Source organism: Schistocerca nitens, chromosome 10 (genome assembly GCF_023898315.1).
Source record: "Schistocerca nitens isolate TAMUIC-IGC-003100 chromosome 10, iqSchNite1.1, whole genome shotgun sequence".
Classification (NCBI taxonomy): domain Eukaryota; kingdom Metazoa; phylum Arthropoda; class Insecta; order Orthoptera; family Acrididae; genus Schistocerca; species Schistocerca nitens.
Window position 1 is genome coordinate 12,540,494 of NC_064623.1, and position 144,179 is coordinate 12,684,672.

At 41.0% G+C, this 144,179-nt stretch overlaps 2 protein-coding genes across 6 annotated transcripts in view; one reads left to right on the forward strand and one right to left on the reverse strand.

Moving 5' to 3' along the window:
• Window positions 1–9,661: 9,661 nt before the first annotated feature.
• Window positions 9,662–106,771, reverse strand: LOC126210529 (mitochondrial 2-oxodicarboxylate carrier-like). Of its 4 annotated transcripts, none has more exons than XM_049939780.1 (8): window positions 106,689–106,771; window positions 77,056–77,173; window positions 63,360–63,583; window positions 60,894–60,956; window positions 54,931–55,083; window positions 31,344–31,463; window positions 27,482–27,663; window positions 9,662–10,291 (listed from the first exon to the last, which is right to left on the reverse strand). In XM_049939780.1, the coding sequence occupies exons 2-8, from the start codon at window positions 77,099–77,101 to the stop codon at window positions 10,171–10,173; spliced, it is 909 nt and encodes a 302-aa protein (XP_049795737.1). In that variant the 5' UTR covers window positions 77,102–77,173; window positions 106,689–106,771; the 3' UTR covers window positions 9,662–10,170. The 4 variants fall into 4 exon arrangements, with proteins under 4 accessions (XP_049795737.1, XP_049795738.1, XP_049795736.1 ...); XM_049939781.1 differs by having other exon boundaries at window positions 106,671–106,771; XM_049939779.1 differs by lacking the exon at window positions 106,689–106,771 and adding an exon at window positions 106,474–106,664.
• A 19,090-nt stretch (window positions 106,772–125,861) lies between these two features.
• Window positions 125,862–144,179, forward strand: part of LOC126210332 (uncharacterized) — a 136,183-nt gene continuing 117,865 nt past the window's right edge. For both annotated transcript variants that reach the window (XM_049939534.1, XM_049939535.1), the window contains exon 1: window positions 125,862–125,997. The gene's annotated coding sequence lies outside the window, so the exon portion shown is untranslated. The remainder of the gene's footprint in view (window positions 125,998–144,179) is intronic.

Genomic DNA, 144,179 nt, shown 5'->3' on the forward strand with positions numbered 1-144,179 from the left:
CGAGGGCATGCAGCTTTACTGTATGATTAAATGATGATGGCATCCTCTTGGGTAAAATATTCCGGAGGTAAAATAGTCCCCCATTCGGATCTCCGGGCGGGGACTACTCAAGAGGATGTCGTTATCAGGAGAAAGAAAACTGGCGTGGAATGTCAGGTCCCTTAATCGGGCAGGTAGGTTAGAAAATTTGAAAAGGGAAATGGATAGGGTAAAGTTAGACATAGTGGGAATTAGTGAAGTTCGGTGGCAGGAGGAACAAGACTTCTGGTCAGGTGACTACAGGGTTATAAACACAAAGTCAAATAGGGGTAATGCAGGAGTAGGTTTAATAATGAATAGGAAAACAGGAACGCGGGTAAGCTACTACAAACAGCTTAGTGAACGCATTATTGTGGCCAAGATAGATACGAAGCCCACACCTACTACAGTAGTACAAGTTTATATGCCAACTAGCTCTGCAGATGACGAAGAAATTGAAGAAATGTATGATGAAATAAAAGAAATTATTCAGATAGTGAAGGGAGACGAAAATTTAATAGTCATGGGTGACTGGAATTCAACAGCAGGAAAAGGGAGAGAAGGAAACGTAGTAGGAGAATATGGATTAGGGCTAAGAAATGAAAGAGGAAGCAGCCTGGGAGAATTTTGCACAGATCGTAACTTAATCATAGCTAACACTTGGTTCAAGAATAATGAAAGAAGGTTGTATACATGGAAGAACCCTGGAGATACTAAAAGGTATCAGATAGATTATATAATGGTAAGACAGAGATTTAGGAACCAGGTTTTAAATTGTAAGACATTTCCAGGGGCAGATGTGGACTCTGACCACAATCTATTGGTTATGACCTGTAGATTAAAACTGAAGAAACTGCAAAAAGGTGGGAATTTAAGGAGATGGGACCTGGATAAACTGAAAGAACCAGAGGTTGTACAGAGTTTCAGGGAGAGCATAAGGGAACAATTGACAGGAATGGGGGAAAGAAATAACAGTAGAAGAAGAATGGGTAGCTTTGAGGGATGAAGTAGTGAAGGCAGCAGAGGATCAAGTAGGTAAAAAGACGAGGGCTAGTAGAAATTCTTGGGTAACAGAAGAAATATTGAATTTAATTGATGAAAGGAGAAAATATAAAAATGCAGTAAATGAAGCAGGCAAAAAGGAATACAAACGTCTCAAAAATGAGATTGACAGGAAGTGCAAAATGGCTAAGCAGGGATGGCTAGAGGACAAATGTAAGGCTGTAGAGGCTTATCTTACTAGGGGTAAGATAGATACTGCCTACAGGAAAATTAAAGAGACCTTTGGAGATAAGAGAACCACTTGTATGAACATCAAGAGCTCAGATGGAAACCCAGTTCTAAGCAAAGAAGGGAAAGCAGAAAGGTGGAAGGAGTATATAGAGGGTCTATACAAGGGCGATGTACTTGACGACAATATTATGGAAATGGAAGAGGATGTAGATGAAGATGAAATGGGAGATACGATACTGCGTGAAGAGTTTGACAGAGCACTGAAAGACCTGAGTCGAAGCAAGGCCCCCGGAGTAGACAACATTCCATTGGAACTACTGGCGGCCTTGGGAGAGCCAGTCCTGACAAAACTCTACCATCTGGTGAGCAAGATGTATGAAACAGGCGAAATACCCTCAGACCTCAAGAAGAATATAATAATTCCAATCCCAAAGAAAGCAGGTGTTGACAGATGTGAGAATTACCGAACAATCAGTTTAATAAGCCACAGCTGCAAAATACTAACACGAATTCTTTACAGACGAATGGAAAAACTATTACAAGCCGACCTCGGGGAAGATCAGTTTGGATTCCATAGAAATACTGGAACACGTGAGGCAATACTGACCTTACGATTTATCTTAGAAGAAAGATTAAGGAAAGGCAAACCTACGTTTCTAGCATTTGTAGACTTAGAGAAAGCTTTTGACAATGTTGACTGGAATACTCTCTTTCAAATTCTAAAGGTGGCAGGGGTAAAATACAGGGAGCGAAAGGCTATTTACAATTTGTACAGAAACCAGATGGCAGTTATAAGAGTCGAGGGACATGAAAGGGAAGCAGTGGTTGGGAAGGGAGTGAGACAGGGTTGTAGCCTCTCCCCGATGTTATTCAATCTGTATACTGAGCAAGCAGTAAAGGAAACAAAAGAAAAATTCAGAGTAGGTATTAAAATCCATGGAGAAGAAATAAAAACTTTGAGGTTCACCGATGACATTGTAATTCTGTCAGAGACAGCAAAGGACTTGGAAGAGCAGTTGAACGGAATGGATGGTGTCTTGAAGGGAGGATATAAGATGAACATCAACAAAAGCAAAACGAGGATAATGGAATGTAGTCGAATTAAGTCGGGTGATGTTGAGGATATTAGATTAGGAAATGAGACACTTAAAGTAGTAAAGGAGTTTTGCTATTTGGGGAGCAAAATAACTGATGATGGTCAAAGTAGAGAGGATATAAAATGTAGACTGGCAATGGCAAGGAAAGCGTTTCTGCAGAAGAGAAATTTGTTAACATCGAGTATAGATTTAAGTGTCAGGAAGTCATTTCTGAAAGTATTTGTATGGAGTGTAGCCATGTATGGAAGTGAAACATGGATGGTAAATAGTTTGGACAGGAAGAGAATAGAAGCTTTCGAAATGTGGTGCTACAGAAGAATGCTGAAGATTAGATGGGTAGATCACATAACTAATGAGGAGGTATTGAATAGAATTGGGGAGAAGAGGAGCTTGTGGCACAACTTGACCAGAAGAAGGGATCGGTTGGTAGGACATGTTCTGAGGCATCAAGGGATCACTAATTTAGTATTGGAGGGCAGCGTGGAGGGTAAAAATCGTAGGGGGAGACCAAGAGATGAATACACTAAGCAGATTCAGAAGGATGTAGGTTGCAGTAGGTACTGGGAGATGAAGAAGCTTGCACAGGATAGAGTAGCATGGAGAGCTGCATCAAACCAGTCTCAGGACTGAAGACCACAACAACAACAACAACAACAACAACAACAACTGTGTTTATTTTTCCATAACACAATAGGAATTTAGGCTATGTTTTAAATGCTTGTACAACAATTACAGACACATCTTCGGGCAAAAAATACAATTTTGACACCATTGCACAGTCAATATAGATAGATTGTTTCGTCTTTTGATTTTTAACCAATAGATCAGCATTTTTAAATATATAGTAGATAAGTATGATTAAATTCACATTCAAAAAAATTCCGAGTGGAAAAGGAATGATATAAAAAAAAACTGTGAAGAAATATAAATAAAAAACATTTAAACCAATTAATTAAATAAAAATAATGATGTAAGTCATTTAGACAAAGATTTTAAAAAAAATTTAAAATACCTAATGAGATTCGAACTCACAATATTCAGCTCGATAAGGCCTTACCCTTTCCATTACATCAAGCAATCCTGTCTACAAAATTTTTCTCTTAACACTACTGAGTGTCATGTAAAATTCCAAAACTTTTTTTCCATCGATTATTCGAAAACGAGGGTCCACTAGGTTGTATGGCTACAGCATGTGATACCTGAGATCAAAACCTATACCACCTCTCCTTGTTAGCCCTGGAAGGAAGGAGCACTGCTACCTCTACATTACATGTAAAGTTATTCCATGTGGGTGGTTACAGCAATGTGTATATCATAAAAGAGAGTTCAAGGTGGCTACTCAAACTTGGAAGAGAGAGAGAGAGAGAGAGAGAGAGAGAGAGAGAGAGAGAGAGAGAGAGAGAGAGAGAGAGAGAGAAGAGGGGGGGGGGGGGGGAGCTGATAATTCCTGGTTTCAGGAGGAAGGGTGGCAAGAAGCTCCTGATAAATTACTGGTGAGTGGGAGGGGGAGGGGGGAAGTATACAACAATACTGACTTTTCTTTCCTCTCACTTGAGCTATATACCAAGCATGAACTGTATTTTAACCACAGTTGTAAACATTGATAATTTATAAGGAATAATATCCATACAGTTACCACACTTTGAAACATTAAGTATTTTAAAATTTGTGGTTTATAAAACTGAGTAAGACTGAATCTCAACGCTAGGTTAAAACACAGCATTCCCAGAGATTTTACGAAATTCCCTGATTTTTCCAGATAAAATGCAATTCCTTGAGAATTCTGGGTTTTCCAGGAGAATCGCCACCCTGGAATTACATATGTGGTCATCCTTCAAACACAAATATAGTGCCAATAATAAGCCAGCATACTCTGGTAACATTTTATCTAATATGGGATGAGCAAGGACAAGAAGATGACCCTGTAGTCTTTCCAGAACTGAAAATTGAGAAACACTGATAACTTTGTTTATCATGATAGCATATTTGAATTATTGTGTCATTCACACTTGCTCCTCCAGCATGTCACTCAGGCTATTTCTTCTTCATCCACAAATCTCATACTCACTTCTCCGTAATTATGTTTCCTCCATTGCTAATAGAAATGTCCTGACAGGATTTGTTGGGAACCTGTTAACATTAAGTCTTGCATAGTTAAAATGTGAAACCTGTCAATATGGGTACTGGATGGAAGCCTTTGTTCAACCCACGTGAAAACAATGTTTAAAACTCTAGAAATAGACAACATTCTTATCTGAAAATTACAATAAGCAAGTGATTCAATTGGAGGTGAGGACAGCAATGTAACTGTAGTTTGTTTTCATTATGTCCTGTGTTTCTCTTTGTAACATGGTAATTTTACACTGCCGAATGTGTGAACCAGTCAGAAAAGTGGTTGGCCTATTCTGTTACCAAATTCAACAGTGTGCAAGAGTACAGAATGTGTAACTGTATCCAGTACAGAACCGCACAGCTGGTACCACATGTGCACTGCAATGGTGAACCAATAACACTGCCCCCTTCCACACTTAGGTATCAGTGACTTTGTTGTTTCTACCTTGGTGTGTAGGATGTCCTATTTATCTTCATCACCACAAATAACTTTTGCCCAGAAGCAAAATTAAAAAAAAAAAAAAAGTATCATGCAATTAATATTCTATATGAGTAGACATTAACCAGCATTACTGCCTTTCTGGTAACTACCGTATTTACTCGAATCTAAGCCGCACTTTTTTTCCGGTTTTTGTAATCCAAAAAACCACCTGCGGCTTAGAATCGAGTGCAAAGTAAGCGGACGTTCTGAAAAATGTTAGTAGGTGTCGCCACAACTAACTTCTGCCGTCAAATATATGTAGCGCAACACAGGTATGCTTTGCAGGCACAAAGATAAATACTGGCGCCAAAACCTCTGCGTCAGTAAATAAATTAAAAGAACAGGTAGAACAATGTAAACATTATGTCAGGTATTCTTTCGTGTTTGCTGCTATCTCATTTAAATCCTGTCTGCCTAATAAACTACGAAACTAGACCGAGAAGACGCGGAAGAATATACATATCATGTCATGTTTATATTCGTATTATTCTTATGCTGTATAGTGATACAGACAGAAATGAAGCACGGCAACTGCCTAAATTTTTAAATCTAAGATGACTCTAATTTCTGTGCAGACTGTAATGTACTAAAGAGGCGTCTGCAAAGATTTTCTAATGGAGAAAAATTTTCGCTAAACTCTCGTTCAGAACATCTTCTATTATACGCAGCTATTATTTGGTTCTTGTTGGTCATTATCAAAAAAAGCGGCAGTGTAAGTAACAACAAAAAGCAGTCTCTTGCCATTGTTTCGCTAATGAGATAATTTCCCTCTTTTTTTTTATTGTAAGCGGCGGTAGTGCGCACTAAGCAAGCCACGCCACGAGCGACGACAGGCCGTAAACACTCGTTATCAGAATGCGACAAACAATGCATGAAACAGTACAATAATGGATTTTCAGCTTAGAGTGACATAAACAACTATAACAAAGAGAACGGCACTTATCAGATCAAAGCAAAATAAGCAACCGATTCAAACCAGACGAAGCATGTGAAAAAGGAAGGGTACCCGTATAAATACGGACGGAGCGCCTGACACACAGCAATGGCTACTTGGTAAAGCTTAACTGTTGAGCTTACGACTCGAACCAAACTATTGTAGCTGTATCTTCATCCATTCGACCTCAATTGTGTTTCACGTTACAATGGACCAACTTTGTTTCGATTTGGAGGGGCGGTCTAAAACTTTTCTCTCACCTTGAATTTCGAGTCTCAAATTTCAGGAGTGGCTTAGATTCGGGTAAATTTTTTTTCCTTGATTTCGAGTCTTATTTTTTAGGTGCGGCTTAGATTCGAGTGCGGCTTACATTCGAGTAAATACGGTATGTTTGTTATGAAGATAATAGCAGCAATAAGTCTTTTCTAAGTAGCAGCCTATATTTCTGACTTGGGAATTCACTTGCTATCACAGTACATTTTTCACACAAACATCACATTACTACAAATGTAGTGGAGTAACTTTGGCGGATTCATCTGTGTGAGTTTAACGATGACTGCTTTGCCTCATGTCAAAACTTCCTCTTTCCTGAAGCATCACAAGGCGAGAAATCCTCTGCCTGAGTAGTGTTATGCCCACCTTCAACAACAGAAGAAAAGTAATGAAGATGCAGTTTTGAATCAAGGACTGCTAGTACTGTGCACAAGACATTACTTGAAAGCTGTAGTGCTGTCCTAAATACATATAGTGTCAATAAGAAATAATTATAGCACTTACTACATAAAAATTTCTCAGCTCATTAGTCACATCAAACTTGGATAAAATTCCAAGCTTTCAATGGTATCCTCTATCACCTTCATCAGTGACTAAAGCTGGCTGTCATGAAATAGCAAGATTCCCTCTTTTACACCCACAGAAGAACATCTGATTGGCCGGATTACACGACGATGGCACATGCAGAGGTGGCGCCCCTCTACATCTGTAGATTTTGCTCGCACTCTATACCTAGCTTGCAGTAATACCCATCGCATCAGGTGGTTTTTTCTTTATCAAGTGCAAGCTTCCATGCATTGCTAAGGACATAACCGGTGTCTCTATTGAAGTTGTTTTCACAAAGTCTAGTTTCAACTGCTTCTCCAATCATAGGGTCCCAATAGTTTGATTTGTGAGCAATTATTCTCATATGTTCAAACAATATCTTGTAACTAAAAACAAAGATGATGTGACTTACCGAACGAAAGTGCTGGCAGGTCGATAGACACACAAACAAACACAAACATACACACGTTGTTTGTGTTTGTTTGTGTGTCTATCGACCTGCCAGCACTTTCGTTCGGTAAGTCACATCATCTTTGTTTTTAGATATATTTTTCCCACGTGGAATGTTTCCCTCTATTATATTCAAACAATATCTTGTACGTATTTAACAAGCTGGGACTCGTGATCAGAGAAGTAGTTGAAATTAGACTTTGTGAAAACAACTTCAAAAGAGACACCAGCTATGCATTTAGCAATGTACGGAAATGTGCACTTGACAAGGAAAAAAACTTCTCGCAATTCATCACCTGAAGAGATGGATGCTGCTGCTAGATAGAGAGCACAAACAAAATTGACGGACATAGAGGGCACCACCTCTGTACGCACCATCGTGACATAATACAGCCAAACAGGTGCCATTCTGTGGGTATAAAAGAGGGAACCTTGTCAGTTCGTGACAGTCAGTTTTAGGAGGATATTACGGAAAGCTTAGAATTTTATCCGAATTTGACACAACAAGTGAACTGAGAAATTTTTATGCATGGACTCTGTCATGAAAAACTTCATAGTCATTATTCTACTTACTGTTCTGCTAACTTACATTCTCCATAGATGAGTAGTGTTTCTACTTTCTCTTCATTAGTGAACACTGTACACTCACTTCTTAACTAAAGATGGTTGACTGGATGATCAGGGTGCATCTTTTTTTTTTTTTTTTTTTTTTTTTCCAATTTGCTTACTGTCAGCTCCAGCAAGTGGACGAGTTAAGTTACCCCGCGTACCTGCGGTGTATGCCAGTACTTGAGAGTCAAAGTTAATTTTCCATTACGTTCAAATAACACCACGTTTAAGTGAATTTTACACTGTGATATGTTTCAGAGCATGTCTTGAGGAGAGGAAGTGAATTATCAAATAGAAAATATATGCAGCTATTTAAAAAAGACTTAATGTTGTCCATATCTTCATAATTAACAAAGTTACAAGAAACTCCAGGTATGCAGGAAAAGACAGACTGCTATTTACCGTCTAGACGACATGTGAAGTTGCAGACAAGCACAATTAAAAGACACTTACACAAAGCTTTTGACTGCAGCCTTCATCAGCAAAAGAGAAACACACGCCATTCACACACATTAGCAAGCACACCACCAACTCTGGCAGAGTGAGACCCTCAGCATACAGAACAGGGAGTTCTCACCACTGCAGATACGCCTTCCCCATCCCGCCAAGGGCTTCACAGACAGACACTATGCCCCAGACCCAGTCCTCGAACAGATCTCCCGGGCCATTTCCCCTCACACCCCCAATCCTCCCACCATCCCCAAGAATCAGATCCAAAGGAGTGCCCCCTTCATCACCCAGTAACACAACACACTGGAACAACTGAACCACATCCTTCACCCTGAAATGAGAAACATTCTACCAAAGATCCTTCCCACCCCTCCTAAAGTGGTGTTCAATGGCCCACCCAACCTCCAAGCATCCTAGTTCATCACTAAGTCACTCCCAATTCCAACTCCTTACCACAAACAAGGATCATGTCCCTGTGGAAGATCCAGGTGCCAGACCTGCCCAAATCCCCCCCTCCAAACCCTTTCTACACCATTCCTGTCACAGATTTACCCTACCGCATCAGAGGCCCTGCCACCTGTGAAAGCAGCCAGGTCATTTACCACCTCTGCTGCAATCATTGCACAGCTTTTTATACGGTATGACTACCAACCAGCTGTCCACCAGGATGAATGGCCATCACCAAACTGTGGCTGAGAGCAAATTAGACCACCTGGTGGAACAACATGCTGCTGAAAATAACATGCTCGATTTCAATGGCTGCTTCACTACCTGAGCCATCTGGAACCTCCCATCCACCACCAGTTATTCTGAACTGTGCAGATCAGAGTTATTACGATACATTTTCTGCTCCCGTGATTACCCTGGCCTCAACCTAGGGTGACACACTGTCCCCACATCCTCCACCCAACAGTTTCCACCCCTCTGTCCTATTATCTCCTCCCCATTCTCATCTGAATGGTGTATGTTTCTCTTTTGCTGATGAAGGCTGTGGCCAAAACTTTTGTGTAAGAGTCTTTTAACTGTGCCTGTCTGCAACTTCGTGTCATTTTTATGGTAAGTAGCAGTCTATCTTTTCCTACATTGTTAGTTACAAGAAAGCTGACTGCTGGTCGATGGCCCCCTCGTAGCTAAACAACATTTGCTTGATACATTTTTTATTTTGCTTCTGGACAAAAAGTTATCCAGGGTGGTCAAGAGAAATGGAACAGCTTGTAGCTGACCAAACACCTTTTGACATCAAATTATTGGTACAGCACTAGCCTATCAAAATTTCCGTCACCAACTTCTGTATTTCTATAAACACTTCAGTCATTTACCTCCTCCTCCTTTTCTGATCTGGGAAGAATGTTAAGTTTTCTGTCACTGAGCATGTTGACTGCTCGTGGACATGACTGTCAGTCACTTAAACCAACAACAACAAAAAATCAGTCTGTCCAATAAGTGTGACACCGAGACTGACAGTGCACAAAGAAAAACAATTTATATAAAACATGAATCCATAAGTTATTTTCATATCAAATTTCACATACAAAAATAGCATATCTGAACATTTGAAATACATTTCTACACTCAAAACTACCAAATGGCCAAGACGGTTACAACTCCGTTACCTTGGAAGACTTTGCACACAAACATGAGTTAGCACCAATGATATTCTTCACACATTGTAGGAAATGTTAAAATCTTTTCAGTGTTTAAAAAAAATCCACAAAGCAATCGCCAATATTTTCATTCAGCTCCCAAAGCGTTAACAGTGATCAAGGCACAGATAAATTTCACAATCTGTTACCACATCACTTGCTCAGCTTAATGGCTCCTGCCATATGGAATGTTCTATAAAACTAGTGTTTAAAATCCCAGGAAAAAGACCCGTATGCTCCCATGCAATTCTGTTGATGCACACACTCCATTGCTGACAGGACTAGAGAAACTAGACAAAAACTGTGATTATATCACCAACAGAACTACTCTGAGAATCCATTGGTAAGGTACCGATACGTGTAGTCATAAGCAGCCACCATTAGGGCACTTCCAACACCTCTTCGCAGAAGTCTCGGAAGCAGACCTTTGAAAAGAGCTCGCAATCTGTAAGGGGAAAAATTCTTAGTTACATACAAGAAGATAATTTACAAAATTTTGTATTTCTTATTTTTATGAGTTTCTTCAATAAATAAAGTCTTTTTTTTTTCTTTTTCTTTTCCCAAGCTGTTAATATATATGGGGAACGTCCCTTTAGGTGCTTCAAATTCTATGTTTTTTCTGCTTGTGTGTGAAGTTTCAAACAATTCCAACAGATGACAGAGCTGTAGTGAAACACCAAAATGGTATCAACACATGATTTACAAGGAATGTGCTGTAATTAAATTCTTGGTTGTAGAAAAAGAAACTGTGTTGAACATACATAAACAATTGTGTGCAGTGTTTGATAATGATGCAATTAACAAGAGTACTGCTGGACAGAAACTGAGCTTCACGGCTGGCCACGTTCAAGACATCCTGTAACAACAGCTGTTCCCCACAAGGCAAATCACGCAGATGCCATTATTTGTGTAGACCATCACATCACAATTGACAGTTGGCTCTACAGGTACCAATGAGCACTGGAAGTGAGTCTACTATGATTGACACTCTTGGATATTCAAAGGCATCCTCAAGATAGCTTCACTGAACACTCATAACAATCTACAATTTTCAAAGAAAAGCCATTTCATGTGAACTGTTGGGGAAATCTGAGGCTGATGGATGGGCCCTTCTGTCACAGATCATTGCAGATGATACAGACTGGATGGAATGGGAACAAAAGGACAGTCACTGGAGTGGCATCACCCAAAATCGCAAAGAAAAAGAAAGAAAGAAATTAAGGTTGCTCCCTCCGCTGGCAAAGTCGTGATGACAGTCTTCTGGATGTGAAGGAGTCATTCTCATCAATGTGTCGCCAAAAGGATCAAACATTACTTCAGAGGCATATGTAATGACTGAATACTGGGCTGGTACCCATGTAATACCTCAGATAAACAATGTGTAAACATTGAACATGAGACTCAGGATGATGCACACAGATGGGTGCACAGACTCCATCCCAGACGTGACCCTGTAGATATATGGGACAAGGCGAAGAAGAAGAAGAAATGTGAATACTGAACAAACTCTAGAATTGTTTTCAATGTGTTAGGTCTGACAAGAATACAAAAAAAATCTTCCTCCACACAACAATGCACATCCACACACAAAATTCAGGTCCTGGGAAGACATCGCCAAACTGGGTTGGATACCATTTGTCATCCAACCTACAGCTGAGACCTGGTGTCCTTGGACTTCCATCTGTTTGGACCACTGAAGTATTATCTATGTAAGACACATTTTGAAGATGATGAGATCATAAGTTGTGCAGTGAAAATGTGGCTAACAGCACAGGAGAAAAGCTATTACCAACAGGATATTCATGCTCTTAAAAACACAGGCATAAGGCCAGAGAATGTGATGGAGACCATGTACAAAAATAGTACATGTAAAAGAAATGTTGACTGATATTTTCTCCAAATTGTAACTATTGACACTTTAGCAACTGAGCCCGAGCATAGGTCGGGCCACAGAACTGCTTCAAATGACCGCACTCGAGTATAGGTCGGGCGGCAGTTGCACACCACTCACAGCCTATTAGCCGTCCGGGAACAGGCCGGCTACTGTGGTAGTGCTTTGTGGAACACCTGCCTATACGTCCCTCGACTGCTGCTCCCCTCTGCGTTCTGGTTTTAGAACTACGTCAAAAGAAATGGCAAGACATGCATAGCAACTTCAGTGGCATGCTGCGCCATTGTGCATTGGTGTAGCTGTGAGTTTCAAATGTTCTCATTACTTTTTGCCATTTCTTGATAATTTTTCTCTAAAATATATCATGTTTTCTGAGTGAGATAGAAATTTTAGACGCCTTAGAAGAAGTATTGGATGATTCTGGCTCTCAGTGGGAATTGTCTGAATGTGGAGAGAATGAAGAGGATCCAGATACAGGTAAGGAGCTGTCTAGTGCAGCTTTTCTTCAGTGTTATTATTACAACTTATATTGCTCGAGTTGCTTCAGTTAGCAGAAAATTTATTTCTGTTCGTCTCGTCTATCTTGCAGAGGAATCTGATGAGCCTGCATCTGTGCAGTCAGTGTTAACTGAACAACGTACATCCTCTGCAACACAGACGTTCGCTGCAACAGAGCTGTCTGTACCTCCAACAAAGAGGCAACGAATTTTGCGGGAAAAACCCACTGGTGCCGAATTAGGCTGTAAATTTGCTGACAATCAGCGTACTGTGCCACAATTTGTAGAGAAAAGTGGAGTAATGGCAGCTGTTCATGAGGGTTCCACTCCTCTCAATGTGTTTTCGATCTTTTTCCCCGATTCCATAATGAAACACACAAAATCCGAAACAAACAGATATGCAAAGTCTGTTTACGACAAACTCAAAGCAGCTTCCAGGGTAAAGCCTCACAGTTTTTGTAATTTGTGGGTGGGAGTAAAGCTGCACGAAATGTATTTGTTTTTTGGCATATTTATACACATGTGTCTTGTGAAAAAAAACAAAACTGGCAAATTACTGGTCTACCAACAATTTTATTTTAACCCCTTGCCCTGGTTCTGTTATGGCCAGAAATAAATTCAATGCAATATTATCAAACCTGCATTTGAATGAAAATGCAAAACACGTTCCAAAAGTCAACCTCAGCATGACCCCATGCATAAAATCAGGCCAATCCTGGATCATTTCTTATTAGAATCACAAAAATCATTTTACCCATCAGAAAACCTCACTACTGACGAAGGCATGTGTGGTTTTTGTGGAAGAGTGGTATTTCGGGTTTACATGAAAAATAAACCTGACAAGTATGGAATCAAGATGTTTATTGTGTGTGATTCCAAAACTGGTTAAGTTCTTAGACTGGATGTATATGCTTGGAAAGGAACACAAGACAACTCTATAGTAACATTATTGGAGAGGTTGCTAGCACATTACCTGGGAAAAGGCCACACTGTTTACATGGACACATTTTGTAGTTCACCAGCAGTGTTCGATTTTCTGTGACAACATAAAATGAAAGCAATAGGTTGATGCATGACTAAATGGAAGGAACTACCAAATGAAATTGTTTTCAAAAAACTGAAAAGGTATGAGTCTGTGTCAATGAGGAGGAATCATCTGCTTTGTCTGAAGTGGAAAGACACATGACACATCTGTTCATACAAAGGAAGGTATCAAAGTAAAATCAAAACCAGATGCCATTCTTGACTATAATATTTACAAAACGGGGGTTGATAGGAGTGATCACATGATTTCTTGCAATACATTTAGGAGGAAACAGATGATGTGGTGGAAGGAATTGTTCTTCAAATGCTTATAATGGCTGCAACAAATGCATTTGTCTTATACCAGGAAACCAGCACTCCTGCTCAAAGAAAGAGCTGCTATTTTTCCACTTTTCTACAACAAATTAGTGAAGGACTGATTCACAAAGGTATAAATTTGGCACTCGGCAATGTTCCTAGTGAAAATCACAGCAACAGACTTCTAGGACACCACTTTGCAGAAATATTCCAGCCACTGAGATGAAGGAGTGTCCGACTAGAGTGTGAGTTTGTTCTGAGAAAACAGAAAAAACTATCTAGTGGTAAAGCAGGTAGGAAGGAAACCAGCTGGTGGTATCCAGACTGCAATGTACCACTCGGCGTGCCAGAGTGCTTCAAATTCTTCCACACTGAAGCTAATTGCCTGTGAATTTACACAAAACTAAAAAAAAAAAAAAAAAAAAAAAAACTTTTTTTTTGTGAAACTGAAACCATACATTTTATGTTTGTTGTTATTAATTTTGTCATCAACCAATATAATTAAAATACACATTGAAAATAAACCATAAAGACTGTTATTTCATAATATGTTTTCTGTTTCAAGATACCTTAAATAGAAACGTGCCAGTGACACTTAAAAAAAAAAAAAAAAAAAAAAAAAAAAAACGCTAAAAATGGCTGGTCCACTGGACCAAGAATTTGTCTAAGCTGCCGGTCCCCAAGGTGTTAAGAACAAATATGTTCTGAGAAAAAAATTGTGAGTCCTTATTTACTGACTGACTCTCAAATATAACAAAATTCTGTCTGTTGGATCAAAAATTCTACTCACATCAAGATTTTCCCTAACTGTGCACCAGTTAGTGCTCAATGAAAGTGCCCGATAGTGTTCCATACACAGCCCACCACACACTGGGCCCTTCGCCATCAATGCTAAACTGAGACACTGCTGCCAGCATCTGGATTGGACAATGGTCCTCTTTTCATATTTCCACTTGTAAGGAACTAGTCAATGACATTTTTCTTTAATGTACTTTTCGATACACCCAAATAAATGTACTACTCGATACATGGACATCGTTCAAAAATCATAATAATCTTAATAATGGTTTAATAAGATATAGAGTATTATTTTACTTATGTACAAATATAAAAACATGTAACAAGAAATTTTTTCAAAAAGAGAATCTAACCAGTGAAGTTATGTCGAACATTTTTTGTTTTAACTCTGAAAAACATATGAAATTATTATTACTATTATTATTATTATTATTATTATTATTGTTATTTTTCATGCTTTCCCGGCAATCTGTTGACATCTTGGATATTCGGGAATCCAGCCGGATGTTCGCATCATTCTCGCATGATATTTCAACAGCGTGCCCCGCTGTCTTCTTCAGGTGCTACCTGAGACTGGGCCTTGGGTCGATCGAGTCCAGTATTTATGCCTGGAACGAGCTGGGCATTCCCTAATCGGTCCACGCCGAGTCGAGTGTTCCGTCTGTGGTCTGTGCCTGCCAGACTCGGCTTCAATGGACCCCTCCAGTCGCAAACGTTCCGACTGCCGTCTGCACCTGTTTTGGCCATCCTCAACGGTTGTGGTTGTCACCTGAGGTGTGTCAGACCCGATCTGAGATGTTGGGTACTCTGTCTCATGACTGTTACTATGATTTCCACTTTTGTTTCGTGCTGGGCGCTCCATAATCGGTCCGCGCCCGCCAGACGCGGCTACATTGGCCCTCTCTGGTCGCCGGTGTTCCTACCGCTGTCTGCGCCTGGCCTGGCCGTCTTCTGAAGTCGAGTTCATGATCTGGGGTGTGTCAAATCTGGTCTCTAATGTCCGACACCTCATCTCACGGCTGTTCTCTCGGCTTCCACTTCTATTTCTTGTAGAATCCCAGAGTGTCCTGCGTTGAGTTTTAACAAGCTAAAGCGCTGGATTCCAGGCAGTGCTGATTTGGTATCCCGAGTCACGGTTGATTAGGTTGTCTGTGACCTTAATCTCAATGGCTTCTTTAATGACACTGTCCCAAAATCTTGATGTCTCTGTCACAATCTTGGTGTCATTGTAATCCATTGAATGACCAAGCTACAGACAATGCTCTGCTACGGCTGATTTAGTTGCCTGTCTGAGTCTGGTATGTCTCTGGTGTTCTTTACACCTGATGTCCACAGTTCTGGTGGTATGGCCAATGTATGACATCCCACACTGGCATGGTATGTTGTACATACCTGGCTTGCGTAGCCCCAGGTCATCTTTTACATTCCCCAGCATAGCTCCAATTTTGGTGGGTGGGCAGAATATGCTCTTGATGTCATATTTCTGGAGAATCCTGCTGATTTTGGCAGAGATAGGTCTGGCATATGGCAGGTATGCCATCTTCTTTACCTCTTCTGGTTCTTCTTCTGGATCCTTTGGCTGATTGGCAGGTTGAAGTGGAGACCGAGAGAACAGCCGTGAGACAAGGTGTCGGACATTAGAGACGAGATTTGACACACTCGAGATCATGAACTCGACTTCAGAAGATGGCCAGGCCGGGCGTGGATGGCGGTCAGAACACCAGTGACCAGAGAGGGCCAATGTAACCGCGACTGGGGGGTGCGGACTGCAGACGGAACACACGACACGGCGCAGACCGATTATGGAGCGCCCAGCACAAAACAGAAGTGGAAATCATAGTAACAGTCATGAGACAGAATACCCAACATCTCAGATCAGGTCTGACACACCTCAGATGACGACCACAACCGTTGAGGACGGCCAAAACGGGTGCGGACGGCAGTCGGAACATCCGCAAATGGAGGGGTCCACTGAAGCCGAGTCTGGTGGGTGCGGACCACAGACGGAACACTCGACTTGGCAAGGACCGATTAGGGAATGCCCAGCTCGTTCCAGGGATAAATACTGGACTCGATCGACCCAAGGACCAGTCTCAGCTAGCACCTGAAGAAGATAGCGGAGCACGCTGTTGAAATATCGTGTGAGAATGACGCGAACATCCGGCTGGATTCCTGAATATCCAAGATGTCATTATTATTGTTGTTGATGTTGTTATCGTTGTTGTTGTTATTTCCATAATTTTTGTATTACAATTTGAAAAGCAGTTCTAATGTAAATTTTATGAAATATTAATTGCATATAACTTTTACATTTGGATGCACAGATTGATATCTAGATATAAATAGATCTGCCCTGTGAGTTAAGCATCACTGGTCACTTTTGTTAGTCTTACGTTTTTAGTGTGAGTCAACATAGTTCTGTAATGTGGTGTGGTTCAGTTCTAGAAATGCTGTGCTGTTCTGTTATGTGCAATGTTGAAGTGCTTTACTACTTAATCCAGTAAGTTGTTGTGAAAACAAGAAATTATGTAAATAATAAAAATCAACAAGGCTCTGTTATATTTTATTTCTAACATTTATGCTTGAATAACCAGAAATCTGGATTCCACCAGGTAAAGCAGGAATATATCCTAAATTTGAGGAAACTTAAACAAACAGAAAACAACAGAAAGGCAATATATTACATAGCTTTTTTTATTTCAAATACTGCTTTCTAACCATGTACACTAATTTGCCACATCTTTCTGTTTTATCATATGCAGCTCTGAATAAAACTCGCCATTAAAGATTGCTGCACAAATACAAATATTAATTTTTGATATATCATCAATAGAAAGATGAGAATACACACTGTAATTACTTATGTCTCTGTATGTGTCTATAGATGGGAGTTCTTTGTTTATTGTGGTTTTGCTAGTAATTCTGCACTCACTGGCACTCCAAAATAGAAACCATTAAAGAGAGTACGAATGCTATTGTGAAAAACTAGAACTCATATTTATGTAACATGAAAAATACAAAATTACAAAACGTTTTCCTTCTCATCCCTTCCGGTAAGTATCCCCTGATCCAGGATTCTGGGTAACTTTGCCAGCCTCTACAACTTTTCCTAAACCTCTCCAGTCCTTTTCCTTCATCCCTCTTCTTTCCCCTTCAACCCTACTGCCAGAAGGAGCCACTGGCTCCAAGACCTTGCATATGTAATACCTTTTTTATACTTGTATTCTATTGTCACCGCTTGCTTAGCAGATTTTTTTATCTATACAGTTACACTATATTTCCAAAAGCACAAGTAAGCAAGTGAAGCACGACACATAGAAATCTATGGATCTCGTTTGTGATACAGGTAGCTGCATGTGTCAGGGTCATCAGCTGTTGCAAATGTTTCAACATATGTCCCTTCTGGACTATACTGTTTGTAAACCACCGATGACAGTATCAGCAAAAGACACAGTAAGATGATATTTGAGGACTCAGGTTTTCACATTGTGATCAATTAATGGTATACTTCAGGTTGTTCAGTCTAGTTGTCGATTCCATTTTTCTACACAAGACTTTGATGGCCGACCCATTTGTCTCCTTCAGGTGGTGCAAGTTGTGCTGTTGTGTGTACTTGCCGCCTGAACTCCAGTCACACTGTGACCTACAGTCAGTACCAAGCTGCTACTTATAGCTGAATTTGACTCCAAATGCCTCTTTTCCCTTTTTGCTCATTTGTTTTCATAGGCCACACTGACATTCTGTGAAATGCACTTTCACTCCATTTCCCAACTCTGGTGAATATGACACCCAGCAATATCTTAATTACTCGAGTACCAGACCCTGAGCCCCTTTTTTAAACTGAAACCTCTAACCTGGCTCATCAGGTCTTCCACAATCTTTATTTCATTATTGGATAAGTAAAAAATCTACTCACCAAGTGGTGGCAGGAGAACAAACATACAAAAGGTATAACAGTGTGCAAGCTTTCAGAGTCAGTGGCTCCTCCTCCTGGCAGAAGGGTTGAAGTTGAAGGAAGAGTGGTGAAGGTAAAGGACTGAAAGATTCCTCCTCATCCCATCTGGTAAGTCTCCCCTGACACAGGCTTCAGGGCAACTTTTTCAAACTCTACTATTTTCCCAAACCTCACCACTCCTTTTCCTTTGCCCCATTTCTCTCCCTTCAACCCTACTGCCAGAATGAGGAGCCACTGGCTCTGAAACTTGCATACATTTTATGTGTGCGTTCTCCAACTGCTTGGTGAGTAGATTTTTTACAACCCAATTATGTTTTCAAAAACTGATTATTTCTATTGATATATTAACATCTTTATTTTAATAGACTGCTTAATTATACTGCCCCAGAAACACGGCATTTACACCACAGTACTCACTTCATCATATTACAATTTCATGACTGTATTTGAGGCCTTGCACAGCGACAGCCGATTTGCTCGACTGAGTTAGGCGAGTGTGTCGTTATGTGTGTGATCTTTGCATATCATCCCAATTGTTCTAACAGTCTGCACCAGATAAGTCATTTCACATTGACAAGGAATGTGGTAACCACCCGAATTTTGATAACTAGAGTGTTGTAATGTTGCAAAGAAGACTTTTTATCTCTGTTGAAGAGAGCGAAATAAATAGGCACCACGTTCCCATATGAGTCTACTGATGTATCTGCAGACTGGGCCAATGTAAGGTAAATAAGTCATTCTTGGTTTTGTCTTTCTTCCTCAATTATAGTCTCTTCCTCAGTAGTTGATTTTCGCAGCATCAGCCATTTAATTGGTCAAATGGAATAGTTCTTCTTTCAGAGCTGTTGATATTCTTCAGTGAGGCTCTTCTTGTCTGAAAGTATACAAGCTCTATGGTCCAGAATCTTCGGCATGGAATATCTTTCTTACAGATTGTGATAGCTCGAGGGATGGAGACAGAGGTCAGTGTTCTGGGTTTTTGCATACACTGAGACCTAGAGATCCTAATTAATGTGAAGAAAATGTTGCTGGCCCTCCTTTTTCAAGTTCATACCTTGAACCATCATCAGGCATCACAAACAAATTTGGTGCTACAGACTTTCAGAGAAAGAGAGCCTCGCTGAGCAATTACAACACCTACGAATAGTGTTCCACAACAATGGGTACTCTGATCGAAATACTGAGTGGATGTTCAATCAAAATTAATAATGCTCGAAAAAGTGCTAGAAAGCATGACAAACAGAGAGAAGCCAAGAATCACTACCTACCTTCTGTTGGTACAATATCTGGAAAGACTGCTGGACTCCTACAGAAACATGGCATCCAGTGTATTTCACTGACATTAACAAATTCAAAAGGTGTTCCTTGTATTGTTAAAGATGATCTTGGTCCCCGAAAGCCAGGTGCACTGCGTGCGAATGTGGCACGCCGTAAGTGAAGCACACTATCAGAACAGTCAAGGAGAATGTAATAAATATCAGCAACACTATCTGACAAAACAACCAAGCAAATCAGCTGTCACTAAGTACTGCCTCAAATATAATCATGAAATAAATACAACGAGACCAATGTTGTGGTGCAAATGTCACGTTTCTGGGATGGCACGGTTAAGAAGTCGGTTGAAATAAAAATGTTGGAAAACCAAATAACCGAGACGGTGGTTTCAATTTAAATGGGGCTTTGGATGCGGCAATTGATTTAGTAAGATCTCGCTAGCCATCATACCCACCAGAGCCGGAAAAAGCTGAGAGAAGGCGTTTCGCAGGACTTCAGTGTGGGCTCCTGGAGAGGAACACATGGAATAACAGTGGGTAAAGTTTAAAAGAATAGCTGACCGTACTTAATAGATATGGATCTAGGAGAACAGCTCGTGAAGGAAATGACCACCACGGTATAAAGTCACCGTAAATCAACTTCTAAAGAAACAGAGCCAACTGCATAATAGGTGTAAAACAAACCACTTGGCTATAGACAGAGAGATGATGAATAAAATGTATCTGCCTGTATGAATTCTCCTTATTCGCCCCCCCCCCCCCTCCTCCATGGATGGATTCTGTGAACCCCACCTGTCTATGTCTGGAGTTAATCCCATATGAAAGCATGATAACATTATCCCAATGTTTCCACAACATGTATCTGGAGTGGGACATGGGTATGTGCCAAATGTTCACCTACTGCAATGTCAGAAATGGCCTAAAAACCACAGCCAGGCTGGTCAATTCACCAGCCCTCATTGTTAATTCACATGGCAGATTTTATCCGGATCAGGCACACCTTCCTGTGTCCTGGAAGCAGTGCTTTAATGCACTTGGCTATCAAGGCAAGTAACTTAATTTCTGAAAAGCATTTGACTCAGTACCACACTCATGCTTGTTACCAAAAATATGATCATATGGAACATCAACTGAAATTTGTGACTGGGCCGAGGATTTCTTGGTACGAACGATGCAACATCTTATTTCAGCTGGAGAGTCATTAATAACTGTACAAGGTTGTTATAATTAAAGTGCAGCAACTCTTAAGAGTTTCAGTGTGGATTGTAATTATCATATGGCAGTGACACGTTGTAGATATTCTAATGCATTAATACACAACCAAATTTTTTAGTGTGGGGGGGGGGGGGGGGTTGGGATAGTTCAAATCTGGCACGGTGAATGCAAGAAAGATGTATATAAATGTTTCCATGTGTACGGTGAATGCAAGAAATATGTATAGAAATGTTTCCATGTGTAATAGGTTAAGAACAGAACATGGGCAGAGAACGTTAAACAAGTGAGAAAGGCATAATGTTGATTTTATTAACTGCTGTCTCACAACTTGTTCTGTATGAGCACCAGAGACATCGACAAGATGCTGATCCATAAAATGACATGATCAACAGTTGCTTGCAGCAGTTCTGGTGGAATCTAAGCAACATATTCCTGTATAATGAACTTCAGGTCAGGTAGAAAATGAATGGGTCCCTGGTCAACACGTTCTTTAGTTATCCCCAGATCCAAAATTTACCGGGCATCAGATCAGGTGATCTTGCAGGCCATGCGTCTGGAAAACCTCTGGAGATAACACGTTCGTAGAAGGTTGCATTAAGCAGATCTTTCACTGGAAAAGCAACATGAGGTGTTGCCCCATCTTGCACAAAAACTGTGGCTTCAACACAGTTGCACTTTTCCACAGTAGGAATCACATGCTGTACAAGGAGGTCTCGATAATGTGGAGATTTCACTGTACACTTGACAAGCCCTCTTGGTGTATTCTCTTCAAAGAAGAACAGACCGAGAATAAAAACGTTTGTTAATCTACATCGTACAAAAATATATATCAAGTGCAATGGCTCTTCGTGTACAACATGGGTTTAAAAGTATCAAAATTTGGCACTTCTGTGTATTCACTGCACACTTAAGTGTAAAATGTGCTTTTTCACTCCATAGAATATTACCTGGCCACATATCGTCAACTTGGATCCGTGCCAGACACTGAAGAGCAAATTCAGAACATCAGAACATTGCTGTAGATCATGAGTTTTCAGTCACTGCACCATCTAGTTCTTGTTTTGGTACCAGTATAGCCTAGATCTTGTGTTGGTAACAGTGTAAAACAGACTGCAAAACTTTCTACCTGTTGGGACTATGGTGTGGACAATTCTCATGACACTGCACAAGCACTAACACTACCCGGCGAACATGCTGCATGGTCAGTTACCTTGTCAATAACTTCCACAAGGATAGGAGCCTCCCTCTTTCAGGTGTCACACAAAGCTCACCCATGTTTTAAAATTTCATTATCATCATCTTTAATCCATTTAATGACATCTGACCTGTCCTCAAGCCCTTCAGTCGGTGATAATCTCTCACGTGACGTGACGAGTGGTGGCGCCCTCTATGCGCTCTATATAAACAGGACCTCCACGGCCTAGCAGCCAGTCGTAGACTCACCTCAGATGATGCTGCCCGCAGTTGGCAACGAAACGCCAGGGAGAAGTATTTCTACTATTGGACCACGGCCTCTTAGCCCGGAAGTTTTAATTACTGAAGACGCCGGCCGTGAAAGCCTACACGCTATGATTCTGCACTTTAATTATGAATATCTGATAGAAGTAAGTTCAGGTGTGCCTTAGGGAAGTATGTTGTGACCCTAGCTGTTCATGTGGTATGTTAATGACCTTGCAGACAATATTAATAGTAACCTTTGATATTTTTCAGATGATGAAGTTATCTATAATGAAGTACTGGCTGAAAAAACAGTTCTACAAATATTTAAATCGGATCTTGATATTATTTCACAGTGGTGCAAGGACTAGTGACCTGCTTTACATGTTCAGAAATGTACACTTTGAACTTCAAAAAACAGAAAGGTGTAGTACCCTATGACCATAATGTCAAATGAGTCATAGTTGGAATTGGTCAACACATGCAAATACCTGGCTATAACACTTTATATGGATATGAAATTGAATGGTCACTTAGTTCAGTTGTAGGCACAGCAACGGGCAGAATTCAGCTCATTGGTAGATTATCAGGAAAATGCAAATACTCTACAAAGGTATTGATTACCAAACAGTTGTGCAACCTATCCCAGAATACTGCTCAAGTGTGTGGAACTCATAACAAATGGCATTGACAGCAGATATTGAATACATACAGAGAAGGACAGCATGGATGATCAAAGGTTTTTCTATAGTATCTGGCTTTTTCCAGATATTCTACATTGTCACTTGAAGCTCTGCACACTACACTTGTAGCTATTCAAAGCACTCAAGGGAAGAAGATCTGTAAGCTTGACAATGTGCCCGAGTACTGAAACAGAAACGCTGCACGAGCCACCACGAACATAGCATAGGCCAGCATTATGCATGGATCTGCTCTACACAAGTGGCCCTTGCCACGCTAAGTGCATCAGCTGCCTTTCTGGACTACACACACTTCTGATGAGGGCAAACTGTCTGTACATCTGAGACAATATAAAACTATTGAACTAGTTTAGATTCTTATCATTACAGTCAAAAGATATTGGACCTGAATACTGTGGTGCAATTAGTTTTGCAGTAAACCCATTAGCTCAGGAGATAAGATTCTGTAAATCTGGAAATCAAAAATTAATACCTAGCCAGTTTCTTTGTAGCCAATTTTTGCAAATTTTGAGAATGTATTAAGTTTCTCCTAAAATGTTATATTTTAATAGCTATTTGTTAAATAATTTAAATTCTGGACACCACTAATTCTTATACTGAGCTATATTTCCGAAATATGTGTCGCAAACATTATAGCCCGAAATTTTCCAAGCACAATGGTGGTTTTACATTTCCAATAGCTCGTATCTTAAGATAAATACCCTAAATTTGAACTGAAATTCAGGGAACACTGCACGTGAAGCTACACTGTCAACAAAGTAATGTCTTGTTTTCTAGAGAAATACCATTATACAAATTATTTTGTACTTGGAATTATTAGTCTGAAAATTGCGTTTGATTGACTTTATATTATTCAATTTTTTGTTTTATTATTCAAATTATCAATTATATGTAATTAAACTAAACAAAGAAGTTGTTAATTCCTGCCAGGGGGCTTATCTATAAATAGTGGGAATCGAAAGCTAACAGGGCAATCAGAGAGTGTTTCTGGTTGAATACAGTCTACACTATACATATTGCTGAACACTGTAGTAATATGTGGCAGGTATGAATACTGTAATAGAATATGAGCATTCCATATTACAAAGAAAATAGCAGGCAAACTTTTATTGGGTTAGGAGGATTGTCAGGACATCACAATGGTAGGTGCTGTGAGTGAATAAACTGACCGTAAGTTGTAATTAATTAATTCCAGTGGATTTTTTCCATACCTGATGTACCACAAATTATGTAATTTTGGAATCTCAGTTCACAGTGTTACCTGACCCCGAGTGAAACAATACAGAAACGAATGAAAATTTTCCAGAAAAAAATCTGTTACAAGTGTCACTGCATACTACACACAGTGTAATGAGAGCATACAGAGTAGGGGAAGATTTAATCTGCTAAACAAAATAAGGGAAGAGGAGTTGAGCTAAGTGAGAGATGAGAATGACAGAAGGGCATTAACAATGGAAAGGCGAGGATGGAATAAAAATAATATCACGAAAAGGATAGATTACTAATTGCCATATAGAGGAGATGTTTAGTCGCAGACAGGCACAACGGAAAGACTGCTATACATTTTAGCTTCCAGCCAAAAGGCTGTCTTCTGAAGTAGAAAACAATACACATTCACACAAGCACAACTCTGACATGCATGACCACTGTCTCTGGCTGCTGTGGCCAGACTGAGTTGTAAATGTGCCTGGTGGGAGTGTGGTGGGGGTTCAGAGGCAGCATGGGGCAAGTAGGGAGGGAGGGGGGATAGCAGAGTGGAGTGGGGGAAGGTGAAGTGCTGCTTGTTGAAGCTTGCAGGGGCACGGTGGGGGCGGGATATAGCTGCTAGGTCCAGCTGGAGGTTGGGGGCAATGGAAAAGGGAGAAGTAGAGAAAGGGAAAAGGACTCGTGGATGCGGTGGTAAAACGGAAGGCTGTGTCGTGTTGGGGTGGGAGAAAGGAAGGGGAAAAGCTGGTGTCGGTAGGAAGGATCCAGATGGTGCCTACCATAAGAAAGAGTGCTGTAACTATGTCAAAAATAAATCACAACATTTAAGGCAAAGTACAGAAGTCACTGAAGTGTGGGATACCATTAGAAATACAATGTTGGAAGGAACACGGACAGAAAACAGAGAAGTGAAAAAAACAAGGAATAAGAAAGCGTGGATGACTGGAATATATTGGATAAAATGGATGAGTTGGAAACTGAAAACTGACAGTTTGGGAGAAGGGAAGAGAGAGTAGAGAAAACTGAACTATGAACAAAGAAGGTCAACTGGCCAGGCTAAAGAGGAATAGGTGGGGACACCAATGAGAAGAATTAGAAGAATTGGAAAACAAAGGCAAGCTGGAAGAAATGCACAGAACAGTGAAATCTTTAATGGATAGAGAAGTATGGAAAACAAGCAAACAAGAGCTGTTAAATAAATATGTGAACAAGACAGTATGTACAGAAGAGAAGTAAGTTTGGATGGATTATGTGGAAAAATCATACAGTGCACAGGCAGATAACAGAAACTGGTTCTGGAAGGTGAAGAGAGAAAGATGGGAACTGGAGAAAACAAGTCAAGAGCTCCGGGAAAAGAAAACATTGGGCTGTGACAGAATACCATCTGAGGCAATGAAATGCATGGACCTAAACTCAGTAGCCAGATTCACTGATGCAGTAAGCAGAATTTGTGTACATGAATCTGGCCCCAAGATCTACTTAAGATTACGATGGCTGTAATGAAAGTCCTTTTGAGGAGGATCGAAAGAAAACTGAAGAAAATACTGTGGAAGACCAGTACAGGTTAAGAAAGGGTAAAAGAAAAGGAGATGCTATAGGCTCCCTGACAGTGATTGGAGAAAGAATGATAGAAATGAACACAGAGGTGTGTAATTGTTTTATTGACTGGAAGAAGGCGTTCAGTAGAGTCAACCGGTGATACAGCTGAGAATTTTAAAGACGATGGTACAGACAGGAAAGATTAGAAAATTAATAAAGCAGATGTAAGCAAAACAGAAAGTGACAGAAGAGGGAAAGACATAGAAGAGGTGAGCACTGGAAGGGACCCAACGCAAGGATGTTGCTACTCAACATGTCGGAGCACCAATGTTACTCACAATCAGACAAAGTGAAACATGTTCCTTGTGGAGTAACATTGGTACTCTGACACACTGTGGAACAAAACACCCTGCTATTCTGTGTAGTAAAACACCTTGCTACTCTGCTGAGCCCTGTAGTAGGTCCATGTGAGCACCACATTAAGAATCTGGCAGATTTCTTACATCAATTAGATGAAATGTGTTTGACTGACTGATATTATAGTAAGTTTTGATGTGGTTTCTCTCTTCATTTGTGTTCGTCTATCTGATTTGTTATGGCTGATTGAGGTTAGGTTTAGTGCTGAATTAATGAACCTATTTTGACGCATATTGACTTCCACTTACTGTTTATTCAATGACCAGTTCTACAAATATACAGACGTAGTTGTGATTCGAAACTTGTTATCACCTATTATCAACAATTTGTTTATAGAGGATTACAAACAACCTATGGAATGCAGTAAACAAATGAGGATACAGCATGCAGTAACCGTCTCTTAGTGTTACTGCTGTTAACCAAACTCACAGTCTGATTAAATGAAGCACACACATTAGCTGTAATGGAACCAGTATGTGTTTTGGTAAGTTTGTGAAATGCTTTTACATTACAGTATAAAGAAATTAGGTAGATGGCTACTCACCATATGGATCACACATTGAGGCAGCAGCTCAGACTTGAATGGCGGTCACGTGTGCACGAGATGTGCTTGCTTATGTGAATGAATGTGCCTAAATTTCCTTTTCTGATGAAAGCTAATGTGTAACTGTCTTTTCATTGTGCCTGTCTGCAACTCAACATGTCATCTTTATGGTGAGTAGTAATCTACCTTTTACTTATACTGTCAATATCCCAATCTGGAGTTTCCACTGTTTAATTTTGCATTACAGTTTTAGTTTTGCACTTACTAGCATAATGGAAGCCTATTATTCCACACAGAAAAAGGCACACATGATCTTCTGTTGTGATCTGGCAAATAGAAGGTAGTAGGTTACATCAGAACCTCTGCCCTTTCACAGTAACGTAAAAATATGTTCTCATTTGTTTACAGCATTCCGTAGATCGCTCGTAATAGCGAAGAGATTGCAGTAGAAGATATGTTTTCCACAGTAGCGAAGGTGAGCAAGTACTCATAGATCTTACAGTAGGCATTTCAGAGCCCACGTTTACTGGACTTTTCTCCTGTTTTGATCCATACTACCTCCTCTCAAAACACGGAATACTTTTTTAAACATTTTGTATATGCATCCCTACACTTATACAACATTCAAAAAACACATTACCTCAGGCATTAATCTATTTGGAGTTTCTTTGTGAAGGAGATCATACATGTTGGATGCATGAAACACTGCACATGGGGAACCTTCCTCAAACTTATGTCCAGCTTTAGGGAAAATATAGCCTCAAAACTGTTCAACAATTCATACTTACTCTGAATAAATAATATAGTTTGTAAGACAAACCTCTCTTCTCTGTAAATGGTTGCCACAGTAGAAAGGGGGGACCGGTATTTTCTGACACCGGGTTCTGGCTGAGGGCCCTGTATTCGAGTCTTTGCAACATCAAATGGATTACTGGCTATAGATGCCAGCGTACCAGCTGCAAAGCCAATGCCCATTATGTGGAACAGGTACAGCGTTTCATCCTGCAGCAGAGAGTAACTTACATTAAATACATACATCAAGTATGTTTTCATTATAATGTGTTTTTCACATGTCACACACCTGAGTCCATAAATAGTAATTATAATGTAGTTATTGTGTGTCAGGGATGTTCTACGAGTGTTTAAACTGTAAAAGGAAACAAGATTTAAAATAAAATGTTTATTTTATGTTCAGTTTCAGTGTTTTCCATGTGATGCTCTTATATACACACAAGTCTGCCAAAACTCCACCATCCTTCTCATTGGGTATGAGGAGCGCTTTCTGAAATGTCCTCGGTTTTGTGCAAACTACAGTATTTTGTTGTCATAGTAGCTGTTTCGGCTGTAACTATACTTATTCTGCAGCTCCCTCTTTCAGATGAATTTACTCTAAAAAGGTTTGGTGAACTCTGTTGCTTAAAACCATCATGTAGAACCTTCAGTAGAGATAAATTGTATTGAATTGTCACGTTCTGGTGCTCTGTGCTCTGCACTGACACAGCTCTCACCTTGTAAAAGAAGGTCATGTAACAACAGAGGGAGGTCCAGGTAACAATTTGGACCACAAGCCTGATTAGACAACAAAGGATGACATCAAGCACAATGCTGAGAATGCACTCTTTGAGTGATATGATAAACACTGGATGAGGTATTCTTTGGAATTTTTTAATGCAGAGCTTGGAAAATCACTCAGGGAAGAGGTACGTTTACACACGGGTGTGGCCAATGCAGCGCCCAACACTCAGTTGCATTGTATATGTGTCAATTTATGAGGGGTGTTAAAAAAGAAAAGGTACAAAACAAAACTGTGGATATAATTGAAGCCTTTATTCAAAAGTAATCTCCAGAGGCCCGAACACAACTATCACACACTGTTTCAACAGCTGAAGGATTCCCTGTTCCCAGAATTTCTGCGGCTGTGATGGGAGCCAGTTCTCCACTGTGTCCTTCAATTCAAGTCAAAGTACTTGTCCAAGTCAAAGTACTTCCCTTCAAGATGTTCTTTTAGTGGACCAAACATATGGAAGCACGTGAAAGGCACAGGATGACACATCTGCATCTTTATCTACAGGGTGACAATTATTGAACTATATGAAATAAAATCATCATAACTTCTGAATGGTTTGCATTAGGATGTTCAAACTGCACGGTTGGCTGCGGGGCACGATGGGAATTGGTATGCACTATATGGATTAGTTTAGCGACGAAGTACATTTTAATTTGGATGGGTTTGTCAATAATCAAAATTGGTGCACTTGGGGGACTGAGAATCCACATTTTGCAATCGAGAAGTCTCTTCACCCTCAGTGGGTGACGGTGTGGTGTACAGTGTCCGGTCACGGAATAATTAGTGTGATATTTTTTGATGGCACAGTGACTACCGAACGGTATGTGAAGGTTTTGGAAGATGATTTCATCCCCATTATCCAAAGTGACCTCAATTTTGACAAGACGTGGTACACGCAAGACGGAGCCCGAACCCACTGAAGCAGGAGAGTGGGTGGGTGATGTCCTGGAGGAGCACTTTCGGGACAGCATTCTGGCTCTGGGGTACCCAGAGGCCACTGGCACGGGCCTCGATTGACCACCACATTCTCCGGATCTGAACACTTGCTATTTCCTTTTGTGGGGCTATATTGAAACCGAGGTGTACAGCAATAGCCCCAAAACCATTGCTGAACTGAAAACAGCCATTCAGGAGGTCATCGACAGCACTGATGTTCCGACACTTCGGCAGGTAGTGCACAATTTTGTTATTCGTCTGCACCACATCGTCACCAATGATGGCAGGTGTATCGAATGTGTCATAACCAAAATCCGAATATCTGCAGTGACGTTTACGTGTTAATAACATGTGTGCATGCCAAAATTTGTAACTAATTTACGTTCTGTTTTCATATTGTTCAATGATTGTCACCCTGTACATCTATACTCTGCAAACCACATCTGGGCTGTAGGATGGATGCTCAAGTGCTCCCACTCAACTTTGGCCATTACACTTTGTGTGACCTCTGAGATGTGTGGACACGTGTTATCGTGGAACAGGATTACTCCCTCTGCTAGCAGCCTAGGCCTTTTGGTCTCAACGGATTCGCATAGGCTACGGAGTGTCTCACAGTACAAGCCACTGTTAACAGCTCTTCCCGTGCTCGAAGAATTCAATGAGTACCGGACCTCTGACGTCACAGAAGACTGTGGGCATCACCTGCCTGGTCAGGGCACAGCTTTGAATTTTGTAGTGGGAAGTGACTGCATACTGTCCCGATTTCTCTATGGCTCGAAGTGATAGCACTAGCTCTTGTTACTGGCAACTATCTACTCCAGGAAAGTGGGGTCCTCACGATAGTGGAACAGGTGTTCCAGTGCTCCATATGGAGCTCCTCTTGCGGTCTGTTACGCTTCTTCGGAACCTACTGTGCACACACCTTCTGGTAACCCAACCTGACATGCACAATCGTCCACACTGTTCCCCATCATCACAATCACCATTCGCATCGAGACAGGCCGATCACTTCTCATCGAGTTGTTCACCTTGTCGACGAGTTTGGCCGTGATTACCGTGTGTTGCCTGGCCTGTCACTCGAACACTCCTGACCTTCACGAAAATGGCCAATGAAGATTATCACTGACTTGTCAGACACACAGTCTCCTGCACATATGACATCCTGCGATGAATATCGGCTGGTTTAACCCCTTTTGCAGTGATAAATCTGATATTGCCTCACTGCTCCCCAATCGCTGAATTTTGCAATGTGAGCACCACAATGTCCTCACACACACTGCCACATCAGATGGACCAGATGGACAGAATACAACTGCCTGCTTCTCACCAAAGTCACAAGCCTGTGTGTGTGCACAACCACGGCGGGCACTGCATTTGTCCCCCTAGATGTCTCACTACATTTTCCCAAAGAGGCATATGCAAATTTCAACTGATTTGGTTGTTGCAATGTTTCATACCTTTTTATTTGAGCACTATGTCATCCCCCCAGCACCACCCTTCTTCCAGGGTTTACCATATCTCTCAAAGAGTGGCACGCTCCACACACATTAGTGCACAGCATTCTCAGCAATGTGCCTGATGTCTAATTGAGGTTACAGTCCAAAATGTTACCTGCACCTCCTACTATTATTACATGTGCTTCTTTTCCAAGATGAGAACTGTATGAGTGTAGATCACAGAACACCAGACTGCAAGGATTCAGTACATTTGATCTCTACTAAAGCTAAAAAGAGCTGCTAGTTCTAAATAGTGGTTTTACCAAGTTACCACACCTATACATAGTTATATTTCTCAAGTCTTACCCCCTGGCAGGATAAGACTGACAGTTGCTTGGCACAAACATTATGGCAATTTGGATGTGGTTGTTGTCGGCTTAGGATTCCCGATGATAGTCTTGTCCCAAATTCCAGGAGAATAAAAATAATCTATATAAAGTGTAAAGGTGTTCTTAAAAATGGATCATTTATCAAGAATATGAAAGCTGCATAGTGCTGAGCACCTAAAATGTTACCTACAATTTTATGTAGACTGTATAAATATTTTTCACCACATTCACACCATATAGGTGCTCGGATTTTCACTTTATTAACTATATTAACTTGTAATGAATAGTTTGGAAATTTATACAAATATTTTCATACACATAGGATTTCTGAGAATGTGGAAACACAGAACTTACAGAAAATGGTCGAAGACGACTCTTGAGTGACTTAAAGACACCGAAATACACCATATTGAAAATCCCATGACTAATTATAGTAGCAGACATTCCCCTGTTGAGGCCTTCCACACCATAGCCCTGCAAAGTATGTGAGAGTGCTTAATGAATATTTATAACACAAAAATGATCAAATATTGATGCAATTATTATATTGGATACATAAAAATCTACTCACCATACTCACCAAACAGTGGAAGAACACACACATAAAAGACTGTTGTGATTGGCAAGTTTTTGGAGCCAGTGGCTCCTTCTTCAGGCAGAAGGGTTGAAGGGGAAGGAAGAAGGGTGAAGGAAAAGGACTGGAGAGGTCCAGGAAAAAGGCTAGATTTTGGGAAAGTCACCCAGAACTGCGGGTCAGGGGAGACTTACCATACGGGATGAGAAGGAAAGACTGATTGTTGGGGACTGTATCAGATGAGATTTGAAAACCTGAGAGCTTAAAGGTGAAAGACAGGGTAATATGCAAGACACAGATTACTACTAAAACATTGTGCACAAGTTTATAAGAGTGAGAAGCTAAGTGCATTGTACGTAACATAGGTGGGAGGGGGCGGTGAAAAATAGACAGGAAAGACAATGAAAGATGTTTGTGGTTATGTCATACTATGGCGCATTTTCCGACAGATGTGCGCAGGCCTTAAGGAAAACAAAAAATAAAAATTGGGTTTCAGACAAAAGGTACAATTGGTTGTAAGCTATGGCACAAAGTTGGCAACTACAGCAATAAATATATGGGATCTGGTGTTTATAAGATTAGCTGCCAGTACTGTGATAGATTTTACATCGGTCAGACAGGAAGAAATTTCCACTCGTTTTGGAGGACATACATACAGTCAAAATAAGAGCGCTTTCGGTACACATTTGGACAGAGCAAGACATTCAGTAGGATATATAGACAGTAATATGAAAGTGTTGCATAGGGCGTCAAAGGGACAGTTAAGAACCTGCTCGAAGAAATAGAGACTTATGTGCACAGAAAACAAGAACCGGAATTACTGCTGAATGAACAGAATGAGTTTAACCTGAATACTCACTTTGATAAATTCAGAAACCTACTAGTTTGAATAGCGTGGAGCACCCCAGCAGATTGGCGTGTGCCGGCTGCCGGCAACGAGGAGACAGGGCCTTCCTCCGTTAGCTCGGCCACAGGAAAACAAGGAAGTCATGCAGAGAAGCCATGACATATTCGCCATCGATGCCGCACTCTAATATAATATTCATTATAGATTTTCTATTTTTTAATTAAGGGGCACTATTTTATTAATTGTATTATGATTAGGTTCACTGTTAACTGATCTCTTAGGATTGAAGATGATGTGATTTTTTATTTTTATACTTTTTATACTGGCATTCATAAAATGTTGTATGTTACCTACCCAGGCTAAGGGCTGTATTGTATAGTATTTGTGCTTTTTATGGATTTCAAGTATGAGTCCAATTTCACATACAGAATATCAGCAAATGTTTTTAATGTCAGATGCTCATTTAGCCAAAGGAAAATTTTTTAACTAAAGACAGTGCATACTGCATTTTAATCTTTATATTGGCGACACTGTTTTACTATGTACTCTAGCTAAAGTTCCCCCTGCTGGCATTAGGTTCTTGTATTAAATACCTGACGCAATCTGAGTACTATCAGCATGTACCATGTACTCACATGCTTAACTTGACGATGATTTTTATCAGAATATTTTCACGGTATGTATGACTGCTACACATGGCTATACATATTTTATATTTTTATATTTCATGCATCACTAATACTTGTATAGATTTAGTCTTAACTAATTGAACCTGGTCACTTACACAACATTTATATCTGCAACAGACCTTAAGATGGCCGTAAGCCAAAACCGGTAATAATGTGTAAAGAAGTCTGTGTGAACAAGACAGACTTGTGAAAACAAAAGTGCCAAAAATAAAATGATTGCCGACTCATTTACAGACTTCATGTCTTTAATTGATAAAGGTGTGGGAAATTAAAACAGAGTGAAGCAAAGAGTAGTTGCAATCAAGAAAACCAGAGACAGAAGAAATTAACCTAAATTAAAGCCACATGGGTGGCGAGAACCAAGGACATGTTGTAGTGCTAGTTCCAACCTGCGGAGTTCTGAGAAACTGGTGTCTGAGGGAAGAATCCAGATGGCACGCACGGTGAAACAGGTGCCAATGTCACGAACATCATGTCATAGAGCATGCTTTGCAACAGGATATTGTGAGTTCCCAGTATATATCCCGTGCCTATGCCCATTCATTCTAATTGATAATTTGTTGGTAGTTGTGCTGATGCAGAAGGCTTAACAGTTTACGTAGTAGCTACTATATGACATGTCGTTTTGCAGGTAGCTCTCCCATTCATGGCATATGTTTTGCCAGTTACAGGGCTATTATAAGTGGTGACAGGAGGGTGCATAGGGCAAGTCTTGCAGTGGGGTGGTCACAGGGGTAGGAGCCACAGGGTAGGGAGATGGGTGCAGAAGGAGCATAGGGTCTAACAAGCATATTGCAGAGATTGGGAGGGTGACGGAAAACTATTCTAGGTTCAGACAGAATGGGTCTCATTTCAGGCCATGATTTTAGGAAACCATGGCCCTGTTGAAGTAGCTGATTAACACATTCCAGACCAGGATAATACTGTGTCACCAACAGTGTGCTCCAAAGCTGTTTTGCAGAGGGATCAGAAGTACCAGGATTGGATGCGACAGCTTAGGAAATTTGCTTTTTTAACTAGGTTAGTGGGGTAATTGCGTGCAGTAAAGGCTGAGGTGAGAATGGTGGTATATTGCTGTAAAGAGTCTGCATCCGAGCAAATACGTTTGCCTCGGATGCCAAGGCTGTATGGGAGGGAACGGTTAACATGGAAAGGATGGCAACTGTCAAAATGTAAGTACTGTTGTTTATTGGTAGGTTTAATGTGGAAGGAAGTTGGTAGTTGGCCTTGTGAGGATGAGATTAACATAAAGGAAAGTGGCATGGAATTCAGAATACGACCATGTGAAACTTAATTGGGAGAAGGTATTCAGGGATTCCAGGAATTCTAGCAGGTCAGCCTCACTATGAGTCCATATCGTAAAGATGTCATCAATGTATCTAAATCAAACCAGGGGCCGAAGACACGGATCCCAGGAAATCCCCTTTCAAGCGAACCATGAAAAGGTTGGCATAGGAAGGAGCCATCCTGGCTCCCATGGCCATACCCCTGATCTGTTTGTATGTCTGCCCCTCAAAGGTGAAGTAGTTGTTCGTAAGTACAAAGTTGATTAAGGCAAGTAGCAAGGATGTCATAGGTTTGAGAATCAGGTGGGCACTGACTGAGGAAATGTTCAGCAGCAGACAGACCTTGCACGTGGGGGATGTTGGTGTAGAGGGAAGTGGCATCGATGGTGACATGCAAGGTGGGAGTGGGACAGGTACGGATTTTAGACAATCTAGGACAGGGCTTAACAACTGGCCGGTTTTGAGCGCGAGTACTCGCGTCTGCTCAGGCATGTGTTCGCGAGCAGGTGCAAGGTCGCGGAGTAGGGAGGGAGGGGAAGGAGGGGAAATGCGCGCGCACGTTTGAATAGGGCCGCAGCCTGCCTTTTGAATTCGCGCCGACTGTGTAACGTTTAAAGTACTACGATCAGCTCTAACAGTCACTTCGATGGTTAAGAATCATGTCAAGTTGCCGTTCTGTAACCCCAATCATGCTTTCGGAGTTCAACCCCCATTGGGAGGAATTGTGTCTGTTTACAGAAAAAGATGGTGTTGCAAAATGTTTAGTATGTCACAAAACGCTGAATTCTTTTACGAAATTTAATTTGCAGCGACATTATATGTCGTACCACGCGAAAGACTGCGGAAGTGGAAAATGTGATGGACCAGATCGTGCACAGGAAGTTACTAAACTTAAAAGGAAGCTATCCGAAGAAGATCTGGACGACGAAGAAAAATCAACTGAGGCAGCTCTCAGAGTGAGTTACAAAATTGCTGGATTTTAGCAAAATCCCTGCGCCCCTTCAGTGATGGCGATTTAATAAAAGAATGTTTGGTAGTTGCAGCGGAACATTTGTGTCCATCTCAAGTTGAACAGTTCCGTATTGTGCCATTACCTAACATGATCATTATGCGTCGAATACAGGACATGGGAGACGACGTCCAGAGCCAGCTTGCAAATAACTGTAACGATTTTATAGCGTATTCTCTAGCTCTGGACGAAAGTGTTGATATCACTGGAACAGCGCAGCTTGCCATATTTATTAGAGGTGTTAATAGAGATCTTCAGGTGAGGGAGGAGCTCCTCGATGTAGTAGCCATGAAGAACACTACAACCGGAGGTGATATTTTAAGTAGTGTTGAAGAAAGTGTTGAAAATATAGGTTTGTCGTGGAATTCTTTAGTTTCAGTGTCTACAGACGGTGCACCAGCGATTACAGGGAAAAAATCAGGTTTCGTTGCACAGTTGAAGGAGAAAATGCAAAAACTGACCGTGCCGAATGAAATAAGGGGCGTTCACTGTGTCATCCAACAGGAAAACTTATGTGCAAATAGTATCACTCTAAAAAATGTGATGAGTGTTGTTGTTCGTACAATTAATTATATAAGGAAACATGGGCTACAACACAGGCAATTTAAAAGCTTTCTTGAGGATGTAGAAAGCCAGTATGGTAGCCTGCCTCATTACAGCGAGGTCCGCTGGCTTAGTCGTGGCGAATTATTAAATCGATTTTTTTGCCTATTAGATGAGATAAATATGTTCATGGAAATAAATAACATATGTGTTCTTGAATTGAAAGAGCCTTCATGGAACTGTGATCTCGCGTTTTTAGCAGATTTAACTAGCCATCTGTATGCTTTGAACATTTCACTACAAGGTAAAGATCTGCTAATTACTCATTTCATAGATTGAATACGAGCTTTTAAAATGAAATTGACATTTTGGGTGAGTCAGCTGGCAACAGGAAATCTAGCTCATTTTCCTAAATTATCAACCATGCAAGATGTTCACAAAGACTGTGAACGTTATTCACATAGTTTAGTTGCCCTTAAGCAAGAATCTGATCAATGCTTTCAAGATCTGACAGCACCAGACAGTGATTTTTATATGTTCCCCTCTCCATATTCAGAGAATATTGAAGAGATTCGTCCTGAGCTGCAACTAGAAATTATTGACCTGCAGTGTGACAGAGAATACAGAGACAAATTTCAGAACAAGAAAAACATTTTGGAATTCTACAGACACTTCCCTCAGGATAGATTTCCTCATTTGCACAAACTGGCGGCTACAATAATATCAATGTTCGGTTCCACGTATGTTTGTGAACAACTGTTTCCTGCAATGAAATGTAACAAGACGCACCTGAGAAACGCATTGTCTGATCGAAATTTAAACTGCACGCTGCGCCTACAATGCACAAGAACAATTACTCCGAACATAGTCGCAATTGTAAAGGGCAAAAAGTACAAGATAACCGAGAATCCCACACTTCAGTGACACCTTTTATTGTGTAACAGTTCACAAATTAATACATATGTAGAGGCATACACTAAGCTAATAAAATTATGTGGCATGTGTACATTCTCCTTTATTTGTTTCATTTGTCGCAGTAATAATTCGTGACTGATATCCCTGCAGGTGGCCGTGGATTTACATTGCCTGGTGGCAGCTGTTGTGTGCCCCACGTGACTCTCCCCACTCTCCGCTCTGGTCCGGTAGTGGGGGTAGCGTGCTCGCGCTGCTCCGTGTTCGCGCCTTGCTGCTCACAGCTTGCTCCGCGAGCACGTATGTTGTGAAGCCCTGATCTAGGAAATGGTTGGTATCTTTGATGTAGGAGGGGAGTTTTTGTACTATGGGTTGCAGGTGTTGATTGACTAAGGCAGATATACGTTTGGTGGGTGGTTTGAAGCCAGCAGCTGTAAGAGGGCCAGGATGATTGGGGTTGTCCTCTGCAGAACTCCAGGCTCTATGTTCCCTAAAAGCTGATGACTCCATCATTATCCTCCAAGCATCAGAGGATCTACCACTGTGGTACTTGACCAAAGGGAATATGTTAATGAAGATCTACGCCAGCTGTCTGACAACTCTACATACAGCGTCTGCCATCAAGATCTCATCCCTGTGATGAAACTGACCTGCAGATCCTCCTTAAAACCTCACAAGGACTAACACCTCAATCCATAGAACTTTACACTCCACCTAAACCACGCACCCCCATCTTTTACCTTATTCCTAAGATCCACAAACCCAATCATCCTGGCTGTCGTATAGCTGCTGGCTTCAAACCACCCACCAAACCTATTATCTGCCTTAATTGATCAACACCTGCCACCCATAGTACAAAATCTCCCTCCTACATCAGATACCAACCATTTCCTACATCGTCTGAAATCCGTGCCTGTCCCAACCCCAACACACACCTTGCTTGTCACCACTGATGCCACCTCCCTCTATACCAACATCCTCCATGTACATGGTCTGTCTGCTGCTGAACATTGCCTCAGGCAGTGGCCACCTGATTCCAAACCTATGACATCCTTCCTACTCACCTTAATCAAATTTATACTTACGAACAACTACTACATCTTTGAGGGGCAGACATACAAACAGATTAGGGGTACGGCCATGGGAACCAAGATGGCTCCTTCCTATGCCAGACTTTTCATGGGTCGCTTGGAAGAGCTTCCCTGGCATCCATAAGACATCAGCCCCTGGTTTGGTGCAGATACATTGATGACATCTGTTGATCTCGTCCTCACTGAAGGCCAGCTACACACTTCCGTCCAGATTAAACCTACCAACAAACAACAGTACTTACATTTTGACAGTTGCCATCCTTTCCATGTCGAACATTCCATCCCATACAATCTTGGCATCTGAGGCAAACATACCCCTCTGGCCACTGCAATTGCTACACCAATAAGAAATGCAGATGATAAACGGGTATTCATTGGACAGATATATTATACTAGAACTGACATGTGATTACATTTTCATGCAATTTGGGCGCATACATCGTGAGATATCAGTACCCAGAACAACCACCTCTGGCCGTAATAACGGCCTTGATACACCTGGCCATTGAGTCAAACAGTTTGGATCGCGTGTACAGGTACAGCTGCCCGTGCAGCTTCAACACGATACCACAGTTCATCAAGAGCAGTGACTGGCGTATTGTGACAAGCCAGTTGCTTGGCCACCATTGACCAGACGTTTTCAATTGGTGAGAGATCTGGAGAACGTGCTGGCCAGGGCAGCAGTCAAACATTTTCTGTATTCAGAAAGGCCCGTACAGGACCTGCAACATGTGGTCGTGCATTATCCTGCTGAAATGTTGGGTTTCGCAGGGATCGAATAAAGGGTAGAGTTACGGGTCATAACACATCTGAAATGTAACGTCCACTGTTCAAAGTGCCGTCAATGTGAACAAGAGGTGACTGAGACGTGTAACCAATGGCACCCCATACCATCATGCCGGGTGATACGCCAGTATGGCGATGACAAATACATGCTTCCAATGTGCGTTCACCGCGATGTCACCAAACACGGATGCAACCATCTTGATGTTGTAAACAGAACCTGGATCCATCCAAAAAAATGACGTTTTGCCATTCGTGCACCCAGGTTCGTTGTTGAGTACACCATCGCAAGCAGTCCTGTCTGTGATGCAGTGTCAAGGGTAACCGCAGCCATGGTCTCCGAGCTGATAGTCCATGCTGCTGCAAACATCGTTGAACTGTTCATGCAGATGGTTGTTGTCTTCCAACTTCCCCATCTTTTGACTCAGGGATTGAGATGTGCCTGCACGATCCGTTACAGCCATGCGGATAAGATGTCTGTCATCTCGACTGCTAGTGATAGGAGGCCTTTGGGATCCAACACGGCATTCTGTATTACCCTCCTGAACGCACCGATTCCATATTCTTCTAACAGTCATTGGATCTCGACCAATGCAAGCAGCAATGTCGCGATACGATAAACCGCAATTGCGATAGGCTACAATCCGACCGTTATCAAAGTCGGAAATGTGATGGTACGCATTTCTCCTCCTTACACGAGGCATCACAGCAACACATCACCAGGCAACGCCGGTGAACTGCTGTTTGTGTGTGAGAAATCAGTTGGAAACTTTCCTCATGTTAAATTTCATGTCTGAAGCACGTCATCTTCGTGGTGTAGCAATTTTAATGGCCAGTAGTGTATTTGCTCGGATGCAGACTCCTTACAGCAATATACCACCATTCTCACCTCAGCCTTTACTGCACGCAATTACCCCACTAACCTAGTTAAAAAAGCAGATTTCCCAGGCCGTCGCATCCATTCCTGGTACTGCTGATCCCTCCACAAAACAGCTTTGGAGCACACCGTTGGTGACACAGTATTATCCTGGTCTGGAATGTGTTAATCAGCTACTTCAACAGGGCCATGGTTTCCTAAAATCATGGCCTGAAATGAGACCCATTCTGTCTGAACCTAGAATAGTTTTCCGTCACCCTCCCAATCTCTGCAATATGCTTGTTACACCCTATGCTCCTTCTGCACCCATCTCCCTACCCTGTGGCTCCTACCCCTGTGACCACCCCACGGCAAGACTTGCCCTATGCACCCTCCTGTCACCACTTATAATAGCCCTGTAACTGGCAAAACATATGCCATGAATGGGAGAGCTACCTGCAAAACGACATGTCATATAGTAGCTACTATGTAAAGACTGTTAAGCCTTCTACATCAGCACAACTACCAACAAATTATCAATTAGAATGAATGGGCATAGGCACGGGATATATACTGGGAACTCACAATATCCTGTTGCAAAGCATGCTCTACGACATGATGTTCGTGACATTGGCACCTGTTTCACCGTGCGTGCCATCTGGATTCTTCCCTCAGACACCAGTTTCTCAGAACTCCGCAGGTTGGAACTAGCACTACAACATGTCCTTGGTTCTCGCCACCCATGTGGCTTTAATTTAGGTTAATTTCTTCTGTCTCTGGTTTTCTTGATTGCAACTACTCTTTGCTTCACTCTGTTTTAATTTCCACACCTTTATCAATTAAAGACATGAAGTCTGTAAATGAGTCGGCAATCATTTTATTTTTGGCACTTTTGTTTTCACAAGTCTGTCTTGTTCACACAGACTTCTTTACACATTATTACCGGTTTTGGCTTACGGCCATCTTAAGGTCTGTTGCAGATATAAATGTTGTGTAAGTGACCAGGTTCAATTAGTTAAGACTAAATCTATACAAGTATTAGTGATGCATGAAATATAAAAATATAAAATATGTATAGCCATGTGTAGCAGTCATACATACCGTGAAAATATTCTGATAAAAATCATCGTCAAGTTAAGCATGTGAGTACATGGTACATGCTGATAGTACTCAGATTGCGTCAGGTATTTAATACAAGAACCTAATGCCAGCAGGGGGAACTTTAGCTAGAGTACATAGTAAAACAGTGTCGCCAATATAAAGATTAAAATGCAGTATGCACTGTCTTTAGTTAAAAAATTTTCCTTTGGCTAAATGAGCATCTGACATTAAAAACATTTGCTGATATTCTGTATGTGAAATTGGACTCATACTTGAAATCCATAAAAAGCACAAATACTATACAATACAGCCCTTAGCCTGGGTAGGTAACATACAACATTTTATGAATGCCAGTATAAAAAGTATAAAAATAAAAAATCACATCATCTTCAATCCTAAGAGATCAGTTAACAGTGAACCTAATCATAATACAATTAATAAAATAGTGCCCCTTAATTAAAAAATAGAAAATCTATAATGAATATTATATTAGAGTGCGGCATCGATGGCGAATATGTCATGGCTTCTCTGCATGACTTCCTTGTTTTCCTGTGGCCGAGCTAACGGAGGAAGGCCCTGTCTCCTCGTTGCCGGCAGCCGGCACACGCCAATCTGCTGGGGTGCTCCACGCTATTCAAACTAGTAGGTTTCTGAATTTATCAAAGTGAGTATTCAGGTTAAACTCATTCTGTTCATTCAGCAGTAATTCCGGTTCTTGTTTTCTGTGCACATAAGTCTCTATTTCTTCGAGCAGGTTCTTAACTGTCCCTTTGACGCCCTATGCAACACTTTCATATTACTGTCTATATATCCTACTGAATGTCTTGCTCTGTCCAAATGTGTACCGAAAGCGCTCTTATTTTGACTGTATGTATGTCCTCCAAAACGAGTGGAAATTTCTTCCTGTCTGACCGATGTAAAATCTATCACAGTACTGGCAGCTAATCTTATAAACACCAGATCCCATATATTTATTGCTGTAGTTGCCAACTTTTGCCATAGCTTACAACCAATTGCACCTTTTGTCTGAAACCCAATTTTTATTTTTTGTTTTCCTTAAGGCCTGCGCACATCTGTCGGAAAATGCGCCATAGTATGACATAACCACAAACATCTTTCATTGTCTTTCCTGTCTATTTTTCACCGCCCCCTCCCACCTATGTTACGTACAATGCACTTAGCTTCTCACTCTTATAAACTTGTGCACAATGTTTTAGTAGTAATCTGTGTCTTGCATATTACCCTGTCTTTCACCTTTAAGCTCTCAGGTTTTCAAATCTCATCTGATACAGTCCCCAACAATCAGTCTTTCCTTCTCATCCCGTATTGTAAGTCTCCCCTGACCCGCAGTTCTGGGTGACTTTCCCAAAATCTAGCCTTTTTCCTGGACCTCTCCAGTCCTTTTCCTTCACCCTTCTTCCTTCCCCTTCAACCCTTCTGCCTGAAGAAGGAGCCACTGGCTCCGAAAACTTGCCAATCACAAGAGTTTTTTATGTGTGTGTTCTGCCACTGCTTAACAGATATTTAAACACTCAAAATATTGTGTTTAAAGTATAATGATTCTCTCAAACATAACAGCTTTCCAAGTTATTTAGTATTCTGTCAACGCATATCAAAATCTCACTTCACTCCTAAAACAATAATCTTCTAATTAGACAATGGAAATTTGAGGATGGAATAACAAAAATGTTATGAAAATAGTAGATTGCTACTCCATATATTGGAAATGTCGAGTCAAAGACAGGCACAACAAAATGACTGCTAAACAAGTAAGGTTTCGGCCAATGGCCAAAAAGTCTACTTCTAAATTAACACACACACACACACACACACACACACACACACACACACACACACACGCGCGCGCGCTCATGTACACGATCCCTATCTCTGACTGCCAAGGCACAACTGTGGGCAACTAATTACAATTCTAGTTAGAAAGTAGAAGAGCCAACGAAAATTTTGTGTGTTCATATCTGCACTTCTAGCACATTGTTGTTGTTCTGATCTTTAGTCTGAAGACTGGTTTGATGCAGTTATCCATGCTACTTTATCCAATGCAAGCCTCATCATCTTTGAATAACTACTGCAACATACATCCTTCTGAATCTGCTTACTGTATTCATCTCTTGGTCTCCTCCTATAATCTCCCCTACCCTCCACCCATTTCCCTCTAATACTAAGTTGGTCATCCCTTGATGTTTCAGAATGTGTCCTATCAACCAACCCCTTATTCTAGTCAGGTCGTGGCACAAATTTCTTTTTTCCCCAATCCTATCAAGTACCTCGTCATCAGTTACGCAATCTACCCACCTAATCTTCAGCATTCTTCTGTAGCACCACAAGTCAATAGCTTCTATGCTCTTCTTCTCTAAACTGTTTATCATCCATGTTTCATTTGCATCAATGGCTACACTCCAAGCAAATACTTTCAGAAAAGACTTCTTAACACTTAAATCTATATTCAATGTTAACAAATTTCTCTTCTTAAGATATGCTTTTCTTGTCATTGCCAGTCTGTATTTTATATCCTCTCTACTTCAGCTACCATCAGTTATTACTCAGCCCAAATAGCAAAACTCATCTACTACTTTAAGTGTCTCATTTTCTTATCTAATTCCCTCAGCATCACCCGACTTCATTCGACTACATTCCATTACCCTTGTTTTGCTTTTGTTGATGTTCATATTATACCCACCTTTCAAGACACTGTCCATTCCATTCAAGTCCTTTGCTATCTGTTACAGAATTACAATGTCACCGGCAAACCTCAAAGTTTTTACTTCTTTTCTTTGTTGAAAAGTGGAAGTGTAAAAAGTTCTAAGTGCCAAATCTCATATTTGCCAGGACATTCAGAAAACAGTGTATCTCCTCTTGCACATAAATGATTTGTAACAAATAAAAAAAAAAAAAAAATAACTAAAAAAAAAATTTGGGCGGGTAGGTTAGAAAATTTAAAAAGTGAAATGGATATGTTAAAGTTAGATATAGTGGGAATTAGGGAAGTTCGGTGGCAGGAAGAACAAGACTTCTGGTCAGGTGAATACAGGGTTATAAATACAAAATCAAATAGGGGTAATGCTGGAGTAGGTTTAATAATGAACAGGAAAATAGGAGTGCGGGTAAGCTACTACAAACAGCATAGTGATCGCATTATTGTGGCCAAGATAGACATGAAGCTCACGCCTACTACAGTAGTACAAGTTTATATGCCAACTAGCTCTACAGATGATGAAGTAGTTGATGAAATGTATGAGATAAAAGAAATTATTCACAGGTAGTGAAGGGAGATGAAAAATTAATAGTCATGGGTGACTGGAATTCAACAGTAGGAAAAGGAAGAGAAGGAAACGTAGTAGGTGAATATGGATTGGGGATAAGAAATAAAAGAGGAAGCCGCCTGGTAGAATTTTGCACAGAGCATAACTTAATCACAGCTAACACTTGGTTCAAGAATCATAAAAGAAGGTTGCATGCATGGAAGAAGCCTGGAGATACTGACAGATTTCAGATAGATTATGTAATGGTAAGACAGAGATTTAGGAATCAGGTTTTAAATTGTAAGACATTTCCAGGAGGAGGTGTGGACTCTGACCACAATCTATTGGTTATGAACTGTAGATTAAGCCTGAATAAACTGCAAAAAGGTGGGGATTTGAGGAGATGGGACCTGGATAGACTGAAAGAACCAGAGGTTGTAGAGAGTTTCAGGGAGAGGATTAGGGAATGATTGACAAGAATGGGGGAAAGTGCAGTAGCCACCAGAAAGATCGTGGGAGGCGCACATTGGCAAGGCGCGTCACGGACGGTAGTTACCGCAAGTAGAGTCCCGTCCACCAGAGGGCACGCAAGAATTTGGACGCGACCTCTGCCGGCGTAACAACAACAACAACAACAACAACAACAACTCAGGCAGCACGGGCCGTGCCCAGTCAGTTAACATCGGGCATGCATAGGACACAGTCCCGGTCTACGCTAAGTGATTTGGTGCGAGTTTTGGTTGCACAGCAGACGGAGCTCATGGTCACCATGAAACAAGTGCTTCCAGCGTTGCTCTCCACGCCGTCTGCTCCGGCGCAGTTCCCTCCTCCCTTTCCCCCGTATGACGAGACAGCGGAGGATTGGGACGCATATGAACATCGCCTTCGGCAGCATTTCCAGGCGTTTCATGTTGCCGATGCGGAGGTATGTCGTGCTCTCTTCTTGTCTCGGATATCTCCCTCGCTGTATCAAGTTTTGCGGCAGCTAGCGCCGTTGCAGGAACCCTCGTCCTTGTCTTCTGACGCATTGTGTTCATTACTGTCTTCATATTATCGCCGCCGCACGCATGTTGTGGCGGCTAGGGTCGAGTTCTATCAATGCAAGAAACAGCCCCATCAGTCTTACCGGGCGTGGGCCGCTACCCTGCATGGTCTTAGTCGCAAGTGTCATTTTGTCACGGAGCAGTCGCGAGAGTCGTATGCCCACGTTATGGTACGTGACGTCATTGTTCGTTCGGCCCCTGATAGGGAGGTCCGGCAACGGGCCCTGCAGTTAGAAGACCCTTCCCTCGAGGAACTCCTGTCCATTGCTCAATCGTATGAAGTCCCTCACACGGCAGGTCAACAGCTGGAAGCATGGTGCGACGTCGCGGAGGTTCAGGGCGGCGCGGCCGCGTCCACTGTGTCCGGGGTGGACGACGTGCGAGCGGTACAATCCGGCTGTTACGGCCGCTCCCGCACGGCGCGTAAACAGAATTCCGGCCGCCGGCCCCTGTTGCCGTCCTGTGCATCGTGCTATATACATCATGATCGGTCAGTGCCCCCAGCGTTGGGCCGTTTGTCGCAAATGTAATAAAAAAGGTCACATTGCTAAAGTTTGCCGCTCAGCCTCAAAAGAATCGAAGGAAGCAGGTACAGAGGACATGGACGTTGACATTCAGGAAGTTTCATCGGGCCAGGCTCCCGACGCATCGGCACGCAAACTCTTTATCGAGGTGTCGGTTTGGTCGCGCCGGTTACAACTGCAAGTAGATACGGGCGCGGCAGTTTCGTTGTTGAATGCACAAACTTATTCCGGCCTTGGATCGCCCCCGTTGGCGCCAGTTTACCAGCGTCTACGCGGTTATGGTAATCAGTTCATTCCCCTACTGGGTCAATTCACTACCGACGTGACTTACAAATCAGTCACTTGGCCTATTACTTTTATTGTTGTCAGTGATGCGAGCTCCGCTAACCTTTTTGGCCTGGATGCCTTTCAAGCTTTCGGTTTTTCTATCGCTGACACCATACAGTTGGTCTCCGAAGACGTTCCCTATCAATCATTGGAATCTTTGCTCTCAGACTTCCCAGATATTTTTGAGGGGGGCCTGGGGCGTGTTTCAGATTTTGAAGCTCACTTAACGTTGAATGCGTCGGCTCGCCCGCGTTTTCTACGCGCGAGGCAGATCCCCTTGGCTCTCCGCCCTCAGGTAAAGGAAGAGCTAGACTGGCTAACAGACCTAGGGGTCGTTCTTCCCATTTCTTCCAGTGAGTGGGCTTCGCCCCTCGTTATTGTAAGGAAGCCCTCGGGAAAATTATGTCTTTGTGGCGATTTCAAGGCCACCATTAATTACCAATTGGTGGTGGACACCTATCCTTTGCCTAGTGCTGATGAATTGTTCTCCGCCGTGGCGGGAGGCCAATATTTTTCGAAAATCGATCTGTCAGAGGCTTATCATCAGATACCACTTGATGAGGCCTCCAAACGGCTGGCGGTCGTCAACACCCCGTTTGGCCTTTACCAATACCAGCGGTTGGCCTTTGGAATATCCACTGCCCCGGCGATATTCCAGCGTTATCTTGAGCATGTCACGTCGACAATCCCTCATTGTATTAATTACCTGGATGACATAATTGTCACAGGCCGCAGCACGAAGGAACACTTGCACAACCTTCGCACCCTCTTTCTCAAATTCAGGTCTGTGGGCTTGCGTTGCAACCTGCATAAGTCAACCTTCTTCCAACCGTCCATTGAGTATGTGGGTTACACCATCTCTCGGCACGGCATCCAGCCACTAGGAAGTTTGGTCCAAGGTATCGTCAACCTTCCTCGGCCCGCTTCGCTGAAAGAGTTACAAGCTATTTTAGGCAAGATAGCCTATTACCACCGGTTCATTCCCAGGGTTTCCACTATAGCCCACCCCCTGTACTGCCTTCTGCACAAGAGTGTTCCTTTTGATTGGTCGCCTGCATGCGAGCGAGCGTTCACCTCGTTGAAGGGCCTCCTCACGTCAGCCCCTTGTTTGACTACTTTTGATCCCCATAAGCCGTTGGTCCTGGCTACAGATGCTTCGCAGTATGGGGGGGGGGGGCGGTCCTGGCCCATCGCAACACAGATGGTTCCGAGCAACCACTGGCGTTTGCGTCTAAAACGCTTAATCCCACGCAGGCCCATTACTCCCAGGTGGAAAAAGAGGCTTTGGCCATTGTCTACGCTGTTACCAAGTTTCATCCTTTCTTGTATGGCACGAAGTTTCAGTTAATCACTGACCATAAGCCGTTAATATCATTATTTGGTCCCGCCTCTCAGATTCCGGATAGGGCGGCCCACAGACTACAGCGCTGGGCCTTGTTCCTCTCTAAGTACCATTATGACATTCGTTTTCGCCCTACAGGACAGCATGCCAACGCCGACGCTCTTTCCCGTCTTCCAGTGGGCCTGGATCCTACGTTCGATCGAGAGGAGATTATGTGTTCTCATTTGGATGTGGCGTCCCGCCAAGCGGTTGATGGCTTCCCGATCACTAGTTCTCGAGTCGCCAGGGAAACGGCAGCTGACCCGGTTCTCCGGCAAGTAGTTCGCCTCATTCAGCAGGGGCGGTCACCCCGCCCTCACGGCCGGGCCTTGGACCCTCTTCGTAATTATTTTCTTCTACGAGACCGCCTCTCGGTCTTGGAAGGAGTTCTCCTTCTGGCTACCGATGATACAGCTCCTCTCGTGGTTGTTCCTGCAAGTTTATGAAGGGAGGTCCTCACGTTATTACATGCGGGGCACTGGGGTGTTTCCCGTACTAAAACCTTGGCTCGCAGACATGTGTACTGGCCCGGTATTGACAGAGAAATTGAGCACTTGGTGGCCGCCTGTTCCCAGTGTGCGAGCCAACAAGCATCTCCCAGGGCAGCGTTCTCTTCATGGCCGCCGGCAACCCAAGCATGGGAACGTGTTCACATCGATTTTGCGGGCCCGTTTCTCAATGGCTTTTGGCTCATTGTCATTGATGCTTATTCCCGCTTCCCACATGTGGTTCGCTGCTCCTCAACCACTTCAGAAGTTGCAATCCAGGCACTAGCAAAAATCTTTTCTGTGGAAGGTCTGCCAATCACCCTGGTCTCGGACAATGGACCACAGTTTATTTCGCAGACCTTCCAGGATTTTTGTAGGCGCTTCGGTATTCGGCACGTTTGCTCTCCCCCCTTCCATCCACAATCGAATGGGGAAGCCGAGCGCATGGTGCACACATTTAAGACACAGATGAAAAAGTATGTGCACGAATTTCCTGCAGAGGAAGCATTGACGTTTTTCTTGACGGCATACTGGACCACACCAATGGGAGAACGCAGCCCCGCAGAGCTCCTCCATGGGCGTCAACCTAGGACTCTGCTGCACCTCCTCCGGCCTGGTCCTTGCCAGTCTTCACAAAACGGAGTACCTGGTTTTCCACTGGGTATGTCGGTCTGGGCTCGTGGGTTTGGTCGCAATCCACGTTGGATGCCGGCGGTGGTCCAGCGCCGAAATGGCCGCCGGCTCTATACCTTGCAGGCGGGGGACCGGGTGGTACGACGTCACCAAAATCAGCTACGTCCACGTTCGGGCACCCACCCTCCGACCTCTCGGACACCGGCTTCCCCATTGCCGGCACCTGTGTTGGTTTCACAGGGGACGTTACCTCCTCTCCCCGCTGTGACTCTGCCGCACTGCGATGGTTCTCAGCCTTGGCAGCCTCCAGTAGCTCCAGCACCGGCATCGCCATCGTTTGAGATGCCCCAGCGAGAGCCGGCCCCCCTAGCACGCCCGGTTTCTCAGGAGGCTGGTTCACCTGTGGTCGTCCCTTCTCCTTTGTCCCCGCCACTGGGTCTTGCCCCTCCCGAGGTGGAACAGGATCCGGAGTTCGACAGCTTGTCGCCCGTTCTGTCCCGGGCTCCGGTTGTGGGACGACGGGGGCCTCTTCGTGTGGGTCACTTCCAGCCGTATTCGAAGGTTCCGGCTCGAGGGTTGGCAGATCCCCTCGACTCCGGCCATCCAAGGGATGTGGGGGTCATCGCTCCTGCCCGACGCTCCACCTTCCGCAGTGGATCACAGAGGCTTCACCCCCCAAAGGAGGAGGAGTGCAGTAGCCACCAGAAAGATCGCGGGAGGCGCACATTGGCACGGCGCGTCACGGACGGTAGTTGCCACAAGTAGAGTCCCGTCCACCAGAGGGCACGCGAGAATTCGGACGCGACCCCTGCCGGCATAACAACAACAACAACAACAACAACTCCGGCAGCAAGGGCCGTGCCCATTCAGTTCACATCGGGCATGCCTAGGTCACAGTCCTGGTCTACGCTAAGTGAAGTGCGACGTAAACGTGAACAGTGTTACTACAGAAAGAAATACAGAAGAAGAAGAATGGGTAGCTTTGAGAGATGAAATAGTGAAGGCAGCAGAGGATCAAGTAGGTAAAAAGACAAGGGCTAGTAGAAATCCTAGGGTAACAGAAGAGATATTGAATTTAATTGATGAAAGGAGAAAATATAAAAATGCAGTAAATGAAGCAGGAAAAAAGGAATACAAATGTCTCAGAAATGAGATCGACAGGAAGTGCAAAATGGCTAAGCAGGGATGGCTAGAGGATAAATGTAAGGATATAGAGGCTTATCTCACTAGGGGTAAGATAGATACTGCCTACAGGAAAATTAAAGAGACCTTTGGAGAGAAGAGAATCACTTGTATGAATATCAAGAGCTCATTCTCAAACCCAGTTCTACGCAAAGAAGAGAATGCAGAAAGGTGGAAGGAGTATATAGAGGGTCTGCACAAGGGTGATGTACTTGAGGACAATATTATGTAAATGGAAGAGGATGTAGATGAAGATGAAATGGGAGATACGATACTGCGTGAAGAGTTTGACAGAACACTGAAAGACCTAAGCCGAAACAAGGCCCCGGGAGTAGACAACATTCCATTAGAGCTACTGATAGCCTTTGGAGAGCCAGCCCTGACAAAACTCTACCATCTGGTGAGCAAGATGTATGAGACAGGCGAAATACCCTCAGACTTCAAGAAGAATATAACAATTCCAATCCCAAAGAAAGCAGGTGTTGACAGATGTGAGAATTACCGAACAATCAATTTAATAAGCCACAGCTGCAAAATACTAACACGAATTCTTTACAGACGAATGGAAAAACTGGTAGAAGCCGACCTAGAGGAAGATCACTTTGAATTCCGTAGAAATGTTGGAACACGTGAGGCAATACTGACCCTACGACTTATCTTAGAAAATAGATTAAGGAAAGGCAAACCTACATTTCTAGCATTTGTAGACTTAGAGAAAGCTTTTGACAATGTTGACTGGAATACTCTCTTTCAAATGCTGAAGGTGGCACGGGTAAAATACAGGGAGCGAAAGGCTATTTACAATTTGTACAGAAACCAGATGGCAGTTATAAGAGTTGAGGGGCATGAAAGGGAAGCAGTGGTTGGGAAGGGAGTAAGACAAGGTTGTAGCCTATCCCTGATGTTATTCAATCTGTTTACTGAGCAAGCAGTAAAGGGGGGGGGGGGGGGAATGGAGTAGGTATTAAAATCCATGGAGAAGAAATAAAAACTTTTGAGGTTCGCCAATGACATTGTAATTCTGTCAGAGACAGCAAAGGACCTGGAAGAGCAGCTGAACGGAATGGACAGTGTCTCGAAAGGAGGATATCAGATGAACATCAAGAAAAGCAAAATTAAGATAATGGAATATAGTCGAATTAAATAAGGTGATGCTGCAGGAATTAGATTAGGAAATGAGACGCTTAAAATAGTAAATGAGTTTTGCTATTTCGGGAGCAAAATAAATGATGATGGTCGAAGTAGAGCGGATATGTAGACTGGCAATGGCACGGAAAGCATTTCTGAAGAAGAGAAATTTGTTAACATCGAGTATAGATTTAAGTGTCAGGAAGTCGTTTCTGAAAGTATTTGTACGGAGTGTAGCCACATATGGAAGTGAAATGTGGATGATAAATAGTTTAGACAAGAAGAGAATAGAAGCTTTTGAAATGTGGTGCTACAGAAGAATGCTGAAGATTAGATGAGTAGATCTCATAACTAATGAGGAGGTATTGAACAGAACTGGAGAGAAGAGAAATTAGTGACACAACTTGACTAGAAGAAGGGATTGGTTGGTAGGGCATATTCTGAGGCATCAAGGGATCACCAATTTAGTATTGGAGGGCAGCGTGGAGGGTAAAAATTGTAGAGGGAGATCAAGAGATGAGTACACTAAACAGATTCAGAAGGATGTATGTTGCAGTAGGTACTGGGAGATGAAGCTTGCACAGGATAGAGTAGCATGGAGAGCTGCATCAAACCAGTCTCTGGACTGAAGACCAACAACAAGGTATTCTGATACCAGAGAATTATGCTGTCCATCTCATCACTGCAAAAAATAATGAGACAAATTAGAAAACAAATAATTTATTATGAACATTCTAAGTACCATACCTGGAAACCATCTGGGAATAGGCATCAAAAATAAAGTTTTTGTTCCAAACATCATTAACAAAGAGGCATTATGTTTTTTTGTGATAATAGAAGTACAGAGACACAGCAGTAATATTTTAACTAGTAGAACTGTAGTCAACAAAAACATTTGTCACTTCTTTTACATATTCTTTACAAGAGAACAATAAAATTAAATTCATGAAAAAATCCCTCATTATTGTTTTCTGTTTCTTACACAACTCCATTCTTCGTATCAGATGTCACAAAGTTTACTGTACAAATCCCTGTGCTGTTGAGAAAGAAATGGCACCATCATCAACTGGCTTTCTGGTTTGCAAACTGATAAACGAGGATTGTCTTTCAGACGAAGTGCGGCATGGCATCCATCAGCCACGATCCTTCGTGTATTGAGTACACTGACATCTTTCCATTCTCCTGTTTCAGAGTAAGAATCCTTAATAGCTATTTAAGATGGAGGATGAGTCTGACACCCATTAGTTATAACGCATTTGGAGATGTTACATGCCAGAATGGACAACCACCTTTCAGCAGTATCTTCAAAATGAGATAATTCAGTTGTAAGCATTGAACTTACATGGAATGATTTCATAGCTTTGGCTGATGGAAGTCCTGGGGCTAGCACTGGCTGGCATTCTCTCCACGATATGACACTTGGCGTATGTCTAAGGACACCCAACAGAGCACCAAGTACAGAACAGCACTGAAAATGCTTTTTTTTTTTATTTTTTTATTTTTTAAAAAAGGCACTTAACATGTTTTTACATTTCCAATCTATATTGATTCATCCATCTTTAAACATCAGAATGCAACTGATGTCACCCGTAATTTTAAAAAAATCCATTTAACATTAGGAAACAAGGTCACTTTTTTTAATATATGATGCAATGATGCAACTTACCAAACGAAAGCATTGGCATGTTGATAGACACACAAACACACACACAAAATTCAAGCTTTCGCAACCAACGGTTGCTTCATCAGGAAAGAGGGAAGGAGAGGGAAATACAAAAGGATGTGGGTTTTAAGGGAGAGGGTAAGGAGTCATTCCAATCCCGGGAGCGGAAAGACTTACCTTAGGGGTAAAAAGGGACAGGTATACACTCGCGCATGCGCGCACACGCCCACACACACACACACACACACACACACACACACACACATCCATCTGCACATAACAGACACAAGTAGAAATATGGTACGTTGATAGAAACAATAACAAACACAAATACACACACAAATATCAAGCTTTCGCAACCCATGGTTGCTTCATCAGGAAAGAGGGAAGGAGAGGGAAAGACGAAAGGATGTGGGTTTTAAGGGAGAGGGTAAGGAGTCATTCCAATCCTGGGAGCCGAAAGACTTACCTTGGGGGGAAAAAGGGACAGGTATACACTCGCACACACACACATATCTATCCGCACATATACAGACACAAGCAGACATATGTAAAGGCAAAGAGTTCGGGCAGAGATGTCAGTCGAGGCGGAAGTACAGAGGCAAAGATGATGTTGAGTGACAAGTGATGTACGAGGGGCGACAACTTGAAATTAGCAGAGGTTGAGGCCAGGTGGATAACGGGAAGAGAGGATATATTGAAGGGCAAGTTCCCATCTCCGGAGTTCTGATAGGTTGGTGTCAGTGGGAAGTATCCAGATAACCAAGACAGTGTAACACTGTGCCAAGATGTGCTGCCCGTGCACCAAGGCATGTTTAGCCACAGGGTGATCCTCATTACCAACAAACACTGTCTGTCTGTGTCCATTCATGCGAATGGACAGTTTGTTGCTGGTCATTCCCACATAGAAGGCTTCACAATGTAGGCATGTCAGTTGGTAAATCACGTGTGTGCTTTCACACGTGGCTCTGCCTTTGATCGTGTACACCTTCCGGGTTACAGGACTGGAGTAGGTGGTGGTGGGAGGGTGTATGGGACAGGTTTTACACTGGGGGCGGTTACAAGGGTAGGAGCCAGAGGGTAGGGAAGGTGGTTTGGGAATTTCATAGGGATGAACCATGAGGTTACGAAGGTTAGGTGGATGGCGGAAAGACACTCTTGGTGGAGTGGGGAGGATTTCATGAAGGATGGATCTCATTTCAGGGCAGGATTTGAGGAAGTCGTATCCCTGCTGGAGAGCCACATTCAGAGTCTGATCCAGTCCCGGCACTAAGAGTGTCTTTCCACCGTCCACCTAACCTTCGTAACCTCTTTGTTCATCCCTATAAATGTATGTCTGCCTGTGTTTGTATATGTGCGGATGGATGTGTGTGTGTGTGCGCGAGTGTATACCTGTCCTTTTTTTCCCCCTAAGATAAGTCTTTCCGCTCCTGGGATTGGAATGACTCCTTACCCTCTCCCTTAAAACCCACATCCTTTCGTCTTTCCCTCTCCTTCCCTCTTTCCTGATGAAGCAACTGTGGGTTGTGCGAATACTTGTAATTTGTGTGTGTGTTTGTGTGTTTTTTGTCTATATCAACATACCAACGCTTTCGTTTGGTAAGTTACAGCATCTTTGTTTTTAGATATATTTTTCCAACATGGAATGTTTCCCTCTATTATACTATAAACTGAAGTGAATCACAAACAAATGCATGTACATAAATAAAAGAACACTACACAAGAACAACTACATAATCCTTGAATGATGGTACAATCGGTCTTACAAATTACGTGGCAAATAAAATCATCTTTCACACAGTTTTGAAATTCAAGTGCATAAAAAGCCTTCTCTTTCAACCACTTCTAGCAGAGAGACCTGATTTGCCTGTGACGGTAATTTCTTAAAATGCTTTATACATAGACATTCATAGCTGTACTGCATTTTTAAGGCTAGTTATAAGTATATCTACTTTTAATGCTTGGCAAGTATTATGTTTATGAACAGATTGCCTTAGGCTCTTTCTGTTAGGGTCTTCTTTTATACACAAGAGACTAGTCTGTGTGAAAGTCTGCATCAAAGAAGAACACCACTGCTCTTTCTTAATGCTTCCCCAGTGCCACAGTGCTGTAGATGATGACATTAGCTCGATACAAGCAAATACTCGAGGCACTTCTTTACTGCCAGTTTTGGCAAGTCCTATAAGTGATTACATTATCTTTGGAAGCAGAAAACCTCGTCTGTCACGACGACTACTCAAACAGCATCGGTCCCTCTTTTAGTCATGACTGCATTCATTGCTTTATATTCCCAGTTTGCATTACGAGACGAACTGTTCAACAAAATATCCTTAATATTCTTAGTCAAATGTTAATAACTTTAGTTTGTTATTCTGTGTGATTATCGATTCTTTTTTTGCAGCCTCCATTCAGACTACACATATCGCTCACTTTGAGAATGTCGACCACACACAAAAATGATTATTGAAAACTGATGCAAACTCATTCTGCTAAAAAGTTCTCAAAACATTGCCAAATAAAATGTAATTGCTCCCAAAGTACAACTGAAGAGGCTTGGCCAGACTAGCAGCAGCTCTCAGAATGGACTGATACGGCTTAAGAAAGCTGTGTGCGTTGGCTACCTTGTTGCTGACGATTTTCTTTAGGACGTCCCACGTGCTGGGCGCCTTCTCCACAGGTGACCTGTCTGCCATCAGGGTCACTTTCACACGCTCGAATGGATTCATCACAATCGCTTCGGTCACACCGACACACAACCCTGTTGTAAAATATGTCTGAAACATGTCACATTTCAAAACATTTATTACTTTTGTTCATCATATACCGTTGTGCAACTTTATACCTTTGTAGATAAATATGCAAAAAAAGACATTAGAAACCAGTCAATTAAATCTAGTTAATTTCTTTGGAGTGGACAATTCTCGTTATGTAGTCTACAGAGTGTTAAAAAAAGAATGACCTGACTTCAAAACTCCAATTCCAAAATAATCACAAAACCTTAAAGTTTTAGCTATGCTATTACAAATGCCCTTTGTGCCCACCAGCAGGAGCACAAATTACATCTAGACAATAGATAAATTCATCACAATGCATCTGCTTTTACAGAAGTTGTGGCAGCTGATATTCTATTCTTCACTTCTACTATGCCATGACATAAAGGAGGGATCATCATACCTTCCTTCACATATCCCTATAAGAAAAAAATCTCACGGGGACATGTCTGGTGATCTTAGAGACCACAAATGTAGAACAGCATCTATTGGTCCCCGTGCACCCTATCCAGCATTGAGACACAATGTCATTGAGAAACTGACATACATTGTTTTCGCAGTGTGATGGAGCTCGATCCTGGTGGAAAATGAAGTCATTGGAGTCCTCTATAAATTTTGGAAAAAGCCAATTCTGCACCATTTGAAGACAGCTCACTCCAGTCATAGTGTTTTCCTCAAAAAAAAGAAGGCACAAAAAATGTTCACTTCAGGTGAGTCTCTTTCATACTCAACAGAGTCATAAGGGCTCTGGAACCCCATATGCGCACATTACGTTGATTTACTTTACTGCTAAAATGAAGTGTTGCTTCATCACTGAAAATTAACCGTGGTAAAAATATATCATCTTTCATGTCCTTTAGCAGATAGGTGTATACACGGACAAGGAAAAAATATTCCTGGATTTCCCGGTTAAAAATACACTTTTTCCATGTTAAGTGACAGTATACTTTTCCTCAGAACTGTAAAACTTATCAGTCCTTTGAATGGTTATGGTTTCATACACCAGCGTAGAATTTCCCAACACTTTAGAAAATGAAACTCAGGGGGAAAAAAAAAAACACATTTTGGAAAGACGTCTGATGTGCAGCAACATGTCTGATGGGCAGCAACATGTACACAGCATATTTTCGTATTTTGAAAGTGTAAATTCGAATTCCACCAAACACCGCACGTTACTTTCCCAAGCATTGAAATCGAGATTGCATTGCGCTTTTGTAAACCAGTCATAGCTCATGTCACATGATCTCGCCAGCCTACAGCAGCGGCACTTCAGAGCATACGACACATGATGTAGTCACCCAATAGCAACATCACTGTTAAGTAGCGAGAACACACTAGTAGGAAAAGTTAATGCTTTAAATTAATATACATAGTGTTGCTACAAGAAAAGTAAAGTTTCACATATAATATTGGTCTCTAAGATTAATAAGCTGCAAGAGAAGCTAAGTTTTCACATATAATGTTGATCTTTTTTGTGCGTATTACACTTAAAGATACATCACACAAATGTGCCAGTAAAATTTTTAACGACGACATAAATGTCTTATCCTCTGGGCTCGAAATTATTCTAAATGGTCGTCCTCAAAGAGTTGATTTTTAAATGAGAGTCAAACGCTCTGTGATTTAAAAAATTCATCGTACATTCTCACACATAGTTCATCTTGTGCAAAAGGAAATTTACTTTGAAAGTAACGCTTCTCAAACAACTACTCGCAATATTTTCCCGCAACCTGTTAGAAATAGGCTTGTTTCAGCAGTTGCCAGAGAGTGCCAGATAATAGGCGTCACTGCGCTTGCGCAGCTATGACGACGCAGGAAGCCTGTATGTTCGTATGTGTAAAACATTAGAAGATCTTACATTATGTCATTAAAGAAACAAGACATCGGAGGATACTCCTAGAGCATCGGAAATTCGTGAACCATACAAAAATGCATAATTCGGCTTAAAGTGCAAATTCCTATGTCCAGAGTCAGATGTGAATTTTCTTGGAGTACCAGTACCGTATTATCTCATGTTTGGATCTTTATTATGGCATAATGCGATACATGCTAGAAGATGAAAACGTGCACTTGAAATGCAGCGAACAGTTGAAACTAGCCAATTGTGTGGATTTAAACATGCCATTTCAAATAAATGGACTGCCTCAGCGGAAAAGATTAATGAAAGCCAAATTTCTTTAGCAAACCGACAAATATAACTTCATTGTTCTGCAAGGCGATTAATGCTTGACTGTCAGACAGGTGGACATAAAATAAAATCTGAAACTAATAACTTATTTTAGCCTTGGGTAATTACGTGAATGTATTTTAATTCACCTGATAGCTCCCGGCCATAGAAATCCGTTTTGTTTTCATTTGACGTGACAGCAATAAATGAAGAGGAAACAGCAGAATCACTAAACGTAAACACAGGTCACGTGGAGACTACTCACCTCCGCACTACAACTCCGACTGCTTTGTGGATCAGTCCCGGATCTATGACATTTCCGAATTGGGGCAATACTAGATAGTGGCACCCCCCTTTCCTCGAGCGTTTGAGGTAGGTCACCAAATTAAAAAAAAAATAATAAAAAAGATAATAGTAAAATAAATAAATAAATAAAAATCGACTTTTCAAAAATATGTTTATTTTGTAGCACACATCTTTCTGTAGAGTCTGATACATAAGACATATATGTTAGAGGAAATGTAAGACATGTTTTTTGGCCTAAAATGTGTCAAAGTGCAGTGCCATGCCTCTTCACACAGCAGTCTTCTATCGCACGTCACTGTATTTCACTCTGTGGAACTCAAATGTGTAATATTTTGTAATGGGTGCCATCAAACTACATTCAGGACAGTGGAAATTAAATGCCCTGTGGTGCCTCTATTGCTCCCAACTCGCAAATAATAGCGGATGGGATTAATTGGAACCTGGAGAACAAGAACTCTTCAGAATATTTGCACTCTTTATTACCTATTATCTAATAACTTGCTGTTTTGTGAGACATCAAATTAAATATAAGATACATAAGACCAGTAAAAACAAGAGACAAACAGGATAGTAACATTTCTTCCATCCTTAATTCATAGCATTTTTTTCTCTATAATCTTGCTATAGCTTTACATGGCGTGCTTTCCTTTCTGGGAAAGGATCTATTAAATATTGAAAAAGCTGTATCCAAGACTGATGTGGTTTCTCGATCTGATTACATGTATTTTCTCAGTCTGCTAAATAAAATGAAACAAGCCTGCTTAATATTGCAGCAATTGTAACACACACCAAATAAACGAGACTGTTTTGGCACAAATGGTCACTTTTATAATGCAACTCAATTCACGAAGTACAAATATCAGATGCCTATTAGGCTTACTACAAGCAAACAGTTTTATATTAGGAAATAGTTTCACATTTCATTCACATGCTCTAGCTTCTGAAGAATGAGATCAAAAAGCAGTAGTACGAAATTTTTATATAAATTTGGAATCGTCATATTATTCCATAATTTATGTGATGCCCCAGTTTCTCCTCCATCCTCTTTCTAACAAACAATCTTCTCATCACTAATTCTGTAACTATTCCCGCCAGTGTCAAAATGTATTCTCCGGTTACCTTCACTAACCCTGTTACAATCACCGGTTTAGTTATCCCGCATTTATTCTTCGGTTAGGTGTTATTACATGTTCATACAACGTGTTTTCTGTGATACTCCGAGAATAGAACTTTAGCATCTGCTAGCTGGGGACTGTACAGATGGCCTTTACTAGTGTAACGGTCTGGCCAAATATTTTCTGTCAAAATTTCATTTTCTTAGATACACCAAGAAGATAATACGTGATATTTCTTGCCTGTTACTCCTGTTAATTGTTTATTTCAACTCTGGTAGTCTGAATCAATGGATTTTGTTAGTAATTATAACAATGTTGATCATTCTCAAACCCAGTCAACCACATTGGCTTTCACCCGTTTGGCTTTATTCCGCTCAACTCGTATAGCCCCGTCCCCTTTTGTCTGCAGGAAAGTTTATCTCTAGATGCCACAGGGATTCCCATAGCAGAGACATCACGTACACTATGCACGCATTCAAAAATAAACTTACGATTCATTCAGGATCAACTTAGAATTTGTTCAAAAATGTTCAAAAACCAACAGGGATGTGTTTCGAAATCATACGAATAATCGACAGACCAACGTGTGCTGGATGCTAGGCGCTTTGTGAAACAAGGTCTTTTTCCTCAAGAATATGAATTTGCCCCCCCCCCCCTCCCTCCCCTGAAATTGCCGCCCAGGGTAGATACCCCGGTTTGTCCTCCGACTCCTAGAGCCGGGCCTGTTGACTATGCGTGAATCTGGCAGCTTAGATGTGCCAGTAAAATTTTTCTGAGTAGTATTGGCTGCTTGCTGCTATTGCTTATACAGCTAACTGCCACACTTCTGTAGCTAGAAACGGGAGAAGATACTACTCATATGCGGCGCTACAGTACATGCGCAAGAGCTAGCTCGCAACTACTCAAACGCTACTGCAGTTGTGACGTCATGCTCATCGGAAGCAATTCATTGTTGCGAAGCACTGCATAGTCTTCCTATAGTTATATATGGTTGCAACTTAAGTTTTATTTTCGTTTTTTTTTTCTCTCGTTCATGTTTTATTGCTGCAATATTATTATTCAGTAGTGAGATACAGTAATATTATTTGGTAGAGAATTGGTTCTTACCAGTCAAAGATACAAAAATTTAACTGAAAACTAAAACAATACAAATTCTAGGATTTCTCCCGGATGAAAAAATTCCCGGGTTTTTTCCGGATCTCCCGGGTCGTATACACCCTGAGCAGAACACTGTAGTCTGTATGGTTTACAGACCAAATGATGTCTTAACATTTCCCAGTCGTATGAGGCATTATCAGTTTTCTGCTTGTGTGGCAAGCAGACTTCTGGACCTCGCTTAAACATTTGCCGAATTCTTTCCACCGAGTGCGAGATCGACCTAGACTCTTACCTTCGTACGAGCACCCTGTCTCTGCAAATTGGCAATACCAATGACAAATTTTTTGGGACAAGTGGATCAATGCTAAAACATGAATGAAAAGCACTCTGAACCAAAATCAATAACTCAGTCTTTGCAAACTGCAGCACACAAAACACTTTCTGTTGAGCAGATGTCATCTCACTTCTGACTCACTGCTAACTGAGACAACACATTGACTGACCTCTAATGCTTATTTTCTGAAACTCTAGACCATTCCAACACACTCTTCTTTTCTGGTACATCCCAATGTTTTATATTTACTGCCTTTCAAAATCATGGAGTAGAAGTAGTTGCCAAGCACACACAATTTCAGTTTGTATTTGAAGTTCATTTTATTATCTGTCGAATTCTTTACATCATATGGATAGGGGTCAAATATTTTTATGGCTGAATTCATTTATTTCTGCACTACCCTAAGGCTGAGGGAAGGATAGTGTATGTCATTACTCTTTCTAGTATTATATTTATGAATATTACTGTTATTTTCGAACTGTGTTTGATTGTTGCCAACAGAGTTCGTAGGACATCTGAGGATGTTGTCAATATACCAAACAGTTTTATGAGCTGCCTAGATCAGGTTCTAGCTCTGAGGGAAAGTTTTGCAATGATTTCAATCTCATTTACTGTACTTGTAGACTAATCTGTCTCAACAACATGGTGAGTCGGAGTGGTCTACAACTACAAATACAAGAAATAGTCTTATTTTTTACTCCTTCCATTATTTACAGATCCACATTTCTTTTATACATACATTCTTAATAATAGTAGTATAAAACAGGATCAATCTACAACACATTATACTTACCAATGGTTTTGCTGTTTCAGCCCCAAACAAGAGGTGCTGCTCATAGTTTTCAAAGAGAAGAAACTGTAATATGAGATAATTAGTTCAGATTAGTGATACGCAATACACTGTGTCAGCAGTAAGTTATAACATGTAAGTGAAATATGCAAAAAAGAACAGAAATTTATCAATTACAAGCAAATAAGCATACCTGTGACAGACACAAGTACCAATACCAAATGAAATAAATACTATAATGAGAAAAAAAGAAAAAAAAAGGGATTTGAAATTTGGGAAAACAACACATATGTCACTGAACAATATCTGCAACATTTAAAAACAAAGGGATACATGGGATGGATAGGCTGTCTGTATACTAGTGCCCCATATGATTCCAACTCTCTGCTTGACATACTGAAGTTGCTCTGCAGTATTTGTGTGCTATGCCCTTTAACCACCATGACATAGCCAGCCTGCTACACATTTTTAAATAGTATCTGCATGTACCCTGCCAAAATTAGATGTCCTTGCACATATCTAGAAATCTAACACTTGCCTCCTTAGATTTCTGTCATTATTAGTTGAAGAAAAAGAGTTGTTATAATATCAGATTGAGGCAATTATGCTTCGGATTGGAAAAACTATTTCACAGGAAATCCCCAAAATTCAACCTAGGGCTCCATTTTGTTTGCATTTTACTTAAATGATCTACTGCTCAATAATGACTGTCAGTTCTATTTGCAGTGATACATCTGTACCATTGAAACTACCAGTGCTAACTAAATTCCTCAAACTGCCATAAATACGACAAAAAATTAGACAACTGAATTAACCTGGATGGTTTAAGATTAAAACAGAAAAAAATCAGTTAATGCAGTTTCAAACAAAACAAAGAAAGTTAAATGACGTTCGTATCCATTACAAAAACCAGGATTTGCAGGAAATTCCTAGGAATGCAACTGGACATAAACATGTCATGGAGCTAACACATTCAGACCCTGCAAATATATGAAAAAGCCTAGCATTTGCACTGATGATATTATACAATGCAACCAGCATGAATAAAAGAAAAGCAGTATATCACCGCTCCTTTGACTCGATAATAATATACCCAGAACTATATTTTGAGGCAGCTTGAACAATATGTCCCAACCGTTAATGCTTCAAATATCATCATTAGAAATATGCACAATGCAAAGCAAAGAATGTCGTGCCACCTACTTAAAAATAATCTCCTCATTATACTAAATGTTCCCTTGCTGTACATTTATGAACTGGTTATACAGGGTGTGGTGTGGGAACTTCCTTATTTGAAACATGCACCACACACCAGCCATTACTCATTCTCGTGTGGGGTTGATTTGAAAGAATGGGACCTAATGTTTTTCTGAAGATCAGTTTAGTAATTATTATTAACAACAATTTTGGTTGAAACAAAATCATTATATATACTTCTGAAAGAAAACATACAAAATAAGGGGAATATTTATATAAAACTACAGTGCAGTGACTATACAGGGTGATTCAAAAAGAATACCACAACTTTAGGAATTTAAAACTCTGCAATGACAAAAGGCAGAGCTAAGCACTATCTGTCGGCGAATTAAGAGAGCTATAAAGTTTCATTTAGTTGTACATTTGTTCGCTTGAGGCGCTGTTGACTAGGCGTCAGCGTCAGTTGATGCTAAGATGGCGACCGCTCAACAGAAAGCTTTTTGTGTTATTGAGTACGGCAGAAGTGAATCGACGACAGTTGTTCAGCGTGCATTTCAAACGAAGTATTGTGTTAAACCTCCTGATAGGTGGTGTATTAAACGTTGGTATAAACAGTTTACAGAGAATGGGTGTTTGTGCAAAGGGAAAAGTTCTGGACGGCCGAGAACGAGTGATGAAAATGTAGCACGCATCCAGCAAGCATTTGTTCGCAGCCCAGGAAAATCGACTCGAAGAGCTAGCAGAGAGCTGCAAATTCCACAATCAACTGTATGGAGAGTCCTACGAAAAAGGTTAGTTATGAAACCTGAACGTCAACTACCCGAGGCGATGGATCGGCCACCAGGCAGCCCGTGACAGAGCACTTCATCACTGGCCTCCAAGAAGCCCTGATCTTACCTCCTGCGATTTTTTCTTATGGGGCTATGTTAAGGATATGGTGTTTCGGCCACCTCTCCCAGCCACCATTGATGATTTGAAATGAGAAATAACAGCAGCTATCCAAACTGTTACGCCTGATATGCTACAGAGAGTGTGGAACGAGTTGGAGTATCGGGTTGATATTGCTCTTGTGTCTGGAGGGGGCCATATTGAACATCTCTGAACTTGTTTTTGAGTGAAAAAAAACCTTTTTAAATACTCTTTGTAATGATGTATAACAGAAGGTTATATTATGTTTCTTTCATTAAATACACATTTTTAAAGTTGTGGTATTCTTTTTGAATCACCCTGTACTATGAAGAGATTACCTCAGAAGCAAATTGAGTGACTCACATTCATTGCTCTCCTCGGAGTCTCAATGAGTACGGGAGGGACGACTCCCTTCCACAGCGAGAGGAAGCTCTCCTGGCGGTAGACAGTCCGAACACAGTTGACAACGCCAGTGTAGTAGTACTGGGCTACGCCCATGGGCGTGGATCCGGCCACCGGTGAGTGCTGCAGCTGCAAACACGTCTTCACCACGTCAAGGGGGTGCATAACGCATACTTCCATAAATGCTGTAACATTGTGAACGTACAGGTAAGAGTAATGTGACCGTATAAAATCTTGAGCAAAATAAACATGACAAACGGGTAAACTACATACATAAAAAATGACTGACTTGCAGTTTCTTTTTAACTCTCCTCACACTATCCCCCAGGGAAGGTGCTATATTTCCTAAAGCTAGGAAGTGCCTCACTTTCACTCGAGTAGTTGTAATATAACAGCCCTAGATTTTCATATAGGAGTAGCTGATACAGGCTTCTACTGAAGCACGTGATATGTCGTCATTTTTATTAAGTCGTTGTATATTAACAATTATATTTTTTCCTGTCATAATACCATAAAACTGGGCAGTATTGTGAGCAAGGTATTACTTTGTGACAACAGTGTGTTCCAGCTTTTTAAAATTTTTTGTTTTTAAAATTCAGTCTTAATCACACCACGTATGTTACAAGAACATAGGTGACCGGTTTCGGTCATATCACGTGACCAACATCAGACCCATGGCATCCTTCGAAGATGGTAGGTGGAGCACTCTTCTCAGCTGCTGTGATATCACGAATGTTCTTGTAACATATGTGGAGTGATTTAGACTGAATTTTAAAAACAAAAAATTAAAAAAAAATTTAATCACAGTTCCAAAAATGTTTATTAAAATTGTTCCAACTTTTTATTCCTGTATACTGTAACTCAGGTCAACATTCAACAAATACTTCAGTCACAGTGTGTTTTCAACATTTACCTTTGCTGCAGTGCATTTCTCCACAACGCTGCTATTAGTGACGGAAGCTACTAACTGAAGGTAAGTTGGTATAAATGAGTGATATGTGCGAACCATTGTGTACGAGATGAATTTTATAAAATTTTTCTACAGCTATTGGAAAGCAAAAAAAAGTTATTTCTGCAGATTATAGGGGTAACTTTGCGACAGCACACACACCTGCAGAAAGAAGTGTGAAAATTATAGAAAACAAGTCTCATTAAAGAAATTAGGTATGTTTGTGAATAGTTCACTAAAAAACACAGTTTTATCTTACATTATAACTTCGTTTCTAAATATAACAGAGATGCTCAGAATATTGTAAAGTATTGTGACCTTTTTTTATTTATTATTTTTCATGCTGCTGAACTTGTTAAATGTGTAAGAATTTGAAATAACTACCTCGCTTAGAGGGCACTTTGTTAAATGTAAATGGTGTGAGCTGGTTCCACTGAACAGGTGCATAAATACATGTGTGAGAGTTTTGTTTAATTACATTGCTTAATGCAGTTTAGTCTTTTTTCCATTTTTATTTTCTATCAATGATGATAAGTCTAGAATTATTTGGATTTTAAGAACGTTATAAGAAGAAATCCAGCCAAATTCGCAAACTTTGTGATGAACATTTTTCTGTGTGTGGGTAAAACAAAACTCATAAAATAGCACAAATAGGTAACAAAGCTAAAAGAACCTAAAGCAGCCCATCTTAGAGACTGATGAATTTAACTCCACTTCCCTCATCTCAGACCTCACGTCACAAAGTTATGCTGAGCTGGAGAGAAACTTTGTGACATTTAATATTCGATGTTTGAAATACCTTATCATATATCATAACTTCACTGCCATTGAACTTAAAGGTTAAATGTTATAACATTCCATATATGTGGAAATTAAATGTTGCAGTACATATCTGTGTAATGTTATGTTAAAAAGTGCTAAAAATGCCACAAAGCTGCCCAGTTTTACTGTATATTAATTATCACAGAACACCATTTGAAGTAATATAATGAACTGCAGTAGAAAAGTTCATTACCCCCAAGTCTTCTGAAGACTTATATTCAGTCATATCAATAGTGGTAAATCCAGGAAGATATAATCTCGTTAATAAAATGCAATTTTTGTATACAATATGTCAAATGTTCTGATGGCAATTTCTGGAAAACATTATAAAACAACACAGCCAAACATTCAAAATGTAAATATTTAGCTTGCTAACAACCTTCAGCACAATTTTGAAGACCGTTGTCTGTATAAAATGATACAGCTTTACTAAGGGGCAGTGGCGAGAAGGGGAGGGGGCAGAGAGGCGACGACCATGCTACCGGACCTCCGCAGCTGTGAGAAACTGCAAACAATGTGTAAGAAGTGGGGCTGGTGCCCCAGTTGCTGTCTTTCTACAAGGGTATTGTTCTCCAATAGCACCGGTAATTCATTGTGCAGAAAATAGTGATACACTGCACCTGTTAATCTATTTGATCCTACGAGTCTGTCACGAACAATTCCCGCAAATGCATCGATACTAGTGATATCGATGCCTCGTTTCCACAACTGCTCTAGGATATGCACCTGCCCACACGTTTTGTGGCAATACAACATGCCATCTCTTCTGAATCCTGCCTACACCACCAAACACTACACATTACCTGTCACAAGTGAAACAGTCCATGTCTCAATGAGTATTGGTTTCTGTATATATAACTACAAACTTTTCTTTTGGTTTCTGACCAGTATTACTTTCTGTAGAAATAAATGACAGTTTTTTTCTTTGTGTGTGATTTACTGAACAAAAATGGAACATATGTGCATAACTTTTTGAGACAGTTTCCCTGACATTCAAGATACCTCCTCTATTTTACAGGAAGTCAGAAGATTCCTCTGGGAAAAAAATTCTAGTGTCTGTATGCTCAAACACCTCGTGTGTCACCTGGTGCATCTCTTCATTGTAACAAATTTTCTTCCCTCTCATCTCTTCTTTCTGTGGTTCACCCTTTTTGTTATGAGTTGCACGCAAGGTAAAATGAGCATTAGGGTGGGAGGAGGGGGGGGGTCACAGCAGGGCAGGGGGGGGGGGGGGGGCAAGTGTGTAAAAGTACTGAAATGTGGATCAGTGACAGATGCAACTGTTGCACAAGCAGTACTAAGTCGAGCATCATTACGTTGCAAAATGACAGCTGTAGACATACGTCCACATTGCAGACTGAAGATGATTTTTGGACATGTCGATGTGACGCACTGGTGACGTTTCTCCTAGGAGTGCGTTGATACATCCTGATGTGAATGAAAATCAGACATAAAATACTATGAGCAACATCTTACATAATGAATTATCTAGAAATCAAGCCACCCATTTCATTAGAGACAACAGATGATGTTTTATATCAATGAAAAGAAAGACATCTGATGACAAAAGTACACATTTTTAGTTGTTTGAGATGGACTTGAAATACTTTCAATAATTAACAAGCTCATGATATTTACAATTGGCTGTTCTGACCAAATCAACGTACAGTAGTAGTAGTTGTAGCAGTAGTTTTATTCATTCATAGATTACTTTTACAAGGATATTGGACATACTGTGACATTATAATTCAAGAACAACAAAAATAATATAATTCACAAGATATTTACATACTTACAGGTCTAGTTTGAGCAGGATCAGACAAGTAAACATTTGGGTGCAGTATATTGGCAACAAAAACCCTTAACTGTATATTTCTTGGTGCACACAAGGATGTTATCTTCAGCAGGTAAGCCACAATTATTCTGAATATGGAAAAACTTGGTAGCAGCCTGCAGCTTCTCACTCAGCAGTCAAAGGTAGTTCTCAGCCAAATATTACAAATTTATATTTTGGGACAATTTTTGCTATTCTTAACTATGGGACTGAATTATAGGGCTGTGTTGTGAACATACATTTAAACTGAAAATTGGTCTTACAGAACATGGCAATAAGACTCATACACGAGTTAGGCATGAAATTTTTCCATAACATAAATACATAATAGTATTTTCCTTATTCTTTTTACAAATTGATTATACCTTTTGTGGCTCAACAAAATGAAGAAATAAATGCATTGGTGGACAGGATAACAGCACTATGTCAAAAGAACGGCTTTCAACAATACTAAAAATTATAGAGCAGAGCCATTTATTGGAGGTTTGACTTCATTTAAAATTCTCCTAAATTTTCTTATCATACGTAAGGGAGCAATTTGAGCACAAAATTAAAATATTTTTTGTCAGAAAAATGTTTATATTCCTTCAAAGTATTTTATGAAGATGTCATGTATTAAACGAAATTACAACAATATTATGAAAATCATGGTTTGCTACTTGCCACATAGATGAGGCATTGAGTTGCAGACAGACACACTGAGAAAACTACTACACATTTCAGCTTTCGCCCACACGGCCTTCTTCAGAAATAGAAAGAACACACATATTCACACAAACACCACTCTCTCTCTCTCTCTCTCTCTCTCTCTCTCTCTCTCTCTCACACACACACACACACACACACACACACACACACGATCACGTCTGACATGAGCAGCAGTCCTGGGTGGTGGGGATATGGAGGAGGCACGAGGTGGGAGAAGATACTGTGCTGCCTGTGAGAATGTAAAGGGATGTGGTGGGGACAGGATAGAGCTGTGCTAGGTGCAGAGTTGGGACGCTGTGATAGGTGGGGGGAGAGGAGGGAAGAGGGAGCAGAACAGGCAGAGGAGAGAAGTGGAGAAGGGGAAGAGAATAGTGCGTGCATTTGCGGAATGGAGGCATGTGCAGTGCTGGTGTGGGAGCTGGGAAGGGGATAGGTAGGTGGAGAACAGAAAATAGTGAAGGTTGAAGCCAGGGGGGTTGCAGGAACAACGAATAAGTTTTAGGGCGTTCCCACCAGCACAATTCAGAAAAGCTGGTGTCGGCAGGAAAAATCCAAGTGGCACAGGCTACGAAGCAATTGTCAAAGTGAAGTACATCGTGTTGTGCAGCACATTCAGCAACTTGAACGGTCCAGCTGTCTCTCACTGCCCGTTTGTTAGTGATCATTTGCGCCGACAGACATCTACTTACTTGTCATACCACACAGTACAATGGTTGCAGCTTAGTTTGTAAATCACATGGCTGCCTTCACAGGTAGCCCTGCCTTTACTGGAATAGGAGATGCCTATGACAGGACTGGAGTAGAGTAGGTGCTGGTGGGAGGAGTAAGAGACAGGTTTCACATCGAAGTCTATTGCATGCAAGGATATGAGCCGTGGGACAAGGAATTGGGAGCAGGGGTGCAGTAGGGACAGAATGGTTGGTCGATTTGGGGGAAGAAACCAAACAACGAGGTCATCGGTTTCATCAGATTAAGGAAAGGATGGGGAAGTAAGTCGCCCGTGCCCTGTCAAAGGAACCATTGCGTCACTTGCCTGAAGTGATTTACGGAAATCACGGAAAACCTAAATTGGGACGGCCGAACGCGGGACTGACCCGTCATCCTCCCAAATGCGAGTCCAGTGTGCTAACCACTGTGCCGCCTCACTCGGTAGTAGGGACAGAAATGGGTACTGTGCAGTCTGGTTGGTGCTGGACTACTGATATGGGAAGGGTGGGGCAGATAGTGGGAACAATAGTGGGTAGGACACTCCTCATTTCAGGGCACAAGGAGAGGTAGTCAAAATTCTGGTGGAGATTCGATTCAGTTGCACAAGTCACGGACGGTACCGAGCCACAAGACGAGTGCTCCTTTGTGGCCGGACAGTGGGAGGTTGTGGTCACTGGAGAGACAAGGCATAGGAGATCTGTTTCTGGACGAGGTCGGGAGGGTAATTTCGGTATATGAGCAGCTTAGTGAAATTACTTGTATAATATGAAATTATTTGTGTTGCGAATCAGTTCCAAGCAGAAGCTTATGAATTGCAACGTACCAAATATATAAAGCAGATATAAAATGCGTCAGTTGTCTTACATAAGATATAAGCACACCAGAAAAAAAAAGTTGTTCGTGCCTTAAAAGAACACACTGGTCGCTGTGGGGCACCGTAGATGGTGTAGGACTGGCACCAGACAGTCACCTTGCCCTCCAGCACTGGCATTTTGGGGACATGACAGAATGGCAGGAAGGAGCCATAGTGTTTGGATGTGCCTGTCATTACAATGTGAATCGAGTGGTTCGATCTGCTGGTAGCAATGCAGGCTGTTCGACACATCAACAGGGGTGGTTTGAAAATTGCAGAATCACCACCGGATGTCGATGGTAGGGTGACAATGTACTCCAGTAATAATATTTCGTAATTTAGAAATAAACATGTGCTGCACTAGTGCTCTCGATAAGAGATCTACGGTGTGGGCGTCCCGTGTAGTGATTTCTGAAGACGGCAAAATCCAAGATTCGAGGAGTGGTTATGTAGTTCATAAAGAAAGTATGAAAATGAAGGAAATTTGTGCTGATTTCCAGAACACAATGGGGGACTCTGCTCCTTCTCATTTGACTGCTGCAGAATGGAGGGACGAGTCGGATGGTGATCTGCAGTGTGGTGCCACTACCCCTGATATTTCTGCAAAATTACATAAAATGGTCACAGAGGATAACTGACCGAAACTGCAAGGAATTGCCAAAGATGCAGGGATGTCACCTGAATGCACTTGTTACATTTTAACGGTGAAATCGGACACGAGAAAAATAACTGCCAGACAGATGCCGTGACTCTTTAAGAGTGCAGGCTCAAAAATAGATCAGAATGGAAATGTCCGAACAATGTTTCACTTGTTTTCAGAGCAGCTGATAAGATTTTTTGCACTGGTTTGTAACTGCACATGAAACATGGGTCCACTGCTATACCACTCAAAACAGTGGAAACCGCTATACCACTCAAAACAGTGGAATTATGTCAATTAACAGCCAGCAAGGAAAGCAAATACTATACATTTGGCCGCAAAGGTCAAGGCATCAGTTTTCTGGAATGTGAAAGGCATTCGCCCAATACATTATTTTCCCACTTGTCAAATAATTGCAGAACAATACTACACCAATCTCACTGACTGACTACAGTGAAAGATACACAAAAAGAGGCTCAATTTGGCAACAGAGAAAGTCATCTTTCATAGTGACAATGCACCCACACACGAGTATCACAGCCACGGCAAAAATACGTGAACTAAGACACGAATTGTTGCCACAACCACCTTTTTTGCCTGATTTGGCTGCATCAGGCTTCCATCTCTTCCTCGAGCTAAAAATTTACCTCAGTGGACAGAGATTCTCTTTGAATAAAAAACTGACAGCTGAAGATGATGGATATTTTGCAGAGCAGGAGGAATCTAATATTTGAGATTGGATCGAGGCATAGGAACATCAACGGATCGAGTGCAATAGTTTACGGGAAGCCTAGATTGAAAAATAAAAATATTTCACCGAGGTAAGTCGTTCCTTTCTATTCCGTTCTGAGAACTGTTCAAACTACCCTTGTATGAGGAATGGTCTATCACTCCCAGTCATGTACTGGGACCATCAGAACAGTGGGCACAAAAAGATCCTAACTGACAGGGAACAAAGAAGAATGTCACATCTCATCAGTGACAACCGGTTTTGAACTGACAGGAATTGCTGCTGTCAGTAAATGCAGGCACAAGTGAACTATAGGGGCTGTCATCAAAATAGACACTTTAGGATCATCTCACCATCTTACAGCAGTGCCAATTACTGATAATTTCAAATGTTAATAAAAAATTCTGAAAAATTAGACATTTCTATTTTTAGTCTACAATATTACAGAGTTATTTCCCTGCTATGAAAGGAAATAAAAACTAACATCACACAAAATTTTGGAGAAAAATAATTTTTTACTTCAACATGTGAAAAAACCACTGACATATTTGGATTAAAAAAATATAGGAACATTCTCAATGTTTCTAGATGCACATGACACATATTTTACTGTGAAAACAAAAAAGTATTCTGAGTCAGAATAAAATAACATAAGAGGTTTAAAACTTTTCCACCTGTGTAATGAAAAATGTCGTTGCTGATGACTTCGCATTCTGTTGGCCCTAATAGAAACTTTCAGTGAGAAAGTTATTAAGAAAACTGTAAAATTAATTTTGGTAACATGTGTATTGTATTGTGTCCCCCAAGAGTGCATTTTATTTACAAGAGATTCCACGTGCAATAGTGCGTGAGTAATCATATGCTGCCACCAGGACTTTAGTTCCAACAGCTCACCTAAACAGACCGAGAATATTCTCTATTTCCCAATTTTTTTTATTTTTATTTGCAGTTATTACAGACCCTCCATCACTGCACCCAGCACACAAATTGCCAATATATGCCTTACAAAAGCAGCTGTACATATTTTCAGCCCACTATTTCCATTGCAGTAGAGTGAAAGATATTTGTTTGTATGGTTTTGTAAAGCCCAAGTTTTACTGAAGAATACCACAAGACAGTTGTCCTCAATACACAATAAGTGCATTCTACACACAAAGATTCGACCTTGCTGCTCCAATATCTGTGTCCCATTAAAAATTTTTGTCCGTCGTTACACTTTGTGACCCAAAAACCTAATAAACAGTGAAGCCAAAGAACAGAATTATTTCACAGAGATCACCCTGTATTTTTCTATCTGTCAGATGCTCTCCTCTTCTGCAGTAACCAAGTACACTTCTCCACAATAAATTTTTGTTAAAAAATCATCAAATTCTGTAGATTTCCATTTTTGTTTGTATCCCTTTCTTGGAGGATCGAAGTACAAGCTCACATCTGGAGACTCTGTCAACATCACTGCACTGTTTACACGGAATACAGTCGATTCGGAAATACAACAAGGCTTTACTGTCAGTTTATAAATTTGTGCAAAATTTATATCATTCCTGGCTTCAGTATGTTCGATACAACAATCTTAGTTTATTTTCGAATGTCTCGTCATCCTTTACACACACGGGCCAGTTGGACCCTCGCTCCTTCCTTACCCCCGCTATAACACACAAGTCAACGCACCTTTCTACAGAAGACAGAAACCACACACAAACATACATATCACACAGAAACGGTGAAAATGCAGGTGGCGCTGACCTGCATCGCCGCTATAGCACGTAAATGGCAACAGAGCTGTAAAATTGACAAATTACAGCAGTTCGTACCTGATGCTGTGACACAGTGAGCACAACCTCGAGATACTTATTTAGGTGACAGCTGCTATAGTTCCTGAGAGAATACAGTGAAGGAAACTGTACAGAATGGACAACTGAAGTCATATAGCATTGCTCACAGCGGCACAGTAAGCTGCAAGTCTCCAGTGGGCCAAACGACACAGTAACTGAGTGGAGGTGTCTACTGTGGTTTGAGAAGTAATGAATTTACCTCTGCTCAGACAACACGAGGCGAAGTGTCAAGCGGACCGATAGCCTAGTGATGTGTTCGACCACAGTGTGTGGAGGGTGCAGGACAGGCCAGAGTTTGTTCCCTGTTGCTCTCTCGGGCGTGCTTCTCGTTACCACGACTCGGGCTCACTCGTTCAAGTTACGGTGAACATCAACTGTGATGTTTATTTGTGCATTCCTGGTGAATGAGCATTAAACTTTCTTGTATATCTTCATGATGAAACTGTATGCAGTGCACACCTCTGTCTTCCAACATGACAATGGCTGTGTCCACAGAGCTGCACACATACATTCCTGGTTCAACAAACACTCACTCGGGAACTCTTTCACACCTCGAGTGGCCCTCTAAACCAGTGACAGTCAACCTGGTCCCTATCGCCCACTAGAAGGGCTTCCAGCTTTCACAGTGGATGGTATACAGTAGGGTTTTAAAATAATTTTCATTAGGTATTCATAAAATTCTGGCATAAAATATTTGCTATTTAATTATTGTTATGTTGGTGTATAATTGATAAGCGGTTTTGTTTTGTGTGTTGGTGTTCTCACTGCTGTGGCTTTATTTATCATTTGCTATTTTTTATTTCTAGTTCACTGTTGCTATCCGAGATTACATCTTGTCACTTTGTCCTTTGGAGATAATGAGCGGAGCTGCGGACACTAGAAAATGGGAGTGTCAAGTGGAGAAATCAGAACATTTCCGACGTATTCTTCTGTTTGCACCGTGTATGGTGATAACGCCACTGGACAGAGCGTGGCAAGAAAATGGTTTTCTCGGTTTAAGGAGTATCATTTTAACATTAGTGTCTCTCCAGTTTCAGGAAGGCCTTTGGGGTATCGTGAAGCTCATTTAAACACATTAATCCACAATGATCCACACCAGTGTAACCGAGAACTGGCAAATGTGATGAACTGTGATCATTCCACCATCGTACGGCATTTGCACGGAATGTGGAAGTTTCAAAAATCGGGTGTAGGGGTACCGCACGCTCTAAGCCAAAATCACAAAAATCAACATGTCGCCATTTGGGCATCTCGGCTTGTTCATCATCAACTGGTTCGAGGAGAAAGGCTGACCATTCCTATTCTGTATCATTACTGGTGATAAGAAATAGTGTCTTTATGCTAACATCAGGGAAAGAAAGGAATGGTTAACCCCAAAAAACAGCAGCAACTCCCGATACAATGACCTGCACGCAACCACAGAAGATCCCTATACAGGAGTTGGGTTGCGAAGTCATTCTGCAATCACCTGATGTGGCACCCTCAGATTTTCACCTTTTCCATTCTCTATCAAACATTCTTCAAGGAACTTCATTTGTGGATGAAAATAAGTGCTTAACATGCCTCAACAGGTTCTTCACCACAAAACCACACAACTTCCAGTCGTGGAATCAAAACGTTACCCCAGCGTTGAAGATTATTGTAAATAGTGAAGAAGAATATATTACTGACAACATGTGTTTATTAAACTTACGCAAAAAGGTTAGAAACTTTTGCACCAACCCAACATTATAATCTGTAACTTACTATAGCTCTGTTTTATACATTTTATAAAGTTATTTCCTACGTTACAAGTTCCTAGAAAATTTTACTGCCAACAAAGGTATAAAAGTGAGCAGTAGATAAAAAAGGGTTGACTACTCCTGCTCTAAATCCTCAAATCTTAATCTCAAGGGAAATTTCTTGCATTATTTGGAGCAGCAGGTGTATAATTTGTCTGGTGTTACATATAACCCCAGAGGAGTGATGTGTTCCGTAAGCATTCTTATGGAGAAATGATACTTGGGAATGAAAGCAGTAAAACAAGTTATAGTAGAGAAGAGCACAAATATTGTGGAGATTTTTTATTTCATTTGGACACGTGGAACCATGCCGAGGGATGACGTGTGTCTTCCAGATGGGGCGGTGACTGCAGCACCTTCGTGAAAGGAAGTGCTTGTGCAGATATGAATACAGAAGCTCCTAGCATCATCGCTCTACTTCGGAGAGGTGTGAAATCCTCACAGAATATAAATATTTTTTACAATAGTTAAGACTGATCAGGCAAATGAAATGTCACTCATATTCATTCACTCTTTGAACAGACTTATACATCTCAGATGTTAAGATCTGACAAAAGTTACATGTTATCCAGGCAATCAATTTACATTTATAGACAAAACAATGTAAGAAATGCAGTATTAAATTTCATTACAGTGATAATTACGCACGGAAGAGACAAAGTCCATAATAGCTGCATACAAGGCGACTGTCGAGCAGTGAAAAGATAACAGAAAAACAATATTAAATCTCAGTTAAAGAAATCATTTCCAGTGAAAATGAGCACTACATGCTGCAGTCAAAATCCCCGTAATTTGGTAACTCTACAGGATATGACGATCAGTGAGTGTCATCAGCTGGATACGGTACACCAGAAGAAACTTGCGGCCTCCACGCTGATTTGAGCCCATTATGAGAGTTAAAGGCAAGGGCCTGATGATTCCTGAGGGTGAGCAATTTTTTGTCTAGTGCGCTTATTTTCAGAGCATAATTATTGTACTCTCTTATTTACTACACTAGCAAAAAAGGAAAAATAAAAAGATAAGTGAGAATTCTAAAGAATAAAATACAGTAACATAGACATAAATGTGAGAATCATTTGGTGCAAATTGATGACAAAAAATGACATCGACAAGTGAGGCAATTTCATCAATCAGCTGAAGAGAACGAGGGAAGACGACGCAAGTAACCTAATTTATTACATGCAGATGAAAAGAAGAAGCTGCGGTGATAAATGAGTAAGCTATTTCCCTGTCAGCTACTGAGTGTCACTCTCTTGTTGTTGTCTTACCTTGTAACAATGTTTACACATATATTTTCAGTACACAGCTTGCATTTAAAACTCCAACACCAGATATAATAGTAAATAATACAGTTGTACTTAATGTGCATATATAGTATGTGATTTTGGACTGTACAGCAGTGCAAAATTCATAACACAGAGCTGTAACCTCTGACAGCAACTATGGCCTTAACCTGGTTGGACAGTGTGTCCAATTGAGCCCCATGCCAGAGTTCATCAATCATAGTGACTGGTGAGTATCAGTCCCCCGACCAGAAGTTTTCACTGTGTGAGAGATCCAGAGAATGTGCGAGCAACAGACAGCAAAGCAAAGGCGACGACGTATGGTCTCACTTTATCACGTCTAACAATATTGTCAGAGAGATCTGGAAGATGAGGCACCAGCCTACACTTCAGAAATAGGTCCAAAAGACCATCAATACAAACTGGAGGTGACCTCTCGATAAATGTTAACTCGAGCCTGTAGTAAACTTGCATAGTTGGTGCTTTGCACCAGCAAGATGTGATATCTTTGTGTTACTTTGCTTAGAGAGTATCTTTGTAAAGTCATGGTCGTGAACAGACACAGGAAAGAGGGACTGAGACATGGCTTCATGCCGATGAAGTATAATTTTATCCTGTGAACTAAATGTGGTCAAAACCATGTGTAACAAAGATGTTAACTTTTGCAAATTATCAATTTCAAGAAGAAATACAAATCCACCACTCATAAAGTTAGTCTTTATTTTAAAACTGGCCCTTTATATCCTGTTTGTTGTACATTATTAATGAGGACCCATGGTTATGCTGAAGCTACAATTATAATCGAACAATTTGTTTGAACATATTAACATCTTTCAGAATCATATAACAAAATGGTTCAAATGGCTCTGAGCACTATGGGACTTAACATCTCAGGTCATCAGTCCCCTAGAACTTAGAACTACTTAAACCTAACTAACCTAAGGACATCACACACATACATGCCCGAGGCAGGATTCGAACCTGCGACCGTAGCATTCGCGCGGTTCCAGACTGAAGCGCCTAGAACCGCTCGGCCACCAGCGGCCGGCTAACAAAATGTACTGGATGACAAGCTGAGGTACCAATTTCATCGAATTATCTAGACTGTCATCAACAACTTACATGTCCGACAGTGCAATTAGAGAAATGTTGCTTTAAAACTTAAATTTCATCATTTTGATATCTTTGTATTGTTTGAGCTGAGGGGACAACCAAATTAGAGTATCAAAGAAAGTTGCAACAATGGGTGCTTTGCTGACAGTCCGTCACAATTTGAGACCTTTTTCGCACTGTCTAGTTGCATACTCATCTCACTGCAAATCTGAGGAAGCAGAACACTTTGTGATAATTTGACATCTGTTGCGTGTCATCTCCAGAACGCTGAATCTGTAATGGCCAGTAGTGTAGCACAGTGAATTCAAAAACAGGTGCCCTGGTCAGAACTGTGACCACACTCTTGGTACGGTGCCGACTCCTCGCCTCTGCACAGAAATTGAAGAGCCCGTATGAAAACTTACCTGTAATGCCACCTGCGGCTATCATCATTGCAGTGTTTTCCGACATCTTCAGCTACGGACGTCCCTTCCACTGTGACACGCTGAACTGAGGCTCTCTTGAACTGGTCACATGCAATATCTGTCAACAATACAGACGTTACTAATAGTTATCCTAATGAGCAACGAGCCGTGACCACAGTAAATACTATTATTACTTTGTGTGCAAATTCTTGACTCATTTTGCACAAGCATCGGGAAAATATAGCTTCTCCAGTTTCACACTATCGAAAATATACCACCCTCGTCTTGGGTAGTGTCACAACAAGAAATAATGAACAGCACGCTGTTAGCTCCAGTAGCAGTGCACCTAAATTAAAACAATGTTTGTTCATCAAAACTGAACAGGGAGAATGTTATGTAACGTAGATGATTGCACATTTTGCAGAGTGGTGTTCAAGGACCTTGGTATACTTACATACACTTTCCATTACATTTACTTTCTAATGGAATTTGTTGGTAACAATAAAAATCAGTTCAGATTAACTGTGACCCTTAGGGTGTGATCACAGTGTTAAGCTTTTTCCTATGCTACATGTACAACATGTAGGACACAGTAGCAGTAGTAGTAATAGAAGTAGAAGCAGTAGCAGCAGTTGTTACATGGATGAAGGTCACAGCGTATTCACTCGTTCGTTCAGTCCCTTCAGGAAGAAAAACCTTCTGGGAGATGGAACAAGTCATGGTATACATTTACAAAATACAAGGAAATTGTAGAAAGTTAATCTGTGTGCTTCTAGCAGTGAGCTGTCATTTTAGTGTTTATGGCAGCAAAATTTAATCAAGTTAATAGAGATAAAGTGATTACTTTGGAAAAAGCTGTTGTTTCCTCGGTGAGACTAAGTAGCTGCACCTTAACATTTACATGATCATGAGAAAATAGGTAGCTAAATCTGTAAAAACTGAGTCCAATCATAGCACACTAGTACCTGTCACACAGCTAACAGGACAACTGAATTCTCAGGTCTATATCATGGCAGAGTTCCAATGCCATCCCACCATAATACATAACTCTACCAAGAACCCTTGACAAGAAGAAAAAGTCTATGTATAAATTATTTTTGTGTCTTGTACTGTTTGTGTGTAGCTTGCAGCTCTGCTTAAACTGAGATTACTGTCAGTACCAAAACTCGCGATGGAGTAAATGTGTTGAAAAATGAATGTAAGAATTCTGACATTCTTAAAAAAGAGTCTGTGAGATGTACAGTTATCTCCTCTACACAGTATTCTGTATGCTCTCTTCTGATGAACAAACATTTTATTTACTGTAGGTTCACTGCCCCAGAAGATAATTGCATATGACAACAGGAGTAAAAATATCCAAAGTAATTCATCACTGGTCTTCAGATGAGAGATGTTTCTATGGGCATAACAGAGTCAACTGACCTTCTTGCTTCGTTTATTCATGTTTTGAATCCACTTTCGCTTGTTAACCATCTAGAGCCCAAAAAACTTTATACAGGGTGGTCCATTGATTGTGACCGTGCCAAATATCTCTCAAAATAAGCATCAAATGAAAAAACTACAAAGAACGAAACTCGTCCAGCTTGAAGGGAGAAACCAGATGGCGCTGTGGTTGGCCTGCTAGATGGCACTGCCATAGGTCAAACGGATATCAACTGCGTATTTTAAAAATAGGTACCCCCATTTTTTATTACATATTCGTGTAGTACGTAACGACATATGAATGTTTCAGTTTGACCACTTTTTTCGCTTTGTGATAGACGGCGCTGTAATAGTCGCAAACGTATAAGTACATGGTATCATGCAACATTCCGCCAATGCGGACGATATTTGCTTTGTGATACATTACCCGTGTTAAAATGGACCGTTTACCAACTGCGGAAAAGATCGATATCGTGTTGATGTATGGATATCGTGATAAAAATGCCCAACAGGCGTGTGCTACGTATGCTGCTCGGTATCCTGGACGACATCATCAAAGTGTCCGGACCACTCGCCAGATGTTGTTGTTATTGAGGTCTTCAGTCCTGAGACTGGTTTGATGCAGCTCTCCATGCTACTCTATCCTGTGCAAGCCTCTTCATCTCCCAGTACCTACTGCAGCCTACATCCTTCTGAATCTGCTTAGTGTATTCATCTCTTTGTCTCCTTCTACGATTTTTACCCTCCACACTGCCTTCCAATACTAAATTGGTGATCCCTTGATGCCTCAGAACATGTCCTGACAACCGATCCCTTCTTCTAGCCACGTTGTGCCACAAACTCCTCTTTTCCCCAATTCTATTCAATACCTCCTCATTAGTTATGTGATCTACCTATCTGATCTTCAGCATTCTTCTGTAGCACCACATTTCGAAAGCCTCTATTCTCTTCTTGTCTAAACTATTTATCGTCCATGTTTCACTTCCATACATGGCTACACTCCATACAAATACTTTCAGAAACGACTTCCCGACACTTAAATCAATACTCGATGTCAACAAATTTCTCTTCTTCAGAAATGCTTTCCTTGCCATTGCCGGTCTACATTTTATATCCTCTCTACTTCGACCATCATCAGTTATTTTGCTCCCCAAATAGCAAAACTCCTTTACTGCTTTAAGTGTCTCATTTCCTAATCTAATTCCCGCAGCATCACCTGACTTAGACTACATTCCATTATCCTCGTTTTGATTTTGTTGATGTTCATCTTATACCCTCCTTTCAAGACACTTTCCATTCCCTTCAACTGCTCTTCCAAGTCCTTTGCTGTTTCTGACAGAATTACAATGTCATCGGTGAACCTCAAAGTCTTTATTTCTTCTCCATGGATTTTAATACCTACTCCGAACTTTTCTTTCGTTTCCTTTACTGATTGCTCAATATACAGATTGAATAGCATCGGGGAGAGGCTACAGCCCTGTCTCACTCCCTTCCCAACCACTGCTTCCCTTTCGTGCCCCTCGACTCTTAGAACTGCCATCTGGTTTCTGTACAAATTGTAAATAGCCTTTCGCTCCCTGTATTTTACCCCTGCCACCTTTAGAATTTGAAAGAGAGTATTCCAGTCAACATTGTCAAAAGCTTTCTCTAAGTCTACAAATGCTAGAAACGTAGGTTTGCCTTTCCTTAATCTTTCTTCTAAGATAAGTCATAGGGTCAGTATTGCCTCACATGTTCCAACATTTCTATGGAATCCACACTGACCTTCCACGAGGTCGGCCTCTACCAGTTTTTACATTAGTCTGTAAAGAATTTGCGTTAGTATTTTGCAGCTGTGACTTATTAAACTGATAGTTTCGTAATTTTCACATCTGTCAAGACCTCCTTTCTTTGAGATTGGAATTATTATATTCTTCTTTTAAGTCTGAGGGTATTTCGCCTGTCTCATACATCTTGCTCACCAGATGGTAGAGTTTTGTCAGGACTGGCTCTCCCAAGATTGTCAGTAGTTCTAATGGAATGTTGTATACTCCCGGGGCCTTGTTGCCACTTAGGTCTTTCAGTGCTCTGTCAAACTCTTCACGCAGTATCGTATCTCCCATTTCACCTTCATCTACCTCCTCTTCCATTTCCATAATATTGTCCTCAAGAACATCGTCCCTGTGTAGACCCTCTATACAGGGTGTTACAAAAAGGTACGGCCAAACTTTCAGGAAACATTCCTCACACACAAAGAAAGAAAATATGTTATGTGGATGAGTGTCTGGAAACACTTACTTTCCATGTTAGAGCTCATTTTATTACTTCTCTTCAAATCACATTAATCATGGAATGGAAACACACAGCAACAGAACGTACCAGTGTGACTTCAAACACTTTATTACAGGAAATGTTCAAAATGTCCTCTGTTAGTGAGGATACATGCATCCACCCTCCGTCGAATGGAATCCCTGATGCGCTGATGCAGCCATGGAGAATGGCGTATTGTATCACAGCCGTTCACAATACGAGCACGAAGAGTCTCTACATTTGGTACCGGGGTTGCGTAGACAAGAGCTTTCAAATGCCCCCATAAATGAAAGTCAAAAGGGTTGAGGTCAGGAGAGCGTGGAGGCCATGGAATTGGTCCGCCTCTACCAATCCATCGGTCACCGAATCTGTTGCTGAGAAGCGTACGAACACTTCGACTGAAATGTGCAGGAGCTCCATCGTGCATGAACCACACGTTGTGTCGTACTTGTAAAGGCACTTGTTCTAGCAGCACAGGTAGAGTATCCCATATGAAATCATGATAACGTGCTCCATTGAGTGTAGGTGGAAGAACAAGGGGCCCAATCAAGACATCACCAACAATGCCTGACCAAACGTTCACAGAAAATCTGTGTTGATGACGTGACTGCACAATTGCGTGCGGATTCTCGTCAGCCCACACATGTTGATCGTGAAAATTTACAATTTGATCACGTTGGAATGAAGCCTCATCCGTAAAGAGAACATTTGCACTGAAATGAGGATTGACACATTTTTGGATGAACCATTCGCAGAAGTGTACCTGTGGAGGCCAATCAGCTGCTGATAGTGTCCACACATGTTGTACATGGTACGGAAACAACTGGTTCTCCCGTAGCACTCTTCATACAGTGACATGGTCAATGTTACCTTGTACAGCAGCAACTTCTCTGACGCTGACATTAGGGTTATCGTCAATTGCAGGAACTGCCTCGTCCATTGCAGGTGTCCTCGTCGTTATAGGTCTTCCCCAGTCACGAGTCATAGGCTGGAATGTTCCGTGCTCCCTAAGATGCCAATCAATTGCTTCAAATGTCTTCCTGTCGGGAAGAAGCTCTTTGTGGTGTGGGAGAGAAGCCATGTATGTGAAAAACGGTATCCCATTTGAGTCAATTGATGTTTCAAAGTACTGCACCGAAAAGGTGTTTTAATGTTGTGCAGGTGTGATTAAATTTAGTGGAGCTTAACCTCTTACTGTTGTTATTTATAGATCCCCAGACTCCGATTTCACAACATTTTTGGTAAAGCTAGAGGAGGTTCCTGGTTCACTTTATAGGAAATACAAAAAGTTAGTTATATGTGGTGACTTCAATATTAATTGTATAAGTGATTTTGCTAGGAAAAGGATGCTGGTAGACCTCCTTAATTCATATAATCTTATGCAAACCGTATTCTTTCCAACGAGAGTGCAAGGGAACAGTAGAACAACCATAGACAATATTTTTGTTCATTCCTCATTTCTAGAAGGGCATTCTGTTAGCAAAAAGGTGAATAGCCTTTCAAATCATGATGCACAAATTTTAACTCTAAAAGATTTTTGTGCTGCAACACATGTTAAATACAGTTATCAACTTTTTAGGAAAGCTGATCCAGTTGCTGTAGAGACCTTTGTAAACCTTACCAAGGAACAAGATTGGCAAGATGTTTATAGTGCTGATACAGTAGACGATAAATGTAATGCTTTCCTCAAGACTTTTCTCATGCTCTTTGAAAGTTGCTTTCCGTTGGAATGTTCAAAACAGGGTACTAGCACAAACAGGCAGCCTGGGTGGCTGGCTAAAGGGATAAGAATATCTTGTAGAACAAAGTGGCAATTATATCAAAACGTTAGAAACAGTCACAATCTAAATGCAGCAGCCCATTACAAACAGTATTGTAAGGTGCTTAAAAAAGTTATTAGGAAGGCAAAAAGTATGTGGCATGCAGATAGAATAGCTAAGTCTCAGGATAAAATTAAAACCATATGGTCACTCGTAAAGGAAGTGGCTGGTCTGCAGAGACAGGTCGAGGATATAGAATCAGTGCGTAGTGGGAATGTCCGTGTTACTGATAAGTCGCATATATGTACAGTATTTAATAATCACTTTCTGAATATAGCAGGTGAACTAAATAGAAACCTAGTCCCAACAGAGAACCATATAGCGCTCGTAGAAAAAAGTGTTCCGAGACTGTTACCTGAAATGCTCCTCCATGATACTGACAAGAGGGAGATTGAGTTAATAATTAAATCACTAAAGACCAAGAACTCTCATGGATATGACGGGGTATCTAGCAGAATACTGAAGTATTGTTCTATGTATGTTAGCCCAGTACTTAGCCATATCTGTAACTTTTCCTTTAGGAGTGGTCGGTTTCCTGACCGATTAAAGTACTCGGTAGTGAAGCCACTTTATAAAAAGGGAGACAGAGATAATGTTGACAATTATAGACCTATTTCTATGCCATCGGTGTTTGCTAAAGTTATCGAGAGGGTTGTATATACAAGGTTACTAGAGCATTTAAATTCACATAATTTGCTGTCAAATGTACAGTTTGGTTTTAGAAACGGCTTAACAACTGAAAATGCTATATTCTCTTTTCTCTGTGAGGTTTTGGATGGATTAAATAAAAGGTTGCGTACGTTAGGTGTTTTCTTTGATTTAACGAAGGCTTTTGACTGTGTTTACCACAAAATATTACTGCAGAAGTTGGACCATTATGGAGTAAGGGGAGTAGCTTACAATTGGTTTGCCTCTTACTTTAAGAACAGAAAGCAGAAGGTAATTCTCTGCAGTATTGAGAGTGGTAGTTATGTTCAGTCCAAATGGGGCACTGTTAAGTGGGGCGTTCCCCAAGGGTCGGTGCTGGGGCCACTGCTGTTTCTAATTTATATAAATGATATGCCTTCTAGTATTACAGGTGATTCAAAAATATTTCTGTTTGCTGATGACTCCAGCTTGGTAGTGAAGGATCTTGTGTGTAATATTGAAACACTATCAAATAATGTAGTTCACGAAATAAGTTCGTGGCTTGTGGAAAATAATATGATGCTAAATCACAGTAAGACTCAGTTTTTACAGTTTCTAACTCACAATTCAACAAGATCTGATATTTTGATCAGACAGAATGAGCATATTATAAGCGAGACGGAACAGTTCAAGTTCCTAGGCGTTCGGATAGATAGTAAGCTGTTGTGGAAAGCCCATGTTCAGGATCTTGTTCAGAAACTAAATGCTGCTTTATTTACCATTAGAACAGTACCTGAAATAAGTGACATTTCAACACGAAAAGTAGTCTACTTTGCATATTTTCATACACTTATGTAATATGGTATTATTTTTTGGGGTAATTCTTCTGATTCAAGATGGGTATTTTTGGCTCAAAAACGGGCTGTTTGAGCTATGTGTGGTGTAAGTTCGAAAACCTCTTGTCGACACCTATTCTATAGTCTGGGAATTTTGACATTGCCCTCACAGTATATATTTTCTTTAATGTCGTTTGTTGTTAGCAATATTAACTTATTCCCAAAAGTTAGCAGCTTTCACTCAGTTAATACTAGACAGAAATCAAATCTGCATGTGGAATGCATTTCCTTGACTCTTGTACAGAAAGGAGTGCAGTATTCTGCTGCATCCATTTTCAATAAGCTACCACAAGAACTCAAAAATCTTAGCAGTAGCCCAAACACTTTTAAGTCTAAACTGAAGAGTTTCCTCATGGCTCACTCCTTCTATTCTGTCAAGGAGCTCCTGGAAGAGCTAAAAAATTAAGCAAATTCCATTGTTACATTGTTGATTTTCTTTACTTAAACTTACGACGTGTCGCCTGAATACGTTTCTTATATTTCATTTTATCTGTTTCTACAATCATGTTATAATTTCATGTATTGACTCGTTCCATGACCATGGAGACTTCTCCTTAATGTGGTCCCACGGATCAATAAATAAATAAATAAACACCTTCATTCTGGAAATCTGTCTCGATACAAACGTACCGCGCCACGACTATTGCCCCGTGCTAATCCATACATCAAATGGGCATCTTCCAACTCCGCATTTGTAAACATTGCACTGACTGCAAAACCACGTTCGTGATGAACACTAACCTGTTGATGCTACGTACTGATGTGCTTGATTATAGTACTGTAGAGCAATGAGTTGCATGTCAACACAAGCTTCCTTCAATTGGGCCAACTGCTGGTGAATCGAGGAAGTACAGTACATACTGACGAAACTACAATGAGCTCTAACATGGAAATTATGCGTTTCTGGACACATGTCCACATAACATCTTTTCTTTATTTGTGTACAGACCCTCTATATACTCCTTCCACCTTTCTGCTTTCCCTTCTTTGCTTAGAACTGGGTTTCCATCTGAGCTCTTGATGTTCATACAAGTGGTTCTCTTTTCTCCAAAGGTCTCCTTAATTTTCCTGTAGGCAGTATCTATCTTACCCCTAGTGAGATAAGCCTCTACGTCCTTACATCTGTCCTGTAGCCATGCCTGCTTAGCCATTTTGCACTTCCTGTCGATCTCATTTTTGAGACGTTTGTATTCCTTTTTGCCTGCTTCACTTGCTGCACTTTTGTATTTTCTCCTTTCATCAATTAAATTCAGTATCTCTTCTGTTACCCAAGGATTTCTATTAGCCCTCGTCTTTTTACCTACTTGATCCTCTGCTGCCTTCACTATTTCATTCCTCAAAGCTACCCATTCTTCTTCTGCTATATTTCTTTCCCCCATTCCTGTCAATTGTTCCCTTATGCTCTCCCTGAAACTCTGTACAACCTCTGGTTCTTTCAGTTTATCCAGGTCCCATCTCCTTAAATTCCCACCTTTTTGCAGCTTCTTCAGTTTTAATCTACAGTTCATAACCAATAGATTGTGGTCAGAGTCCACATCTGCCCCTGGAAATGTCTTACAATTTAAAATCTGGTTCCTAAATCTCTGTCTTACCATTATATAATCTATCTGAAACCTTTTAGTATCTCCAGGGTTCTTCCATGTATACAACCTTCTTTCATGATCCTTGAAGCAAGTGTTATCTATGATTAAGTTATGCTCTGTGCAAAATTCCACCAGGCGGCTTCCTCTTTCATTTCTTAGCCCCAATCCATATTCACCTACTACATTTCCTTCTCTTCCTTTTCCTACTGTTGAATGCCAGTCACCCATGACTATTAAATTTTCGTCTCCCTTCACTATCTGAATAATTTCTTTTATCTCATCATACATTTTATCAACTTCTTCAGCATCTGCAGAGCTAGTTGGCATATAAACTTGTACTACTGCAGTAGGTGTGGGCTTCGTGTCTATCTTGGCCACAATAATGCATTCACTATGCTGTTTGTAGTAGCTTACCCGCACTCCTATTTTTTTATTCATTATTAAACCTACTCCTGCATTACCCCTATTTGATTTTGTATCTATATCTAACTTTATCTATCCATTTCCCTTTTTAAATTTTCTAACCTACCTGCCCGATTAAGGGATCTGACATTCCACACTCCGATCCGTAGAATGCCAGTTTTCTTTCTCTTGATAACGATGTCCTCTTGAGTAGTCCCCGACCGGAGATCCGAATGGGGGACTATTTTACCTCCGGAATATTTTACCCAAGAGGACGCCATCATCATTTAATCATACAGTGAAGCTGCATGCCCTCTGGAAAAATTACGGCTGTAGTTTCCCCTTGCTTTCAGCCGTTCGCAGTATCAAAACAGCAAGGCCATTTTGGTTATTGTTACAGGGCCAGATCAGTCAATCATCCAGACTGTTGCCCCTGCAACTATTGAAAAGGCTGCTGTCCCTCTTGAGGAACCACATGTTTGTCTGGCCTCTCAACAGATACCCCTCCGTTGTGTGTGTGTGTGTGGGGGGGGGGGGGGGGGAGGGGGTGTTCGGCAGATAGTTAAGTTATTTAAGGAAACAGGAAGTGTTCAGCCACATGCGAAACGTCAACCATGACCTGCAACAAATGATGACGCTCAAGTAGGTGTTTTAGCTGCTGTTGCGGCTAATCCGCACATCAGTAGCAGACAAATTGCGCGAGAATCAGGAATCTCATAAACGTTGGTGTTGAGAATGCTACATCAACATCGATTGCGCCCGTACCATATTTCTATGCACCAGGAAGTGCATGGCGACAACTTTGAATGTCGTGTACAGTTCTGCCACTGGGCACAAGAGAAATTACGGGATGAACACAGATTTTTTTGTACGCATTCTATTTAGCAACGAAACGTCATTCAACAACAGTGGTAACGTAAACCGGCATAATATGCACTATTGGGCAACCAAAAATCCACGATGGCTGAAATAAGTGGAACATCAGCGACCTTGGCGGGTTAATGTACGATGCAGCATTATGGGAGGAAGGATAATTGGCCCCCATTTTATCGATGGCAATATAAATGGTGCAATGTATGCTGATTTCCTACGTAACGTTCTACCGATGTTACTGCAAGATGTTTCACTGCATGACAGAATGGCGATGTACTTCCAACATGATGAATGTCTGGCACGTAGCTCACGCGTGGTTGAAGCGGTATTGAATAGCATATTTCATGACAGGTGGACTGGTCGTCAAAGCACCATACCTTGGCCCGCACGTTCACCAGATCTGATGTCCCCGGATTTCTTTCTGTGGGGAAAGTTGAAGGATATTTCCTATCGTGACCCACCGACGATGCCTGACAACATGCGTCAGCGCATTGTCAATGCATGTGTGAAGATTATGGAAGGCGAACTACTCGCTGTTGAGAGGAATGTCGTTACACGTATTGCCAAATGCATTGAGGTTGACAGACATCATTTTGAGCATTTTTTGCATTAATGTGGTATTTACAGGTAATCATGCTGTAACAGCATACGTTCTCAGAAATGATAAGTTCACAAAGGTACATGTATCACATTGGAACAACCGAAATAAGATGTTCAAACGTACCTACGTTCTGTATTTTGATTTAAAAAACCTACCTGTTACCAACTGTTAGTCTAAAATTGTGAGCCATATGTTTGTGACTATTACAGTACCATCTATCTCAAAGCGAAAAAAGGGGTCCAACTAAAACATTCATATTTCCTTATGTACTCCACGAATATGTAATAAAAAATGGGGGTTTCTATTTAAAAAAACGCAGTTGATATCCGTTTGACCTATGGCAGCGCCATCTAGCGGGCCAACCATAGCACCATCTGGTTTCCCCCTTCAAGCTAGACAAGTTTCGTTCTTTGTAGTTTTTTCGTTTGACTCTTATTTCGTGAGATATTTTGCCTGGTCACGATCAATGGACCACCCTGTATAGCATGGTTTATTTAGTGTACAACCACTAATGTCTATTTCTAGTGTTGACAGGTTATTATTGCTTGTCTGAACTCGTGTAATATTAGTACTTGTGAGTTTAGATCTTGAACCATTAGCTGTGATCTATTAGTAACTCTATTTAATAGCTTCCTATCTCTGTTAATTTAAGTCAGTGTAGTTCGTAATACAACAATCAAAATAATCATAAACTATTAAAAATTGGGACAACCTTTCACTTAGGCAAACAGTGTCCATCACATGTGGGTTTCAAAATGGGAATTCCTTAATAACAGCAGTTGCAACCTTTGTCCATGAACTGCTAAACAGACTGGATAAAGGAAACAAAGTCACTGGGGTTTATAGATTTGTCTAAGGCCTTTCATTCTGTGACTCGTGCACTTCTATTATCCAAATTAGAAAGTTACAGTATAAGAGGAGTAGCACTTAACTTCTTACAACTGCATCTCTAATATAGTGTAGTAAACTGCATTATAAGAATGAAAGTAAAATCCTAATTGTAAAACCAGCATACAAAACTCTCAGCCCCGGAGTTCCGCAGGGAAGTATTCTTGGGCCATTTTTGTTTACTGTATATATCAATGACACAACTCAGCCACAAAACTCAAACCCAGTTAATTATGCTGGTGATATGCTATTTATTAATTGGGGCTGTACTGATCAGCTAGCCTTATAAAGCAATAAAGAGAACTCTGAACTGATCACAGAACATCTAACAATGAGTAAATTTACAAGACTGTAGTAACAACGTTCTTGTTGAATTAAAACCAATCTCATACTTAATCATAATCTACAGCTGGAACATCTGATAAATGTGTCTTTAGGCATTGTGATTGAGAAACATCTTAAATGGAAAGAACATTTACTTACTGAAACATCTCTCAAATATAATAAATTCTCCTGTTCTTAAACAAGTGTATTATGGATTGATTCACTCGTATTTGCAATACGAGACTTGAAATTTGGGGTGGCACATCCACACTCTACATGGACAGAATATTCAAGCTTCAAAAAAGAGCAGTTAAGACGACTGCCGATATAAGGAAATGCCAGTCCTGTAGGAACTACTTCAAAAACTATAATTTATTGACTGTGTATTCATTGTAGGTACTTTATATGCAAAAAGAGTGTGATGAAATGAATGTAATTAATACCGGCACTCACAAGTAAAAGAGAGTGATGAACAGAGTCTAATGAATAGACATCAATAACTACCATACGTGAACCAGATGTGATTACCATAGGATACTAATAAAAAAGCTATAGATCACAGTGCACTTGAAGCTGGAAGACAATTCTATACTAGTTTGCCAAATTATATAAAGTAGCTCCATGAAAATCTTTTTAAAGAAAAATTAAAACAGGTCTTAAGTAAAAAATATTTATACTCAATGAAAGATTTCTGGGTTCCATTACAAACAATTCTAGTTTTGTATACCTCAGCATACTAACAGTGGCAAATGCAATGTATAAATCTGCTGTATACATCCGTTATATTTGTGGCATGATATCTTTGTAAATGTACTAAACTGACAATGTCTAAGACTGTAAAGTTATTATGGACAAGTAAATATTATTATTATTATTATTACATAAAAGAAAGTAATTAAAATTCCTGGACCAAGATTCTGTAGAGGTTGTTCATCAGTGTGTGCCAGACATAAAGCCTTTATACTTAGCAATAAAATTGCCGACATTGTTTAATTCTTTGCCTTTTGATAATTATTCTGTTTTTGATTTTCTCATCACTGAATTCTCAGATTGAGGTGTACACACACATTTGCAATTAAATGTTCCAATATAGTTAAGTTAACCCAAACTGCAACATTTTTGGTGACCCCCAAAGTGATCTTAGGCACCAACTGACATAATCTCAGGTGACGACCAACGTCAATTGATGCGATATGCGTAATGTTGCATTCCAAACATCAAGTGTAAACAAACCGCACTGCCTGCACCATGTGCCACCCACATACTGCAATGTTTACTTGTTTTGAATGTCAAGCACGAGTCTTTCATGCCAGCTGTGCCGTGCACCATCCACGTATTGAGTGACAGCAACGTCAGACCAGACACTGTATGTTGATGCACCTGTTTCAATTAACTGAGTCACATTTACATACCACCTTTTGGCAACAGAATTCAGTTCTGCAGTTCATGCAGCTCAAGAGACAATTTGTGCTCGATAACATCACAGCTGATGTAAGCAGCAAATGTGGCTATGTTGTGGCTGCGCTAAATGAAGATGGCTTTTGAGACACTAGATATTTTGGCCTTACCACCAGGCACTGACTGATACGTGACTTAAGAATGCCCTGATCACTTGCCTTTCATAATCGGAAGCAAAGCATCTTAAGAAGTTCCTGTAAACAGAGGAGTTAGGAGACCACACTCCCTCGCAGTCAATTGCCTTCGTCGACAAAACTTTGATGGTATTACAGGCAGTTTTGTTCTCAACTGCAGAAATGCAGTCCTCCATGTGAAATTAAAAACAAGGAGGAAGTCATAATGACAGTGACTGGCTTACCGAACAGCAGCTGTCAACTGTTTGCCAACAACCTTTACACAAAGCTGCAGCTCTCGGCAGACACAGGTGCATACGTGTCTGCATACCCATCCTCTCAACTGCGTCGTCGTAGTAGTGATGACTGTCATCTTGACCGTCGACGGATCTACGATACAGACATATGGCTGCTTAACACGATCCTGCCCACTGAACCTAGGTATGCGCTGTTAAGTTTGAATGGCAGTTTATTGCAGCACATGTGACACATCTTATACTCAGAGCTGATTTTCTGTCATTTTAGGTCCTGCTACCAGACCTCCGACGTCATCGTCCCCTCGATAGCACTCTCAATCTGGCCAGTCTGGGGTGTGTACATTGTGTGGACAATACCACACTGGTGACTCTTCTTACGTATAACTTCTTAAACAGTTCCCAGAGATAACCCGACGAATACCTACGCTATTCGGCAGTTTATTATATCCTAACGACACCGAGACCTCTGACCACGCTTGACTGTGACGCTTGACACCGGAGAAGTTGCAAGTAGCCAAACACGAAATTTCTTTCATGCTTGCACACGGAATTGCAAATATTGTTGGCACTGGGAGAGGGGAGTGAATGTAGTGGTTGTGCATCAACATGTAGAAGTGTGCAAGATGTAAAGTGCCTACTCTTAGCAGTATCACTGACACTGTTTTATTCTTCACTTGTGGCAATTATTCTGTTATTGATTTTCTCATTACTGAATTCTCGAATGCAGTGTACACATATGTATGCAATTAAAGTTGCAATAGAGTTATCTGGAATTGCAACAATTCTTTCCCAATTATGAATGTCCTCAATGGTCCAATGGACACTCTGACCATCAGGAGGGTATCCTGTTATGGCTTAGTTTATGACAAACAAAGGACAAGAAGTCATCTGCTTACATCTATAGAACGCACAGCAAAGACCTTACCAGTATCGGCAAGTTTAAAAATGTATTTCAATCTCAAACCTGGAATATTGTTTACAAGGAAGATGATGTAGGCAAGAAAACTGACATCATGTGTCATTACCCCAACATTGCCTTCCCATTAAAATGAGTGAAGGTACAATATTCAGCCAGGGACATACAAAATGGTTGGATCATAAAGAGTATAAGAATATCATGTACGACTAAGAGGACACACTGTGAACATAGCGTAACTACAGAAGATCCAAATTTCCACAGTTGTTTTAAACTGAACAAGAAAGTCATTTGTACAATAATACATAAGACATAGGACTAGCAAATAAAGCCTACATAAATTATTCAAAGAACAAATGCAAAACTATATGGGATATTGTCAGAAAAGTTCTACAAACTGATATCAAACAGGAAACACCAGAATCTCTTCAATGTAATGGCTAATAAGTAACAGACACCAAACTCATTTGTGATACATTTAATAAACATTTTTGTGGGATGCCTAGCATCAACAAAAACGTGCCTTCTAAAGTGTACAGTACCTGAGAAATCATATTTTCTAGTGCCTGTAATACTGAAGAAGGTTCTCTTAATTATTACGAATATGAGAAATTCCCTCTCATCTGGCCTTGGTGGTTTACCTACCTACAAAATACAACATGTTGCTAATGAAATAGACAATCATTATGCAATACACTCAGCAGCTACTTGATTGCCGACATTTTCCCTCAACCACTCAAAACCTCCAAGATAGGGAACATGCACGAGGTCAACACCTATCAATCTGTAACCCTCATCTTAACTGTGCCCAAAATAACAGAAAAAATCATATGTCCTTTCTTGAAAATAACTCCCTGTAATGGCACAGTAGTTTGGTTTTTGGAAAAATATGTCCATGAAGCTCTGTTTTCAATTACTGACCGGAGAAATTAAAATACAATTCTTCTGGACTTTTTATTGATATTACAGAGTCATCTAAATTACTAAGCTGCTAAAATAGGGTATGGTTACCGGGTCACACTAGCATGTTGTCTACCTAATGGCCTTCACAGGCATCAAAAATATTATACAATTATTTACTGTATTTAAACATTTAAAATAGTGTCATAATCTAGAATAACATTATGTGAAAGGTTTAACAAAGCAAGACAAGTATCACAGTTACATTATAAATTCCTTGCAAGTGCGCCAAGAGCCACATGGGCCTGTCTAAATGGACAGTTGCCAATCTTGGTGTCAAGCATCAACATCACCTTAAATACCGGCATTTGGACAAATCAGTGGTGGCACAGCACAGCCAGGTAAACAAACACAAGATTTTGTTTGAACAAATGAGAATACTTGCTCATGTTTCAAACTATTGGGGCTCTGTGATCAGAGAACCAGTTGAAATTACATTCTGTGAAAACAACTTCAATAGACACACTGGCTATGTACTTAATTATGCAGAGAAGTGTACACATGACAAGCAGTGCTAGATAGAGAGCACAAGCAAAATCTATGGACATAGAGCGTGCCACTTCTGCAAGTGTCATCGTGACATAATCAGATAAGTGGACCCCTTTCCTTGTGGATCTTTGGAAGGCAATATAATCTAGCAGGATGGTAGTGGAGTGGGAGTGTACGAGGGCAGCACAATAGCTCTTGACAGCCTTTCGTGACAAGGAACTTTCTTATGTCTATACATATACTTAGTCCAATCTCAGCCCAAACTCTTTGTCTTTAAATATGTCTGCTTGTGTCTGTATGTGTGTGGATGGATATGTGTGTGTGTGTGTGTGCGCGAGTGTATACCCGTCCTTTTTTCCCCCTAAATTAGTTCTTTCCGCTCCCGGGATTGGAATGACTCCTTACCCTCTCCCTTAAAACCCACATCCTTTCGCCTTTCCCTCTCCTTCCCTCTTTCCTGATGAGGCAACAGTTTGTTGCGAAAGCTTGAATTTTGTGTGTATGTTTGTGTGTCTGTTGACCTGCCAGCACTTTCATTTGGTAAGTCACATCATCTTTGTTTTTAGATATATTTTTCCTATGTGCAATGTTTCCCTCTATTATAATCATATACTTAGTCCACTACAGTACACATACATCTAAAGGCAGAGATCACTGTATAAAAACTACTGTAACAAAAGTGTATGTATATTTTGTCATTTACAGTGTGTGTGTGTGTGTGTGTGTGTGTGTGTGTGTGTGTGTGTGTGTGTGTGTGAGCGTGTGTGTGTGCGCGCTTGCACCCCACATCTTATAGTGGACAAGATTCTATGGATATATAAATTATCTGTGGAGTTCACAAACATACAATTTCTAACAATTTTCACACATAAACATGTTTTGCGGGCTACCTGTAAAGAGAGTTTAGGTTATAAATAAGTAAAAATAATGTAACCAGTCACTAAACATGAATCATTCAACTATCTTTCTTTCTTCTTGCGTTATGGCCTCTGTAGGACCATGGGTAGCCCCTTTGTGGACTGCATTTTCCTCTTCTTCTCACAGAACCTCTTCATTCTTTCTCTTCTCTCCCGCTCTTCTTCGCAGATCTTCCGTTTCCGTTTCTCCTGGCGGCTCCACTGGTGACATTCTAATCTTTTCCTGTATTCTTCTCTGTCATTGATCTCCGGCATATTTGTCAGTGTATATTTGTTCCTCCAATTTTCCTTTCCTTCGACCTTGATCCCCAATTCCAACCAGTCCTTCCGAAGTTCAACAATCCACTTGGTTTCTGTCTTTCCCCTCGTCCTCTCTTCATCATTCTGTCCATACTCATCCTAACTACACGCCCAAAAAACCTTGCCCTTTTGAGTCTGATTTCCCCAGATATTGTTCTCATGTTCCGGTACAAATCTTCCCTGGGTCTTCGCATCCACCTCTCTCCACCGCTTTTGGGACCTCCATTCAACTATGATGTATTCTGCGACCTTTACTCTGTCATCAAATGGCAGTTTTTGTATTTAGATCAGCAGCATTGCTCCCAGGAAGCCAGCAACATTGAAATTTCTACACTGTTTTAATTTTATCAATTTGATTTCAAATACTTTTGGCAGTTTAGCAAAAATAAACACTTTAAGAACTGATGGTTACACGTCTATGTGAGAGTATGTATCACTACTCACCAAATAAAGAAATGGAGTCAGACAAGAAGAAATACTCAGTTAGCTGTGAAGCTTTCAAAAGATATCGTCGATATGAGAGCTAATGTAAACACTGCCGCTTATTTTCCTGGAACTGTGGCCTGGCTTGATAACAGCATAAGAAAAGTAAACAAATTTTTGAGGTTCAGTGTCAGTGAGAGCAAAGAATTTTCTTATGCTCAAGGAAGCAGAATCCAGTTCATGCAGATACCCTACATTTGTAGTGGCTAAGACAGACTTATACACATCTTTTTCTAAACATTTAAAAGGCCACTTTTGGAGGTTATCTGATCACACAGTGATAACAATATGTCACTTTTTGAGAGGTCTGCACTTGTTTCATAGCAGTTTTTATCTGAATCAGTTGTCATGTCCAGTTGCAGATAACTAATGTATGTCAAGCCAAGTAATTGGCCAAGTACAGAACACTATGGAACCCTTCTCCAAAACTACCTTACTTTCATTTCTTACAAGACCAGATAAATTAAATTCATTCTCTCAATTTATTGAAACTTTTTGAAGCAGCATCTTCCTAATTATGTCCATTTTTTTAGACTGACACACTTTTATTTTTGGGATCCTCAGAAAGAATACACTTTCATGATCAATATACTGTCAATGACACAAGATACGATTTAAAGTGAATCAGTTCTTATGGCTAACTGTTGCATCAGAGTTTTCTGTCTCAATAGCTACTTACCTTAAATCACACAACAACACTTACAACCATGTGGAGATGCCATTCTTAGTCACCCACTCAGTAACTCTGATACAATGTTGAAAGTGAACACTGGTGCCTAAAAATTAAGTTTAATGGGGAGCAGAGAATTATGTCTTAACACAACATGGAAAATATGACTTATAATGCCCACTTTACAGCCCGAATCATCTACGTGAATAGTATGCTGTTGGAAACTGTTTTATTCATTCATGCAATTAGCATGTTCTGTGAAACCCATCATGAAGGAGAGCCTTTTGGATGTGGAATGAGAAAGGTAAAAACTGCTGGCTGCAAACAACAAATTATGATTAGTGCTAACCTACTCAAAATTATACTTATGGGAATCTCTTCTAGATTAATTATATATGTATACGTAAATCAGAAGAAAAATACCTGCTGTAAGAAAAGCAACTACTACCCCTCTTACCCTTCTCATCTGTTGTTTCTTATCACACACTTCAAACAAAGCACAAATGACTTTATCCTGACCACAACTAGCTATCTGTATCTGGCAAAGTCATGCACTGTTTAATAGAAACATTAGTTAAGTGGAAATTGCATCCCCAAGTCCAAGTATTGCGATAAACTGCAGTACCGGCTAATGAGATCTATCTGAGGATTTTCAGTTTCCAGTCTGTTATCTACTGGCAACCTGTTAAAAGACTTTTGCACCAGAGTATAGACCTCCTTTCTGAACCCTAGAGAGGGATGCATAACCTAAACGCAAATTATTTCTACTTCTAATATGGCTTTTCTGAATTTTAGAATTGCTCCTAAATTCACTTTTGTTACTAACCACAAATATCATTAATGAGTGTATGTATTTGCATGTAAGTGTAAAAATCCCTAGATCCCTGAAAGGATGCCTGAAAAATGTTTAGTTATCAACTTCACATAATATTCTTACTGCACACTTCTGTAGAATAAACAATTTTTCCACATTGGCTGCATTGCCCTAAAATAGTGATAGCCAAACTGTCGACTGCAAGCTACTAGTAGCTTGTGGGGACATTACTGGTAGATTGCTACAACGCTCAGGACAGCTAATGTGGACTGTTTCACTGAGCTCAAACCACACTCATGGCAACTACAGCTTGTTTCCCCCGTGCAACTACCATTATCAGTCAAGGATACGTACTGTTAGCCTCATAATTGATTGCAAACACACTGAGGTTGTGCATGTTGTTTTTATGTGTCTGCTTGTGTCTGTGTATGTGCGGATGGATATGTGTGTGTGTGCGCGACTGTATACCTGTCCTTTTTTCCCCCTAAGGTAAGTCTTTCCGCCCCCGGGATTGGAATGACTCCTTACCCTCTCCCTTAAAACCCACATCCTTTCGTCTTTCCCTCTCCTTCCCTCTTTCCTGATGAGGCAACAGTTTGTTGCGAAAGCTTGAATTTTGTGTGTATGTTTGTGTGTCTGTCGACCTGCCAGCACTTTCATTTGGTAAGTCACATCATCTTTGTTTTTAGATATATTTTTCCTACGTGGAATGTTTCCCTCTATTATATATAAAAACAAAGATGATGTGACTTACCAAACGAAAGTGCTGGCAGGTCGACAGACACACAAACAAACACAAACATACACACAAAATTCAAGCTTTCGCAACAAACTGTTGCCTCATCAGGAAAGAGGGAAGGAGAGGGAAAGACAAAAGGATGTGGGTTTTAAGGGAGAGGGTAAGGGGTCATTCCAATCCCGGGAGCGGAAAGACTTACCTTAGGGGGAAAAAAGGATGGGTATACACTCGCGCGCGCGCACACACACACACACACACACACACACACACACACACACACATATCCATCCACACATATACAGACACAAGCAGATATATTTAAAGACAAAGAGTTTGGGCAGAGATGTCAGTCAAGGCGGAAGTGCAGTGGCAAAGATGTTGTTGAATGACAGGTGAGGTACGAGTGGCGGCAACTTGAAATTAGCGGAGATTGAGGCCTGGTGGGTAACGGGAAGAGAGGATATATTGAAGAGCAAGTTCCCATCTCCGGAGTTCGGATAGGTTGGTTGGTGTTGGTGGGAAGTATCCAGATAACCCGGATGGTGTAACACTGTGCCAAGATGTGCAGGCCGTGCACCAAGGCATGTTTAGCCACAGGGTGATCCTCATTACCAACAAACACTGTCTGCCTGTGTCCATTCATGCGAATGGACAGTTTGTTGCTGGTCATTCCCACATAGAACGCTTCACAGTGTAGGCATGTCAGTTGGTAAATCACGTGGGTGCTTTCACACGTGGCTCTGCCTTTGATCGTGTACACCTTCCGGGTTACAGGACTGGAGTAGGTGGTGGTGGGAGGGTGCATGGGACAGGTTTTACACCGGGGGCAGTTAAAAGGGTAGGAGCCAGAGGGTAGGGAAGGTGGTTTAGGGATTTCATAGGGATGAACTAACAGGTTACGAAGGTTAGGTGGACGGCGGAAAGACACTCGGGTGGAGTGGGGAGGATTTCATGAAGGAGGGATCTCATTTCAGGGCAGGATTTGAGGAAGTCGTATCCCTGCTGGAGAGCCACATTCAGAGTCTGGTCCAGTCCCGGAAAGTATCCTGTCACAAGTGGGGCACTTTTGTGGTTCTTCTGTGGGAGGTTCTGGGTTTGAGGGGATGAGGAAGTGGCTCTGGTTATTTGCTTCTGTACCAGGTCGGGTGGGTAGTTACGGGATGCAAAAGCTGTTGTCAGGTTGTTGGTGTAATGGTTCAGGGATTCCGGACCGGAGCAGATTCGTTTGGCACGAAGACCTAGGCTGTAGGGAAGGGACCGTTTGATGTGGAATGGGTGGCAGCTGTCATAATGGAGGTACTGTTGCTTGTTGGTGGGTTTGATGTGGACGGACGTGTGAAGCTGGCCATTGGCCATTGACAATAATCTCAGATTTGGCTGAAATTTAGCACACCAATGCTACTAAGTGTGGAACACTCATGTACAAAATTTTAAGTTCCCCTGCCAATTAGTTCCAGAATTATGGCTTCTGAAAGGAGGTGGCATGACCCGGAAATTGCAACCCGCATCTGGCAATCTATCTTCAGACCCAACTTCAGGTCTTAATAACTTTGGAACTATTCCGCACAGTCCAGTGAAATTTTTACAACTCAGTAACATCCACTTAGAGAACACACTCTATGAATCAAACACCAACAACAAGGTCTAGGTTAGGTTGGAAGGTGACAATCTGCTTGTGAGTTGGTGAAGCCAAAGACCGTGAAAGCGGAAAATATGATTCTGGTCGCAAATTGACCAGTACAGCCAGGCCATATTGGAATATATAGGGGGGGGGGTGTCCCACACGTGACTTTTACTGGAAAAGGAGACAATGAGCATTATCTGCTGAAAGACACTTGCGTATCTAGGGAAAGAGGCATTGCTACCAATTTACTCTTTCAGTAAAGCAGTATGGAATAAATAAGATACAAATTAGTTTAGTTACCTTGTCCAGTCTGAATGTTACCTGCAGGTAAGGTAACCAATCACTATTTACTGTCTTGAAATATTTATTTTTCCATGAACTAGTTTCAAGGCACCCTGAGGTTCATTATCTGAAGGGGTTGATTGCACAAGCATTATTCTGCAAGGGTTTCACCAGTACATATTGACACCAGTCTTGTGGCATTGCAGTAGTCTAGTATGTATTGAGAAATACTGTGATCTCGAATGTAATGGTACTGTACGCATCTGCAAGTGGCAGGGGGCAGGGTTGAAAATGGTTCAAATGGCTTTGAGCACTGTGGGACTTAACATCTGAGGTCATCAGTCCCCTAGAACTTAGAACTACTTAAACCTAACTAACCCAAGGACATCACACACGTCCATGCCCGAGGTAGGATTCGAACCTGCGACCATAACAGTCACGCGGTTCCAGACTGAAGCGCCTAGAACTGCTCGGTCACACTGGCCAGCGGGGGCAGGGTCGTTCCATGTCAAAACATGCAATAATTCAAAGATTTATAACTCTCAGATTTTCTCGGAACTTGCACGTTTGCTTATACTTATAACATACAAACTTCTGCAAAACCTTTTTTTCTCAGGCTACAACTTTATTTTGTATCGAATTTTAAATGTAGTGACATTCTGATAACAGGGCTCTGCAAAAACATCAATGCAAAATAGTACTTATCTACATAAATACCTGTAACTCAGGGGTTTATGAAGCTTTTGCTTTGAAAATTTTTTGAGAAGCTAGGTAAGGCATATAGTTAACAGATACCCATTAATTGAAGCAGTAAAGTAACAAAGAAAAGTTTTAAAAGATATTAATGTAGGCCAATTTTCGATTTCAGAAAAACTGTGAGGATATGGAAAAATACTTAGATCACATTTCTCCAACCTACTGGGAACCTGATAATGGTCTTAAATAATCCTCTAGATTGTAAGCTTTCTAATAAAATAAAAATTTTAACAGTCTTCTAATTGATATGCACATCTGAAATCAAAGTACTTTTTGCTGTGATGAAAAAAGGTCATTTTAAGTAAGTTCATCCACTCACTGTCTCACTGCCTCAGATGCAAGGGTATCAAATTAGTATATTTAAGTATAGCTCATTCTAGACAGGATATTTAATTCTAAGTGTGAAAATTTATTTCCATTCATTTGACTAATTCAGTAATTTTTTACAGACTATAATATATATGATTTGTGTGTCCAGTCAATCACCTGATCACAGGATTAAAAAAGTGTTCTTAAGACAGCAGTAGATCATTTGCAACCTTTATAGGCACGAAAACAATGCAACAATTACTGAAATTTATTGTCGAGAATAAATGGCATGCGGCAATTAGTCTGTTTGACCTCAGCTGTTCTTCGTCTTTCTGAGAGATAGGTCATACCTGTTTGTGGTGCAGCCCTATCGTTCCACTTGTATAAAGTATGTTTCAAGTGAATTAGCGCTCCGTTAATTGCAATGGAGAATGTGAATTCATGCACTGTTGGAAAATTATTAAAAACGCCATGTCATTTGACAACCTATATCTTAGTAAAAAGTCTACAAAAATTAGAAGAGCTGTGCGAAGACCACCGAGATTTGATATTGCAGCGACCCATATAAGCATTCCACAAGATCAAGAAAGTGCTACTATATGTGGACATCACAGATACTATTACTTAAAAGTGTTTGAAAGTCATCAAAGAACTTGTTGTGGTCCTTACAAAAAAACGCCAGACAAACAGCTAAAAAACCCATGAGGTCAGTTTGCTTGTCTTTGTCTAAAACAGTAAGCACTAAAAGAATCTATGTAAAACCAGGCCAAAAACTGTACACAACATGTCGTAAGATTTGTGAACAGAAAACTGACATCAGTGATAGAAATGAAAGTGATGCAGATGACCTGGAAGTGACAGTCCACAAATCAGTAAATCAAAGTAATGAGGATACAAATAAAACTTTACATGATTTGGAGTGCTCTCCCTTAAGACTTCACTACATTCCAAATCACAGCAAGGCTTCATATGGCAAAAAGAAGCAAGAAAAAGTGAAGAATGTTTGGAAAGAAAAGTGTGCCGGGCATTGAAGATCCTGACCATAGAGAATAAACATTTGATGATGAAATTGTTAAGAAAGCCAAACATTTTGATGGCCATGATATTGCTAATGAACGAAAAGGTGGCTAGTGTAAAAGTACCTGCAAAATTTCAGATTTTAACTTTAGCTCCACCCTCTTGGTCAAAAGAAAACATAATGTTAGAATTCAATGATAGTGAGTATGTGGTTCGACAAGCAAGGAAACTGAAAACAGAAATGGGTGTTTTATCAGTTCCTAAACCAAAAATGGAGGAAGCTATTGCTGATGAAGTGTTAAAGATTTCTAACAAAATGATGAATATACTCGAATGTTACGAGGAGCAAAAAAAGGTAGGATTCCAAAGAATGTCTATATGCAAAAAAAGACTCATCCTTTTCAACTTAAGAGAACTGTACTCTCGTTTTAAATGGGAGAACTCAAACATTAACACTGGTCTTTCTAAATTCTGCTCACTAAGACCGAAGTGGTGCATTTTAGCCAGTGCTACCAGCACTCATTCAGAGAGAGAGACAGAGAGAGAGAGAGAGAGAGAGAGAGAGAGAGAGAGAGAGAGAGAGAGAGAGAGGGTGTGTGTGTGTGTGTGTGTGTGTGTGTTTGTACCAAAATGTGAAACTGCTGTTGGATATGGAATAAGAAGGAACATACAAAGAACTTATACAATTTCTTGTATGTGACTCTGAAAACTACGACCGCATGCTTAATCACTGTCCCAGTGATGACAAACTGTCAGAATTATTTACCAAAAATTAGCTTACAAAGATGCTGATGATGAAATTGAATTCAGCCAATGGATAAACATAGATCATCAGGCAGAATTGGTGAAGCAGTCTACAACTGTTTGGGAATACAAAGACTTGTTAGTAACAAAATTACAGGCACTTAATCCACTCTCATTTATATCTGTCAGTCAAACTGATTGAAAAAAATTTGAAAGAAAATCAAACCTTGGCAAAAGCAATTCTGTTCATGGACTCTGCTGAAAACTACAGTTTTGTGATTCAGAATAAAATTCAGCGTTACTACTGGACAAGAAGCAGCTGTACAATCCATCACGTTTGTGTTTATGTGGTAAATGAAGAAAGTGAATTGGCGATAGTGAACCACTGCTTTGTAAGTGATGATATGGAACATGATGTAGGATTTGTAAATGCTGTCCAGAAAGAAGTGGGTAAGTGGCTGGCAGAGCATTAGCCCGAAGTGAAGAAAGTGCATTATTTCACTGATGGACGTGCTGCTCAATATAAGAATAGAAAAAGCTCTAAAAATTTGGTTGAGCGCAAAAACGATCTTTCTACTGATGCTGAGCATTCTTTGTTTGCTACTAGCCGCGGTAAATCTATGTGCAGTGGTTTGGGAGCAATTATAAAATGTATATTGAGAAGCGCTAGTCTTCAATTAGCGGATGATGCACAAATAACAACTGCACATTTTAAATTAACATTAGTGTGGCTAGAACAATTGTTGTTTAAAAATGCTAATTTGACATCCTAAATAAAGTTAACCCATTTAATGAAAATCTTTCAATTAAATTTAAAACTTTTGGCTCTGTTCTTTCATGAGGCAGCTTTACTATAGGTTGTAAGTTTACATAATCTGATTTAACAATGATCAATGATGTGATGTATGTCAAATGAACATTCAATACCTATCAAAACAAGGCGTACTTCCCTCCTCTTCTTTTTTTTTTAAAAAAAAATCAGAGTTTCCATAAAAATAAATCTTGTATCAGCTTTTTTATTTGAGCGGAGCTTCGGTTATTTGTCTTGAACAGCTGAATCTGCTATTAGCGAATATTCAAGTGCTTGCAAGGCTGAATATCATAGGGTGACATTTGATTCACAATGGAAAGGAAATACGTAAATCGGATTCTTCAAAATTCGAGCCTAGTGAACAATGAAAGCCATGAAGTGTGACTTCACATGTTACGTACATGTCGTACGGCATGGAATTAAGTGTATGTTTCACTTGTAGAGGCCGGTCATTTGGTTTGTTTACAATAGGTCAACGCCATTTATTTCTTGTGGTTGGTGACCCAGATCGTGTTGTGCACGATACTCGGGTAGATGTAGTAAAGCTGTCAATCCATTTAGGGAAAATGTGTTTTGGGTTACCTTTTGAACAAAGTTAGTAGTACAGACATGGGCCTAGTGTAGTCCGAGGTCTAAATTAGGATGGAAGGTGACAGTTTCGTTATGAGTTGGAGAAGCAACAAATGTAATATGGTAAACTTGAGTTTTCGTATACATTGCACGTTTCCTACTAACATTTGTGCCTTTAATCAAAAGCCTATTTTCGCACTTTGGTCTCATATTTGCAAGCTTTTAACATAATTGAAGGGATTAGTAACAAGAACATTCCCATCCCATAGCCCCTCTATTCCCGTGGGGATCCTGTTCATTGTCGGTTTTTATTTTGCAATTTTTTTCGTTGTTAGTGACAATGAACATTTGATCGTTCTTAAGAGTTGTATGTGTGCTAAGTTAATTACGCCAATGATCTATTGGTGGAGTGTGATGTTGCTAAGTAATGGCCAATATTCCTGAGTGTGCATACTGATCAGTACTTGGCTTGTAAACAACATTTTATAGATCTTCTCAAGACCTTGACATCAACATTTCCTTTGTGTAATTGTTTATTTTATAGATGAAAGCATTATAAGATTAACTTACGTCACATTCTCTCATTGACTGATATCATATGGAATAATTTTCTGGAACAATTCCAAGCACAGACACAAGGTACTCTTTGTACAGAAACCTGCTGGGAGCTTAATATAAAATGTCCTTTCCTGAACTTCATGTATGCAACTATTTAAAAAGATTAGACATTCTATAATATGAGGGACAAATACAGCATCCATTATCAACATCTTAGCCCAACTCTTGCACAGAAATAAGTGTGCAGCTATAAAAACTCCCGTGTGAATTAATGAGTCAGACTGGTTATGAAAGTCTTAAATACAATTGAAACCATTTCTGCTGATCAGCTGCTCCAACTCCATGGATGAATATTTAAACAGGTATCATCTGATTTACTTTTTAAAATTTAGTTGGAGATTTAAAACGCGTAAAAAAAATCATGTTATATAAATGTTCACATTGTAACAATTTTTCACAGAGAACTGTTTTATTCTTGAACCTACTGTCACATTCCACGTTATAGGAAGTTGTCGCAAATATTATCCCTCAAAAACGCAAGAAATTAAAGTTGGAAACTTGATTTTTGGGCTATGTGCATATTTTCCCTTAGGTTGAGGAACAGTGGTACCATCCGGAAGGTTGTGTGAAATTTTTTAGACATATTTTAACAAAAGATCATTTAGGATTTAGTTATCTACACTGTTGCATATGTGTCCTCCTGGAATCTAGTGAAAAGAGTTGTTATTCATTACAGAATTCACGTACTTTTAGAAGCGAGTGGATAACCATCAGTTCTTATGGATGTAATAGGCTTCAAGTGTCAGCTATAAAATTTGTTGTATCATGACATGTCTTGAAACTGGCTCATTTATATCAGAAATAGCTATTTTAGAAATCCACCCCCCCCCCCCCCCCCCGGATAAATTTCTGCAGCTGCCTTTGCACTGGCATGTAATCAGGAGGCAGCAAAACTAAATTTGTCGAACATAAGTTATACAGCTATTGCTAAAGCCATAGTATTATTGTACTACTATCAGCAAATAATGCTACAACTGATTAAACGAGAGGTATAATGGGAATATGGGATATCACTTCTAGGAGTATATGATGAAACTTTGCACATTTGCTTATTCTTATAACATAAGAACTTGTGCAAATTGTTTTTGTTTACAGACTACAACATTTTTTTATATTGAATTTTAAATGTAGTGATATTCTGATAACTTGGCTTTATAGGAGTGTTAATGCAAAATGGCACTTATCTACACAAACGCCCATAACTCAGGTGTTTATGAAGCTTTTGATTTGGTATTTTTTCCTTAGTTAAGAGAAAAACACACTTAACAGACATGTAATTGTTTAAGCAATAAAGTTACAAATAACAATACAAAAAAATTTAATGTGTGTCACTTTCCGACTTCCAGAAAAAGGGTTGACAGAAGTGTTCGATCCCACGCGTCAGCTTTGACCCATGACGTAAGGGTGTTGTCGTGTGTGACGTCATGGCGGCGCAGAGTTTGGTTTCTGAGTGTGGCATGTTTGTAAAAGTCGTCGTGTTGTAGTTTGTTGTGCTCTCTGGTGGTATGTTCAGGGTTTTCGTTTGTGTGGTATAATGGGCTCAGTTTGCTTTTGCTAGTTATCCAGAATTGTTCGAGTGTCAGCTGTGTTTGTAGTGGAATTCGTTTCAGTGAGTTAACGATTTTGTGTGAAGGTTTAGAGTTGTTCGCTGATACATCCTGTGGTAATTTTAGTAAAATTAATCGGTTGTTATTTTTGTTCAGGAATGGATATGACGGATAAAATTAACAGTGCGCAGGTCAAGGGAAGTGTTCGATCCCATTGTGTGGCTGTGTATGTTAAATTGGTATCGGGAGATGTTTTTGAGCTATATAGGCCAAGGGAAATGATTGATCCTAATTTATGGGATCGTGAGCTGCTGTTGAGCTATATAGGTCAAGGTAAATGTCCGATTCCAGTCGATATTGTGTTTAGTGGTATTTGGGGAGGTTTGTGATGTCAGTTTTTTTCGTCGTTTAGTGTGGTTTTGTATGGGGTGGATGTCTAAATTTGTTTATATTTAGTTTGCCCCCACTCAAAAATACCCCATTTCCCGCGCTTCTCCCGTTAGTATCATTAAGCTTTTTGTGGAAACTGTGTGTGTTTGTTTTTCGATGTATTTTGGTGCTCATAATGTGTACGTACCGACTTTATATGCGCCATATTGGAATCGTGGATTAAGGTCGTTTCCGTGGTATTTGTGACGTCATGGGTCAAAGCAGACGGGCGGGATCGGACGCTTCCGTATTTCCCCAGAAAAAATACAGATACATTGAAAAATATTTAACCTGGTGGGAACTTACAATTGGTCTTAAATAATTCCCAAGATAGTACATATTGTAATAAAATTATTAATGGGTTTCTGTGAATGGACACACAAATAAATCTGAAATCACAATATTTTGTGTTGTGATGGAAAAAAAAAAAAATAATTCTAAGTAAGATCATCCAACATGACACCCACTGCTTCAGATTTTTACACAACTTTTTTCTATTTGTTACTTTCTGCATGGTAATAGTCAATGCAAAATTTCTCCACATAAATGCTCCAACTGAAGTTTGTCATTTGAACTGCATTACTTCAGACAAAAATAAGAAAACAGAAAGTATCTTATTTTCTACACATCATTGTGATAGTTCCCCAGATGTCACAGAAGGGATGTGTCTTTATTAGAAAACAAATTAATAACTATTCTAGACTTAAGCTGTTGTGCTCCAAACAATGATTTTTAAATCAAGTTCAAGACAAATAACCGAAGCTACGCTCAAATAATCATTAATATTAAAATTCGTCTGTTATGACATTACAAACGGCTTTTAAAAGGGAGAGTGAGGTCTATCATTTCTAATCAATTGATACTACGTACATTTTTAGGCGTTTCGTCATTAAGTCTGAGTCACGTATGATTCAATGGCATGTTTGTACATGTCGTAGATAAATTCAAAAGGTCCGGCATGCTGATCAAGAACAAAAACGGTGCCAATTCACAGGCTATACAACAATATCCCATACAGTACTCGTCCAAGTACTCGTCATAGTACGAAGAAACAAACCCATCCATACCAAATTTGTTTACTTTACCAATGCCTATAGACTCCAAGAGATAACACTTCCATATGACATGGATGCTAGCACAGACTAGTTGATACGCGGGAAAGTTCTTTTGTAGGCACAATACTCACCAGTCCATAATGTGCAGCAGATAAGCTTATCATAGTGTAAACAATGATTGCAATCCTGTCCGTCCTGATAACCAACCAGACGTTCATCTGCAACACAGCGTTTTAAAAACCATTCCTTTCGCTAGGTGCTCTGCTAATTGTGATCAAGTAATGATTATTGTTAAATGCATAACAAAAACCAAATCAGCAGAACGTTAAATGCCTAATTCCTGTGTTTTGGTAACTGATAAATCTCTCATGGTTTAAAAAATCTTTAGATGTCAAATGTCAGAATATTACGGGGCAACGTCTAGATACTACATGTATGGAATACAACAGCCAAGTACAAGCACTCGTGTCAGTGTTCTAACATATTACAAACAATATCAGAAATAAGTTTTTTCTGCCCTTGAGCATCTTTGTCGTGATTTGGGCGCTGTTATCTTGTGGAAATGGACAGCGTTTAGATAACATCTGTAGTCATCTAACATACGGAACTCATATCACGGCCTACCGATAGTTGTGTCACTGTATAGGTTTTGAACGATGTCATTTTGATTACAAGAGTATTGCAGTTGAGGTAAATTTTTTGCAGATAACACATTTAACCACGTATTTGACAAGTATTTACAGGATCTCCCTAAATGCGCCGAGAAATTGAACATTTGCAGTTAAACTGCTATATTAGTCATAACAGAAGGCATTTTTAAAACCTCTCTTAGTATACTGTCATCGCCATGTATCAAAAAATTCAGAAATTAACCGTCGTCTGCTTGGTTATAAATTTTAATTAATTTCTAAAGAAAATATTGATGTCGGTATTGATTTTGCTAATATGACTTAAATATGCTGCATACACCTATTTATATAACTGGAGATAAGAAAACCACCTCTAATTAGACTCATTTCATTCCTTCAGTTCCCTTTATACTGTAAATCTTTGAGAAAGTGGTCTATAATACAGTACTGACGTTTATCTCAGCAGAACTTTCAACGGCTGGACTTCGGTCCTCTCGCAGCATAGTGTAATGCAGTGTCAAGTTGTGTCGTCTGCGCGTGAACTTAAAGCGTATGTAGAAGTATCATTACCGCACAGTTGTTAATCGGCTTTCTGTGTCAGCAGCCAGAGGCGCCGGTATTGTCGGTGAATTATTCCGAGCCGTCATGGAGATTTTATTATTTTGTATATACTTACTTGTGTTGTTCTTTTCCTTAGCGACAAGAAATAGTTTTAGTTCAGATACATTTATCGATTCTAGGATGGTGTGTCGTCAACCCATGAGCTTGCCACTTCCTTGTGAAGAGCTTAACTCCTTAGGCGAACTCAATAAACAAATGGTTCACATCTGGTATGACGGATTCATTGGAGGCGACGATCCGTCAGTTTCGGTGCGGTTACCCCTATTCTGGCCACACGGCCCGGCACGCTGGTATTATGGCAGACGCCACCAAATTTGCGTTGGTTGTAAGTCAGCTGGAGAATTGTTACACCACTGAAATGGAAGACGTGATCACCACACCGCCTAGAGTCGACATGTTATAAAAGCTAAAATCAGAATTGATACATTGGGTTTCCACATCACAAGATGAATGGCTCTGGCAAGCATTAAGCCACAAGGACATAGGAGATTGAAAATCTTACCAATATTTATGGCATTCGCACAGGAATGTGGACACTGGAACAGAGCCAGACAACCAGCTGCACACTTTGTAGAACAGCCACTTGCTGCCACAGACGAAAGCCATCATAGCATTGCAGACAGAGGTGCTTTTGGATGCGGTGGCTGACTTGGCCAATTGGGTAGTGGACTGTATAGTTTCTGCTCCGATTGGCTCATCAGTTGCTACGAGTGACAACATGCCGACAATGTCAAGTAATCCAGTTCATCAACGATGTTCTCTGTCCCAACTGATGCACTGGCTGTGATGTCTCATAGCCTAGTATCAAAATGGTCACATGGGTCGATTACGACAATCTGGCAGCTAAGTTCGAGACCCTCCCCAAGTGAATTGACGAGTTGCTATCTTGGTGTGACAGCAGCAGTGACAGAAACTGGTACCAAAAGAGGTCTCGAAGTCATTCACCTCCTCGATATCTGGACAAGAACAGCAACCAGTCTGCTGATATCACAGAAGATTTAGGGACTGGGCACACAAGCACACATCACCATGCATGTACCAAAAACCAGCAACAGTTGGACGTAGTCACTGCTTCTGGTTGCCAAGCATTGTCCTAAGGCCTTTTAATCAGTGATGGGAAGTTAGGCTGCAAACACCTAGTGGATACTGGGTCAGACATGTGTATCTTTCTCTGGAGACTGCTACACTGTTGTAGACCAGCAACCTTATTCTATGTGTCTGCTGTGAACAATTTGTCAGTAGCAATGTACGGCACCCACCCAATGTATGGAAGTAGACCTGGAGCTGTGCCCAGCATTTATATGGGATTTTACAGTCACAGATGTCACTGAAACCATCGTCAGTGCTGATCTATTGGTGAACTATCACCTGCTACCAGATAAGGTGAACACAATTAGTGGAAGGCGTAACCATTCTGGTGGCTTTGGCGTTCCGTCGCTACTCGGTGGTCCACTCAACTGAAGTTATGCAGGCAGATGCTGCAGAGTATGGTTTCCAGCCTTGATGTGACCCTCAGGAGCACCGAAAGCTGTATATCATGATACTGTACATGATATCAATACCACAGATAGCTCACCAGTTTCCTGTCGACCATGACGTCTGACCCCAGAGGGGTTACGATCACAAATGCACAATTTAATGACATGCAGGGGGAGAGAGGATTATGTGGCCATCCAGTGGTCTGTGGTCCTCTAACATACACCTACTGCGAAAGAAAGATGGTGCATGGCGCCACTTTGGGGATTACAATATCTTCTACACCCAGTTGTTGCCAGATTGTTATCCTGTTTCTCTACTGTTGGATTACAACGATGCATTATGTGATGTGACAGTTAATAGTGTACTATACTGTGTTAAGGTGTGTACACAAATACATGTAGTGGAAGAAGACATTCTAGAAACAGCACTCACTACCCCATTCAGATTGAGAGTCTGTATATGACATTGGACTTGCGAAATGCTGCACAAACGTGGCAGCGGTTTATTGTTGCGGTACTGCAAGGACTATTCTTCTGTTTAACATACTTACATGACATTCTTATCTTCTGTCAAGCATGGAACGACATGAACAATACCTGACAAGTCTTGGAAAGGCTCAATACATAAGACGTGTACTAAACACAGCCAAGCGTGATTTTGGACAGCCACATATCGATTTTTTAGGACATTGAATTCCATTGAAGGGCTCATTTCCTCTGGCTGAAAAGGTAGAAGCATTTTGCAGATGGTGCGCCCACATACTGTTTGGGAGCTCCGACGTTTTCTAGGGATGCTGAACTTCTATCAGCAACTTCTTCCGCACTCAGTGGCATTATAAGAACCTTTTACCACAACACATACTGGCAGTACTCATGTACATGCACTGTGCAAGACTTACCTCCACCTCATCCGTGCGGGAGCTTCTCACTGTAGTCCTCATACATCAGTTGTATTGCTGAATGGTATCATCCCTAGCTTGGAAGTATTTTACGAACTGTGGTAGCAGTGAAGTTTAATGGTCCATTTGCTGCAAAAGTTCAAAAACGGGAGTACGCAGAACGAACTTTTGACATCATAAAAGGAAAACCATCCTCAGCGTTTCTTGAAAAAGAAGGTAAATGCGACTGATATACCTATAGTTGTAGTGATGGGCTAAAAACCTGAGATAATAACTGAACTCTTAATTTTGTGGTTCCTTCAGGGTGAAAATTGATACCATCCAAAGCTGACGTTGGAGGGAAATCATAAACTTGTGACCTTACATTCTCCTGTCACTGCTCCAGTTTACTTCACACTCGCAAGCTTTGCTGGAGAGAATCAGACCTATTTCTGTCGCAATATCGACCATCATGTCCTACTCCTTGACCTTCATTAGGATTTTTCAATCTACGTTTATTACTTGAAATAATAATACTAAAAAAACGAAAATCGGTTACTTCAGAAACCGGTTATTTTGAGCAGTTTTAACGAGCAGGATAAACCAGAGACGAAAAGAACCTGTGCAACTGAGAGCTGGTTGGTTCAGCAATAACCGCCACCCCTGTGTGGAGGGCAGACGCTGGGCTGCTGATCTCGAGCTGTGACACCAGCCACCTAGGTAAGACTCCCATAACCTGACCTGAACTAACCGCCGTTTCTTCCCCATAGTACAGGATATTCATATATTGAAGAATTCGTCGTAAGTATCGGTTGCTGCTCAGCTGTGAACTACACTGTTGTTGTTGTTATTGTTGTTGTGGTCTTCAGTCCTGAGACTGGTTTGATGCAGCTCTCCATGCTACTCTATCCTGTGCAAGCTTCTTCATCTCCCAGTACCTACTGCAGCCTACCTCCTTCTGAATCTGCTTAGTGTATTCATCTCTTGGTCTCCCTCTACGACTTTTACCCTCCACCCTGCCGTCCAGTACTAAATTTGTGATGCCTCGATGTCTCAGAACATGTCCTACCAACCGATCCCTTCTTCTAGTCAAGTTGTGCCACAAGCTCCTCTTCTCCGCAATTCTATTCAATACCTCTTCATTAGTTATGTGATCTACCCATCTAATTTTCAGCATTCTTCTGTAGCACTACATTTCGAAAGCTTCTATTCTCTTCTTGTCTGAACTATTTATCGTCCAGGTTTCACTTCCATACATGGCTACGCTCCATACAAATACTTTCAGAAACGACTTCCTGACATTTAAATCTATACTCGACGTTAACAAATTGCCATTGCCAGTCTACATTTTATATCCTCTCTACTTCGACCATCATCAGTTATTTTGCTCCCCAAATAGCAAAACTCCTTTACTGCTTTAAATGTCTCATTTCCTAATCTAATTATCGCAGCATCCCCCGATTTAATTCTACTACATTCCATTATCCTCGTTTTGCTTTTGTTGATGTTAATCTTATACCCTCCTTTCAAGACACTCTCCATTCCGTTCAACTGCTCTTCCAAGTCCCTTGCTGCCTCTGACAGAATAACAATGTCATCGGCGATACTCAAAGTTTTTATTTCTTCTCCATGGATTTTAATACCTACTCCAAACTTTTCTTTTGTTTCCTTTATTGCTTGGTCAATATACAGATTGAATAACACCGGGGAGAGGCTACAACCCTGTCTCACTCCCTTCCCAACCACTGCTTCCCTTTCATGTCCCTCGACTCTTATAACTGCCATCTGCTTTCTGTACAAATTGTAAATAGCATTTTGCTCCCAGTATTTTACCCCTGCCACCTTCAGAATTTGAAAGAGAGTATTGCAATCAACATTGTCAAAAGCTTTCTCTAAGTCTGCAAATGCTAGAAACATAGGTTTGCCTTTCCTTAATCTTTCTTCTAAGATAAGTCGTAGGGTCAGTATTGCCTCATTTCTACGGAATCCAAACTGATCTTCCCCGAGGTTGGCTTTTACCAGTTTTTCCTTCTCTGTAAAGAATTCGCGTTAGTATTTTGCAGCTGTGACTTGTTAAACTGATAGTTCGGTAATTTTCACATCTGTCAACACCTGCTTTCTTTGGGATTGGAATTATTATATTCTTCTTGAAGTCTACACTAACTATTGCAAAAATGGTTTTCGCGTGTTTAGTTTTCCTAGAGACCCTGAATGAAGAAACAGATGGGCCATAGACCGCCAAAGAGAAAACTGGGCATCACCTGGCGCTCAGCTCTATATTGTAAATATGCGTTAATAAAAGTAATTGTAAACATGAAACCAGTTGTATACAACTGCATTTCTTCCTAGTTGAAAACTGTTCTGAAGTAGTTAGTCTCAAAATTTTTCGATTCCAGAGATATTTTCGCAATGGATAAAATGGGGAGGAATATCTTTCATGTATTTATATGTCTTATCATAAACACACATACAAAAACTGGACATTGTAGTATTTATGTCTAAAATAAGGTGTGATATATACTTCTAACAAAAAAGAGTTATAATAAGTGATGTGCTGATGGTGTATCTTATTGTGTATATCTGACCCTCTTGTAAACAATCGGTCCACTAGCAAGAAAGCAATAGCAGTAAACCCAAACCGATTAAAACTTGTGCGCGATAATGACAAATTAGATGTAAATGCACTCAGATCTACTCAATCTTGCTACTGCCACGTAAATCTGAATAAGTACAAAAGTGGTCGCTGTGCGAAAATCCATAAGCTGTGTGAAATAAATTTCTTACGTCGTACTGATGTCTGCTCGGATAACGCTTTGTTCTGCTCTCAGAACTACTAAACTAACTACAGTTGTAGAAGCCAAAATGTAACATTTTTGACTGAGACACATTTATAATTTGTTTGTGTAAAAGCGACTTGGAATTGGGAGGCAGAACACAACTGAGCAGAATGACTGTGATATCTTACTTCTAAATCTTACTGTATTGTGAAACTGACTTGCAAATTGTTAAGCCATATCATAAAAATTACATTTACGCAATAAATGATCTTTACAAAAAATACAATAGAAAACTTGGGTTTACATATAAAGCTGGTCGTATTCAAATTCGTTCTACAGCAAAAACGCATAAATACATGCATATCGATTACATTATTGCAGATCGATGTAATAACTGTAGAAAGATTCATCATCAAAATTTCATAATAATATTTGTAGCATTTTCTTAATTTTACTTCAGATCTTATTTCTTCCATAAATCATTAATAAACAACACTGAAATTATTACACTGAGTATTTAATACTAAGCGACTGCCCACTCTGGAGCATCGCAACATACACTGCCAGTTTCTGACGCATTACTCCTGCTACTCCAGAGCAACAACTGCCCACCACTGCGCGATCTAACATAAGCTCTCTGTTACACATACTCTGATCAGCGATAGTTGCTCCACAGCGTTCTTACACACGTACATCTTTGTAATCGACATATCGCTTATGCTCTTGGATAATACATTAAAATTTACCATTTTCATTATATGTACCTATTTCACACTTAACTCCATTTCTTATATCGGTACGGTAAAACGAGTGGTAATATAGTGGACTGGTCATTGTCAGGGAACCTGCACAAGTAACATAACCTTCAAAGAATAAATTTTTTACCCCAGCTCAAGAAGCAACAAACGTATAATGAAGTACATGAAATGAATACCGGTTAAATGATAGATGAAACTATCAATAAAAATTCGTTCCGCTATTTGCTCCCCCCCTCCCCACCGCAATGTAAAATAAAAATGCAGCATTTCTTAAAGAATCTTTTTTTGAATAAAAAATAAACACCTCTTTTAAAAGTGGCTATATACAGGCAAAACTAATAAATAGCACAAGTTGTTACTGCATAACACCCATATTTGAAGAACATTGGTTCCGAGTTTTTAACTCATTACATTTAATATTCACAAACCACCATAGAAGTTCTAGTCTATGTTTCTATAGCCGTGTAATATTACATTTCAATTTTTCTGTTATATGAGAAGGGCATTTTGAATATCTCTATGAACATTAATTACTATTTTGTTTACTTCATACATACAATATAAAATATTTTATAAGTAATACTGTAAAACTGTAATACTGTAAAACAAAGTAACCATTGCTGAGTCTTCAGAGATGGAGAAAACATGGCGGACGATTCAGCCTATTATGTGCCTATTATGTAGGAGTTTTACAGCTGTCCGAGGCGGCACAGAAGGACCCTGCAGTGCTGCGGGCTGCGTTCGAAGGGGGTGGATACCGGGCTGTGCACCAGTAGGTCACCAGGATGAACCACCACTCTCACAGGATAGCAGAGCTACAGAGAGAGCGAAGTCAACATGTACCTCGCATCACGTGGCAACAGATCTAAAACTTTCCGGCAGATGAAAACAGTGTGCCGAAGTGGGACTGTGATGTGTGACCCTTGCCTTCTGCAGGCACGTAGTCTGCTGAGAGAGCTACTCAGGCACAACCCAAGATTTGCTCACAGTTTTGCTTCTCCCGGGTCCACTCTCCCACTTTTACAACTTGAGTGAAGTTCTCCAGCATACCTTGTTGGACTAGCGTTGCTGGAAGAAAGGATGTTGCAGAGAGATGGCTTTACCCAGCCTAGGAAATTTACATTGTGTAGCAAAGTGTGCGCCGATGTGAAACTTCGTTTCTTCCAGTAGTATTAGTTCTGCAAAGCATTCAGGAGAACTTCTGTGAAGTTTGGAAATTAGGAGAGAAGATGTTTTCCGTTAGGGTAGGGCATGAGTCGCATCTAGATATCTAAGTCCGTACGAACTTTCGTCCCTAAAGGTCAAGGGTTCCGGGTTCGATACCCTGTCTGACTCGCAGTTTCCCTCTGTCACTAAGATCAGGGAGGCACACACTTCCACATACTCGTCAGTTGCCTAGAAATTCCTTTTGCATTACTGTAGCTCTGACAATTAATCTTGACACATCAAGTCACATATAGTAAAAATGAGTTATTACAAATAATTGACGAACAATGGTGTTATAAAACACAGAAAACTTTATTTAGATAGGAGTAATTTTAGGTGAAGAATAGAGTTTTTTAATGACATGGTAATTTGCAGTCACCTGGTAGCTATAAACCACATTTTCCTGCTTTTATGCTATAAATTATTTGTATCCGCTGTCTTTATATATAAATAAGAAAATTAGTTTCCAAAGTATCAGTATTTTGGAAAGAAATGCTTACTTTTTAGTTATACTGTTTCAGTGTTCTTAATCTACCCTAGTGGAATTCCAGTTTATTAGTGGAAAACAATCTATCTGCTCTAAGAATGAAGGCCCGTTTTAAAATACTCTTTGCACAGGTGTTGGGCAAAAACATAGAAATACTCGAGAAATGCATACTTGAACACAAATGCAGATGCTTGCAAAACCTGCTAGTTGTTTTGTTGTATTTGGCCACGACCGACATCTGTGCAATTTAAGAGTCAGTCATGTGGGCATCCACAATAATAAATGTGATGTGTGATGTGGTGTGATGGCCCTCAACTACATACTCCCCGATTCAGAGTTGAAATATTAAAATTTTTGGCTGGTTTCGTTGTCTAGGGGCTGGGATACGTAGTTACCGCATTACATTTTGAAAACATTCTGATGTGATTCTTTGCAACGTTTGTTTTCATACGATTATTTCACTTATGTATGCTGATATGAGCTGTACAGCGTACAGCGCCATCTGTTAGCAGCTTTAGTAACTATTATTTCAAACTGTTGTATAAACTTCTTACAGCTTTCACAATAAACGCACCGTTTACTGCATTCCTCTATCGATCTTTATTTTCGAGATATTTAATTTTGAAATCAGGGAGTCCTTTTCTGGACACCCTGTACAACGTTTGTTCCCCAGTAACGATGCTGCGTTTGCAAGACGACTGGGCACCTGATCACACAGTGCTCATCGTCCAGGACCGGTCCTGTGAGCAAGAGCATGAACTGTCACATGTCCCTGGCCACGACAGTCACCAGACATCAGTATTGTTGAGCATTCGTCGTCTACTTTGGAGAGAAGGCTGCGTGATCGCTATGTAGCTCCATCATAATTACCAGAACTTCCCACTGTTTAGCAGGAAAGGTGATATAAGATTTTTGTTTCGTCTGACCTGGGAACATCATTCTATACTTTTAGATTGAGTGCAGGCGGGAGAGAGATTTCCTTCAAGCTGCAGCAGATTGTTCTTCTCAAACATTATAGCCTCTAGAAAGGTTCGTCTTGCTACAGACACCTGCTGCGGAAATTTGGATAGAAAATTATTATTTCTGATTGTCCTTAACGACTTAAATGCAAGCCGAGAGCCGATTTCCGCCAAAGTGCAGTATGGCAGGACACACATACGCGAAAGTCTGCCACAAGGCGGCAACCGTTTAGCTTGCCTGCTCCAATGATGCGGAGCATGTGGAGGTAGTCGGAGTGTTGGAGGGGAGGCAGGTCTCACGAACAGGTTTTGTGCGCGAAGGGCGAAACATCTTACTGGCATGTAGACACGGTACCGTGTAAACGTGCATTTATACGCGGAACAAGCAGTGAGCTCTGGCTCTGAGCACTATGCGACTTAACTTCTGAGGTCATCAGTCGCCTAGAACTTAGAACTATTAAACCTAACTAACCTAAGGACATCACACACATCCATGCCCGAGGCAGGATTCGAACCTCCGACCGTAGCGGTCCCTCGGTTCCAGACTGTAGCGCCTAGAACCACACGGCCACTCCGGCCGGCCAAGCAGTGAGCGATACACAAAAAAAGTTCTAAAAATTTTTGCGTTAATCATCTCTCTACTCCTGAAAACGATATAAGCAATCTAATGCGATGGTATAGTCCAAGACACGTCAAGAAAGGAGAATATACTACATAAATATATTTATTTTGTGTTCTTCTTTTAATTTGTAACAAGAAAAATTTTATTTTGTTCATAAATAATGACAGCCAAAAGAGTTACATTTTAAGTCCTACACCCATGGGAAAAATCCCAAGGCCAAAAAATAACTAATGTAGACTAATGAAATTTCCAGAGTACGGGTTTCAAAAATCAAAAATGTTCAAATGCGTGTGAAATCTTATGGGACTTGACTCCTAAGGTCATCAGTCCCTAAGCTTACACACTACTTAACCTAAATTATCCTAAGGACAAATACACACACCCATGCCCGAGTGAGGACTCGAACCTCCGCCGGGACCAGCCTCCCAGTCCATGACTGCAGCGCCTCTGACCGCTCGGCTAATACCGCGCGGCTGTACAGTTTTCTAGATAAAATATTTAAGTGATTAACGTTGCAACACCACAGGTTAATGTAAGCGCTAGATAAGGCACTGCAAACGTGAAATGTCGGCACATCAATAACAGTTGTAACGAGCAGAATGTTGACTGTAACATGCAAATGTTTATGCATTGTTTAGTACAGGTGACGGATGTTAGGCTCCCGCCGGAGATTCGAGTGCTCCCTTGGGCATGGGTGTGTGTGTTGTCATTAGCGTAATTTTGTTTAAGTTAGAGGAGAAAGACTAATTGAGTTCTGTAACAAGTTTCAGCTAGTAATAGCGAATACCCTGTTCAAGAATCACAAGAGGAGGAGGTATACTTGGAAAAGGACGGGAGATACGGGAAGATTTCAATTAGATTACATCATGGTCAGACAGAGATTCCGAAATCAGCTACTGGATTGTAAGGCGTACCCAGGAGCAGATATAGACTCAGATCACAATATAGTAGTGATGAAGAGTAGGCTGAAGTTCAAGACATTAGTCAGGAAGAATCAATACGCAAAGAAGTGGGATACGGAAGTACTAAGGAATGACGAGATACGTTTGAAGTTCTCTAACGCTATAGATACAGCAGTAAGGAATAGCGCAATAGGCAGTACAGTTGAAGAGGAATGGACATTTCTAAAAAGGGCCATCACAGAATTTGGGAAGGCAAATATACACTCCTGGAAATGGAAAAAAGAACACATTGACACCGGTGTGTCAGACCCACCATACTTGCTCCGGACACTGCGAGAGGGCTGTACAAGCAATGATCACACGCACGGCACAACGGACACACCAGGAACCGCGGTGTTGGCCGTCGAATGGCGCTAGCTGCGCAGCATTTGTGCACCGCCGCCGTCAGTGTCAGCCAGTTTGCCGTGGCATACGGAGCTCCATCGCAGTCTTTAACACTGGTAGCATGCCGCGACAGCGTGGACATGAACCGTATGTGCAGTTGACGGACTTTGAGCGAGGGCGTATAGTGGGCATGCGGGAGGCCGGGTGGACGTACCGCCGAATTGCTCAACACGTGGGGCGTGAGGTCTCCACAGTACATCGATGTTGTCGCCAGTGGTCGGCGGAAGGTGCACTTGCCCGTCGACCTGGGACCGGACCGCAGCGACGCACGGATGCACGCCAAGACCGTAGGATCCTACGCAGTGCCGTAGGGGACCGCACCGCCACTTCCCAGCAAATTAGGGACACTGTTGCTCCTGGGGTATCGGCGAGGACCATTCGCAACCGTCTCCATGAAGCTGGGCTACGGTCCCGCACACCGTTAGGCCGTCTTCCGCTCACGCCCCAACATCGTGCAGCCCGCCTCCAGTGGTGTCGCGACAGGCGTGAATGGAGGGACGAATGGAGACGTGTCGTCTTCAGCGATGGGAGTCGCTTCTGCCTTGGTGCCAATGATGGTCGTATGCGTGTTTGGCGCCGTGCAGGTGAGCGCCACAATCAGGACTGCATACGACCGAGGCACACAGGGCCAACACCCGGCATCATGGTGTGGGGAGCGATCTCCTACACTGGCCGTACACCACTGGTGATCGTCGAGGGGACACTGAATAGTGCACGGTACATCCAAACCGTCATCGAACCCATCGTTCTACCATTCCTAGACCGGCAAGGGAACTTGCTGTTCCAACAGGACAATGCACGTCCGCATGTATCCCGTGCCACCCAACGTGCTCTAGAAGGTGTAAGTCAACTACCCTGGCCAGCAAGGTCTCCGGATCTGTCCCCCATTGAGCATGTTTGGGACTGGATGAAGCGTCGTCTCACGCGGTCTGCACGTCCAGCACGAACGCTGGTCCAACTGAGGCGCCAGGTGGAAATGGCATGGCAAGCCGTTCCACAGGACTACATCCAGCATCTCTACGATCGTGTCCATGGGAGAATAGCAGCCTGCATTGCTGCGAAAGGTGGATATACACTGTACTAGTGCCGACATTGTGCATGCTCTGTTGCCTGTGTCTATGTGCCTGTGGTTCTGTCAGTGTGATCATGTGATGTATCTGACCCCAGGAATGTGTCAATAAAGTTTCCCCTTCCTGGGACAATGAATTCACGGTGTTCTTATTTCAATTTCCAGGAGTGTAGTACAAAGAAGGTAGCTGCGAAGAAACCATGGGTAACAGAAGAAATACTTCAGTTGATTGATGAAAGGAGGAAGTACAAACATGTTCCGGGAAAATCAGGACTACAGAAATACAAGTCGCTGAGGAATGAAATAAATAGGAAGTGCAGGGAAGCTAAGACGAAATGGCTGCAGGAAAAATGTGAAGACATCGAAAAAGATATGATTGTCGGAAGGACAGACTCAGCATACAGGAAAGTCAAAACAACCTTTGGTGACATTAAAAGCAACGGTGGTAACATTAAGAGTGCAACGGGAATTCCTCTGTTAAATGCAGAGGAGAGAGCAGATAGGTGGAAAGAATACATTGAAAGCCTCTATGAGGGTGAAGATTTGTCTGATGTGATAGAAGAAGAAACAGGAGTCGATTTAAAAGAGATAGGGGATCCAGTATTAGAATTGGAATTTAAGAGAGCTTTGGAGGACTTACGGTCAAATAAGGCAGAAGGGATAGATAACATTCCATCAGAATTTCTAAAATCATTTGGGGAAGTGGCAACAAAACGACTATTCACGTTGGTGTGTAGAATATATGAGTCCGGCGACATACCATCTGACTTTCGGAAAAGCATCATCCACACAATTCCGAAGACGGCAAGAGCTGACAAGTGCGAGAATTATCGCACAATCAGCTTAACAGCTCAAGCATTGAAGCTGCTTACAAGAATAATATATAGAAGAATGAAAAGAAATATATAGAAGAATGGAAAAGAAATATATAGAAGAATGGAAAAGAAAATTGAGAATGCGCTAGGTGACGATCAGTTTGGCTTTATGAAAAGTAAAGGGACGAGAGAGGCAATTCTGACGTTACGGCTAATAATGGAAGCAAGGCTAAAGAAAAACCAAGACACTTTCATACGATTTGTCGACCTGGAAAAAGCGTTCGACAATATAAAATGGTGCAAGCTGCCGGCCGCGGTGGTCTAGCGGTTCTAGGCGCTCAGTCCGGAACCGCGCGACTGCTACGGTGTCGCAGGTTCGAATCCTGCCTCGGGCATGGATGTTTGTGATGTCCTTAGGTTAGTTAGGTTTAAGTAGTTCTAAGTTCTAGGGGACTGATGACCTCAGATAGTCCCATAGTGCTCAGAGCCATTTGAACCATTTGGTGCAAGCTGTTCGAGATTCTGAAAAAAGTAGGGGTAAGCTATAGGGAGAGACGGGTCATATACAATATGTACAACAAAGAGGGAATAATAAGAGTGGACGATCAAGAACGAATTGCTCTTATTAAGAAGGGTGTAAGACAAGGCTGTAACCTTTCGCCCCTACTCTTCAATCTGTACATCGAGGAAGCAATGATGGAAATAAAAGAAAGGTTCAGGAGTGGAATTAAAATACAAGGTGAAACGATATCAATGATACGATTCGCTGATGACATTGCTATCCTGAGTGAAAGTGAAGAAGGATTAAATTATCTGCTGAACGGAATGAACAGTCTAATGAGTACACAGTATGGTTTGAGAGTAAATCGGAGAAAGACGAAGGTAATGAGAAGAGGTAGAAATGAGAACAGCGAGAAACTTAACATCAGGATTGATGGTCACGAAGTCAATGAAGTTAAGGAATTCTGCTACCTAGGCAGTAAAATAACCAATGACGGACGGAGCAAGGAGGACATCAAAAGCAGACTCGCTATGGCAAAAAAGGCATTTCTGGCCAAGAGAAGTCTACTAATATCAAATACCGGCCTTAATTTGAGGAAGAAATTTCTGAGGATGTACGTCTGGAGTACAGCATTGTATGGTAGTGAAACATGGACTGTGGGAAAACCGGAACAGAAGAGAATCGAAGCATTTGAGATGTGGTGCTATAGACGAATGTTGAAAATTAGGTGGACTGATAAGGTAAGGAATGAGGAGGTTCTACGCAGAATCGGAGAGGAAAGGAATATGTGGAAAACACTGATAAGGAGAAGGGACAGGATGATAGGACATCTGCTAAGACATGAGGGAATGACTTCCATGGTACTAGAGGGAGCTGTAGAGGGCAAAAACTGTAGAGGAAGACAGAGATTGGAATACGTCAAGCAAATAATTGAGGACGTAGGTTGCAAGTGCTACTCTGAGATGAAGAGGTTAGCACAGGAAAGGAATTCGTGGCGGGCCGCATCAAACCAGTCAGTAGACTGATGAGAAAAAAAGAAAAAAAATGTAGTGTGTAACCTTATGGACCGATAACGTCAGCACTTTGGTCCCATAGGATCTTACCACAAATTTCCAAAATTTCCGGATGTCAGTTTGTAGGCTGATGTTCCATGCCTGCTGCACCTGGTCTGTGAATACAGAGACAGTTAATGCTGTTTGTTTGTATGCATTTTGTTGTACAGTTGCCGGGTGTCAATTTGTGGGATGAAGTTCCATGCCTGTTACACGCGGTCGGTCCGTATAGCTATGGTTAGCACCGGTGTGGATCACGCTAGAGTTGTCGTCCAATGAAGTCCCACACATGCCCGAACGGAGACAGATCTGATGATCGAGCAGGCCGAGGCAACATGCCGACACTCTGCAGAGCGTGTTGGGTTACAACAGCGCTATGTGGGCGAGCGTTATCCTATTGGAAAACAAACCCTACAATGCTGTTCACACACGCACCATCTAAGGCGTTTTCTAGATCAACAAATCCTATGGTGTGCCTTGATTTTTTTTCCTTCTCTTGCTTCCATTATCAGGTGCAACGTCAAAACTGCCTGGCTAGTGCGTTCACCTTTCGTAAAGCCGAACTTAGCATCTAGTTTTTCATTCATCGGTATATTTTTTGTTGTCAACAACTTGGATGCATGAGCTGTTAACTTGATTGTGCGATAGTTCATATCTCCCCTTGCTATCTTCGGGACTGCGTGGACGATATTTTTTCGGAAATTTTCTCGTGATTTGCAGAATTTATTTACATTGGTTGACTGTTCCGTCGATTCTTGGTAGAGTATTTTATAAATTACGAATGGAAACACACACAATACTGGTGTAATATTCTACGATATTTATTATTTACTTAACAAATCGGCTTTCGGCTTTTATGCCGTCATGAGGTACAAAATAAGCATGTGGTGCACAGAAATTTTGTTGGATCCAAGATTATAAACTAGTGCATCTACAGAATATCTACATTACCAAAGATTAAAATGTTAATGTTAGGTTTAGGAATAAAACAAGAGTGATTATTTCAGGTATAAATGCGATGTACGGTTGTTTAACCTATGTAAAATATGTGACACATTACTGGTAACTAATGAACTATACATAAAATACAACATTTGTTCATAGAAGACAATAAATTGTACAATGAACTTTGGTGACATGTTCCAAATGTGTGGCTGAACAAAATAATCTTGTCTTTAGCAAGTCCTAAATTACAAACAGATAACATATACTAGTCAGATTAAGCAGGTAAGTGAAGCAGCTGTGATTATACAAAGCAAACTGTTTAACACAATAAGAGAAATTATTGTAAAGGAAATAAAGGAAAATGGGACACGTGAGTAAGAGGGATGATTTACAACATTGGCTGGATGGGATTATGAGCAGTAATGCTGTTAGAAGTGGCGAGTAAGGGAACAGTTATAAGCTTGGGATGATGGATATAAATTACCCTTCTTACTCACATGCTCCGATTTCCTTTGTTTTCGTTACCATAATTTCTCTTTTTGTGTTAATGATTTCGTTGTAACACTGTTGCTTTACTTACCTGCTTAATCTCACTAGTACATCTTGTCTGTTTGTAATTTAAGACCTGTTTAAAAAAGATTATTTTGTTCAGCCACACATAGGAAACATGTCACCGAAGTTCATTGTTTAATTTATTTTCCTTTATGAACAACTGTTGTAATATTTGTATAGTTCATTAGTTACCAGTAATGTGTCACATATTTTATCTTAGTTGGATAATTTTACACCAGATTTACATCTGAAATAATCCTAATTTCTTTGATGTTACAAAATTGCTACGCAAAATCCTGCACCGCTGACGCTTTCGCAATTATGGTCGGCTGTTGAGGCAGCATGTCTCGGTATTTCTGCAGGAGACTTAACAACGACTTGTTGAGTCCCTGCCACGTCGAGTTGCTGTACTATGCCGGCCAAGAAGAGGTTCGACCCGTTATTAGGAGTTATCGCAAGACTTTGGCTCCTGGGTGTATACTGACATGAAACGACTGTTGACATAGCTGCCTGAATGCGTTATGACTACAAAGATATTTTGGGAGCTTGTAAAAATTTAAGAGGCAGTTTATTATAAGCGCGATAACTAAAAACAAAAAAAAATGTAGAATGGCCGTTATCACGGGACTCTTTACTTTTAGGTGACGTAGTTGTGCAAGAACGATCGTCTATACCCATCCTGCTTAAAATACACTATTGGCCATTAAAATTGCTACACGATGAAGAAATTCAGATAATAAACGGGTATTCATTGGACAAATATATTATACTAGAACTGACATGTGATTACATTTTCACGCAATTTGGGTGCATAGATCCTGAGAAATCAGTACCCAGAACAACCAGCTCTGGCCGTAATAACGGCCTTGATACGCCTCGCCATTGAGTCAAACAGAGCTTGGATGGCGTGTACAGGTACAGCTGCCCATGCAGCTTCAACACGATACCACAGTTCATCAAGAGTAGTGACTGGCGTATTGTGACGAGCCAGTTGCTCGGCCATCATTGACCAGACGTTTCCAATTGGTGAGAGATCTAGAGAATGTGCTGGCCAGGGCAGCAGTCGAACATTTTCTCTATCCAGAAACGCCCGTACAGGACCTGCAACGTGCGGTCGTGCATTATCCTGCTGAAATGTAGGGTTTCGCAGGGATCGAATGAAGGGTAGAGCCACGGGTCGTAACACTTCTGAAATATAACGTCCACTGTTCAAAGTGCCGTCAATGCGACCAAGAGATGACCGAGACGTGTAACCAATGGCAACCATCCATCACGCCGGGTGATATGCCAGCATGGCGATGACGAATACACGCTTCCAATGTGCGTTCACCGCGATGTCGCCAAACACGGATGCGACCATCACGATGCTATAAACAGAACCTGGACTCATCCGAAAAAATGACGTTTTGCCACTCGTGCACCCAGGTTCGTCGTTGAGTACACCATCGCAGACGCTTCTGTCTGAGATGCAGCGTCAAGGGTAACCGCAGCCAAGGTCTCCGAGCTGATGGTCCATGCTGCTGCAAACGTTGTCGAACTGTTCGTGCAGATGGCTGTTGTCTTGCAAACGTCCCCATCTGTTGACTGAGGGATCGAGACGTGGCTGCACGATCCGTTACAGCCATGCGTATAAGATGCCTGTCATGTCGACTGTTAGTGATACGAGGCCGTTGGGATCTAGCACGGCGTTCCGTATTACCCTCCTGAACCCACCGATTCCATATTCTGTTAACAGTCATTGGATCTCGACCAACGCGAGCAGCAATGTTGCCGTACGATAAACCGCAATCGCGATAGGCTACAATCCGACCTTTATCAAAGTCGGAAACGTGATGGTACGCATTTCTCCTCCTTACACGAGGCCTCACAACAACGTTTCACCAGACAACGCCGGTCAATTGCTGTTTGTGTATGAGAAATCGGTTGGAAACTTTCCTCATGTCAGGACGTTGTAGGTGTTGCCACAGGCGCCAACCTTGTGTGAATTCTCTGAAAAGCTAATCATTTGCGTATCGCAGCATCTTCTTCCTGTCGGTTAAACTTCGCGTTTGTAGCATGTCATCTTCGTGGTGTAGCAATTTTAATGGCCAGTAGTGTATAAACGCGATTACTCAAAAAAAGAAAAGATAGTAGAATGCCGGTTTAGTGGTACTCTTTACTTTTAGGTGACGTAGTTTCTGCTAGAACGATCATCTCTACCCATCCTGCTTAAAATAAAAGGGAACAACAGCTGTGCCCGTACGACGAGATAATGCTAGGAGAGAGAGAGAGAGAGAGAGTGTGAGAGAGAGAGAGACAGAGAGAGAGAGGGAGAGAGTGAGTAAGAGAGAAAGGGGGAGAGAGTGAGAGATGGAGGGAAGGAGGGAGGGAGGGAGGGAGGGAGGGAGGGAGGGAGGGAGAGAGGATTCTGTAGAGTCACGAGAAGTTTGTTTGTGACTGCGAAGAGATATAGCCCCTGGCCTTGGACGTGATAAAGCGTGTAGCGGCTCTCACAGTGTTTACCAGATGGTCCACAGTCTGTTGGAGGACGTGCGCGTGTCAACAGCCGGCGGTAGCGGGGAAGGCTCCTGACAGCTGCCACTGCCTCGCTGCTCACTGCCGGGTCGCGGGTTCGAAGCCAGTCCACAAGCACAGACGAGTCGCGTAAGTCTGTCCCTTTCATCAGCAGAGCGGACCTGGTTACACAGACAATATTGCGGAGGGTGACCGGGGGTATTTTCTGAGAGTTTCGCATTACGCCACTCGTGGTCTCCGCTAGCTCGATACAGTATAACTACGTGTCGTTTGAGTTCTTCGTCCCACTTGATTTTTGTATTCACACTGAGGTGAGAAGAGTCATGCGATACGTGCTAATATCACGTTGGACGTCATTTGGCCCAGAGTTTTGCAGCAACCCTATGTGCCATGGACTGAACTCGTTGCAGAAACACTGAGCCATGCTGTGTCAACAGCCGTCCATAACTGCCAAAGTGTTGCTGGTACAGGATTCCGTGGACCAACTGACCTCTCGCTTACGTCCCATAAATGTTTCATAGGATTCTGGTCAGCCGATCTTGGTGGCCAAATGATTTGCTCTAATTGTCCTGAATGGTCTTCAAATCAATCACGAACAACTGTGGCCCAATGACACAGCGTACCATGACCCATAAAAAAATTCATAGTTGTTTGGAAACATGAAGTCCACGAATGGCTGCAAATGGTCTACAAGTAGCCGACTATAACCACTTCCAGTCAATGACCGCTTCAGATAAACAAGATGACCAAGCCTATTCCATCTAAATATAGCCCACACCATTATGGAGCCACCACCAGCTTGCGCAGTGGCTTGTTGACAACCTGGGTCCGTGGCTCCGTGGGGTCTACGCCACACTCGATCCCTACAATCAGCTGTTACCAACTGAAAGCGGGGCCCATCTGACCAGGCCACCGATTTCCAGTCGTCTAGGGTCCAACCGAAATGGCCACGAGCCCAGGAGGGGCGCTGCAGGCGGTGTTATGCTGTTAGCAAAGCTACTCGCTTAGCTCGTCTGCTGCCACAGCCCATTGATGTGAAATTTCGCCTCACCAAGTATACGTTCCTCGTACGTCCCACATTGATTTCTGCAGTTATTTCAAGCAGCGTTGCTTGTCTGTTAGCACTGACAACGCTACGCAAGCGTTGCTGCTCTCGGTCGTTAAGTGGAGGCCGACAACGACTGCATTATGCGCAGTAAGAGCTGACGTCTGAAATGTGGTATTCTCGTCACACTTTTGACGCTGTGTGTCTCGGATATCGAATTCCCTAACGATTTCCAAAATGGAATGTCCCATGCATCTAGTTCCAACTACCACTCTGCATTCAAATTCTGTTAATTTTCATCATGCGGCCGTAATCACATTGGTGATCTTTTCACGTGAATCACCTGAGTACAAACGACAGATCCGCCCTTGTACACCTTGTGTACGCGATACTACCGCCATCTGTGTATGTGCCAATCGCCATCTCATGACTTTTGTCACTGTATATTGCACTGAAAATGCCTGCAACAGCGGTACATGTTGTGTCGAGTCCCTAAAGTCTCGACACAATGAGTGGCTAGAAGCACGCGAAACTAACGCAGACGGGCGTAAATTCTGAAACAGGAGACTGGATGAAAAACTATAAAGAAAAGAAGGGATCTTCTTTTATACTTAACTTTAATGTAGTCTTGTTGTAATACATCTCTTGACTAGTAGTAAGCTATTAGCACTGATACAAATGGCGCCTTGCTAGGTAGTAGCGATGGACTAGCTGAAGGCTATTTAATCTGTCTCTCGGCAAATGAGAGGAAGACTTGATACGTCTGGTCGCAAGCTATGTCGTCCGTACAACTGGGGCGAGGTCAAGTCCGTGTCTTGTGACCTGCCATGTGGTGGCGCTAGGTTTGCGATTACACAGTGGCGACACGCGGGTCCGACATGTACTACAGGACCGCGGCCGATTTAAGTTACCACCTAGCAAGTGTGGTGTCTAGCGGTGACACCACAGTACACACATCAATGGTATGCGTTGTGCCTCTTGTCTCGAAACAAACTTTTTGCATCCGCCCTTCAGGCCACGATTAGCCTACCGGAACCATCCGACCGCCGTGTCATCCTCAGAGGAGGATGCAGATAGCAGGGGCGTGGGGTCAGCACACCCCTCTCCCGGTCGTTATGATGGTATTCTTAACCGAAGCCGCTACTATTCGGTCGAGTAGCTCATCAATTGGCTTCACGAGGCTGAGTGCACCACGAAAAATGGCAACAGCGCATGGCAGCCCGGATGGTCACCCATCCAAGTGCCGACCACGCTCGACAGCGCTTAACTTCGGTGATCTCACGGGATCCGGTATATCCACTGCGGCAAGGCCGTCGCCTGTTGAGAACAGTGAAGCTCACAATACTGTTCGCCCTCAGGCTCGCGTTCAGAACTGCTCGGTTCTGTACCAACGTTAATTGTCCGGAAAGAGTGACACACAGCAGTGTGGACAAAATTACTGCTCATCAGCTGGCCGATTTGCACGTCGTTTGTGGGTTCACTGAATGCAGCGCGAGAGCAGCAACAAGCGTCATACAGCTGTCGTGTGTTGTATATTTTGCGGAGTTCGTATTACAGATCTTTTGACTGTTGTGAAGGTATTTTCAAAGAACCCAAGGTAATTGGGGCAGCAAAGTGCATGAAGCGTAATTACGTTATTACTCTGTAACGAGCAATCTGACAACTCGGCTGTCTTATACCAAAATACTCAGAAAATACCACTGTAAAAAAATATATATATATATGCTGCTGTTGTTGTTTCTGCTGTTTTTGTCTTCAGTTGGAAGACTGGTTTGATGCAGCTCACCATGACACTCTGTCCTCTGCAAGCCTCTTCGTCGTCGGATAGTTACTACAACTTCTGAATCTGCTTACTGTATTCATCTCTCGGCCTCCCTCTACGAACTTTTGTTTCCATATTTTCTGGAGGAAGGAGAGGGGGGTATGTCGGTGTGAAAAAGTTTCTTAAATGACTGAAGTTATACGTGAAGTTCGTTGGAAATTGCTAAATGCGCTTATTGTCAAATACTGGATGAATCAAGTCCGGGAATATAAGCGCCTTCACTTAGGCTGCCTCAAGACGAACACACAATGTTTAACTGTAACACGTATATTATTTGGCTAAATTTTTAATATCCGATTTTACCTCCTAGTGACTAGATTACGACAGCTCTTTAAATTTGTAAAATCGGTCTATAATTACGCGAAATACTGGAAATATACACTACTGGCCATTAAAATTGCTACACCACGAAGATGACGTGCTACAGACAGGAAATTTAACCTACACGAAGAAGATGCTGTGATATGCAAATGATTAGCTTTTCAGAGCATTCACACAAGGTTGGCGCCGGTGGCGACACAAACAACGTGCTAACATGAGGAAAGTTTCGAAACGATTTCTCATACACAAACACCAGTCGACCGGTGTTGCCTGGTGAAACGTTGTTGTGATGCCTCGTGTAAGGAGGAGAAATGCGTACCATCTCGTTTCCAACACTGATAAATGTCGGATTGTAGCCTATCGCGATTGCGGTTTATCGTATCGCGACATTGCTGCTCGCGTTGGTCGAGATCCAATGACTGTCAGCAGAATATGGAATCGGTGGGCTCAGGAGGGTAATACGGAATGCCGTGCTGGATCCCAACGGCCTCGTATCACTGGCAGTCGAAATGACAGGCATCTTATCCGTATGCCTGTAACGGATCGTGCAGCCACGTCTCGATCCCTGAGTCAACAGATGGGGACGTTTGCAAGACAACAACCATCTACACGAACAGTTCGACGATGTTTGCAGCAGCATGGACCATCAGCTCGAAGACTATGGCTGCGGTTACCCTTGACGCTGCGTCACAGACAGGAGCGCCTGCGATGGTGTACTCAACGACGAAACTGGGTGCACAAATGGCAAAACGTCATTTTTTCGGATGAATCCAGGTTCTGTTTACAGCATCATGATGGTCGCATCCGTGTTTGGCGACATCGCGGTGAACGCACATTGGAAGCGTGTATTCGTCATCGCCATACTGGCGTATCACTCAGCGTGATGGTATGGGGTGCCACTGGTTACACGTCTCGGTCACCTCTTGTTCGCATTGACGCTACTTTGAACACTGGACGATGCATTTCAGATGTGTTACAACCCGTGGCTCTACCCTTCATTCCATCCCTGCGAAACCCTACATTTCAGCAGGATAATGCATGACCGTCTGGTTAATGGTGGCCGAGCAACTGGCTCGTCACAATACGCCAGTCACTACTCTTGTTGAACAGTGGTATCGTGTTGAAGCTGCATGGGCAGCTGTACCTGTACACGCCATCCAAGCTCTGTTTGACTCAATGCCCGGGCGTATCAAGGCAGTTATTACGGCCAGAGGTGGTTGTTCTGGGTACTGATTTCTGAGGATCTATGCACCCAAATTGCGTGAAAATGTTATCACATGTCAGTTGTAGTATAATATATTTGTCCAATGAATACCCGTTTATCATATGCATTTCTTCTTCCTGTAGCAATTTTAATGGCCAGTAGTGTAATTTTTGCTGCCCTTGTATGGTGTTATGTAGGCAACCGGCTTCTGGTATCGGTTTCCGGTATAGCGGTTTACTAATACAGATAGCAACAGAAATGTTCAACCCGTAGAAGCTGAAATAAGTGCCTAGTGCAGCAGCTCGACCTTGCATGGATTCGACAAGTCGTTGCAAGTCCCTTGCAAGACTATAGAGAAACCTCTATAGCCGTCCGTAACTGCGATTTTGGTGCTGCAGATTGTTCTGCACGATCTGACCTCTCGATTATGTGCTATAAATGTTCCATGGGACTCAGGCCATCTGGCTGGCTAAAACAGTCACTCGAATCGTTCACTTCAGCCGCCCACTTCCCTCCAATACTAAACTGGTGAACTCTTGATGTCTCAGAACGTGTCCTGTCAACCAATCCCCTTTCTAGTCAAGTCATGGCACAGATTTCTTTTCTCTTCTATTCTGTTTGGTACCTCCCAATTAGTTACATGATCTACCCATCTAATCTTCAGCATTCTTCTGTAGCACAACATTTCAAAAGCCCCTATTCTCTTCTTGTCCAAAATGTTTGTCGTCCATGTTTCAATTCCATACTTGGCTACATTCCATACAAACAATTTCAGAAAATATTCCTGACACTTAAATCTGTATTCGATGGTAAAAAATTTCTCTTTAGGAACGCTTTCCTTGTCATTACCAGTCTACAATTTATATCCTCTCTACTTAGGCCATCAGCAGTTATTTTGCTGCACCAAATAACAAAATTCATCTACTACTTTGTCTCGTTTCCTAATCTAATTCTACTAGATTCCATTATCCTTGTTTCGCTTTTCTTTATGCTCATCTGATATCCTCCTTTCAAGACAGTGTTTATCCCACTGAACTGCTCTTCCAAGTCCTTTGGTGTCTCTGACACAATGGCAATGTCATCGGCAGATGCTAAGAGTTTTTATTTCTCCTCCCTGAACTTTAATTCTTACTCCAAATTTTTCTTTGGTATCCCTTCTTGCTTGTTCAGTGTACAGATAGAACAACGTCGGGAATAGGCTACAACGCTGTCTCACTCCCTTCTCAACAACTGCTTCTTTTTCATGCCCCTCGACTCTTGTAACTGCCGTGTCGTTCTGTATAAGCAATAAACGTAGGTTTGGCTTTCCTTAACCTATCTTCTAAGATAAATGGTAGGGTCACTATTCCCTCGGATGTCCCTGCTTCGTTTCAGAATCCAAACCTATCATCCCCGAGGTCCGCTTCTACCAGTCTTTCCATTGTTCTGTAAAGAATTCGTGTTACTATTTTGTAGTCATAACTTATTAAACTTATAGCTCGATAATATTCACACCTATGAGCACCTGCTTTCTTTGTAATTTGAATTATATTTTTCTCGACTCTGAGGGTATTTTGCTGGTCTCATTCATCTTGCTCACCTCACGGAAGAGTTCTGTCATGACTGGCTCTCCAAGTGCTGTCAGTATTTCTGACGAAAAGTCGTTTACTCGTGGGGCCTTGTTTCGGCTTAGGTCTTTCCGTGCTCTGCCAAATTGTTGACGCAGTATCATATCTCCCTTCTCACTTTCGTATATACGTCCTCTTTGTGGCGTTTGCTGTGTTATTCAGTGGTTTGGTATTTTACTAATTTGAAAATGGAAATGATAATCTTATTTTATTACATTGAGTAATTACTAAATAATTTTTCTCCTGACTAAAGATTTGATCAAGTTGCTAAAGAACTCCAAGTTAACGTCGTGTTAAAGTGTTGTCTGTAAGTTGTGTAAGTGTCACTAAATCACAGTTCATACAACAGATTCTATACAACTATGGATTATGATGGAAACAGTTATCTTCAGCAAAATGATCATTAAAACCACAGAATATCAGCCGCGCACAACACTGACGTATGTTACCTGAAACAATATTCTTCGCAACTCGTGCGTAATTAATTTCGGCTCCATACATCAGCTAGAAAAGTTTGTTATAACGATCGTGCTATGAGCACTGTTTTTAAAGAACCAATCTGATTCGAATTATTTTCATTAAAATGAGTTCGGGACCACCGGTGCACATTTATTTTTACACATTTGTATTACGTTCAGCATTTATGTCTGCAGAGTTGCGTAATTTGAATTTGCCGCTGTGATAATTATTAAGATGGCGGCAGACAATTGATAGAGACTTTCTATTGTTAGAGCAAATAAGTAAATATTTAAAATGTTTATTAAACGCTATAAACTATACTTTCATATTGTGCAGTATTTAGACCTCGTCAAGCAAACAATGGATTTGTTTCTAAGGAAAACACAGACAAAAACGCGATACAAATCGCTATCATCAATGGCTGCGCTCGTTGCGGCGGAAAGAAATAATTAACACAGATAATGCTTACTGAGAGAGGAATTACAGTTACAAATAATTATTCACTCATGTTTATAATAATAATGAACTCTATTTTCAAGTAATAATTAACAAGTAATTACAATTTCTTAACAGACCTCAGTTTGATATGCGTCTGGCGTGCTGAACCTACAAAAGCCAACCAAAAAAGGTAAAAAAAAACAAAGGAAGACAAACGCAGATCATAAAAGGAATTTACAGTTATCATTGTCTTTGTATGATACACATCGATATGTCTAATTACATCATATAATATTATATAAATAATTAATTCACTATTTTTTCATATGCCGAATAGATAATGTTTATAACTGTTACAGGCATAATTTCCTCTCGTCGCACTGTAGCCAAAAACTTATCACGTGGATGTTACAATGCCCCTTGGACTGAGAAAAAAAATTAGTTTATCTATTGTATATTTTTTTTATCAGTCCATGTAATCCACGTAGATTTGCTACTCTCAAGATGCAAATGTTCAGTTTCAATGTTGTTTTAGACATGATAAAATTATAGTTGAATCGAGTACTTTAAATGACTTCAGTGACTGTATTATCTCGGAAATTGCTGCGGATACTTCTCGGATTAACTTATCCCCCCCCCCCCCCCATTTGGGTTCACTGGACGCGGAAAACCGGGAATAAGAACGTCCAAGGGGCTTCAAGAAAATACAGACACCTACTTTTAACAGTCAGGCTTGACATGATTGTAATAAAATATGCTGGAAAATGCAAATTTATGACTCTGTTGTAAGCATCTGAGATAATGAATGTTTTCTCATGGTGGGGTATCATAAAATTTCCGAAGTCACTCATTTATCGAATGTCATAAGAATCTGCTGCTGACGTCGTAAGACCGCTCCCGTGTCGTGCCGTTGGACCGCAGACAGGTGGTGGCTGCTGCTGGACCGCCCCCGGCCTAGTCGGAGGGGCGTCGGCTGCCGTCGGCTGCATCGTGGTTTGGATCTGCTGCTGGCTACAAGTCGCGCTGCAGCAGCTCTTGTTTTTCTTTTCCCACCTCCCTCAGTTTAAGACGGGTACATGAAATGTCAAAATATAAGCACCAGTGACACGATAATTACTATTCTCATCCTGTGGAAAAGTTTATTAGTGTCCATTTCACTTGCATTCACACGGATGGAATTAGACTGTTTTTGGAGTTGTTCTGTATTTTGACACTGTTCAACACAATGTAGTGATTCACATGTAAGTTCATCACAATATGCACTGAAACATCCCCTTAGAAAAATTAATACAACTGTGCTTAAACTGAAACACAATATTTTTTTTAGCGCAACGCAATCTGACTTTAAATAATCTCTACAAGAGAATGGCCCTGACTAACATTAAACTATACCTTTCACAAATCACTAAATCACTTACCTCACAATAATCTTCATTACTCCCACTACTGCAATACAGCAAGCCCCACTACTGCCAGCTAAATAAAAGATTCAAACTATGGAAGGCTCTAACTACTGATAGGGATAGTTAGGAAATGAAAGATATTAATAGAGAACAAACAATGTATTTACCTTGATATCATCATATATAAATAGCAGTTCATGACAAATTACAAAACTCCGCCATCTCTCTCCCCACATCCACCACTGCTGGCGGCTCACCTCCAACTGCCCAACGCTACGCGCTGTTCACAGCCAGCTGCCTAACACTACAATGGCGAGTATTACAACAATGAAAAGCAGCCACAGACTGCACACAGCACAGCCAGTGATTTTCATACAGAGGTGGCTTTACAAATAAAAAAACCTAAACAGCCTACTTACATAGCCCCCATGCTCCCCAAAAAAAAATTTTACAAATTGGGTAGGGCAGTGGGCAATACATATTTGTTAAAATTTTTCATAATCGTAATTACAATAACAAAGAAATCAAATGCAGACACTGATTGATACAATGTTGGTCAAAAGCTAAAATTTTCTCACAGTCCATAAAGACAGTCCTGATCATTCATCACATTGCAGTGTTTTTCTCAATGTCTGAGCAGTAAAAGAAAATGCACACAGAAGTAGTGGATTTCCATGCAGTCTTGAAGAAGTAGCGTTGTCCTTCCAACGGAAAGACAGTGCTGACTCTTGACATGTTGACAGGTAATGGGCCACAACAGAGCAAACCCACAGCGGAGTCAGTCGAAGTTTTGAAGAGTATTGGTGGGTAGGTCATCACAGAACAGACCCACTGTAGTCCTGGTAGAGATTACGGTATTGGTGGGCCACCAGAGGCGCAGACCCACTGCAGTCCTTGTAGAAAGAATGGTACTGGTGAGTCAGCAAAGACGCAGACCCACTGTAGTCCTTGTAGAGATGGCCAGCAGCCATCCGTTGTGACTGTGCAGGTGCACAATCACCATTGAAGAGTCTTGCGGATAATATAGCAAGTCCATAACCACCACTTGTGCACTCACAAAATTTTTTTAATTGTCCTTTGACCCAGCAATGCTGTTATCCAGTCCCTTGCTGAATTATTAACACACGTGCAAACACTAACAGTCCCTACTTCTCACATATTGTCCATATACTATGACCAACAAAATGTGTGCAGTGAAATGTAACTTACAAGTTAATAATATGATGAACTGGTGTCTATACAATTTTATAACATAAGAATACAATAACAAAGGTACAAAATACACCATTAAAGAACATAACAATACAGAGAACATTTGTAATACAGGCTTTACAAAAGAATCGAAACAACATATACGTCAGTGTTACAGGAATTATGACATGAGTACATACATAAAAGATCAGAATAACTTTCGAAACATCAACTTCACACATGAGCATTAAAACAAAATAAAATAAATAAAGTCTAAGCATATTTATAAGGTAAATAACATATTATTAATACCAATTATATTTGAGGATAACAGTATTCCTCATCATGGTGAATAGTATTAGAAAAGAAAAAATTCTATGAAACTACACAGAGACAGGAAGAAAACAAATACACAAGGGTACACAAACACATAGGGGGATAACACAAACGGAAAGGATAGGGTTCGTTTTTAGTGTAACTTTTGGTACTGCAGTATTTTGTGAACAAAACCTTTTTTGTTCTTGGAGATCTCCCTTCGTTCATCAATATTCCCAAAAAGTCCTATCTGTACCTCTTTTCTGTATTCTAACCATATTTCTTTCAAAATAAATGTGGCTCATTGTACAATATTCATTTAGGCCCGAATTTGTTTCTTATATAGTCTACCCCTCTTAAGCTAACTTAAATCAACTGAGCTCAGATGCTAAACTAAGGGACGAGGCAATGCAGCATCACATAAAACAATTAATATAAACAGCAATTAAAAAAAAAACGCAGATTTGCGAAGCAAGCAGCATTAAGAAATTAGCAAAGCAATTGTAATATTACAACTAATCTAAGGCAATGTGCAGCAAATAATAAAAATAAATCATTAGTAAAACTGGCTTAACAGAATAATACAAAGTCAAATTCAATAACACTATGCCTGGCAAACAGCAGCAACTTATACCTAAACATGACATAGCTCAAGCAGAAAAAATATTACAGTAAAAATGGCCATGTTTAAAACTTACGTCACATCTTAACACTAGAGTGATGCATCACGAGAACTTACGCTAGCAGATAAGTTACCAAATCGTAAAGAAATTGTTTATGCAATTCCTGTGAAGGGAAATGTCTTTTTATTCTCCCTCATTTTTTTGGAAATATATCACAAAACTATTATTTACTGGATCTGGAGACAGAAAATATTTATATTAGTACATCTATAAAATTTTATTTTAACCAGTGCTGCAGTGCAGCTAGAAACTAGATATTAAACAAAATGAGTAAATAAATACATAAAGCAAGCCATATGGCATTTCTCTCAATTCTCGTAGATAGACACTTGTCCTAATCAGGTGTGCAGATGTAAGAATGTTTCCAAGCTATTATTAGCGTGTCGTATTTACGATGCTTTCTACAAACGAATGTCAGAAGCGAGGTTAATGGCCCCCCCTTTTGCTGGAAGGCTAATGGCTTTTTTTTTTTTTTCGGGCGGCTGTCGCCCTGGTGGGTGCCCGCGATGCATTACGTGCAGGTGGTCACTTAACTTTCGTATGGAAATATTTACGACAGCAGTTTTCGCTACAGCGACAGTCTCATATAAAAATATTTCACAGGTCAAGAATTAGCGTTGCAAATCTGTAGAAACAAAATCCTATAAATATAAGTGTCCAAAAAAAAATATTCGTCAGCATTGTGATACATTCACGCATTTACACACATTTCATAATTCTAAAAGTACGATTCTCGGTTTCCAACATACGTCTTCACAAGGCAGAGTTCCTAACCGCTACTCATTACTCCTTACCTTATTACATATATATAAATTCGTCGACGCTTCTTTAATAATTCATCATATGAAATACGTAGCATAATCAAATTCCTCATATAGCATCAGCTTCTTGACCATAAACATACCTCAGCAGCATAATACACATCGTCGTCGTAAAAATATCATAACATCTCAGTCAATTCTCAAAATCGTCGTAGCTTCCTCCAATAATTTCAAAACCTAAAAAAATTCTCTGCTCATTTCAATAGTGTCATCTACCTCAAACGTACTTTAAAAATTATGATCCCATACCAAATACATCATTCAACGCTCTCATAGTATCACAATGATTCCGAAAAAATATGAGCATTTCACAAAGTACAAACAACATACAATTTCGTAAGTGTGAAGTTATCCAACTGTGTAATTGCGTAAACATCTGTCACTGACGTAGTAAAAAGAATGTTTGTTTCTCTGTCAAATGATCAGATAGCTGTGTAATTCTGTGTTAGAGAAATAAGGTACCGATGTGTAAAGTTGTATAAGCAAATACCATATTAGCTAGGGCTCCTTGTGCTCGCCAAACACATGGTACACAAAGTAAGCGTGTACCCCCCTGAGGATTAATGTAATTATACCCTCAGGTGTTACAGATTACAGCAATGGAATGAAATATATCTCGGAAAACTTTCTTTGTAATTCAAAAATCTTTAAAAATAAATGTTTTAAGTACAAAATTAATCACTCAAATACGTGTCCTGTAGCGCTAAACTGTGCGTCATGTTGTAAGATAATCTCTGTGGAAGTCTCGTAGTTATCGTCCTCCGAAAGCTAAGTTCTGCAGAAGTCAATGTACTTACCTAATGATACACAAAAGTGAAATGCTTTGCGTATAGATATCTTAGTTATTACGCTTATTGTTGAGATGAAGAAAGTACTGTGCTGTAACGTATTGTTGTGCTACGGAAAAGGCTGCCTCATTGTTGCTATACCACAAAAGTTACTAAACATGTTTTACTTTCCAGAAGAATTCAGAAAAACTGTGCAGATATAAAACAGATACACCGCAAAAGCAACAAGGTGAATTGTGTCACACATTAGTAGCGTCGTGATATAGTCGTGTAGCTGTCAAATAAACTAACCACTGTGTCACCTGGTATCTCACATAAAGTAAATCCAGAATGTATTTTCAAGTAAACCAAAATTTTGCATTAAAATCTCATTAACAGTACTGGTAAATGTTCTAAGTATGTGAGCCTTATAGTCGTTACGTAATCGTGCAACAAACAAGCAAGAATGTACAAATACAACACTGTGTAGTCTGTTCACTACAACAATGCATTCGTAATTTCTGTTTAAATAAGTTCTCTTGGTTCTTGACTGGATAGTTAACTTTAAAACATAGTTGCATGTTATTCTAAATCTGACAAGCATACTAGTAATGTAAAGTGAAAAATTTTATGGCAAAGACTAAGTTAAAAAGCAGATTATCTTTCTATAAACGGTTTTACATGTGAAGGGTGGTGCAATCCTTTACTCTTCATAGTACGCAGACTTTCAACTGAAAAGCAATTGTCATATTTTATACGTCGGTAAGGAATGCTAAATCTTTTCTCAAGGTTAGCGTCTGTGTTATTTTTCTCGAAGCCAGCCGGCGCACGCGGCTCCCTGCGGTGCGAGTCACTGTCTGTCCCTTTGTTGGCGCGCGTCGTTATTGGGATTAGGAGACCGAACTTCTACAAATTCACCGTGACGAGAGGGCCCTGCCCTGTTATAATCCCGCCAGTTCTGATGCAATTCAGGTCTGTCGTTACCATCATATCGTCTGTCGTTATGTCGGTAGTTTCTGTGGTTTCTTTCTTGTCGGTTAAGTGGTGGAGAATTTCTCCCTGAATCGTAACTGCGCGCTGGACCGTTGCGTATAAAGTTATTCTGTCTCTCGTAATAATAATTGTTTTGGTTCCCATATTGTCTGTTTCTATGGTTGTCTCTGTGATAGTCACTACCGCGGAGAGGCGATCTTTCCCTGTAATTATTACTACACTGCCAACGGTTGGTATACGGGTGGTGTCTGTTTCGGTCACGATTTGTGTTGTGAGAATAGCCTTGTCGCGTCCAGTTATTATTTCTTTCATCGCGGAATTGCGACGGATGTGATCTGTAATTGTTGTGCTCGTGCGTTCCGCGATTGTCAGTGTCAATTTCCAGTTCTTGTAAGAGTCCTTGGAATGCTTCAATGTCGTCTTTGCAACGTCCTGCCAAAATAATATGTCGTAAATGTTCAGGCAGTTTGATTAAGCAAATGCGGATGAGTTCTGAGGGGCTGTATGGGTTTGAAAGATACTGATTCTTATGCAACATGTCTTCAAAATATTTGACAAGACTGGAAAATTCAGATTGTTCGAAATGTTTCATCATTATGATGCTATGTTTTACTCGGTGTTGTGTAGCTTGAGACCAATATGCTGAGAGGAAGGCATGGTAAAATTCTCCTTCACTGTGGCAATCGTGAATGACCGATCGCATTCTTACAGCTGGTTCATTCTCTAAGTAGCCACACATAAATTCTAATCTGTGCTCTAATGACCAGTTGGGAGGAAAACAATGAGAGAATTGATGGAGCCATGCTTGTGGATGAATGTCATTGCCAGAATTCTTAAATGTTTTGAATTTACGTGTAGTAATAAAAAGCTTATAGTCAAAGTCATCATGTCGGCGGGTCGCATATCGGTCATTGTTATGTCGTTTCGGCGGTTCCATCTCAAAATTCGGTGCACATTGCCAATTTCTTTCATAACTTCCGAAATGCCCTGTGTTATTATTTTGTGGCTTTTCTGTATTTCTAAGTCCCTCTTCCCGTGTTGGAGCGCGAGTGTCCTCTGAAATTCGTAATTCTTGAATTACCTGTGTCAGCTGATCTTGTACTTCGCGGATTTCTCTTTGGTGTTGTGTATTTATTTGATTCTGATTTTGTTTGAATTTTCTAATTTGTTCATACTCTTCAGTGTCAGTGAAGGCTACAGGTGTTGTGTCATTCAGATCATCATCTACCTTTGTAGATAAGTTAGTGAACTGATCTGAAAGTTCGGCTACTTTATCCGATAGTGTACTTATTTCCTCAGTGTGTTTTTCTGAACCAAGTTTCAGAGTATCTACTGTGTCCTTTAAGTTTTCCTGAGTTTTTGCAAGTTGCATAACCGAATCGGTAGATGCAACTGAGTCAAATTTAGCTTGAAAGGTCTCATGATTTTCATGAACAATGGTTTGCAGTTCTTTTATGGCTGCTTCGTGATTCTGTAATGCATTTTCATGCCGCGAAAAAATAGGCTGAAAATGCTCACAAATTTGTGTTTTTACATCATTACAGATTTTTTGACATTTCGATTCAATATTATGTAACTCGGTAGTTAAATCTTCACGTGTTTGTTCAAGCTTATTTTCCACTGAGTCTAACTTTTGAAGCTTTTGTTCCATTGCGTCTAACTGTTGCTGTGTTTGACTCTGATTTTGTTCCATTTGTTTCTGATTTTGTTCAATTGTGTCTAATTTTTTAAGATTTTGTTCCACTGTGTCTAACTTTTGAAGATTTTGTTCCATTATGTCTAACTTTTGAAGCTTTTGTCCCATTTGTTGCATTAATTGTAATAACAGTGCACTGGTGTCTGAAACATGTTCCTCAGTGCTATTCGGCAGTGAAGTTGCACCGGCAACATTCACATTTTGACAAGCAGAAAATGTGTCTTGACTCATCTGAGAAAACGGTGAGGACCCAAAACCTGAGTCTACAATATTTGAAAAATTGTGTCCTGTCATTTCGGATTCCTGAGGCGAGCTGTTGCCGACCGACCGATCGATAATGCTTCCCTGCTCACTGATTGTTTCACTGTCTACGCCATTGTTTGCCGCCCGCTCCATTTCCCTATGGACAATTACCAAATTATTACTTTGAACATCAGTTAATTCATTACTCGGTGGCGCTAACACACTGCTTTCGTTTTCACTGTCATTTAGCAGTTTACTTTGGAGCCTAGTATTACGTTTTTCACACGCCATTATGGTCACAGTATTTCACACGACAACACAGAAAAACACAATTTGAAGAGCAAAAATAAGAGAACACATTAACATAACACAGAAAATAATATCTAGTTAATTGCAGCTGCGAAATACTTGGTGCAAATCTACATGCATGCCACAACTGTTTTACTGTACAACAATGAAAAACTACAACTACAAAGGAGATTCTCTCTACAATTACGCGCTAGCAATAAACAAAATCTACACTAATTACACAAACTACAAGAAAAAATCAGAAGATTCCAGTGAGGTATCCTAGGCTAAGGGTCGACATATGAAACATCCCCTTAGAAAAATTAATACAACTGTGCTTAAACTGAAACACAATATTTTTTTTAGCGCAACGCAATCTGACTTTAAATAATCTCTACAAGAGAATGGCCCTCACTAACATTAAACTATACCTTTCACAAATCACTAAATCACTTACCTCACAATAATCTTCATTACTCCCACTACTGCAATACAGCAAGCCCCACTACTGCCAGCTAAATAAAAGATTCAAACTATGGAAGGCTCTAACTACTGATAGGGATAGTTAGGAAATGAAAGATATTAATAGAGAACAAACAATGTATTTACCTTGATATCATCATATATAAATTACATATATATATACATATATATACATATATAAATTACAAAACTCCGCCATCTCTCTCCCCACATCCACCACTGCTGGCGGCTCACCTCCAACTGCCCAACGCTACGCGCTGTTCACAGCCAGCTGCCTAACACTACAATGGCGAGTATTACAACAATGAAAAGCAGCCACAGACTGCACACAGCACAGCCAGTGATTTTCATACAGAGGTGGCTTTACAAATAAAAAAACCTAAACAGCCTACTTACAGCACATTTTGAACACTGCACCGTTAATCATACAAGTGTCCGTAGTGTGCTTCGTTTACTTAAGCGGAATGTAAATATTTTCGCGACGCGCTGCGTAGCCGTTGCATTATTGTTTTGCCGCGCGGCTGGCTGTACAGTCTGTCACATTAAATTTGGCACGCGGAGACGCTTCATATCAAACTACTAAAGGTCATCAGTTCAAATTAATTATTAATACAGTCAACAGTACTCATCGTTCATAGCGTTGCTGCTAACTTTGACACTCCAAGAGCGTTGATAAGGTTACGTGATCACAGTTTTTATCACTGTTCATCATTATTCACAATGTAAATCACAGTTCTTCACGCGTCCACTAGTTCCTCCGAAACACGTTTCACTGTTCTGATTGCTGTCAGTAGTTTTCCACAGTACTTAACAGACAATCTATATGCAAATGACACTTTTCAAGTAATGAGGTCTGGTACACTTGCACCTAAGTTCATATTACGAGGGCAGTTCAATAAGTAATGCAACACATTTTTTTTCTGAAACAGGGGTTGTTTAATTCAGCATTGAAATACACCAGGTTATTCTCCAATCTTTTAGCTACACAACACTATTTTTCAACGTAATCTCCATTCAATGCTACGGCCTTACGCCACTTTGAAATGAGGGCCTGTATGCCTGCACGGTACCATTCCACTGGTCGATGTCGGAGCCAACGTCGTACTGCATCAATGACTTCTTCATCATCCGCGTAGTGCCTCCCACGGATTGCGTCCTTCATTGGGCCAAACATATGGAAATCCGACGGTGCGAGATTGGGGCTGTAGGGTGCATGAGGAAGAACAGTCCACTGAAGTTTTGTGAGCTCCTCTCGGGTGCGAAGACTTGTGTGAGGTATTGCGTTGTCATGAAGAAGGAGAAGTTCGTTCAGATTTTTGTGCCTACGAACACGCTGAAGTCGTTTCTTCAATTTCTGAAGAGTAGCACAATACACTTCAGAGTTGATCGTTTGACCATGGGGAAGGACATCGAACAGAATAACCCCTTCAGCGTCCCAGAAGACTGTAACCATGACTTTACCGGCTGAGGGTATGGCTTTAAACTTTTTCTTGGTAGGGGAATGGGTGTGGCGCCACTCCATTGATTGCCGTTTTGTTTCAGGTTCGAAGTGATGAACCCATGTTTCATCGCCTGTAACATTCTTTGACAAGAAATTGTCACCCTCAGCCACATGACGAGCAAGCAATTCTGCACAGATGGTTCTCCTTTGCTCTTTATGGTGTTCGGTTAGACAACGAGGGACCCAGCGGGAACAAACCTTTGAATATCCCAACTGGTGAACAATTGTGACAGCACTACCAACAGAGATGTCAAGTTGAGCACTGAGTTGTTTGATGGTGATCCGTCGATCATCTCGAACGAGTGTGTTCGCACGCTCCGCCATTGCAGGAGTCACAGTTGTGCACGGCCGGCCCGCACGCGGGAGATCAGACAGTCTTGCTTGACCTTGCGGCGATGATGACACACGCTTTGCCCAACGACTCACCGTGCTTTTGTCCACTGCCAGATCACCGTAGACATTCTGCAAGCGCCTATGAATATCTGAGATGCCCTGGTTTTCCGCCAAAAGAAACTCGATCACTGCCCGTTGTTTGCAACGCACATCCGTTACAGACGCCATTTTAACAGCTCCGTACAGCGCTGCCACCTGTCGGAAGTCAATGAAACTGTACGAGACGAAGCGGGAATGTTTGAAAATATTCCACAAGAAATTTCCGGTTTTTTCAACCAAAATTGGCCGAGAAAAAAAAATGTGTTGCATTAGTTATTGAACTGCCCTCGTACCATGACTGAATAACAAAATTTAAAATTTTACACTGTCACATGAACATGAGACAATATAAAACTTTCAGAATCTGCTACATTATCTTGACCATGAGATCATTACTGAACTGTCCAGATAACAGTACATTTCCATTTTTATTACAGATACATATATTTATATATTTTATTTTTTTATTGGAATTGTTATTTACCATGGTTTTTGGGACAGATGTCCATGTTCGGTTTATCTAACAGGATTGTTGCTCATAAGAGCATTTTAAATGACTTTGTAATGAAACCGTGTACGTAAATCAGTACACATTCAGA

Excerpts from the sequence above, each read along its gene's own strand:
- LOC126210529 (XM_049939780.1), bottom strand. The coding sequence starts at position 77,101 with ATGTCGGAAAACACTGCAATGATGATAGCCGCAGGTGGCATTACAG. Across the intron at positions 55,084-60,893 it reads CTGAAACAGCAAAACCATTG|ACATATTTTACAACAGGGTT; the intron begins GTAAGTATAATG and ends GACATGTTTCAG. Across the intron at positions 27,664-31,343 it reads GTCGTCTTCGACCATTTTCT|GATGAAACGCTGTACCTGTT; the intron begins GTAAGTTCTGTG and ends TCTCTGCTGCAG.